A 144,179-nucleotide genomic window follows, 5' to 3' on the forward strand; every position below is an offset into this window, starting at 1 on the left:
CACCCAATCAGAGTTTGCCCTCACCAGACACCAGGCCTACCTGAAGCTTGACCTGAGATTTTCCTGACTCTAATTGCACTTTTATTTTGGGGGATAATCAATGGCTATCTCATTAGACGTAAGGCTTGCTCAAAAGAGCATAATTCATGCCTGATGCTATAAATATAACCAACTACCAGCAGCTGGAGAGGTCACAGACCAAGGGAAAATCCACTACTGCCATATTTTCTAAACTAGTATAGTTTCTAACTATATTCTTAACACTTATATTTATACACACAGATAACTGTAGCTCTTACCTATCATCAAAGAAACATCCTTTTGCAACAGATGGAGACTTTTACAGAGGTCCACAACTGGTCAAAATACAGATAACAAGTGTCCATGGGGTGCCTGACACCGGCTGATACATCTGCAATGCAATCTCTACACTAAGGCTCGGGGACCATTACAGAGGCGGAAAGACTGTAAGAGCCAGAGGTTCAGGGTGCTAGACAGTGTACCCTAGGCACGGCAGGAAAAAATGAACATATGAACTCTCAGCAATGTGTTTGCCTGAATAAGATAAATATGATCTCAATATCAGTGGGATGGGGTCAATCCCACAAAGACCTACACCTAGATGAACTACAAGTAGTCAATGATGGCTGAAAGTGGGAGAAACATTTTTTCCCCAGGGATGAGCTCCCACATAGATTGCCCAATCCCAGTGGTCAGCCCAGAGAACATGTATGTATGGGCAACAATAAATGGACTCAGTAGGTTGTTTGTTTGTGTGTGTGTGTGTGTGTGTGTGTATGCATGTGTGTGTTTGTGTGTGTAAGACACATCAGAACAATAATTGTGTTGACTCTAGTTTTCAGAAGGATGAGTAGTCTCTAGTGTCTCTTTTTGTTTACTATATTGTCTAATTTTTCAATAGTGAGCAACATTAATTATAACCTAAAGAGTTTATGAGTGGAATTCAACCTTTCATATACTTGCCAGTAAAAACAAATAAATAAGACCTGATGTTGGGAGGAGTTGTGATTTTGGGTCTTTGGGGAGTTGGTGGGTAAGAGGTGGATATGAAAAAGACACACTGTATACTTGTACTTTTAAGGAATAAATTAAAAATTAAAATAAAAACAAGAATTTTCATTTTCCAAAATTGTTTCTAAACTCAGGTACTTAAAAGTTTGGGCAGAATCTTTAGGGAGCAGTGGCTTGGGTTTCCCCACTGCTTGGCTGAAGAAAGTCTTCATCTCTGTAGAGTGGAAATGAAGTGAAAAGCTTGGAAGAAAGCAGGTTGGGCATACAGGAGGAAGGGTAAACTGGACAGGGGAAAGGAACCGTATGCTACCGAAGGCTGCTTGAATTAACACAGCCTTTCAGAGCAACACACACAGAAAGGACCAGTAGTACTGAGAAGGTGGAGGCAGCTTCCGGGGGAACGGACAGCAGTGGGTTCTAATGCATGCTGGAGGAACCTGCGTCCAGATAGGGGCAGGTGACAGACCTTCACGTAGAGAGAGTCCAGGGTGGCATGCTGACACTAACGACCTATTGGCAAAGAGCAACAGGAGCAGAAATGATGAGGTCACCACCCAGTAGCAGCCTCAGCCGTTGAGTGTCCAGAAAGATCGCCTATGAATATAACTTAGGATCTGTTACATATGTATGGGCAGAAAAGCGAGGAGACCTGAGTTTCTGGGCCTTTCTTAATTTTGCAGATACTCTCTGCAGTTAAATAATTCAAAGACACCAGAAGAGGATGCAAAATATGGAGACTGGAAAGGGAACCAAGAGACAGAAATCATATCAGGAAGATGAGTCAGGGCATGGAAAGTTTCCCAATTTGTCCTGGAACTAGACATGGAAGTTCACAGTGGGATGTTTGAGACCAACTTTAACACAAATCTTAAATGGTCTTAGTAATAAAAAACCTGGAGCCAGATATTGGGGTGAAGGCTGAAAGATCAAAGAAACAGAACAAGCCACAGCCAACCTCACTTCACCAACTCTTCAGCTGATCATGCTTCAGCTGATCTTATTTCCCCAGACTGAAAGCCTCTGAGAAGTCACCCAAAAGTGTCTCCACTGAACTGCTGCTAAAAGGCCTAAAAGCTTAAAAGCCCTAGTTCCTGGTCCTCACACCTTATATACCTTTCTGTGTCCTGCTATCACTTCCTGGGATTAAAGGCGTGTGTCACCATGCCTGGTTGTTTCCAGTGTGGCCTTGAACTCACAGAGATCTAGTTGGACCTCTGCCTCCCTGAGTGATAGGAATAAAGGTGTATGTGCCACCATTTTCTGGCCTCTGTGTCTAATCTAGTGGCTGTTCTGTTCTCTGACCCCAGATAGGTTTTATTAGGGTACACAATATATTGGGGAACACAATGTATCACCACACCAACTCCTCCTTGTCCTGTTGGCTTTGCTGTATCCTCTGTTTCCCTTGCCCTTCACTGTCCCCTGTCACAGTACCTGTCCCATTGTGTTCATTTCCTGTGTCTGTTTTACTTCATATTAGACCAGTATCCCCAGCCCTGCCCAGTGGACTGGCAGATAACCAAGTGGATTCTGTATACAGATTCTGATGCACACATAACGAGGGCTGAAAGGCCTCCTAGCTAGAGGACTGGGTTGAAAACTAGTGATTACCTCTCTTCCCTCAGATTAAGAATGCCAGGCCTGGTGGCACACACCTTCAATCCCAACACTCCTTAGGGTTAGGGTTAGGGTTAGGGTTAGGGTTAGGGTTAGGGTTAGGGTTAAGGTTAGGATTAGGGTTAGGGTTAGGGTTAGGGTTAGGGTTAGGGTTAGGGTTAGGGTTAGGGTTAGGGAGGCAGGTAGGCGGATCCCTGAGTTCAAAGCCAGCCTGGTCTACAGCACTAGTTCCAGGACAGCCAGGGCTACACAGGGAAACAGAAATGGTTACATAAATGTTCTTGTTCATATCTTCTGGGTTAGAGAGATTAGACAGAGAGCCAAGTGATTTTGGTAACTTCCAGGAGATCTCTCCCAATCTGAAAGCGATGAGCTGACATGTTGGTGCTGGAGCGAATGAACTCTGCATGTCTGGCTCCGGGGTTGTTATTCAGCCCACAGCCAGAAGGCATGAAGGATTCCATGGTGTTTGTGTAACCAGCAGACAGTACCATGGCAAAACCTGACAAATCAAACATTGTCTCGGAGAGTGCCAGAAGCTGACCCACCCCAAAGCTGTGTCTAAGTAGACAAGAGAGCAAGCACCCCATCTTTATCGCTACAAGGCCTGTAAGGAGTTCAAGCCTCCAGGGTACCTACCTGGTAGGAGTGACTGTGCTGGTGAACAAGCACTCCACCATTGAATTGGCCACATATCTCTGCCAGAATATCACACTCAGTTGGGTTTGTCAGCTCAGCAGAATAAAGCTTTGTGAATCACCACCCCCTAGTACCCCCACCACACACACACACACACACACACACACACACACACACACACACACACACACACACACGAGAGTTTGATCCATGGCTAGTGTGATCCTTGGAATGAGGACTTCATTTCATGCCCCCAGGTACTTTTGTTTGTGTTTTGAACACTTGCCTCAGAGCTTAGTGCAAAGCCACAGCAAGCAGGGTGATTCCCCCCACCCCCCCACCCCCCCACCCCCGCCTTTCACTTCTGACCCATACATACAGCCTCACAAGGACCAGTAAGCAAGCTCCGGGCTGAGGTGGGGCCGGCAGGGGGGCGCTCACTGGTTCAGGGGATTCCAGCAGAGCCACTTTGGAGGATGTGAACAGATGTGAACAACAATTTCCACATGGGTCTGGAATGTGGGGAATTTATTCTTTTGTGGCTGAGAGTGCTGTCTGGAGAAGGAGTGGCTACTGGGTCTTTGCTATAGATCTTCCACACAGGCCAAATCATCTTTACCACAAAGGCAGACACGTCCTCGGTGAGCAGATGAAGAGCAATACCTGGGAAGATGTGCGTTTTTAGATGAGGACCAAATGATGGCCCAGCCGTACTGTGACACTTGCTTAGTTCAACTATAATAGTTGCCTTCTATCTTCTTGTCTCATCCCAGGACCGTATACCATGCCTGACATGCGCAACAGCACATGATCCAAGTGTCATGGAATGCTTTCCAAGCATCACAAAACCGTACCTTAGAGAACGTTTTCCTGGGAAATTGTATCTCAACAACCCCCCCCCCCTTTGTTCGCTGTCAATGACAATAAATCCTGAAAGTGATTAGTAGAGCTGGAGCCATTAACCAATTATATTGCCTTTAATCCCAGCACTTGGGAGGCAGAGCCAGGCAGATCTCTGTGAGTTCGAGGCCAGCCTGGTCTACAAAGTGAGTTCCAGGAAAGGCACAAAACTACACAGAGAAACCCTGTCTCAGAAAAAAACATATGCATATATATATATATGTTTTTTGCATATATATGCTGCATATATATATGCAGCCTACACAAACATTCACATTTTTGGAGAGAGATCAAAGAGAGCTGGGTGTGCACCTACAGTTTTTCTACAGTGGCTTCGGAAGGCCTTCTCCTCACCCCCAGGCCTGCCGCAGGAGTCGGAGAGAGGTCTACTTCTGAGTGGTGGTCCTCACTGCTTCTCTCTCTACCTCTTTAGGTGGAGGGGCTGCAAAAGTATGATCTGTAGGTCTGTGTTCTGAACTGTTTCTTTTGGGGCGATCCTGCTGCATCTTCTCTTTGACCCTTAACATTATACAACCTCCATTAGAAACTCTTATGGCTAAAAAGAAAAAGAAAAAAAAATGAGTCTTCACTGGAAACCAACTACTTACTCTGATGCCTAACGTTACCTGTTAGGTGGTGAGAGCAGATGGTGCCCACTTGCACAGAACACCCTCCATCAGGAAGGAGCTCCAAGTCCTAGATCCCCTTTGTCTCCTGTACTTCATTGAGAACCCTGAGCCTGCTGTTCAACAGGACCCAGAAACTATTTAGCTATTGGCCAGTCCATTGGGCGGTCCTGAGGCTATCAGTCTAGTGAAGTACACCAGACAAAGGAAATGGATACAGTGTGACAAGTGTTGCTGTCCTGAGGATATCAGTCTAGTGAAGTACACCAGACAAAGGAAATGGATACAGTGTGACAAGTGTTGCGGGACATTAGAGATGCCAGGGAAACACTGTAGATAGAGCTAAAGGGGGCGGGGTGGGGTGGTGGGGTGGGGGGAGAAAGGTCTCCAAAATGCTGTTCCTAGTGTTTTCTTTCTTAAAAAGAAAGAAGAAAGGGGTCATCTCTTTGAAAACTTTAGTCTATGAAGTAAAAGCGAAAATACACAGAAATAAAACAGACATGGAGTAAGATAAAGCAGACAATCGAGACTAGGGTGGGGGACAGGAAGCATCTCAGGCAGGAGATGAGCTCAGAGAACAACCGGAGGAGGGACAGTGACCGGATGATGAGATACAGCGGGAGGCTCAGCAGCACCCACTGGTCCAGGGCACTCCCGTTTGACATTCACCCTGTAATAATACTAAAATAGGCTCTGGGCGAAACCGTGGGCAGGGCATGCTTGGCATCCACCCAGGTGCCATACCCCACCCCCAGGGTTCTGACTGATCTCAGGCCTTGTTCTCAGAGTACCCAGGGTGTCCAGCATCCTCTGCACTGTGACCTCCAGGGTTTCTCCTCCATACACTCCATACACATGCCTGATGATATGCAGCAGGAGTCTGAGTGGAGCACCCCGGGGCCTTTGCTTTAAGAAGAAATGGGACTTGACCCACTAAGTGGATGCTTTGCATTTATTATTTTATTTTATTTCAACACATTCTCTTAAGAACTTTTACGCCAAAGTACCCTTTAGAAAAGAAAAGCTCCATAATGAGATTTTCAGTGTTTCGTCTTTTGTATCCAGATGTGACTTGCTTGGTTTGCTTTTCTTTGAAGTGCCGAGGAGGCCAGTGCAGAGCAGAGCCTGATATTTATTTTTATTGGTTTCACAGCAGGCTAACTTTTCCCAGTCTTTATCACCAGACCCAGAGACCAGAAACAAGGGCAGCGCAGGTCTGCACACTTCAAAATGTGCAGAGCTCTGCAAACCAAGGCTCCTACAGGGATCCACAATAAAGATGAAGAGTGAGCGGCCGGGAGACCCAGGTGGGAAACAACAGCCATGGCACAGCTGGCGTTTTGGCTGGGTTCAATCCCTGTGTATAGTCGGAGTTGCCCCCTTTTGGCATTACTAGGCCCTGCACTCAGTAGCACACCCTGCCTTCCTCACAGTGGATGCTTCTAGACATTGCCAAGTTTCCCACGGGGGAGGGCAGGGCCAGGTGGTTTGCTTAAGAACCCCTGAGCATTCCCAGGCATCACCACTCCTGAGATCTCTGGTGGGCTGCTCCATGGGTGTGCAGGGCCTACTTATCTCCTATCCAGGCCGCTCTGGTTGGTACCGACATCTTCAGTGTAGACAGCAGCCCGAGCTCCACTGCCTGGATAATCTAGTAATTCTCAAGGCTGCTTCTCCCTATTATCAGTGATCCTAAAAACAGTTCCTTTAGGGGTGTTTTGTTATTCTAAAATCTGAAAAAGCAATCAAGGTTGCCAGTCTCCTTTCTTTCTGATAAAATTGTCTCGGCTGCCACCTATCTAGAAATCTGAGATTTTGAAGCTCTGTGCTATTTCCCTTTCAAGGACTGACAACCTAAAACAGTGGGTCTCAGCCTTCCTAATGCTGAGACCCTTTAACACAGTTCCTCATGTGGTGGTGACCCCCAACCACAAAATTATTTTTGTTGCTACTTCATGACTGTAATTTTGCTACTGTTATGAATCATAATGTAAATATCTGTGCTTTCTGATGATTTTAGGCAACCCTGTGAAAGAATAGTTCAACCCCCTTAAGGGTTGTGACCCACAGGTTGAGAAAACTGACCTAGAGGCTATATTTTGGGATCTACATTCATTTACCAGGGTTGGGTAAGTCACTGGTTGTTTTGAGACAGTCTCACTATATTGCTCAGACTGGCTTTGAACTCTCAATTCTCCTAGCTTGACCCTGAGTGACTAGAACTATAAGGCACAAACCATCACACTGAGTTAGGGTTACCAATTGACAGATTCTTTGAGGAAGATTAGGCCTGTCTCTCTCTATTTTCTTTTGAAGGCCTGGGGATCCCTAGAGAGCTGCTGGTCTTCGGTCTGTATTAGAAGTCCAAAGAAGTTGGTTCTAGTATTGACAAAGTATGCTGCAGCAACAGGCTAGAGAACGTGACAGTGAGCATGAGGGCAAGAGCAGGCAAGGAGCACTTTTCTTTTTCCATTGTCCTTTATCTGAGCTCCCACCAGAAGCTGCCGTCCACATTTAGGGTGGGTCTTTCTGCTTCAGATAATCTGATCAAGAGTCAATAGTTCTTAAAAGCCTCAGAAACAAGTGGATTTAGGAATGAGCTCATCATTTATAATATCCCTCACAAGAGCACCTAGAGGCTTGCGTTTCGTTGATTCCAGGTGGAGTCAAGTTGACAATTAGGGGAGGGCACTCAATCCTCAGCATGCTCCTGAGCCTCTACCACCCACAGGACAGTCCCCTTGGAGGGGACAGTAAGCAGCAGAACTGTGACTTTCCACAAGCCCAAAAGACTGTCCTGTTAGCCATCTTCCCTTTGAATAAAGTCATCATGAAGTCCCGGGTCCCATACCCAGCTCTGCATAAAACTGGGTGTGGAAGTATCCACACCTGTAATCCCAGCACTATGAAGGTAGAGGTAGGCGGAGGGGAAGTTTAAGGTCACTTCAGTTACCTAGCAAGTGTGAGGTTGGCTGAGGTTATGTGAAGGCCCCTGAGAGAGAGAGAGACAAAGAAGGAAAGAAAACTATGAGAGGGGGATGGGTTGGGAAAGAGGAGGGAAGAGAGGAGCCAGCACTTCACCCCTGCTGCTTTCCAGTGGGCATCTATTTCCTGGTGTCTTGCTGGCTTGCCTCATGTGCCTGTGTGGCGTTCTATGCATCTGCCCCTCTGAACAATCTGGAGTTTGTCCCAACGTAAGGATTCAAACTCTAAACCACTGTGACCATAGGCCTGTAACAACAAATACACAGCAAAATTAAATAAAAATTGCATTTTGAGGGATAAAATTTGGCAATCTGTATTAAAAGCTTTAGAGATATGTGTATTTTATGGCCTAATAATTCCATTTTAAGAGTCAACACTTCTTTTAAAAAGCCTCAGAAATAAGTGGAACCGGGAATAAGCATTTATAATATTAGTATGTATACAATGCAAACATAGCCAATAAAATAGAACCACTAGAAGTCATACCTATATTCACATAAGCAGTTCTAAGAACATTTTCTAAAAACAACTGATGAAAATGTCCGTTGTAACCCAGGCAGTGACACAATCATGTTGCAAAATAGGATAAACTCTACAGTCACAATTCTATAAAGTATATTACAATGTACACGAAAAGTAAACAGAAATAAAACATACCCGAAGGTTAGTAGAGTTGACTGCTGAGTAGCACCGCTGTGGGTAATTTTACTAACTTGTATTTTCCACGTCTTTGTGGTGACTTTGTGATAAAGTTTTAATTCTTTAACTAGCAAATTACAAAAAAAAAAAAATGCGTAAGACATTTTAAAGTTGTTTTTTAAGCCTGTGTGTCCCATCCTAACTTTTTTACAAACTCCTTAAAGGACAGGTTGCATCTTGGGCTTCTTCTTCCCTCTTTCTATGTGCTCTCTAGTAACAAGTGTTCTATGGTGTAACTGATAATCAGTTCCCTCTCTCTCTGAACCTATCCTATCTTCTACCAACTGCCATAGAAAAACCCTCGCTGCGCCTCAAAAACAGTGTAAGTTCTTGTTGTCAGTCCTACCCGTTAGATTTAACGTTAACTGCTTCATCACAGTTTGGGACTGGTCGCTTTTCATCCGGCCTGGGCTGGGCTGGGCTGTGCGTTCAGAGTTCGCTACTCCAGGCCGGGACCACCCACAACCTGGCAACTAAGGCAGGCAGGTGGAGCCCAATCGGATCAAGCCTGGGGTGCTTCTCATTACCGTGCTTATAAGGAATCCACCAAACACCCCTTTCCCGGGCCGATCGATCGCTGTGGGGAAGGCAAAACCATGAGCCCAGGCAATGGCCCAGAGCTTCCTTTGGAAGCGCACCAGGTGGGGGCGTGGCGGGGGAGGGTCCTGATAGGCGGGGCGCTGGGGGCGGGGCGCCGGGGGCGGGGCGCCGGGGGCGGGGCCCGGGGGAGGCGTCCCATAGCTCCTCCCGCGCGCGGCCCCTGGAGTCCCCGAGGCGCGCGGCCAGCCCAGCTCCGGCCCGCCTCACACCGTGCAGCCCGGGCGCCCTAGCGAGCGCGGGCCCGGCGCCGGGCCCGGGCAGACGGCCGGGGGCGTCTCCGCCGAGACTCTCTCCGTGGCCCCTGAGAGGCGAGGGCGAAGGCTGAGTGGGGCCGAAATCATGAACCGGAGTTTTCACAAGTCTCAGACCCTACGCTTCTACGACTGCAGCGCCGTGGAAGTCAAGAGCAAGGTAAGTGCCCGAGGCCCACCGTGGCGGTCTGCACTCGTCCCCCTGGCAAATGAATGGGGCACCCCGCGGAGGGAAACTGGAGCGGTGTGGGAGGCGACCGGCGTCGACAACTTTGGAGCTTGGGCGCTGCATGCCTCTGCGCAGGGTCCGTGGGATGTGCTCCGGGACCCCGGCGGTCCTCCCTGCTCCCTGTGCGAACACAAAGCCCGGCGGCCGAGGGCCATAGGACAGTCGATGCAGGCTCGGAACCCGCTCCACGAGAGCTGCTCTTTTGTTCCACGAACTAGAGACGACCCGGGCGCGCCACACGTTGGAGGGGAGGGCTGTGTTTCCGGGGCGATCTAGGAGCCGAGGCTGCTGGGTTTCGGGTCGTGGAGGGGTCTTTGGGGGCCAGAAGCAGGAGGGGGGGCCTGGCTGCATCGCCTATTTGACTGTGAGGAGCAGACTGGCGGTCGACTCCCAGATCAGGGCCCTGGCCCAGCCCCCAGTTTGGCGCTGGGTACCAGACCCGGAGCCCTAGGCGTCCTCTACCCCCAGGCCCAGACCCCTTAATCATACACACCTGGCTCAGATCCAGTCTTCCCCGACCCAGCCCTGAACACCCTTCCTATCCAGACATCTTTCCCAGACGCTCCCCCAGCTTAGATCCTTCAGGTCCCTAGGGTGCCGGGACCCAGAAATTCCCATCTGGGCCAAGCTCCCAGACCAGACTGCAATCCGCTACGGGGCGCGACCCCAGCGCAGACTCAGACCCCCTGGGCGCGCCTAGGCCCCTCCCGCTGCTTGTGCCTAGGCAGAGCGTGCCCGAACTTGCGGGTCGCCTTGTGTCTGGATAATTGGCTGATAGGATCTGGCGCTTCTCCCCTCTGCGGAGGCGGCTCCTTCCCTGCAGACGCTTTAGTCTGGGAGGGTCTACAGTGTGGACCCTGCGGGATGGAGAAGGAGCTGCTGCTGCTCCGGGTCGGGTGGGAGAAGTCCCTCGAGGCTTTTACTGACTAGGAGATAAGCAGCCTAGTTTCTGTGGCGTTCTGGGTGAAGAAGGCGGGGCTGCCAAAATGGTCCAGGTCACCAAGGGTTGAGTTTTCACCAATGCTTCTTATGGGCCTAAGGCCTGTGATCCGTTCGTCTGCTCTCCAGGGAGGTAGGTGGTGCATCGCCGGACTGCTGACCAGCCCCAATGAATCTTTTGGTGTAAGATTTTCAGGGTGTGTGTAGAGGACCAGGGAAGGAGCAGTCCCTCAGCAACAGCAGCAGGGCATCATCGCAGACTCACTGTGATGAATTGCAGGGACTCCTCATTTGGGGACTCTCTTACTTATAATGAGACCCTACCCTGCTTCCAAATGCTAATTCCCTGACCCTTGCCCCACACCCATCCCCTCTGTTGCCCAGGAGTGCTCCCAAACTCCCGCACTCATGGACCCGTGAAGTTAGGGCCCTCAGTCCAGCAGGAGGTTGAAACGATTGCTCATTTCTTCAGCACTGCAATATGGCAGCCACTCCGTTTCCTTAAACTTTTTTTTTTGAGATGATTGTACATTCACAAGTTGCGGCCAGAGAGAATACCGAAATCTGAGGTCACTTTGCCCAGCCTACTGTGATATTGACCTCTTGTGTGAGTAGACCGGGATCTTACTAGGGTTTTGTGTGCTCGCTTGTGTGCGCACACAGGTGTGCACACTGGTGTGACTGCCAACACGGTGAAGGCTCAGAGCCATCCATCACACAGGATCCTTCCTGACCACCGAGTGTGGACTGATTAGTACTAAACACTCAGTTCTGGTGCTCAGCAGCTCTGCGTGGCACAGCACATTATCAAACTCAAAATGAGGCTGTGGGACAGATCTGGAGGAAATGCCCTCACCAGGCCTTATCCTGCAGTTCTGGGCTGTGGTCCATGCAGGGCTGTTAGGGGAGGAGAGGCCACCTGCCTTTATTTCCTGGAGTGTTAGCCCAACTGCCTCGTCCAGCTCTGCTTAGTAGAGAAATGCTACCCCCTGGCTTTGAGCTCAGATGCTGTCTTGAGTGGAGTAAATGGCGCAGCTGAAGTTTGTTTGGACTTGAGGGACATTGGAGGGCCCACACTGACCGAGGCAGCACTGGGATGGCCGTGGCACACTCCCCACCCACAACGTGGCATACTCATTGTTTGTCCAGAGTGTCCCGTGCGGCTCTTCCCTCCATGCCTTCCCACACTCCTCCCACTTTGTAGTTGATATGTGTGACTGTGGTGTCCATCTCTGCAGGGAAGGGCCTTTGTCACACTGCTGGAGGCAGGACTTCATATCAGCGAGAGGACTTCATGCAACTTGACCATAGAACTACCCTACCGTGGTTTTGCTTGGTGAAATGGCAGCCTGGGAGCTAAGCGCACCCACGTTTTGCCACCTCTCTACCTTCGGGGGTTTGCAGCAAGTCATTTAGTTTCCCTATCTCAGTCATCTCATCTGTAGCATGGGTGTTCTCTCTGAGCCGCTCGCCTCCCGAGATGAAATGTAGCAGTGGGGGTGAGGGCATGTTGGAAACTCCAGCATGCACACCCACAGTCGTGAGGATCCAGCACCACAGATCAAGGTCCTGCAGCACTGTAAGATGCCTGGCCTGAAAATCGCCACACATCCTCCCCAAACTGTGATCCTCCGTCATCTGCCACCGCTGGCCAGTTCCTGGGCATGCCGGGTGTGTCTGCAGAGGGCACAGGTTCTTGGCCTGGTGGCTGGCCCCCATTTGACGTCCCCCTACCCTGAAGTCTTTAATCTAGCTCATCAGCTCTGCCTCTCCAGAGCATGCGCACTTCTGACTTCCTGCTTCTGCCTGCCCTTCTCTCTCCTTTGGCTTTTACCTCTCCCCTCCTAAGACCTGCAGCCAGAAGGGGGGAGAAGGGCAGACGCCTAGCTGCTTTGAAGGATAGATAGCAAGCTGTCGGGATTGGGGACTGGCAGGGGGCAGGGTGGGTGTCAGAGGGTACAGTTTTCACCCATCATGTCCTAACTCAAGCCTTTTGCCTCCTCCGTATCATCAGCCGTACTACCATCTGCTTGAAAAGCCTGAAAGGCATAGCAGGCCCTTCCACCTCAGGAGCGTCTCAGTTCCTGAATTAAATGAGTTAGGCTTCCAGGTTCTTTTCTACACTGTGTGGTGTCCGTTCACACCTGGTGTGGCCTGGGCCCCTAAACCGGAGTCTGTGCTTTCCCCCACTTGAGAGGCTTGTCCTAGACTGTCCCCCTTCTGCAAAGCCGTTCTGAAGGGTCCCACACCAAACCAGGCTCTCCTCGTTTTAAGGCATCCCTCTGATGCCCGCTCTGTGTTCAGTTTTCCGTCTTGTTCATGCCTCCCTAAAGACAGTCGAAGCTGGGTGTGGGGATTCTGTCCACAGATGAACTTCTCTTAAGTGTTGTTGCCTCATGGCCTTCTGATGGCACATGCATGTGTGCACACGTCACATTATGGTTTCTAAAATTAGCATCACAAAGACATATTACATAGTCTACTTCCGGTCTGGCAATATATTATAAATGTTTCTTCATGTCATTAATATTTTTAGAAGACTTTTAAAAAAATGACTACATAGTATTATTATATCTCATGTCTAAACCAAAATTAATTTAACCAATATCTTGTTTGAGTGTCTGCCTGTTTTTCCCATACTAAACTGTGCTGTGAACCATATTGAAGTATTTATATGAAGCTTATATAAAATATACAACATAAGGCAAATGAAAGTTATTGGATGCATTAAATCAGTACAGAACTCTGTGTATTCAAAATTACTTGAGAGAAAGATGAACACATTTTTGCAGCTTTGAATACATAGTTAGTCAATGTTTAGGCCGATGAGATAGCCCAGTAGTGAAGGCACTTGCCAAGCAAGCCTGACCTCTCCAGTTCGATCCCCGGAATCCACATAAAGGTGGAAGCAGAGAATAACTCCACAAAGTTGCTCTCTGACCTACACACACACACACACACACACACACACACACACACACACACACACACACACACCATGGCATGCACACCACTGTTCTCTCACACACATATCCTGCACATGCAATAACTTTTTAAAAATTAAATGTTCTGAGAAATCTCCTCAGCTATCTTCAATGTGCTGTTTGACATTGATTCACTATCCTCCCCCAATCCTTTTTTTCTCCCTCTTTCAAGCTCTGGACACTTTCTCATTGGTGGTATCTTACTGTTTTAATTTGTATATTCCTTGAGATGTCAATGAACTGGAAACTCACATGTGATAGCGTGCTCTTTGTCCATCTTGTTTTAGCTGCCTGGTTTTATCCGGTATCCTCTTCCCGTTCTCTTTGTGTTGATGTTTGGGAGCCGCTTATCTATAGAGGGTCCCACCAGAGCAGGTGAGACTGATCTTCCAGGTTCTCAATGGAGCTGGTGTCCTTTCGCTGGCATAGCCTGGCTCAGACATTAACCTGGGCCCCTGGGAGGGCATGAGTGTGAGTAGCACCTTGATGGCCTGGATGATCATGTGCTGGCTGGCAAAGTTCTGCTGTGGACAGCTGGGCACACCGTGTTTTCTGTCAGCATGTCTCCTCCGATCCCCAAGATCTTATCTCTAGCTGAGCCTGTTGGCTGCCATGGCCCTGCAGGGACCCACCCTTCCATCTGGCATGAGACAGCAGGTGGGATGGAACCTGGGCCAGGCCTCCCTGTTGGATGGCTGAGGCCTTGCCTCCTGTGGGCCAGTTGAGAACTGCCTGGACACGGTTTGACTCACCTGTATGTCAGCTACACCCTTTTGAGATTCTGGTTTGTTGTATTTGCACGTATGTGTTTCAACAGGTTCTGGGACTTGGTTTGAGAAGTTGCGTTCAGAAGAGGCTCTTGACAGGGACCCAAGTGGGATGTTAGTCTGGGGACCACGGATGGTGTCACTGCCCCCAGAAGTTTTCCCACCTTCTCTGGGTGTCTGGCCGGGGGCTTCTATATCTTGCTAGGGAGTTAAGTCATTGCCTGGGACCTGGGGTGTTCCAGATACTGGGCTGGGGTTCTTCCAAGTTTGGAGAAGGGAAGGGTGTCAGAAATTGGGAGATGGAACCTTCCAGGGTCTCAGAAGCGCTACCATCTGTGCCGTGTGTCTAGATTGGCATAGGAGAGGTGCGCCCTGGCTTGAAAGGGTCTCCACCATTAAGGGAGCCTGAAATGACAGCAGCAGGACACACTTTGTCCAACTGACCGTTTACATGACAAATCCTCATGCTTACTGGCTCCCCACTTCCTTTTGGCTGTAAATCTGGGACCCAAGGTGGCAGTGTTATACTCCTTTGTAGCCCCTCAGCTTCTTCCCAGCACACTTCTAAGCCCTGCTCTGAGGCTGTCCTGACCCACTGGGGATGTAAAACAGGGCACGTATGACGTACTGCCCTCTGTGCAAAGGGTCCCATTCTAAAGCATTTAACACTTAGTTAACACATCCAACGCATGTGTGAAATATGTGCCAGACGTGGTCCCAAATTCGTTGACATTACAAGAAGACATTCATTAGTCCCCATCATGACCCATAAAATGGGCTCTTCTATCACTTCCACTATGTACAAGGGGACCTTGAACTCCTGACAGCTCCTTTGTCCTGCCCAGTCTCTAACAGGTTCTGAAACTCAGTCGATGCCATAACAGCTTATGGCCACTAGTGGGGACGGCTCAGAGCTCTCCTTAGGGACTGTCAAGTCATGAAATCCAGACCAGGATACAGACACCGCAGCCCAGTTCCCCCATTTTGTACAAGAGACCCTAGCTCTCTGGATGCTGGCACAGTGTTCTAGTTTCCCACATGGGGCGAGATGTCCCTGGTTCTTCAGGTCTAGAGCTCATGGAAACAGCTGGGAATGTGAGTCCTTTGATCTTAAGATGTTTGCTTTTCCTTGTACTGTGGAAGAAGGTTCTTGATACATGTCCTCAAGGGAAACCTCTCTTCAGTGGCTAGCTATAAAATGCCGACCCTGCAGATACTCGGGGGGGGGGGGGGGCGTTGCTCTTCTACTGGGCAACTACTATGTGTCAGGGATGGAGACCATGTTGGGGGTACAAAGACAAGACAGCAGACACCGTGTCCACTGTTATCAGCTGAGGGCAGATTTGGATGAGGTGGCATGTGGCGGGCGGGGTGAGAGGGGGGCGGCGTCCTTCATCCTATTATTTGAAGTGTCACCTGTCCCCAACCTCACATTTATGTGAAGCCAGAGGTCAGCAGCCCAGCTGTCTTGTCACCGTGCCTGGCCTCTGGGAATGCCCTCATCTGTTCTTTGCATCTGTGGGGGGTTCTCTGTACCAGCTCTTGAGTCCAGAGCCCTTGGGCTGTTGGGCGCCAGTCTTCTTGTTTGGAGTTCTTTACTCCTCCCAGGGCATGCACATCATGTTGAGCATTTTAGAAGACCAGCCCCGAAAGTCACTGGCAGGTCATGTCTTCATTATAATTCAGCATTAGCCTGCGAAGTTGTACATATATATAGTACACATCCAATAAATGCTTACTGATTGAGATGAGAAACAGATGGGTTTTCCTTACAGCTCTGACTTCAGACTACTTTAAAAACTCTGCTTTCTGAAGGTGGCGAGCAGCTCTCCTGTCCCTAGGGAGATAGCTGATGCTAGTGCAGTGGACAGAAGGAGAACAGACTCTAGACAGAGCAGAGAAACTTGGGAACTTAAACATCCATTTTGCTCTTCCTGCTGTTGATACCTTCAGGCTTCCGTTTATGTGGGACTGTGTCTCCAAGGTTCAGCCTGACCCACTTGTCCATAGCAGATCCACCCAGTGCACCGGACCCACCCCTTGGGCATGAGAGGAGCCTTGCTTCTTCCTGCAGTGGGTGTGTTGGCAGTCACTTGAGGCTGCTTCCTCCTGACTGTGCTACCAATAGGGTGGATAAACTGTTGTACTGGGCTGAGGTATAGGAGCTTGCTTTCTATACCTACAATGTTTGAAAGCGCCCACTGTGCAGCATCTCATCTGAGTGCAGGGCCTCCTGTATGGACCACCTACATCCAGTTTGTGGCTTGTCTGCTACCGTGACCTGTCCAGTGACCTTCCAACAAACCGAGACTGTGCCAGGTGGTGTGGCATGAGTTAGGGCTAGCCCACCCCCCAAGATGTATAAAATGCTGATGCTGTGTGTGTGTGTCTGATTTTACTACTTTTCAGGTTTTTTGTCTGACATGCCACAGTTCTGAAGTTCTGAGGAACTGAACTGCATCTCATTAGGTATTTGTAAATCAAGAAAAGTCTGTGTTTTTTTTGCCGAGTTTTGGGAACCCACTGCTGATATGTGAGCCAAGAGGCTCTTGTTACGCTTCACAGTGGTGAATGGTCGCCTCTGCACTTGGATTTCCATTAGTTTCCAGCAGTAGGTCATTCAGAGACCCCTGTGGCTAGCAGGGTGTTATGGCTGAATGTGACATGACGTGAATGAATGAGGACTAGCCTGGGCCACATACAGCAGATCGTAGGCCATCCTCTGTGGTATTTATTCTTCACGTATGGGGAAGGTTGGACCATCTTCCTTTGAAAATGGAGTTAGTATATGAGGAATGAAGGTTCCATAGCAGACTCACGCTTGGTAGTCCATGGAACCTGGAGAGCCAAGATCTTGCACTCTACCTTAACTCCAGGGCGAGCCTGGGTCTCCCTGGATGTGAGTCATACACACTTGCGGGTGTTGAGGCTTCATGTCTTGTGAGTATGTCAGAGCACCATGGGATTTCTCTGCTCCTCTTCAGGGTCCTGGCTGTTGAGTAAATACATGTGTGTTTTGTTTCACTTTATTGTATTACTGTGCTTGTCAACGCTAGATTTGACCTTCCAGGATCACAGCTCCCCACTCCGCCTCTGCTTCTCAGACAGAATAGATGAGGCAGAGGTGCCCAGGCCCAGAAACCTCCCCTCAGGTGGCTTTTTGAGGGAAACGTGATGCTATAGAAAGACCCTCGGAGAGGCTATTATGAAAGGGAACTTTGAGGGCCACACGTGCTATTGTTTTGGGGTGGTCAGCTGTTGCAGAGGAATTTAGCAATGAAAGTAATGTTAGTGTCCTGTTCTCCATGGCTCCAGGGCCTACGCCACTAGCTGCCCCCACCCCCGGACAGCCAGGCTAGCCTCACTCCCTCAGTGTTCTGAAATAGCAGGGGGTTGCTAGGGGACAAATAAACCTGTCTGCCTGCAGCATGGTCCCTTGCAAGGAAGAGGAGGTGCACCTGCTCCTGACATCATACCCGGCCAGTCAGCACCATTACTGACAGAGATGAGAAAGGAGAGAGACGATGTGGTTTCTCCCTGAGGGTGAGCCTGAGAAGTTGATGTTGAATGTTGGAGCCAGTATGGGACCATCTCATAGGCTCAGTTTGGTCTAAAAACTATACACAGGTGCTCCTTTTGTTACAGACGGGAGTATTTGCTGGAAGGTGACCCTAATGAGTCCGAGCAAGCAATTGCCTGACCTACCACTGTTTCCTAGGGTTGTGACCCCGTTGTCAGTGGGTGAGATGGAGCTGGAAGGGACCTAGAGGTGCCTTTCTCAGCCCAGGCAGTAGTCCCAGCCTGACCCAAGATTAACGCCTGGTGCTTAGTGGATAGGATCTGCTCAAGGAACATGATCAAGTCTGTGAGAGAAGCAGTCACATAGACACACACATGTGCAAAGTCTAGGTGTCACCTACTCCAGCTTGAACGAGTCTGATGGTTATAGCCTTGGGTAACAACTGTGCCAGGCCTCTTTCTGGGCACTTGGCATACAGGGTTCTGTTGATACTCAAAACACCTTACAGAGTATTGTTCTTCCACTGTGGCAATGAGGACCCCGAGGCTCAGCAAGGACATGAACTCATGACAAAACCATTAAGCCATGTGTGTTCAAGTCCAGAATTTGAGTTGCAACATCATCCTGAACCATCCAGTTCCATGGTCCATGATTCCACTTCCTGGGAAACAGACAACACCTGGCTGCTGAGGTCACTATCCACCCAGCTCCCTCCCTGCTGCCTCCCGGACATGTGTTCAGGGCCGGGCTGCTTCCTAAATGGCCTCCTGTATCCTGTGAGGTCCCCTCTCCTCAGCAGCCCGAGCCTTTGATCCTGCCTGTTAGCACAGCATGGGCGCTTCAGCCCTGCGTGCAGTGTGCCTGGCGGATGCGAGGAGCACAGACTTGGAGCATCACCATTTCCTTCAGCAATACTGCAGCAGGCTCTCTGCAGCAGGATTACTGGGAGTATCACTGGGTCCTCCAGACCCTGACGTAGCAGATGCCCATTGAATCACACAGCTGGGAGGAAAGGCCACTACCTACCCAAAGCATCAAGCTCTGGTCTCTCATAGTATTATATATATATATGTTGTTTGATTTTGAAAAATAGCGCTGAAGAATAGCCACTTTATAGCAATGGAAGGGACGGGCCTAATAAGCCAGGCATTGCTCAGATGTTAGGAGATGCAGCTCAGCTGATGAAGAACAGTGCCCAGCCCATAGCACAAGCTTCCCCAAATGGTCTGTCCTAAATGCTGCAGGAGTTTGCAGGTTGGTTCATGGGGCGGGCTGAGTGACAGCCCTGTGAGAGCCTTGAGATGCTTGTACACCTTCTCAGGCCTGCAGAGTGCAAGCCGCTCCGGGATGTCTTGCTCTCCTCCCACACTCTGAGCACAGAACGAGCCTTCCAGTCGGATCCTCACAGACCCTGTAAAGAGCTGCTCTTCATTCCTGCCCACCAAGGAGTCTAAGACCCAGAGTTACGAAGCCAGGGCAGGGAGCAGAGCCGGGAGCTGGCGTACTCCTGAGTCTGGTGCTTTCCAGCCTGACTCTGTTGTCTGAACCTGTGCTGTGAGTCACCGGGACCAGCCCGCATCCCTTGCGCAGCTCCCAGCCTGCAGAGTGCCTGACTCTTCCACATTTCTTAAGCACAGGTCAGACTGTTTCCTCTATAACCAGGGTTCTCACTGTGGATTTACAGTTCAGGAAAGTCCCGTGGAGGTGGAGACAGATGAGCAGCTACGTTCACACCCCACCTACCTAGAGCCTGTGTTTGCCCGGCTCCCAGGCACCCTACTTCCTCCCTGGCAGCCGCTCTTGCCCATGCCAGTCCCTTGCTTCAGACCTCCCCTCCCACCTATACCCGTCCTCGTCTCTGACTGTCCAATCAGAATGATCTCAGGCCCTCCTGTAATCTGGCCTCAGCTCCTTCATTACTAGCCTTAGGACTGAGCAGGTCAATGAATCCCTCTAGATCAGCGGTTCTCAGCCTTCCCAATGCTGCGGCCTTTCATTATAGTTCCTCATGTTGTAGTGACCCCCCAACCATAAGATTATTTTTGTTGCTACTTCATAACTGTAATTTTGCTACTGTTATGAATCATAATGTAAATATCTGATATGCATCCCTGTGGGGGTCATGACCCACAGGTTGGAAACCACTAGGTCTTACTCTCTTGGCCTATAAAATGGGGCAGTGGTACCTCTCCCCGAGTGGACTTGCTATAGGATTGAAGTGTACTCAGAGGCTGCCTGGCAGTGACTTAGTCATCTCCATCATGCTTGTTTGTCTCAGGCCTCTGGTCCCAGTCCTGGCTGCGTTGGGTCCCCAGTATAGAGTACCTGTGTGAACCAGGGTGCAGGCCTTCCCGCAAAGGCGCATGGCCTCCCAGATGGAGCCCAAGCCAAGCGAGGGTTCCTGGCCCCAAAGTCGCCCTGGGCAGTCTCGTGCACCCTGTGGTGCTGGTCCAGGCAGTAATGCAGGTGTGACAGTTGTGCCATCATCACCCTGCATGGCAGTGGGAGAACAGAGCACAGGAAAGGACCAAGCACCACCCTGCCTGACTCACAGATTTATGACCCAATTTTAAAATGTGTCCCAGTATGTCATCCAGAGCATCATCTATGGTGTCTCTATTATCTTCCTATTGTCTATCCATCCATCCATCCATCCATCCATCCATCCACCCATCCATCCATCCATCCATCCATCCATCCATCCATCCATCCATCTATCCATTCATCCACCCACCTCCCCACCCACCCACCCACCTACCTACCTACCTATCACATCCTACCCTGCTTCAAGTTGGAATATATGACTCTGATCCAGGTTCTTTCTCCTTAACAAATCCTGTTCCAGCCACGTCTCTAATAGTCCAAGTCAAGTCTCTGCCATAACCCAGGTAGAGCCATCATTGACCCTGCCTGACCTTCCTCTGGAGTTAGGTTGTTGTGACACTGCGACCCATCTCCATGAACAGTGGGAACATCAGAGACATCCAGAGGGCCTTGGCTTGTACTGACTGATGGCTGCCTTCCTGGCCTTTCCCTACAGCACCTAACAGAGGGCAGGGTCCCCTGTGTCTGGCCACACTGCCCTTCAGCTTGTACCATAGATGAGATGTATATTCCCCAATCTCCTTACCTGATGATTTACTTGCTTTACACACCCAGTTTAAATGAAGGCCTGGGTTCTCGGTCACTCCCCTGGCATTTCTCAGTGTGTAATTATGCGCTGCATGTGTGACTACTGATTGACATCCTGCTGGTCAGCAAACCTTCAGCCACATGAAGGCAGATCCATAGACTCACCCCAGCTCAGGGCTAGACATAGTAGACATTATGTGAAATTTTCTTGAATGAACAAATACTGAAAAATAGACTATAATTGTGACTGGCTGTTGACAGCCCTGGTTGTCGGTCTTGAAAGTACAGCTGAAGGCCAGTGATCTAGCTGAGATGACAGTGTGATTGCATGGGATGCACAATGCGAGTTTGATTCTCAGCACCAAATAAACTAGGCATGGTGGTACATGCCTACAATCCTAGGGTTGGTAAGTGGAGGCAGGAGAATTAAATATTCAAGGTCATCCTTGGCTACATAGCAAATCCAAGGCCAACCTGGGATACATGACTTTCTGTCTCACAAATAAGGAATGATAAAGGGAAATGTACCTCTGTTTTGTCTCTTACAACGCTGCATTCATTGTTCCCAGAGGCCCGGGTACTGGTGCTGTTTGCTCCACATCACTCCCAGGAGCAGGAGTCCATGCATCCTAAAGCCATGCCTGGGGTCAGCAGGATTTCTCTCTCAGAGACCCCTAGGCCAGGCTTTGCTCCTTTGTTTTGTGTCAGAATACCTTTTACCTAATCAGAATCACAGGGCGCACTCGCACTGAGTCCTTTTTCTCGAATATTGTAAAGAAGTCCCTGAATTCTCTTTTAACCCTTTGAAAACACCACTTGCATTTGGCTTCATCTGGTAGTTCTGTCTACAGCTATGGCTGTTTTAGTCTGTTTGAGTTGGTTCGTTTACTGGTTCCACTTTTCATTGCTGTAAATATAATTGATGAGTTATTTGTGGGAATTTTGAGATGCTTCTGGTTACATGAGACTGTCCTCATTTGCAGAGCCCTATAGGGGAGTGCCTGTTCCAGGCGGAGGAGCCTACAAGGGTGGGTCTTGCCAGGAGAGGCCTGAGGGAAAGAGGGTTATAGAGCAGGGCCTTGAACAGCTCAGCTATAAGGGTGGGTCCTTGCAGGACCAGGCCTTGTAGACTTGGGGCAGGAACAGCATCCAGAGTTGTAGGACAGATTGTGTTTGGTTTATAGGGTTATTCTCGTGTAGAAAGGTGGACGGGCTTTTCATTCACAATAAACCTTACAGTTCAAGAGAGTGAGCGAGGCCTCTGCTCTGGTCTTGGCTAGGATAAGAGTGAGAACCACATGGGTCCCTCTCGAGTAGGAGGGAGTCTGATGGCAATGTCTCAGTGAGACCAGATGCTTCCCCCGGGGTCCAGAGCAGCTGGTGGAAGAGACCTAACTAGGTGGCCTCTCTCCTCTCAATTACCTCATTCATTCTCCTGTGCCTCTGAGAGGTCCTAGCCTGCTGGGAGCCCCTCTGTAGGGTGCCTGAAGTCCTTGGATCTAGGTAATTGAATCTAGGTGGAGTTTCATTTATAGGTACCAAATGCCGGAGAGAAAAGAGACCCTTTCCTAGGTTTTCCAAGCCTAGGTCACAGATGTGCATTCTAACACTGGCCCACTATGGCGCCTTCCTTGACTACCTCCCGTCTGCCGTCTTATTCCTCTGGGGCTCTGTTGGGTATGCAGGTCAGCCAGTGCCATTCCAGCGAGGCTGATGTCCCTCCTGCTCCACGCTGGGAACAGATACAAGGAGAATAATTTCAGTCAGAGGAGACCTATCTGGGACTCTCAGGGGTGCCTCCCCTCTGAGGTGGGAGGGAGAGGCCAGAAAGCGACACTTCGGGCTATGGGAGCCAGAGAGGGCGTCCACAAGCAGGCAGCGCTTCGGGTAATCTTGGGCAATCTGGACACTGTGAGCAACACCCTGTCCCAGGTGGGAGAGACAGATGGTTCACAGGTGCAGTCTGCTGAGGCCAAAGCCGAGGAGGCAACTGGAGAAACAGGGCTGAAGAGCGGGCCGCAGGTGGGGGGTATGGAGCCCTTCCTAGAGAAGCAGCTGTGAAGGAGTAGGAGCCTGAGTCATCCCAGCCAGAACCAACCGGCTTTGGGGGTGGCGGCGGGGGGGGGGGGACGACACTATGGCTCTGCTGCCTGTGGCCTCGAAGACCATAGAGTTCCCCCACGTCTGTCTTTCCCACGATCCTCATTGGCTCCTAACTCACGCACAGTTGGCTGTTTTCTACTTCATGCTGCCTGCCTTCCGTAGGGTTTCCTGAGGGCTGCCGTTTCCTCTCTGGGCCCTTTCCTATCCTAAGTGTGTGGGATGGCATCTGGGCACCAAGGTGCCCTGAGAATATTCTCTGGATGAATGAAGGTAGGGCTATGCAGTGCATGCCCGTTTGCCCATTCAGCAAGTGGTTTTGGATGCTCTTGTATGCTGAGTCCTTGAGTGGTTAAAATGGAGACCATGTCTTTCTTTTAGGACTCTGAAGCACAACACAAGAAGAACCTGGTTCAGTGAATAAGCTCCTACACAGAGTGGAAGGGTCAAATAAAGAAAGGTGTATCCCCCCCCCCATCCCAAAGGACATTCTGTGAGAGTGGCCCGGCCCTCCCTCAGCCCTGATGGCTCAGTGGTTCCCGCTCAGCCCTGTGACACAACATCCTCAGTGCTCTCTTCCTCGTGTCTAGTTAGGAGGACAGGGCTGTGGTGGAAGGTAGCCTCAGAGTTCCCAGGAGATGCCTGCCTGCGGCATGTGTATGATACAGTCCACAGTTGAGGGTGACCTGGGGCCACCACCCAGGTTAGCCAAAAGCCAATGAGAATGCCACAGCAATTCACTCTGTTTCCTTCTTGGGTAATTTTTGGAAACAAAGCCTCTTTTTTTTTTTTTTTTTTTTTTTTTTTTTTTTTTTTTTTTTTTTTCCAGGTAAGTACCTAATACCTCCAGGCGGCTCAGAGGTACAGCTGTAGTCACTTGGCTCTGTTTCTTATTATTCTTGAATTTACAGCTATTCTTTGAAACATTGCCTCCTTGTTTTTGCCAGCATATTGGCTGGCACGTGGCTTCAGAAGGGTAGAGGATTTGGGGAATGGATGTGCACCCAGCAGGGCTAGTGGAACCCACTGCCTGCGAGAAACGTGGATCTCTTTCACAGCTTTCTCATCCCATCTTGCTTTATGGTCTCCTAAGCCAGCGCCAGCTTACAGCCTTACAGACTTTCTGGCTTAAAGCTCATTAGCAGGCTTAATTCATTAATTCAGTCAAGATTTGTGCATCTGCCGTATGCTTCTCATCCGTGGTGAGGTAGGGCAGCTCCTGCTACTTTCTAGTGTCGATTAACTGTTTAAAATTTGTGACTGCTTGGGTTTTGAGAGGTGAACTGGTCCCCGAGCCAACTCTGGCTGGTATAGACCATTCACTGATACCCAGACCGTCAGCAACCCTTTCCTGGTCAGTATGACATAGATGATGTCCTGTCCCGTGTGCACCTTAGGAAGGCAGCAGCCAAGTACAGATAGCCCTTCTCAAGTCGAAGGGCTCATGTCAGTGTCCCCTCCAAAGCACCGTAACAAGCATTTTCACAATAGAGCAAGTCAGTGAGAAAAGTATAACCTTGTGGGTAGATAGAGTGCTACTATTGTTTAGAAAAGAAGACTGGATGAGGTGATACTTGCCTTGAGCCCAGGATTCCAGAGGTGGGGGCAAGAAGATCACGAATTCAAGACCCCCAGGGCTGCATCTCAAGACTGTCGAAGGGAAAGAGAGAGAAGGGAAGACTTTACCTTCTTTGCGTAAAATCTTTTGAAGACCACATCATCGCTGGAATCATTGATTGCTTGGGGAAGAGGACATGGGTGGCAGTGGGTCCTGAGTCCCTTTTGAGTTTAGAATTATATGATTGTATCCCTACTTAAACCATGAAGAAACGCAAACCACATACTATGTGATCTTCATTTTAAAGAAGAGCGCTTGCTAGACACTCCTGGGAGAGGCATTCTGGCCATATCCAGCGGGCACTTCTGTACGGCTGGTGATGTCTCCATCTGTCACACATCTCTGTGGGACCCTTGAGAGGCATCAGGGACAGCCTGTCTTCAGGAGGTATCTTGAATGAAACTGGCTTCTTTGGCTTTACCTGAAACTCCTGTGCTTGTCACACATGTGGTCCATGTCTCTGGCCAGCTCAGAGACAAACAGTGACTTAGCTTGGGTGCAGAAGGAGGAACATTTTTCAAAAGTGGAATAGTTTGAGGAAATCAAAGACATAGGATGACGGAAAGCCAGTCAGAAATTCGTGCTGTTTGATTTTTATTCTGCCCTTTTGGTGAAAACTGACTTGAAAAGGGAGGTGATCTCCTGGACAGCCAGATCCTGGCAGAGAATGAGAGACCAAGGGTGAGTCCTTCCACCGCTTGAGTTTGGAGATGGTACATCTCCCCGTAACAGCCAGAGAGCAAAGGTATTGTGTGGGTCTCCGGTCCCCGAATAGCTATTCAGAACAGGACAATCAAATGATGGATTTGGTAGAAGACCTTCCTTCTGGCACGCCACAAGACCCAGTGGGCTCAGACCCATGAAGCCTCCATCTGTCGGGAGACAACAGCATGTAAGGGCAGTGCTGTTGCTGGTTCTCATCCCTCTGAACGTGGCAAGGATCAGCTTGAGGGTGGTAGCCAGCCAGCTTACAAGAGATGCCAAACCAGGGGCATGCGGCTCACCAGGAATGGTATCCAGCCAGAGGTGCACTTTGTTCAGCAAGAAGTGTTTTTTAATTATTTTTCAACATGTGCATGTGAATACAGGTGCCTGCAGAGGCCAGAGGTATTGGGTCCCCCTGGAGTTACAGATGGTTACGAGCTGCCAGATGAAGTCAGGTCCTCTGGAAGAGCAGTACATGCTCTTAGGCTCTGAGCCATCTCTCCAGCCCGCTCAGCAAGATGCTTTTCAGTGAAAATAGTATCCGCATAAATTTGACATGAAGTGTATGGACCATGTATTAGTTGCTTTTTATCACAGTGTTAAAATGTTTGAACAAAACTTAAAAAGAGAAGCCGTTTATTTTGGGTCAGGGTTTGAGAGTACTCAGTCCATGCTTGGCTAGCTCTGGACCGATAGCAAGATGGAGCGTCATGGTCGAAGGATGGGACAGGGTAGAGTTGCTCACTTTATGGCAGCTAGGAAGCAGAGACACAGAAAGAGGGAACACATAGGACAAGAAAAACCCCACACAGCTACACTCTTGATCTGTACTCCCTAAGCAGGCCCCGTGATTGGTTATATCAGGGCCTTCATGACCTGTCAGCTTAAAAAAGCCCCATCAATTGGCAACCCAGCCTTTAACTCATGAACCTTCAGGGGCCATTTTTAGATTGTTTTCTAAACCTATGTTTTCAGCAATAAGAGAAATGTGTGGGCTGTTGGCTACCAGTGGCCACAGTTGGTGCTTCAGGAAGAACAAAGTACGAGTCAAGACTTAAGGATCCCATTTCCAGGCAGCCTGGATTGGGGCGAGTCTCTCATGCTCTCTGAGCCATCGCTGGAGGGCCTTGTAAAGTAGTAGCCTTCTGAGAGGTGAGAAGCTTTCAGTTTAGTTCAGGCCATGAAGATAGCTGAGCAGACCTGAAGAACACACTGTAGTGAGTCCGACTCTGCTGACCCTAAGACACCCCCATGTCGATGACTCTAGAACCATCCATGCTCTCAGTTAAATGTGTTTCCGCATGGAATGCGTGTGTCTAACTATGATATGTTAAGTTTACTTTTCTCCTGAAGTATCAAGAAAAATTAAATCCCAGTGATGTCTTTTAGCCTGGAAAGTAAGGAAGTGCAGTTGGCAGTGATGATGAATTACCCCGGGATATATGTGGAATAATGAAGATAGAGTCAAATGACCAGAGCCCTATGACTCCAGAAACACCATTTCTAGACGTTCGTTTCTGAATTAGGGAAGACCAGAGGAACTTGTGCAGTTTGGGGTCAGGGTGGAGACAGGAGTGTGAGGGAAAAGGCAAGTTCCACCCTGTTCGGAGCACCTGTCCTCCGACCTCCTTTCTCTTCAACACCCTGGGACCCATTCAAACAGGAAAAGCTGGCCTTGCCAGCTGAGCTGGCCCAATCCTCACAGCCCATACCTCCTTCCAAAGGCCCAGCAGTCATGGGGCCTGGTCTTCCCTGATCTCTTAACTGTGCATGTTCTCTTAATTGTGTGCTGACAAGTGCTAGACCCCAGTCTGGTGGGGCTCCCTGCTTACTGGAATAGAGCCGGAGCCTCCATGTGTAGCACAGGTCCGGTGCCTCCCTACAGATTTCCATGTTTCTCATCACAGCTTCCAATGAGCCTTTCTAGGAGGCTGTTTTACAAACATAATCTTTAAGGTCAGCTCTTCTAAATAACAGCTGTAGACACTATAATTAATATGAAGTTCACACCTATAAATTGTAAAATTCAGTGGTTTTTAATAGTCTGAGTTGCACGGTCATTACCACTATCTAATTTTAGAACATTCTCTTCACCCAGACAGAACCCCTGAGACCATGCCCACCAACAACACTAATTCTTTCCTCCCTTCAGCCCACAGAATCATTTCCATATTACACTTTTTGTCTCTACTGATGATAACGTGTTATAACCATATGTGGTCATAATGTGTAAGTAGAATATACAACAAATGGCCTTTCGTGTCTTTTTTCCCTCTTAGGATAATATTTTCAAGGTCCTCCAGCCTGTAACATACGTTGTATGCCCTGGCGGTCACTTGATGGACGCTTGTGTTGTTTTCATTTTCAAAACAGTGTTGTTACAAACATTTGTATACAATTTTTTTTTTTTGCATGGGTATATGTACTCATCTCTTTGAGTATACACCTAGGAGGGAAATGGTCATTCAAGTAGCAACTCTGTTTAACACTCTATGGAACTGCCCAACTGTTTGCCAACCATTGAAATCCTATCAAAGAGGCAAGCAGCTTCGTAGTCCTCCGCATTCTCGCTACTATGTTTTCCATTTTTTTTATTATTATAGTCATTTAAATAGTTTCGAAACAGTAACTTAATTAGATTTCCACTACTATCATAAAATATCTGAGGCAAATCACTTATAAAGAGAAAGGTTTATTTTGGCTTTTTATTCTGGAAGTTCTGATCCAAAATCATGGTCTGAGCCTGTAGCGAGGCAGCAGATGATGAGGAGCATATGGCAGAGTAAACCACTTAGCTCATGAGCCAGGAAGCAAAAATAAACATCTGGGGTCCTAGAGTCTCTCTTGAGGGGATGCCCCCAATGAACTAAGGATCTCTCACCAGACTCCACCTCCTTGCAAGTTCATGTGGACCTTGGAAGACACCCATCTAAACTGTAGGAGTGACTCATTATAGTCTTTTGCAAGCTTGGAGTTTATAGAGTGAGAGTGCATGCTTAGATTTAAGTGCAGGCAGTTAAGAGAGATGTTGAAGAAAGGACCGCAGTGTGCACTCCAGAGGACTCTTGGGTTGGAGAAAGCTGCCCCGTCTTTTGATCCACATTTCCCCAGTGACTAGCAATGCTGAGCACCATCTGCTCATGTGTTAATTGGCCATCTGTAGATCTTCTTTGAAGAAATGTCTATTCCAGTTTGTTGGCTATTTTTTTGTTGGGGTGAATCGTCTTATGTGGTTGAGTTATGTTGTTTTGTTTTGTTTGAGACAGTGTCTTTCTGTGGAGCCCTGGCCTGGAACTCTCTATGTAGACCAGGATGGCTTTAAAAGTCACAGAGATCTGTCAGCCATGCACCCCCCCCACCCCACACACACACACGTGTATATGCAACCATGCCTGGCAGCTTAGTGTTGGGCTTTTAAAGTTCTGTATATGATCTTGATGCAATTTCCTAATCCGGGTATCGAATTTGCAAATATTTTTCCCATTCTGTAGATAACCTCTCCACTTCCTTGATAGTATCTTTTGATGCACAGGAGTTTTAAAATAATGAAATCCAGTTGGTCTGTTTTTTCTTTTCTTGTTTATGTCATGGGTGTCATATCTAAGTGATAAGTGCCTAACCCAAGTAATAAAAATTTAATCCTGTGTATTCTAAGAGTTTTTAAAATACTTAGCTATTGTGTTTACCCGATGACCTAGCCTGAATCAGTTTCTGTGTGTGGTGTAAACTAGGAGTCCAATCCCGTTGTTCTCATGTGGATGTTCAGTAGTCCCAACACTAGTTGTTGAAAAGGTTATTTCTTCTTGCAGAGGGTTGGCTTGACTTTTTTTTTTTTTTTTTTTTAGCAGAAATCAATTGGTCACAAGTCAGGTGTTTTATCCATGTATTCGCCTTGATCCTATTCCATTGATCATGTATGTATTAGTCAGACTTCAGGTTACTGTGACAAAATACCTTCCTGAGCAGCTAAAGAAGGGGAGATTTACGTTCATCACTGCTTCAGTCCACCGTGAGTACAGAGGCCATGGCGGGGCAGAGCAGTTTCCTTCACGGTGGCCAGAAACCAGAGAGTACATGTCTGTTCTAGCGGGTTTTTCACTCCCACGACATCTGAGCCCCAGCTCATAGGATGGTAGGACTCACACCAAGGCGGGCCTTCCCCCTAGTTACATGTCTCTGGACAGGTCCAGAAGCGGCCTTAGTTACTGCTCAGCCCAATACAACTGACAGGATTAATTGTCACAGTGTATCAGTACCACACTAAGAATTTAGAAATTAGGGAGTGTGAGTCCTCCAGCTCTTCTTTTCAAGATTGATTTTTTTGGATATTTTGTGTCTTTCACATATCCAAATACTTTTAGGACCAGCTTGGCAGTTCCTGTCCCAAAGGCAGTGATTTTGATAGGGGTTGCTTTGAATCTGGAGACCAATTTAGGAAGCATTTATGGACACTGAGTTCTGTAATCCGTGAACATGAAATGCCTTCATCTATTTCATCTTCTTTAATTTTTCAACAATATTCTGTAGTTTTATGTCTTTTATTTACTTTATTCCCTTTAGTATGTTATTAGTAAAATTGTTTTTTTAACTTTATTTCCAAACTGATTGTTCATTGCTATGATATAAAAATAATTTTTTGGTGTGTCCTTAAATTGTACTGAACTCATTCATCAGCTGTAGGGAATTTAGATAAATTTTATGAATAGAAATGTTCGAATATCCTTCTTCTCCTCTTACCTTCCTGTTCTCAAAGGTGAAAATAAACACTCTTCTTAACTTTTCTTAATTTCTTCTGAATTCCGGGGCAAACTAGTCTGTCTCAAGCCATTAAGTGCAGTATTAGCTGGGGTTGTCCTCGTTTGTGGAGTTCCACTTTTAGTTTGTCATGATGCGATGATTGTGTTGCCTTTGGCCTTCAATATTGCTTATTACAATAACCTATTTCAGATGTGAATACCACTTGGCACTCCTGTAGTTCACGTTGTTGGCTCTGGTTGTGTAGTTCTTTTTTGTGTGTTGGTGATTACATATTGCTGGCATTTTAATGGACTTTTGTCCTCTTCATGCTGGATTTTGATCTGTAGATTTATTCTGTGCCTTTTTTGGTGTTGGTATCAGGACAAAGTTGGCCTGATAGGAAAAGGTAAGATGTATTCCCTCATACGTTTTTGAAGAGTTTGTGAAAGATTGCTATAAATTTGTGAACATTTGGTAGAATTCATGAGTGAAGGCATTAGACCTGGAATTGTCTCAGTGGGCATTTAAAAAATTAAATTATACCCTGATTAGAAGTTACTTGGAGTTTCTCTTTCTTTTTTAATAAGTCCTCATAGTTTGTAGTCTTCCTTGGGCTCTATCTGTACCATCTAAGGTGTCCAGTACTCAGCATATGGTCACTCATAGGATTCATGTGTAATGTTTTCTTTAAAATTTATTTTAGGTTGGTGAGTTGTACCCACATCCATGCCCACATAATTCACACATATAAAAATTAGCAGCTAAGGTCTACATATGAGAGAAAACATGTGGGACCTTTCCTTCTGAGCTTAATCTAATATTTTCAGTTCCATCCATAAGACCTCAGAAAGGGAACCGTGAAACAGGGTCGGGGTGAGGTGTAAGGAGGGGTGTGGGGAACGTGATAGAACACATACAGCATGAAGATGAAAAGGTGAGCGCTGAGAACAGAAGGGTACAAGCCTGGGGGGAGGGGACATGGGTGTGAAGAACAAGAGAGGATTAGCCAAACCAAAGGCGAGATGAAAATGCCACAAGGAGACCTGTTACTTTGTGGACTAATATAAAAATGTTTTAAATCATGTTAGGACAGTTTTCAGTTTACAGAAAGATTGCAGTGAGGATACAGAGGATTCCCATACAGACCACGCCTTTTTTCTCAGTTTGAGACATCTAATGTTACCGTGGTACATTTTTGTAATGATTGAGCCGATGCTGATACATCATAACTAACTGAGCCCTATACTTTACTCAGATTTAGTTTTTCCCTGGTGTTCTTTCTAACCTAACGTTCCAAGACCTCATCCAGGAAAGCCTATTCCACTTAGTTGCGATGTCTCTGCATCCTTTTGATTGGGATTATTCCTCTACCTGTCCCTGTTTTTGATGACCATTTGGCTTTTGAGGACTACTGGTCAATGTTTTACAAACTGTCCCTTGATGGGGATTCGTTTGTTGTGCCTTTCATGATGGGACTAGGGTTGTGACACTGAGAGAGAACCACAATGGCAGTGTACCATTTCTGTCCCTCATACCAAGCGTCCGGGCTGGCCACCGTGACTTGCCATTGTTGATGATCTTGAAGCCCAAGCAGAGAAGTGTGTTCAGATACCCCCACTGTGAAGTCACTCTTGTCCCTTTCCACGCTGGAACAGTGGAGCAGATTCCTTCTGCACAGCCCGTCTTTGAAAGGCGGAGACTTGTGCTGCCCTTCCTTGAGGGTGATGTATTCAGATAAATCATTTAGTATTCTTCTGCATGGAAGCTGTGTCTACCCAGTTATTTATCCTGGCATTTGTTTGTATCTGTGTGGACTCGTGGATGTTTATTTTGTGCTCTTTTATTTTGTTGTTCAGATTGTTCCAGCTTTGGCCACTGGCATATTTCCCAGTTGGTTCCTATCTCCTTCAACATGTTCCATGTTTGTGGGGTTTGTTTTGCTTCCTGGCTTTCTGCTATTATGAAATGGCCAGGCTCATCTCACATGTTTCCTGAGCCATGTCCAAGAATCAGATATCACAGTGCCCATTGCTATTGGGGTACTCAGAGTCGTCATTCCTAAAGATCGACGGCAATGTCCTCCCTTGCGTTCGTTATTTGAATGATTTGAATTTCTTTTTCTCTCCTATCTAAAGATGTGCTGATTTTGTTGGTCTTTTCAAAGACTCAACTTTTTGTTTTGTTTCTTTCCCTATTTTTTCCTAATCTCCAGTCCATTTATTTCTGCTGGTTTAGATTAGGTTTGTACTTTTTTAAGTTTCTAGTTAATGGATTTCTTTTTAGGTTTTTATACCCATAAGTTTCCCTATGTGTGCTGCTTTAGCTACAGTCTGTACGTTTTGGTGTGATCTATTTTCATTAATCTCTAGGTGTGTTTGATATATTTTCATTAATCTCTATGTGTGGTTGATATATTTTTATTAATCTCTAGGTGTGTTTGAATGTCTCTTCTAATTCTTTTTGTATATGTGTGGTATGTTAGGATGTATGCATGGTTGAGGGGAGTGTGCATCTGGAGGCTGGGGCAGGATGATGTCTTCCTTTATCATTCTCTGGCTTATTGCCTTGAGGCAGAACTTCTTACTGGCATGGAAGCTCTCCATTTCAAGAGGTGGGGGAAGGGAAGAGAGATAAGATGAAAGAGATAAAAGATAGATGATGTATTAGTTGAGGTGATATATATGTATGCGTATCTTTTTCCTAACTGTAAAATCATAAATCTGTTGTTGTTATTGTTGAATATACACTAAAGAGAATCAAAATAAATTTCACTTTTAGGTAAATACACTTTTTTGAGGGTCTTATTATATAGCCCAGGGTGTCCTGGAACTTGTGGTGATCCTCCTGCCTCAATCTCTTGTGTACTAGGATCACAGGCATGAGCCACCATGCCCAGCTGAGAATAATGTACTTTTGCCTACTGGTCTAAGAATTTTGTGTTGAGATTAATTTTCTTTTGAGCTTTAAAAGGCAAAACTATCCCCTTCCCTCAGTGTTTACTATCCTGTTGCAGAAATTAAGACTGAAGATCACCTATGAAGTAAGTTAGTATTGTCAAAATAATGGAATGACAGTTTATTTTGTGAAAGTTCTGGAAACTAAGGAGTTTCACACCTGTGAATTTCCCAGTGAGAAATATTCTTCCTTTAAAAAGTGCTTGATTCTTGCTCTTTATTTGTTCTCATAATAATAAATAGATTCCTTAGCACTCTCTAGAAGGTAGCAGTTTGTGTTATTATAAGCACTTGGGTTTGCACATATTAGAAGAGGTTCCATCCAAGGCACAAATGAACTGTGGCGGCCGGGAGATTACTCTGGCTAGGTGCTCCTTTCTTGGTTAAGTATGCTTCTGGAAAGGTCCCTTCACCAGCTCTTGTGCATGTCTTCCCATATGTCTAGACTTAACTCCCCCAGGGAAAAGCATACTGCCTGAGTTGAGTGCTGATGCGAAATGGGGGCTGTGATATGTGGTATACTAATGTGCCTGCTGGCCTAGCTAGGCCCAGCAAGGCCACTGTGTGTGTGTGTGTACATGTGCGTGCCTGCCTGTGTGCATGTCACCACACCCAGCTGAATCTAGCCGGTGAAATCTGAATGGGGTGGTTTAGTATTTCCATTAGCCATTTTTAAATAGAATAAACACAATCTTTTTTAATAATTGGAAAATTTATGTAAGTCCTTTTCTCTTTGATTTCTTTTATCTGTTACTATCCAGAGATTTCTATTCTACTAATTTATGCTTGATTATCTGTCACTCTTCTATGTAATAAAAAGTTTAGATAAGTTAAAGTTGAAATAGTCTCCACATGGCTATCAATCTCTGTTAAAATTGCTCCTAAATTGTTACCCATCAGTATTTTCAATTTGCAAAATGGGAAGAGCTTCAGAGATAGGAACCCTGGGACACAGTTGTAATCCTGTCACTCAGGAGGCAGAGATAGGAAAACTTTAAGTCCATGAGTTCAAGACCAGCTTAGGCAACACACACACACACACACACACACACACACACACACACACTTGTGAGGGGGCACTTAGGCATAATATAGATGCACTGTGATTATCACCCCAGAATTGTATAAATGATGAAAATGAGGCACCCGTGGTGACATACTTCTGTAATTACCCCTCAGGCTGAGGCAAGAAAATCAAGGGTGGTGTTGGGAGTGTGGCTGGAGGATTGGGAGTGAAGATTTAGGCTGGATGTGATCAAGATATATTATACAAATAAAAGTGATATATAAGTATGAAATTACAAAAGAATTAAAATTTTTAAATAAAAACCCAAATGGCAAATGTAAATTAGAGAATTTACCTCTTAAAAGTTCTAGATTGAGCCGGGCAGTGGTGGCGCACGCCTTTAATCCCAGCACTAGGGAGGCAGAGCCAGGCGGATCTCTGTGAGTTCGAGGCCAGCCTGGGCTACCAAGTGAGTTCCAGGAAAGGCGCAAAGCTATACAGAGAAACCCTGTCTCGAAAAACCAAAAAAAAAAAAAAAAGTTCTAGATTGAGTTATTACAATGTTTATCAAATCCTGCATTTAATGAAAAGTATTATTGCTCGGTGACCAGAAGTGTCTTCTTGTATTTTTTTTTTAACTGCTATAGATGTCCACACCAGCGTGAGCTTTGTTACATAAACAAATCAAATGCTGTGTAAGTGAAAGTACAGCCAGGGAGAGTGAAGGCTCCTGGTGAGGAAAGGGCTCTGGGACCCTCCCTGGGTCACATGCCAAGAGTAAGTCAACCATTAGCATAATTCAGATGACCTCTTTGCTGGGAGTTCAGTGTGAACAGTTTCTGGGTTTGATGGACATAGACGGTAGGGGAAACAAGACTTGCCACCTGGTCAGCAGAGCCATGCAGTTTTGCAGTTTCTGGAAGCTAGAAAAATTCTTGGCTTTACCAAGACTTCTATGGCATTGAGGGGCACCTACTAATTCCTTCATTCGGAGGCCCCTTGTTCAATCTGATGTAAAGTGGAAAATAAAATTTTTTAATTTTTAGATAAAATGGATTGATTACATCACCTTTACCCACCTCTGTCGGAACTCTGGACCTCATTAAACATACATAACAGGCTGTCTGATTGCGTGGCAAACCAGTCACATGGTCAGACACAGACCAGACTTTCTTCACCTCAAGAAAAGTCCGATTGTTTTGCCTTTCCAAATTACTATAGGAAGGTACACATTTTAGGGAAATTGTTTAAATAGTGAAAAATACTTTGAGCTGCCTGTAGATTAGTTGCCAAGTGAACCTGAGATGGAAACATTGTTGGAGAACTTGGGTATTTAATGTGTGAGCTTTATCTCACTCATAACGTGGGTGCTGAATCTGCAGTGAGGAGTGCTGTGAGCATACAGAGGAGGGTGTTCCTCAGGTGGTGTACAGTCATGCATCCTGCTGAGGATACCCAAACAAGGACTGGCTGTGAGAAAAGTGCTCCTGGGGTTACATTACTCATCATTACGGTCTTCTATGTCTTCACTGGGAAGAAAGGGGTGTGCTCTTAGACTCCGCAGAAGTCAGCCAGACAGGTGGGAAACATGAAGACTGCCCAAATAAATACGTTATGACTTGACCGGATAACTAAATCAGGAAGAAATCATACAGAACGTGGGTTGTAGGCTTTGTCATCTTACAGTTTTTCAGCCCCTATGGGGGAAGACCAGCATGCTTATTGGTGAAATTATTAAGGCCACTCCAAGCAGTTAAAAGGGAGGTTTATTTTGTGGGGTAACTTACAAGTGAAGGGATAGGTAGGTCACAGGGTCTGGGGAAGGTGTAGCGCAGTCCAGTGGTGTTCTCTAGAGAACTCTGCTCAGTCTAACTCCAGCGTCCAGGGTCCAGAAACCAAGAGAACTGGCGCATTTGGATCTCGGGTCTTCAGGGTCCTCTCTTGGCCCCACCTTGTAGGCGTGACCATTACCAAAGCCTCAACGGGGGTTGGAACTTCCAGGTCAAAGCTGGAATGGCTACCCACTACACATGTTCTTCCCAGGCCCCCTGTTGCTGGGGCATCCTTTGTGAAGTGCTGAGAAGAAATGACATGTTTGTCTGAGTTTGTCTGGAGCCGGGGTGAAAGAGTCTAATCTGCGCCTCTGACGCCAGTGGGGACAGAACAGAGTCCTTTCCTCTGCTCTTTCCGGGGCATCAGGCGTTCATAAATGTGACCAGCAACACCAATGCTGGGGCCATACTTCTTCCCCTAGTGAGTGTGTGGGAGGGCCATTCTTCTCCCCTTACTGTGTGTGTGGGAGGAGACAGTAGACTTCTGACTAGCCACTGAATGTAGCTTTTCCCAGGCCGGCATTTTGAATTGTTCCTTTGTTGGGTATCCTGGGCAGTGCAGGTAGATCAGAGTTTGGCTTTGCTTTGGGTGACCTGCAACAAGTGGGACCAGCAATTGCTCCCCAGGCAAGTCGGTCTTCACACGGATCTCTGGATGCTGATTCCCTTAAGCCACTGGTCTCTGTATGTGAGCCCCAGACACAAGCATTAGTTACTTCTGAGAAGTTCTTAAAAATCACAAACTCCTGAGCTACATCCCCAAATCTGAATGCTTTGTAGATGATTTTTGACACAAACCTCAGTGATTTGGGATGGTTTGTCCAGTATAATGCCCAGATGATATAATGGCCATTCATGTGTAACATTAAACATTAATCTTTGTGTCCATTGGAGCCCATTTATTTACCTCTTTATTATAGTGAAGACGATTCTGAGCCAAGACCTCAGGCCAGACTGACTATGTTGATTTCCTTGCAGCTCTCAAGAGGTGACCATATGCTGTGGGCTGGGGTCCTCTGCTGTGAGCATAAGCTCTGTGCGCAGCTCCATGGGCAACTAGGTCTGCAGAAAAGAAGTTGGCGCTGGGCCTTTACGTTTGTGGTGCCGCCAGTTACTGCCCAGGTGGAGGGTCAATGCTCTTTTGAAAGGAAGCTGGTTCCTTTTTCTCCCCATTATTCCTTTCTCTCTGTCCTCCCTGACAGTCCGGTCCAAGATTGATGACTTTGGGGTTTGTTTTGTAACCCATGTAGTTTAAACCAGGGCCATCTGTGTGACCATTAGATTACAGCTGTCCATTGAAGCCTGGTGGTGGCACCATTGGGTATACAACTGGAGGCAATGACTCCCCCTCTCCCTGAATCTGCCAGTAGCAAATAGTTAAGCAGTGACAAGTAAGGCCCCACCCCCACCCACCCCCCAAGCTCCTCCTCCTTCTCTGACTGTTGAAGGGCCCATTCCTGCGCAGACCCAGAGCATCTGCAACCACTGAGTTCATGGCTGCCATGGCTGTGTCTTGCCTAGAGATTGCATTTCACATCCCTTCTCCTGTCATTCCTTCAGCTCTGACATTCCCTCGGTCCCCTCTTCACAGTGTTGCCTAAGCTTTAGAGAGAATGGTCTGAGCATCGTGTGTAGGGCTGAGCACTCATGGGTCACTTATTCTTAGCACCCTGTGCAGCCATGAGCCTCCTCACTCTCCACCACTCACTAGAGAGAGACCCTTTTCTGATTACGGCTCACAGTAGTGTTCGTGCGCATAAACATAACTATTTAGTAGGCAGTTTCAAGTGCGCGGTCAGTTTAGCTAAACAGCAATGTTCGGTTCCCCTATGGCCTTTTGTTTCCTCTGCCATGGGTTTTCACCAGGGTCCAGTACCCAGCGTGGATTCCCTGCCATGGTGTGGGCATTAACTCTGATCAGAAGGCAGTTGGTTACCCCTAACCATAGTGCCGCTATTGCACAGGTGGTCACATTTTTTTTTAACCTGGCGGGTCGATGTCATAGCTCGTAAGAGTCACAGCTGATCCCTTTCCCCCAGCAGCTTGCATAGCGTCTTCATTTTGTCCCTTGGGTGTGGATCCTGGCTTCAGATCTCTGATTTGTTGTGTTTACTTGGAGTTCCTGTAGAACCCAGGGAACTAGTAAGAGGCCATTGGGGGTGGGGAGTCTTAAAGGAAGGAAGAGAGTAGACCATAGGTAATTTGAAAGTAGATTCTGTGAGTGGAAAGGTTTGAGCAGGGAGGGGTGGGAAACATGGGGAGGACTAACCCAAACAAAGAGGAGATTAAAAAAAAAAACTGCAAACCTACTCCTTTAAAACCAAAATTAAAAATATGCTTTATATATTTTAAATAGAATTTGACTTGCTCAGTCACAAGACCATGGCACAGGACTGCTAGTGACCTCAAGGGGACTTAGTTACCACACTGTTCCAAGTACCTCCTTCTCACTGACTCTTCCCAGTATTTACTTACCTCATCCTCTTCTTGCCTTGTAGTTTGGGGCCGAATTCCGAAGGTTCTCCTTGGACCGTCATAAGCCTGGGAAGTTTGAAGATTTCTACCAGCTGGTTGTGCACACCCACCACATCTCCAACACCGAAGTGACCATCGGCTACGCTGATGTACACGGCGACCTGCTGCCCATCAACAATGATGACAACTTCTGCAAGGCGGTCTCAAGCGCCAACCCCTTGCTTCGGGTCTTCATCCAGAAGCGAGGTACGAGGAAGCGGCACCATTCTGTTTACTTGGCAATCACTTAAGAGACAAACAGAACTTCTCTCTCTCTCTCTCTCTCTCTCTCTCTCTCTCTCTCTCTCTCTCTCTCTCTCTCTCTCTCTGTTGGTATAGGACTCTAAGATCCAGTTTCTGGCCTGTAGTAGCGGGCTTTAAAATTAATTTTCAGATCAATACTAATTTGTTTAAAGGTCTTAAAAGTAGCTAAATTGCCTTTTCCAACTTACATAGCATTGGCTTCTGCCTTTTAAAGATGTAAGAAAAAATAATACAAATACTTTCAGACTTTTATGAAGAATAAATAATGCTGATATTTTTAGCATTTTAGCTAGAAGCAAGTGAATTCAATAACAAAGAGGCATTTGTCAATATCTTAAGGTTAAACTTGAGGGCCATTCTTAGTATGTCTTTTTCACATCCCTGGAAGACTAGCTTGAAATTGTAACTGTGGTTAACTCTAACCTCTAAAATCCTGGCCTTCTTGTAAGCAAATACTATTTTGTATTGAAATAAATTACTGACATAGGCAGGTTGGTGATTGGGGCGGCGTGATTGGGGCAGGGTTGGGGGGAGACAGTGCTGTGAACTCATCCTGCTTACCTCTCAGAAGTGCATTTCGGGTTTCGTTTTCTTACATCTGAGCTTGGCAGAGCCTTGTGAATGAAAAATACTATGTTACAGGAAAGAGCCAGCTGCAGGGGGAACTTCGAGGTAGAAAAAGGACATTTCATAATCAATTTGTTAACTATCATCCTTCTTCTGGGGCAGACCTACTTTGAACATTGCAAGCACCGGCCTGGAGCGGACCGCTGCGTGCAGTGTGCCTCAGACCGAGGAGCCAGTGGAGACCCCTGTAAAGCCGTGCAGCAGCAAACCATGTCTGCTGCTAAGGGCCGCTCCTTAGGTGTCTTCTCCCAGCACCCTTTCGGTGTTCTTTATGCTTCCTTCTCCCTCTTCCCCGAGGAGCAGCACAGCATTTCCACAGCTGGCTTTTTCAGTGTGAGCACATCTGTCGTCTGAGCTCAAATCCTTCTCGTGGGTTCCACCATCCTTTCTGAGCTTGGTGGAAAGAACCAGAGCAAGCCACTGTAGCGTGCTGAGTGAGGAAATGGAAGAGCCAAGGTGTGGAGCTGGCCGTGGGGCTCAGAATTGTTAGCCAGGCCTTCTGTGGCTGGCACCCTCTTGTCTTGGTTTGCAAACTAGGAGTGACAGTGGCCTGCTCACCAGGTTATCGTGAAGTGACACATTGCACGCCAGCTGACAGCCGGTGGCCTGGAAATACTGACTTTTGGTGTTCTCACTTGTGCTGATGGGGTACGGTAGGGGACCCCTGACCTCACTTTAGTCCAGTTTCCTGGCACAAAACTAGAACACATTGGCATCTGTGTGATAGTAGAATCTGCATGTTGCTGATGATGCTGAGAGACTGGTCCAGCTGTCCCTTCCTCGGAGCGATTAGGAGACTTTGGGAATCAGGACTCTTGTGCTCCCTGCGGCTCTCTGTAGCCTACAGTGTCACTCTTGTCCCTTCTCGATCCTCTGTGGTAGCCATAGCTGGTCCTGGTGTACACATCTGCATCCTACTACCCCATCCCGGAACTCTGCCCGCCACACCACTGGAAAATCCATCTATTGACACTCTGCCTTCTCAGAAGGCCAGTTCAATCTGCTCATGTTTTCCTCTGCCTGTCTGTCCTCTTCTTCTTTTCTCTGGATGTTACCTATTACAGGTTCCTAGAGTGGCTCGTGATTCATCTCCACCAGACTACCAGGCCCCTGGGCCAGTTCTTGGCTGTGCCACAGTGACCCCAGCTCATGGCCTGCCTCACTCACGAGGGGCAGGTAAAGGGGTGAAGGCTCTGGGAGTTGGCATCCATGCACACAGGCCTTGTTACCCATCATGTAGGAAGCTAGTGGTTTGATCCTCCTGGGCTGTGGAGTCGGGACTCTGAAGTTCTGGCAGAGGCTGGCTTGAGTGAGGTATGTCCCTCACCATGGAGCTGCTGAACCTGCAATCAGGCTGGGAGCTCAGGTCTGCGTGTTGCAGGTGGGACTGCGTCAGCCTCCCTCACAGTTCAGGTGGCTTTCCCTCCTTCAGCGTATAGGCTGAGGCCCAGGGTCCTCTCACTATTACTTACTTTTCCTTCTTATTATTTTTCCTCTGCCCTGAGTAGCTGCATGGCATTTCAAAGCTGGCTTTTTTCATATTATATAAGCTCAGATCCTTCTCATGGGCTCCACCATCCTTTCTGAGGCGGGAAAGTTCTTAGATTTTTGTTGGATTCCCATATCAATGAACTCTTGACTGGCCCCTCTTCATACCTCTGGATAGCTCAGAACCTTCTCTTCACCCTCCTCATGGGGTTCGGACTGGGGTAACTGCATGGGGGGGAGAGTCTATGCATCTGTACATCTGTGGACAGCTGTACGCCTTTGTCTGCAGGATGGACTTGCTGGTCCATAACCATGAAGATCAAGTGTCCATGTGGTTGACATCCTGAGACCACCAGGGTCAACAATCATAGTCCATTGTCTTTCCATGGCATTGGGCTGGAGAGGCCAGTGAGTCCCATGTAGCTTCCCACTTGACAAAGACTTTTTTAAAGTGTGTGTGTGTGTGTGTGTGTGTGTGTGTGTGTGTGTGTGTGTGTGTGCGCGCTTGCGCTTGCGCTTGTGGTTGGTTCATGTTAGTGCAGTGCCCATGGAGGCCAGAAGAAGGTGTCAGGTGCCCTGGAGCTGGAGTTATAGGTGGTTGTAAGCAGCCTGATGGGTGCTGGGAATCAAACTCAGATCTTCTAGAAGGGCAGTACATGCTCCTAAATGGGAACCAACTTTCCAGCCCTGACTGATATAGAAATTTTAAAAAGAAACTATTACCATCACCAGTGAAAAGTAAGCATTCTTCATAAATGTTTAAATAAACCCTCAACCATACTTAAAACATTTAATCTCCTCTTACAATCAGCCACTCAAGGACATAACAATAAAATGACAGACAAGTGTCCCTTTCAACTAAAACTCCCAGCAGAACCCAAGTGTGTGGGTACATATCCACACAAAGACTTGCACACAGTACCATTCACAACAGCCTAAGAGCTAACCAAACCCAAGAATCTACCTGCCAGTGAACAGATGACCAAGTGTACATATCCATGCAAGCAAATGTTACCCTGCCGTAAGAGAGAGCTAAGTACTACTTCACAGCAGTGATGATTACAACAGTATGCTCCGGGAACTAAGCCAGGACCCAGGGCCACTTACCGTGATCCCATTATTCAGATGATGTGTAGTTAAAAACTGACCTGCTTCTAGTATTTACTTGTGACCCTAAGTCGACACTAACAGTGGTTCTCTGGTCATTGGAGAACATGCACAATGAGTGGAGAAATACTGAGCCACTCGATGCGAAGGTCACACGGCAAAGCACCTCGTGCTGTCCTGGCTCCTCCCAGCATCCATCGCTCACACACTCTGTCCACTGCCAACATTGCCACTTTTGTTTTGTTTTGCCTTTTGTTGGTGATTTCACTCTTTAAAACGGCCAAATGGCCGAGGGCTGACGTGGTATCTAATGTTCTCAGCTCAGGAGGTTGTGGTGTGCCTCATGGAGATGTCATGTTAGAGAAGCCACATTCAGGCCCTCTGGCCACGAGCTCAGTAAATGCTAAACACAGTGTCTTTAGACAGACGTCAGGTGATATAGTGACTGATTGTTGACAGGTTATGACTGGAGTCCTGTGATAACCTGAGCATATCTCTCTCCAGGGATCATGGCTCTGGATTTACTAACTCACTGTTCTTAGTGACTTTACAGAAAGAGAGAACCCTTAATAAGGAGTTTGCCGTATGTGAAAAGTCCAGGATGAGCAGATTCATGGAGACAAACCATTGAGTCCGGCTAGGAAGATGCCCCAGGCAGTGAACTCCCTGCCACACAAGCCTGAGGCCTTGAATTTGGACCCCTAGCACCCCTGCAAAAAGCTGGGGATGGCAATGCCTCTGTAACCCCACTGCTGGAGTCAGGCAGTCAGGTGTGTCTTAGGTTTCTATTGCTGAGATAAAACACTGTGACCAAAAGCAATATAGGGAGGGCCTCTCAGCTTACAGTTCCACAGTCCACCACTGAGGGAATTCAGGGCAGGAACCCAAACAAGGCAGGAACTGGGAGGCAGGAACTGGGAGGCAGGAACTGACGCGTAGACAATGGAAGAGTGCAGCTTACTGGCTTGCTCCTCATGGCATGCTCAGTTTGCTTTAATATATACCCCCAGGACCACCCGCCCAGGGATGACACCATTCACCACGGGCTGGGCCCTCCCCCATCAATCACTAGTTAAGAAAATGAACCATAGGCTTGCCTACAGGCCAGTCTGGCGTGTGCATTTTCTCATTGAGGTTTCCTCTTCCCAAATGACTCCTGTTTGTCAATTTGAAGAAAAACAAAAAGCAAAAACAAACAAACAAACCCACAGCCAGCCCAAGGTGGATCCCTGAAGGGCAGCCTGCCTAGCTGAAGTGATAAACTCTGGGTTCAGTGAGAGACTTTTTCTCAAAAAAAATAAAGGTAGAGAGTGATCAAGGAAGGACACACAACGCCAGCCTCTGGCCTGAGCATAAACTTGCATGTGCACCTGCTAATAGGTGCATAGCCACACATGCACATCACAGGCGGTAAAAGTGTTTCAGGATCAGAGATCTCTGTGAGTATGAAATTGTGCACTTGAATCCGTCAGTTTCGTGCACTGTGTCACAGCAAAGCCCGTGCCAGGGTTAGCTGTGACGGCAGTCACAGTGTTCTTCTGGTCTAAGATACGCTCTTTAGCAGGACCTCAGGGTTCTCTCCAGCGTTTACTTCCAGAATTCAGCCGTCCTGACTATGTGTGGCTACTTTGAGGGTTTGTTTGTTTGTTTGTTTGTTTGTTTGTTTGTTTTTCAAGGGATGGCCTCATGGAGACATCAGAAACTCTAATCTGTAATGTGGCTCATCGTGTCCCGAATACTTTGACTTTCTAGTTAACATATTTGTTTGAAAGTTTTAAAAAAATCATCTCTTTCCCTGATAGTCAGAAACTTCCTGGGTGTTTCTTCTAACCCTCAGGTGTGAGCCATGCCCAGGTATGAGCCATACCCCAAATGTGTGCTAAGCCCAGCTGTGACCCATGCTCCAGATACGAGCTGTGTCTGGATATGAGCCATGCTTCAGGTATATGCCATGCCCCAATGTCAGCAGTACTGTGGTGTGATCTAGGCCCAGATAGGAATGGGTCCCAAGTATGAGCGTCGTCCAGGTAGAATATTTGACATTCTGATAAAGTGTTCTCAAGTACTCTTATGGCAGGGCTTATGGTATATATAGGTCCTAGGTCCCCATTTATAGAAAAGGCTGCTTTGGGACCCAGATAATCAGCCAGGAACCACCTGCCTTTTGTCCCACTGGGTCCTGGTCAGGGGATGTTTTCTTGAAGACTACTACATAGCTTTCTGACCGTGGAGGCTTGGGGAGGGTGTATGGCAGCCCCCTGGCTTCCGCCCCACCAAGTTCTTTCAGACTTCTTTCTTCTACATTTGTTGGCTTCTGCCATCATCTTTCCAGAGCAACTCTTAAAAATCCAGGGCCTTTCTCTTTGGAAAATAACCGCTTTCATTCTGCTCTTCACATTAATGCTCTGTCCATGTGAGTAAGGACGGCAGCAGGCCCAGAACAAAGGGCTCAGGATGCATGGGTTTGCATGCCTGGGTTTGCATGCCTGGGTTGCAGCCCTGGTGAGTTTCAGTGACTCATTTTCCTGCTTGCCTGCCTTTCCCTCTCACCCTCCCTAGTGGGTGCAGGAACACTTGGGAAGCTGCTGGTAGCGAGTGGACAGAGGACTGAGGCCAGTGTAGACACTAACATTGTTACCACTAATTCATTAAGTCCTTCAAACACCAGCAGTGCCCATTATCTTGTCTACCTCCAGGTCATACCCAGGGCAAGGAAGGCTAGGGCAGTGGTGGGGTGAGGGTTCCTAAAAATAAACATACATGTTGCCCCTGCGCATGTGGCTCTTAGCTGTTCTGGGCATTTGGGATTCTTAGAATAAGCAAATCTCATTTGCAACTGCTTAGGTTGATCAGAAATTGTGCGAGGTTACATTTGCTTGTATTTCATTTCATTGATTTGCTGTGAACCATAAAAAGAAATGTTCTTCAAAGTAAGTAGAACAGTTGTAACTTTGGTTACAGACCCTCACAGAGTTTGAAAGTATCAGGCACAAGAACTCCGCTCACTGTTTTTCTTGGATTCTTACGTGTTGGCTCTTGGTAGGAGGGTTACTTAGCAGGAAACATCGGTGCGTGGTCAGAACTCCCCTAGTTCCTCTCCTCTGAGGCTGACTAGTACTGCTCTATGGGACGTTTTGCTGCGTTGGGCCCATTATATCATTATGTCCCTGTGCTCGCAGGGACAGGCGTGGAGCTGGCTCGCACCTCTCTGGTGGAGGGGCCCCGCCACTCAGCTTGTGAGATTCGGTAATGCCACAGAGTCCCGGAAGCTCTGGTGTTTGGGAAATTTCCTTTCTCTATCATTTTCTATGTTTTTGTTTTGTTTTCTTTTGCTTTTTCAAAAAGCCAAGAGGGCCTCTGACTACAGCAGCGTGGGAGCATGGAGGAGACAACAGGCCTGCCTGCTGCCCTGTCCTAGAGTAGGTGTGGGGGGAATGTGCTGAGGCAGCTGGTGGAAAGCCACACACCAGAGGTACCCAGCACCCAGAGGAACATGGCTGTCTGGGGACCCACACACAGCCAGCCTGTAAGCCTCGGCTTGTTGTCTGCTAGAGTCCTTGTGTCCTTCTGGCCCAGCTTGTCTATAATTAGCATATTCTCCAGTGAACCACAGCGGGGACCTGATGTGCAAATGGTGAGGTTTCACACTCGATGAGCTGGTGCTTTTTTCCCTCTCTAGTCGGAGCTGCTTTTACACAGTCAGCCTAGTGTGTTTATAATTTGGTTTCTTGCTTTCTAAGTGTCATATGTCATAAATAGACCTGACTGTGGAATGCTTTATAAAAAATTTTTTAAGACTTTACTGTTTGTGACATATTTGTGTAAAGAAATTCAGGTGACGTGGAAATAATTCCCTGCCCCAAGACAACATTTAGCATTTGACAAAATTGTTCCAGGCTTTGGATGTGGTATCCCATAAACAAGTTGTCGTATCCATGACATGGAGATTGCCTTGGCCTGGCATTGTCCTTTTGTCCTTTTGTGGCTCTGTGTGGATGAGCATCACCCTGCCGTGATGAACATAAATGCCACCTTTGCAACTGACCTCCCCGTTTTCCTTCATTCTAAGCCATGCTGAGCAGTCCTGTAGAGCTGTCAGTTTCTCTCTTGGGATAAATGAATAAAAATATTCTTGCCAGATTAGATGGTAGGCTTGAGCAAAGGTGTATAATTCCAGTGTTCCTGCCCTCAGGAGGATCTCAGTGTGACATTTGAAGCATCTTTGAACATGGTCATGTCCTATGGAAACTTGTGGTCTTTCAATTTGTCTTCTTGGACACAATGGCAAAGGCCATCCCTCCGGCCAGAATGACTGCACTACACAAATGGTGGCCATCCCTGGGCTTCTGTGAACCCTGGGATCCTGCCTCCCCTGGCAGCCGCTGTGTATTGGTGTTCCTGGTGGCCTCACCTTTGTGAGTGTAGAGTCTGACTTCTGTCACATGTCATCTGTGGATACGTCTCATAGGAGCAATTCCTATGATGGGATCATTGATTTGCTGTCACTTTGACCAATGTATTGGAAGGCTCAAAACTGTCATCTTGTTTCTTCTCTCTGTGACATCAGAGTCACCCACTGGGTGGCAGAACATAGGTTTATATATAAATTTAGGCTGATGATAGCCTGGAGCCAAAATGATGGGTTTTCAGACTTGTTTCAAAGACATGTTGTTTTTGAAATAAATATTTATTGAACAAAGATAATGTAATCGATCATCTAAGAGGGGTATGTTCCTCTGCTTCCAGAGTAGGTAAGGGTCACGTCATGTGGGCTACTGGCTATTTCAGAAGTGAGGAATTCTTCAGCCTGCTACAGTGGCTGCTGTGTAGACCTGTTCCCGGCCTACACCACTGGGATGCTGCTCAGTGACTGTAATGCCACCAATGGGGTCTTGTCTGATGGTGAACTCTCTATCTCAGATGTCCATTTCCCCATAAGCTTGGTGGCTTTCCTGGGTGCTGTGGTGAGCAGATCAAGAACGGCATCAGCTCTCACAGCACCAGTCTCTGCCATTGGGGGCCGTGTGCTAAAAGAAAACTGAGCAATGTGATTTCAGTAACTGCGGAGGTTGGGGAGAAAACCGGGCATACTGTCATGCATCTCTGGGAACCACTTGCAGAATGCATGCTAGAGTAAGGCCTCCGAGAGACCAGCAGAGGCTGCTTATGCAGACAGAGAAGGCCAGCAGAGGCAGGAGGCAGGAGCAGGCCTGCATGCTGGTTAGTGGACCTCCCCACAAGGCATGCAAACTCTGCTATCCAGAGGTTTCCAGTGGGGGACTACAGAGCTAACCTCAGGATCTGACAGTGCAGAGGTCCCCCAAGTAGACCTGCTGTGGACCCCACTCACATCCAGAAGGTCAGTGCATGAACTCCAGTTGGTGAGGTTTGGTAGAAACGTCTTGTGCTGGCGGGGATAGATGAAATTTCAGCATGCCTCCCTCCACCCTCAGCAGGCCTTTGCTCAGCAGGGGGATGGAGATTTCTAGGTCCTTGCTGGGTCACTGACCACAGGTGTTGCCTGGGGTCATTTGCTTCAGCACAGAGATTTGGGAAACATGATCTCTCAAAAGTCAAAGTCTTGTTTTGTCCCCTTTGACCTGGATGGCTGCCAGGTTAACAACCTTTCTACCACAAAATCTAGAGCCCTCCACAAAAATCCCAGTGTCTAGGCCATCATCATCACCATTACAGAGCTAACGCTTCTTCCCCTCATGTTTATTCCACCTCCAGCAGCACTCTGCTGGGCTTGTCATGCACTCCCCATTAATACCCAGAACTTTGAGGAGTGGTCCAGTTAGAGACTCGGTCACAGAGCTTCCTTTCTTATTAGGCACCTACTGTGTGCTTGGAACTCTGCCACCTCCTAGGGGTACAAGGTCAAGGCTCCTGCCCCTGAGTGTCCTGTAGCCCCAGGGGTGCACTTTCTCCAGGTGACAGGTGCTGTGCTCAGGATGGAGCAGGGCATGCTGTGAAGGAAGCATGGGAAAGAAGCTTACAGCATCAGGACCAGCTCAGAAGACTTTGTGAGAAGGCAAGGCCAGTGTCATTGGAGACTGGACTGTACAGTGAGAACGGAGGCATCTGGAACAGACACAAGGTCATGTAGAAGGTCAAGGAAGGCAGCAAGGTGAAGGTCAGCTCGCTGGTGCCAGCAGAAGTGTGCACTGGGATGACACGGTAGGATTGCTGGGAGCTGCCGTCTCCATGAGTACCTGCAAAGAGTAGGTGCTCACTAAGGCTTACAAACAGAAGATGCTCACCAACGAGCATGGGTTAGGGAGCCCTGGGGAAAAGCTCATCTTCACAGGAGGCTTCAGAGAAAGCAGAATGTGAGTTCCCACAACAGGTCAGTAGGAACTCAGGCCAGGTCCCAGGGAAACCTGCATCTGAATTGCCTTGAACCGGGACATTGGTGGCACAGTCATAGAAATTATGGGTAGGCGTTGATCTTACTGTGTGCTGTTAAACATTTGGTATCTTTGTCAGAACAGCGGGTCTTTAGATACCTACCCATGATGGCAAAGTTTGTACTCTCTGCCAGAGGCCCCCTTTAATACGCACCTGTGTCTGGCTGACGGGCTACCAAACTCGGGGGCCATTTACATACTAAGTTGCTAGTGGTTCTGAATATAAAGCCCAAGGTGCTGGGGAGGATTGGGTAGGTACTGGCCACACAGTCAGTGCCTGTGGGAAGAGATGGACACTGGCCCCATGTTGTATCCCACTCTATCCAAAGGGCTTACGATATCAAAGATGCGTTGCTCAGATGATGGCCATGGAGCTCCAAGTCAGCGGAGGCTCAGCCAGGCCCATGCACAGGTCTCCCTGCAGTCCGCCCTGCTCAGGACTCAACAGAGAGAAGGCAGGAGATCATACGTAGCCACCGGGAGCAGGGAAATGCTGCCTCAGACCACGGTTTCCAGATCCCTGCTTGAAACCACCGAAATGGTACCTTTACCCTTCTTATGTTGGGCTTGAAGCGCCCAGCTAGCTGCTTGCCCTTTTCCTCCTTTTTTCTCGCATCAGTTCCCAGACTCCAGCCTGTCTTCCAGCATCGTGGACAACCCCACATTCCACCTGTCACTCCTTAGGTCTCCAAGGAGAGTCCTGGACCCCAGCTAAGCTGGACTGGTCCCCACTGTCACTTCTTTCCCCGCGGTCACACAGCTCACACCCAAGAGTAGTGTCACAGCCTCGGTGGTCTCCTCCGAGAGAATTCCCTGAGCACATCCCAGCTAAAGTGCCGTTCTGAGCCTCCAGCGAGCCCTCAGAATACCTTACCTCATGTCACGACCTCTGTCCTCTCCATGTCGTTCTCAACTCATTCTCCAAAAAAGCTACCACCTTCCAGATTCCTCCTGCGTATGAATTCTGACTTCAGGAACCCTCAGACCTCATCCCCCATGTGTGGCTTTATGTGATCTGGGTTCACCTCAGCCCTCAGCCCCAGGAATCTTGGGCCATAGCCTGTGGCCCAACTTCTGCATGACTCGATACATTGAGGCCCCCAGACTGCCACCTGAAAGCATACAGAACCCTTATTTCTACGAACTACGAGAAGTTCGTTTCAGACATGATTTACTTCTGGTTTGGAGTCCAGAGACATAAAAATTTCCATCATGAACTCTCTTTTTCCAGAAGCATGGGGGTGAGTTGGATTTCCTCTTGCACGGCACTTTTCTCTTCCTGTTTTGCCCCCTCTCTGTACTTCCCACCTCCCCTGTGGGAAAGTGGTTCAGCACTGGGGTCACCACCTGTGCGCCAGTGCTCATCCTCCAGCCGCCGCGCTGTTGCCGTTAACAAACACGGGCGTGGAGGGTTGGGCGAGGACTCCCATTAAACTCGGAACTGTTTACCTCAGGGTTGTGGAGCAGTGGAGCAGTGGTCTGGGGTGTGCTCACCCGCGCTGTGTCCAGCCACATTGCAGCCATGGAGCTGGTGACTAAAGGCTGGAGGTCGACTTTATGAAACTAGAAAGGATAGTAGTAATACTCGCACATGTTGATTAGCTTTTTATAAAACACGTATTATAAATTCATCATCTCAGCCGTATGTGTTTCAGGGGCATTCAGCTTGTCCACATTGTAAACATACCACCACTCGCCTCAGAACTTTACAGTCTTTGGTACCTCAAGGTACAGATTCCTATAAAATGTCAGTGAGCGCTTTTGAAATTGCTACCTGTCTGTGGCCTCATCCAATATTCCAGATCAAAGGCAAGGAGCTAGTTTTTTGTTTTTGTTTTTGTTTTTTGTTTTTTTTTTTTTAAAAAAAGCAAATCACTTTAGAAATACTTGACTCATGCTAAAAAGTCACTGAGTTCTTCAAGACCCCGGGCCTTTGCCCACTGACAGTGAGTGACCACCATACCCACTGGGTCTCATCCCTGGCTCCATGCATAGACACCGCATGGGACAGGGGTAGGAAATATGGAGCTAGCACCTCTGTGACTTGACTAGGGTTCACAGTGTACACACTGAGACCAGGAGGGCGCTTCCCAGCTCATGTCAGGACATGCAGAGTGCCCATCGTCTCCCTGGGCCTTTCTGAACCAGGAAAACATCCTCTCTGTTAGGAAATGAGTTCTGGAGTTTCCAGTATTCCACATTCAGTCTGCTAGGAGCGGGGCCCGGAACTGAGAGCCCTGTCATTCCTGCTCCGGAAAGATCTGTGGAATCCATCTCTCCACATCCTTCTCCTCCCTCCCAGATGGCAGTGAGGGAAGACCACAGCCAGACCCCAGGTCAAGTGCCCAGGATGGGTCCTGTGTACAGGCTTGCGGGTTCAGGTAGCTGGGGCTCGGACCCTACCAGGGGATTTCAGTGGGGAAGGCAGGTGCAGAGACTCCCCTTAGTTGTGGGAATGGCTAGAGCATCCCCTGGTGTCCTGTGGCTTCTTTTTAAAGACACTGACTGCATCAAGTGTTGTGACCTCTACATCTGTCAAGATCCTTTCTCCAGTACTAGGGATAAAACCCAGTTGTGCATGCAAGGGAGCGCTCCACCACTGAGCCCCATCCCGGCCGTCGGGGTTGTTAATGATCCCTTCGAGATCAAATGGAAACATTAGCGTGGTTACACTGACTTTGCATACAAAGATGTGAAGGCGCTTGTTTTTGGTGTTCAGGATAACCGCTGGCGCACACACATGACACAGATGACAATGTTTAGACTCACGGCTTAGGCAGCTGGCACGGATGTGCTGGAAACAAACCTAAACTTGAAGCGGGTCTTCCTGGGGTGAGCTTCCACGGCATGCGGCTCTTCCTACCCTTGATGTCTGGTGTCCGTGTCTGCGTGCGCCTGCACGCAAGACTTCGCATAAGCGCCGAGCCTCCTGCGAGTCAGAACCATAAAACTGGGAGATTTCCAAGAGGTTACCGAAGCCAGCTTTCTTGGCTTCCAGGAGGGAGCTGAGACCTAGTCGGGCTGTGCCGCAAACAGCCTTCTGTCCTCTGGCAAATGCGCTGCTGCTGTACACTGGCGCCCGTAGCCCAGGCTTTCTCATAGACCAAAGTCTAAATGCCTGGAGTGTCTTTAAAGCGTATGACCTGAGCCCAGCCCAAAGGACCTCCAGGGCTCTTGTGACTGAGCCCCCGCACCCTCATCCTGTGGCAGGAGCTCACGTTCGCATCACCTCGGGAACTCACACGGAGGCTGCTGTCCGTGACCTGCCGCGTGGAATTGGGTGTCTTCAGTCACACCTCTTCTCGGCTGGTTTTCCTCCTCCGTCAGGGAAGCTTGAAGAACGGTGTACAAGGGAGGGAGAGCAGACGGGAGCGCCATCATGGGGAGGAAGTTCAGGTCTACAGTGCCCAACGGGGCCACTTGAACTATGCTAAGTCAAGGAAAGAGACGGCATGGACGGGGATCTCAGGCCATAGCCCACTTGCATGGGTGTGGGCAGCACCGGCACTAGGCAAGAGAGATCTTCTGTCATCCAGGCGAGAGGCCCAGGAGGAGGCTTGGCTGGTGCTGCCCCCCAGCCCTTCCAGGAGGATGGTCTTCCCTCTGACAGGCCCCCGCCAGGGTCCTGTGGCCAGCAGCTTCTCTGCACGTCTCAGGGAGAAGTGAATAGATTTGTTACTACTCTCAATCCTTCGGGTTTGCAAAAGAAACCCTCGAACTAAGCTTCCACAGACCGTTCCTGCAACGAGGCATGTCTCATATTAAAACCGCGTGTGCTTTGCTCCGCTTAGTTGGTAAGCATCTACCCAGGCCGTGCTTCACACCCATTTCTCACCCCCACACTCACGTTATTTTGCAGCATAAGACAGGGGCGGGAGGGGTAAAAAAAAAAAACAAAAAAACCTCAGGACACATAGGTGGAGGTGCATCAGAACTCCTACCTCATGGAAATGAGCATACAGTTACTTCTATGGTTGTGGACACAAGGGAGTAGGGGATGGTAATGAGCTCTGCCTCTCATACACGGATGAGTTTTGTTGTACAGCCAGGGCCTAGGAGAGTACCAAGGGCTCCTTGACTCCAAGAGGTGCCAGGACCCCTTCCCTGCAGGCTTCAAACACACTTTCCACAATGCCACCCCCCTACATTCTCTCTGGGAACAAGGGCTCCCCACTTACAGTCTCTCTAAGAAGTGGAATCGCTCCTTTTACAGAGGACAAAACCAAGTCCCAAGAGGACATGAGATGTTCTAGAACTACACAACATCAGGTGATGAGCCAGGATTGTGCTGAGCCTGCCTCCAAGGTCTTCATTCCCTCCATATCCTCTCTGTGCTGGACTCACAAATTGTAGAAGACTAGACCTGCGTGCAAATGAGGCCTGGTGGCTAGAATTTCCCTGGACCAAATGTCCCTGGGTTATAAATGCCCTTTGGTGACGGTCTGCACAAGAGACACACATATAGCTTTGCCCATCCCTGGAGGCTGCCTCGAAGGACCTTTATCCCCATGGATTTGTACATTTGGATTGTCATCTGGTACTGAAGACTTTCTTGAACAGCAGGACAATGGCGCCCTCAGATATTAAAACCTGGAGTCTTTATGATTTTAAGTGGAAAACCTAAGGCACCCTACCCTAATAACAGAAGGAGGAACCTGGGTCCACATCCACACTGGCTTTTACTTGTGTAAATAAACTCTGGGACAGCCCATCAACCAGAAAAAATCCCAGCCTGGGGTGGCTAGCTGAGGATAGGGAGGGGTGCCCTTAGTTCTGGGTTTCTTTTAGGGGTGATGAAAACACTCTGGAATTATACTGTGGTGTGCAGCTCTGAATTGCCGAAGCCACAGAATTGTATGACTTAAACAAGAGAAGTTGGTAGACAAATCATGTACTCTAACTATATGATATCACAAGCTAGCGATTCCAGATGCCTTGGTCAGCAGGATTTCTGAGTTTTCGGCTACTGAGGTTTCCTTTACGGTCTTCATCCTAGGAGAGGTCTGATGTATGTGAGATGAGATGAGAGCCTGGGAGTGAAGGGCCTGTGAGAGGACACACTTGTCGTCTCTCACAGGAAGGGGGTACCTGTGAGCCAGCAGGGGGTGGTTGCCAGCCCCACCTTGAGTGCTGTGGAGCCAGGAGTGGCCTGAATGCCCCCATAGTGAGCTCCTGATGTGGCATTGCCTTCAAAGTGAGCAATCCTCTTGAAGGAATGAAAGAAAAGGGACATTCTTCCCTCCAACATGTCTGTCCTGTTGGCTTCATAAAGAACCATGAACAGTCTTCTGGTGTCCCTGGTGTGGCAGGACCTGGACAGTCTGCTGGTGTCCTGGTGTGGCAGGACCTGGACAGTCTGCTGGTGTCCTGGTGTATTAGGACCTGGGCAGTCTGCTGGTGTCCCTGGTGTGGCAGGACCTGGACAGTCTGCTGGTGTCCTGGTGTGGCAGGGCCTGGGCAGTCTGCTGGTGTCCCTGGTGTAGCAGGACCTGGGCAGTCAGTCTGCTGGTGTCCTGGTGTGGCAGGGCCTGGGCAGTCTGCTGGTGTCCTGGTGTGGCAGGGCCTGGGCAGTCTGCTGGTGTCCTGGTGTGGCAGGGCCTGGACAGTCTGCTGGTGTCCCTGGTGTGGCAGGGCCTGGACAGTCTGCTGGTGTCCTGGTGTAGCAGGGCCTGGACAGTCTGCTGGTGTCCTGGTGTATTAGGACCTGGGCAGTCTGCTGGTGTCCTGGTGTGACAGGGCCTGGACAGTCTGCTGGTGTGTTTGTTTGGTCTCACCTTATCAGAGCAGATCCAAGCCCGCAGCTGAGGATGGGCGGGGCCTGGTGGCCTAGCCCCTGAGACCTTGTTGACGCTCCTCATTCCTTTGTGGGACTTCTGCAATCTGTCTGGACTGGTGACTTCACAAAGCCCTGGGAATTACTGAAAGAGGTTTGCCTTAAATATGGGCTTTTCTGCCAACGGTTATTTTCAGTATTTTCGATTATGGCTGTGCTCTCTGGTAACCACTGCAGTATCTCATAAATACAGACTGAATCACAGCCCAGCTGCGGGGCCAACCCTGGGGTGGAGACAACATGTGGATGGCCTGGAGACTGTCTTCTGCCCACAGCCTGGGAGTGTCAGGTCAGGCAGCCCAGTGAGCAGGCCAGGGCCAGGTAGTCCCCAGCAGCCATATGCTAGCCAGGGTGTTATTTCTCATGCTCTTCCTCTTCTCACCTGAAGTTGCAGGCGGCCATGGTGAGCCTACCATGCCAGATTACAGGGGTACATTCTGTTTTGACCTTCCTGGGACTATTACCTGCTCTGTTGTGCCCAGCAAGCTCAGGGGGACCACTAGCCAAGGCCCTGCCTGCCTCCGACTTGAATCTCTACAAGAAATGAGAAACCCGTGTTTCCTTTATTTTTCCTCATTGGGGAACGTTCAAGGAACAGTGGGAGGCAACCATTCCCGGGCAAAGTGAGAGTCAGAAGAGGCGGAGGGTCTCCTCAGGCGCTGCCTATGCATGGGGAGGCAAGTTGGAGGATGGGCTGGACCAGCTCAAAGCCAAGGACAGGCATGTGGGGGATGGGGGCAGGTCAGCATGAGGAGTCACCTGGCTCTCAGAAAACTGTTTCTCCTGACCTCTCAGTTATGAGTTAGTTACAAATGAAGAGGAGCGGGGAGCGTTCTGGTTGGAAGAAGCACCAACTCTGGAATCCAAGTCCCCGTCCCCCAGACATCACATGGGTGCAGTATGCAGACCTGAGTACTCAGTAAGGACCCGTGGATGCCAGGCAGCAGGGCCGGGACACAAGGGTGTGTGCCTTGCCCTCCACAGCGCCACAAAGTCCGCTCATCTGATTAGACACCTAATTAAACTGCAGTGGAGACTGGGGAGGGGTGGGCAGGGACCTCGCTGCTGCATGTTTTTAGTTAAGCATGTTGTCCAGGAACGGCGCTAAAACTTGAGTTTTCCAGATTCACGCCCTCAGAGCCACCGAGGTCCTGGCAGGCCCGGAGCCTGGTGACTGACTGCAGGTCCTGCTTCATACATAAGTCAATAGCCATGAGGACCTGGACAGGTCATTTCAGCTCCCTTGTGCCTCAGTCTCCTCGGTTGTTAGCTACAGGTCTGGGAGGATTGACTCAGTCTCTCAGGAGTGTCGTGAATGTCATCGACTGTCACCCGGGGCTGAACTGAGTACAGGGAGAAGGCTATACTCACACAGTGCGTGTGCAGGTACAGGAAGCCGCTTTCTCGGCACCGGGAAGCAGGGTGTAGGTATGTCTGCTCCTTGTACACCAAGCTGGAAGGGGCTGAGGTAACCTCTACCGCTTTCCACCACGCCCATAACACCAGAATTGGTAGGTAGCTGACCAACCAACCTGCCCGGGTGGAGGGCTGTCTTGAGGCTGCTTTGAAGCAATTTGTAGATCTTGTTCACGCTCACTCTTGTAGTATTCTCACACTTTCTATCATGAAAAGCGTAAAGTTCCATCCATGTTGAAGCAAATATCTAAAAGCCACTGAAGCCTCTTGTCTCGAGACTGGTCCTCACAAGAAAGAGCCTGATGGTGCTGCCATCACCGTACTAAAGTGAGGACAGGCAGAGGCCCTGCAGGGCCACAGACAGCTTGGAGTGGCCCGGCTTATGTATTTAAGGAGAAGCCCACTGGCCTCAAGGACAGCAGAGACATTCTGTGTAGAAGTCTCTTTGATGTCTTAAATTGCATCTAAGATCAGTTTTTTCAGTTGCTGTGATCAAGACCATGACCAAAAGCAACTTGGAGGTGAAAAGGTTTCTGAGGCTTACCGGTCCATCCCAGTCCATGATGACGGGAAGTCGGGGCGGGACCTCAAGCATGAGCCTGGAGGCAGGAGCTGCAGCGGAGTCTACAGAGGAGACTACACTGCTTACTGGCTCACCTGGCTGGCTTGGTCCTTCAACCCAGGACCACTTGGCCTGGAATAGCACTGCCCACGGTGGGCTGGGCCCTCCCACACCAGTCATCCATCAACAAAGTGCCCCACAGACTTGCACGTAGGCCAATCTAGGGAGCCATTTTGTCAGCTGAGCTTCCCGGTGACTATAATCTGTGTCACGCTGATTAAAAAAAAAAAAAAACCCTAACCAGCACAGCCAGGAAAGATGAAGATGCTGGTTGAGGAGGGTCAAGGATCAAGAGTAAGCCTTGATGTGTTCCTTCTCTTGTTTCGAGATAGGCTCTCGCTCCGCAGGGGAGGCTGGCCTCCAGTTAGCCATCCTCCTGCCTCCATTTCCTGAGCGCTGGGCTCGCAGACATGAGCCACCCCTCCTGGGTGCCGTGTGCAGGAGGAAGAGAAGCTGCAGCCAGCCGGGACCCTCAGCCCTTGACTGGAGATAGGACTGAGAGCAGTGGCCAGAGTTAGTCTGCGTGCATGCACACTGACGGAGCGTGCAAGGATGTGGGGTTCATGCATGTATACTGTAAGAGCCTATTTACACACATATGTAAAGGTTTGTGTGCACATGCAAATTGGGAGTACATGTGAGGGTGTGTGAGAATGAGGGTGTGTGCACATGCTTGTCTCAGTGTGTATACCCTGGGTGTTTGGTTATACACCTACAATAACTGCACCTCGGGGTGCTATGACATTCGGGTCGTTTTTGACTCCAAGTTTGGATAAGAAAGCCAATAGAAGCTAATGTACTTTCATTAAAATGAATTTTAATCACCTTGCAATATATTAAAATTCGCTACTTTCCGAGGATCCAGTTGGCTGTTGAGAGTGAATCTTTTAAGAGCAAGGGCCACACCTTTGTGCTTGTGGGTTCACCTCACACAGCCTCACCCAGTTCTCACTAGTCAGGGTGCAACATTCAGTGGTTAGCTAGAAAATGCCTGAGCTATGAACCGAAGCACTACAAAGTGTCTTGGTGAGCTACAGACTCAACACTTCCAATAATGTGCTAGAAAGAATGGACGTGTGAACTTGGAGCAGGAAGCTGAAGGCAGGTGTGAACTTTGCACACATATGTCTGTGTGCAGGGCTGACCTGGCCTGTGTTCTTGGTGTATCTCTAGCTTCCACTGGACGCCTTTTGCTACCAATTCCACCTAGACAACCTGAGAGGATGGCTGAGGAAACATGCCTCGCAGCCCTCTGGGGTTAGCGTTCTAGCTGCCAGAATTCACCCCATCAGCTTGAGCCCCTCGGTGCTGTGTCCCCTGATTAGATCTAAGCCTAAGGCTGGCTGGGGCCAAGAGTCTTTGGGGCAGTGTCGCGGTCTCACACATCTGCATGGGAGAGAGGGGGCCGAGTGCAGGACTCCGCGGTGGGGAGGAGTCTTGTAGGCTGCAGGGTGAGTGGACTCCATTCTTGGCGTCCTGACTCACCTCCCCCGTCTAGGGATTCCCAAGGTGGCAGGACTTCACTAAAATGTTGGATCCAGAACTAGTGAAGAAATATCTCTTCTATGGTGAATGTATATTTGAATTCCAACTCTTTCCATGTTGCCTTGGTATAGCTTATTTGTCTTGTACCCCAAAATGAGATGATTTTATTCACCATCATCTGACAAGGGCGTGATCGGCACTGGTAGTGAAACAGTGTGAGCAGGTTCCTGAGAGCCACAGAGAAGCCAGCCCCATGTGCACTCCGTGTCACTGAAACGACTGTGGTTAGCAGCTCCTTTTGGTTCTCTTAATCACGTGCTCTGACTGAACAGGCAGGCAAGGGCCTGGGGTTAACCCTCATGGCTGTGCCTCACTGTGTGCAGCAGGGCCCAGCAGTCTCCAATTGCTAAAGGGCCATTGTAACCAAAATAGAAGCGATTGAAAGTTGAGGGGATAAAGAACCCTCAGCAGGAAGGTACAGCCCTTGTCAGTTTGACTGGAATTCCCAGACCTGCCATGTCTGCAGCCAGACCCTGGGCAGTGGTCCCCTTTGGGGCTCAAGCCAGCCCTCAGGCCATTGGCGCAACTCCCTTATCTTGGGAGATAACAGACATAGACCTGCTTAAAGATGGAAGACAGGCTGTCTTAGGTAGGGGGCATATGTGCAGCTCCTGCTCACAGGTAGGAGTGGAGCTGATGCTTTCAGGTTTCAAGGTGTTCGTGTTTAAAGGAAGGAGTATAGACTAAAAGCAAAGCTTGGACTCCCCCAAATCTCCCAAAGGCATCTGACGTTGCAACAGGCCAGAACACACCGAGCAAGAGCTTTGTGGGGACAGTTTATATACACCGTGTCGCTGGCCTGTCCAGTGTCCCATTGGCTGGTTGTCAGTGCCGTCCCAGAGCCACACAACCATTGCCACGGTAAAATTTAGAGCATTTTCATCACCCTCCCCCCAGAAGAAGACTGCCCCCATTAGCAGTCACCCTAATTCTTTGCACGCCCTGAAAACCTCCAGACTCTAGGTCTTCCCATTCTGGCCATTCTGTATAAATGGAACCCTACAGTTCGTGGTCTTCCTTCACGCGGCATGTCATTTTCAAGGTCGGTCGTTGTTATAGCGGGAACAGTGTTTCGTTACTTCTTGTGATGGAATACGATCATTGTGGGTGGAGCTGTCTGCTCTGTTTGCCTTTTCAGTAGGCAGGCGTTTGGTCTGTGTACACCTTGTAGCTGTCGTAATTGTGAGCATTCATGACAAATGTTCATGCGGCCTTGTGCGCTCAGGTACACTTGCTTGGTGATAATCAGCCCTGGTGTAGCCCGGCAACCCCGCTCCATCCGGAGAAAGTTTTGCTGCTCACCTGGGCCCACTTTCTTTTCCTTTCTTGCTTAGTTACTAAGGCTAGAAGAGTGAGGAGAGAGGCTCCCATGCTGTTCCTGACCTCGTGGGTTCTCGTGAATGCCCATCTCTCAGTAGAGGCCTGGCATCCCTTATCCACGTCAGGAGGACTCCCCTCACGTAGGCTGACCTCCCTTTGTTTGGAGAACAGGAAAGGCCAAGGAAAATGAAGTTACTTGACCACTAACATTTATAAACAGAGTCCACAAGAAACACAAGCTGGGAACTTTTAAGTGCTGCCCCACCACCCTGTGTGGTCATTGAAGTCCTGACTTCAGCAGCATCCACACGTGCGCACACTTTGCCCTGCGTGCATGCTCTGTGGGTGTCCACGTCTACTCTCCAGCTAACAGACTGTAAGCTGTCCTTGCAGGTTTCACTTATTTTATTTTTCCCTTCTTTACTAATTAAACTTTCATAGAAACTGTTACAGCCACTTTGAAACAGAGGGATCATTGTGCCTGGTTTTGCTGAATCGAGACGATTGTGGTCTGGAAGGCGGTGAGCGCCGAGGCCAAAGGAATGAGAGCCTCTGCAGAAGCAAATGGCGCTCTCCCATGCAGCGAACCTGACTAACGACAAAGCAGCTCCCAGTCTTGCTCGGTGGCACTGGGGGAGAGCTGCCCTGGCTTCCCCTGAGCTGGGACTGGTGTGCACTCTCCTCTCCCTCCCCTGCCAGTGGGGATTGTCCGGCTCCAGGGGGCTGATGTGCAGTTTTAGAGCAGCTGGAAAGACAGACATGTCCCTGCCCTGCCTGGGTGGCATTTCCTGCCCTGTGCTCACGTTGCTCACGTGCAGAACTCTGGCTCTTGTCTTGTTCTTCGTGCTCTCTCACGTTGCTCGACTCCTCCTTCCCCCTTTAATGTCCCTACAGAAGCAGGCTCCCCGCTCACAGCCTCCTTGTTGACTGTGCTTCTGCCATGCCTCATAGGCCCACCACGGTGGAGAGCAGACGGCCTGCCTGCCTGCCTGCCTGCCGACGGGCCCTGAGGGAGGCCCGAGCCAGCTCCTTCCTTGTGGGCTGTGGGGGTGAGGAGGAGGGCTGCAGGAATGGTTTCTGACCAGCTGGGCTCTTGCTTACAGCCTTGTTAAAGCATCTGCAGCTTCAGTCAGATGGGCAGCCCTGTGCCCAGAACTGAAAAATAGAACACAAGAATCCATTAAAAAGGCCTCCAGAAACACTGGTCCAAAGAACAGGTCATCATTTTTCAATCATTCAGAAGTCTGGAAGCCCTGCGAATTCACTTCATGGGAACTGAGGTGAGGGGCTCTTCCCAACTTCCAAACGACCCCTAGAAAGTTGAAAGTGGCTGGGCATTGGTGGTGCACGCCTTTAATCCCAGCACTCGGGAGGCAAAGGCAGGCGGATCTCTGAGTTCGAGGCCAGCCTGGTCTACAAAGCGAGTTCCAGAAAAAGGCGCAAAGCTACACAGAGAAACCCTGTCTCAAAAAACCATAAAAAAAAAAAAAAAAAAAAAAAAAGTTGAAAGTGTTGAATTAGCTTCCTGTATACCAGAGAAAGCTATTTTGTATTTGTTTTTGAATACATTAGCCCGAACACTCTCCTTCCGTAAGAAGTGACTTTTAGTGTATGTCTTCAGCTCTCATCTGCAGTAACTTCAGCATTCAGGCTGTCAGCACATGGGAAGATCGGCTCCTCAGACATCAGCTAGCGAAGACTTTCTTAAAAACTGTTTTTGCTTGTTTACTTTTGTATCTAAGAGTCACCCACTTCCAGATATGATTCCAGGATGCGGACACCGGCTCCTCCCCGTACCTGTGGGTCGAGACTATCGTCGGTGGCCATGGAAGTACTTAGTAGGACAGGGACCCAGGGGCAAAGGCAGATGGCTCTGGGCGGGGAGAGGGGCCGGGCACAGCTGGCAGCCAGGGATGCGTGCTCGGCCCACTCTGCCCTGTGGAGCTGGCTTGTTGCAACCTCGGTTTTATACCATGGAGCTGCAGAGGGGGCCGGGGAAGCAGCATGGAATGTGGGCCCAGGAGAAAGGCAGGTCTGTAGGGCAGCTCCTCCAGCCTGCACGACAGATGGACCTCGTGTAGATGCAGTCCTTGTACTTTCCCAGCTGTGAAAACAGGGGCGCTCGAGCAGACCCCTCCCAGGGCCTTCGGGCCTTCTGACAGGAGGGAACAGGAGGGAAGTTTGGCCACTGGAGGATATGGGTAAGGAAGAGTCAGTTCTGACGGCGCCCTGTGCGAACAGTATCCCCAGCAGAATCCTGGCCGAGGATTGAGTCTCTAGGCTGTTTGCCTTCTCTTCCCACCTGCTAAACTAATTCTCGGATATTTTCTATCACACAGACTAAACCTGTAAGATCTTAGGCATTTGAAGAACCTCTTTGCTGAAGGTGTGGGTGTGAACCAAGGGTCTCCCTCTCTGGGGTATTTTGGCTAGATGACTCTGCTGTCAGGCATTAACTAGCCTAGTTTTTTGGTTTGGGGTTTTTTTTTTGTTTTGTTTTTTTGTTTTGTTTTGTTCTTGTTGTTTTGTTTTTTCGAGACAGGGTTTCTCTGTAGCTTTGGAGCCTGTCCTGGAACTCACTCTATAGACCAGGCTGGCCTTGAACTCACAGAGATCCACCTGCCTCTGCCTCCCAAGTGCTGGAATTAAAGGTGTGCGCCACCACCGCCCGGCACAAAGATTTTTTTTTTTAAAGTTTTTTTTGTTTGTGCACATTAGTAGCTTATCCACGCTCCTGGCCTCTCCCAGGTAGGTGCCAGTAGTGCCCCTACTGGTCATCGCTACCTCAGGCCCTTCCTTGAAGGGTGTTGGGGACCATGCCATCTGAGCCTCGCTGTACTCTGTGCCTGGCCCTCCTGAAGGATTGGGAAGGAACAGCAAGTTCCCATGGTGCTTTGCGACCAGCTCCCCCTCATCCTGGCGGTTTGTCCTCATCCTCGGGCCCCTGACACACTATCTTTGCACTAGCTTCATAGGATGCTGCTTCCCTGGTAGCTTTTTCTACTACCCGCTCTCCTCCTTCCTGGGAATGTGAGCAGTGGCCCTCTGGCACAACCCTGAAGGGGTAAGGGTTGCCAGGCAAAGGAGCAGAAACATTTGAGGACACTGAAGTGGACCAAAGCTACATCCTTCCCTTGTCCAGTCGGCCTTCTTCCTCTCCTGGCCTCTCAGGTGGTTACGCTGTCCCCACCACCCAGCTCCGCCGACCGACTGACCAACTGACCGACTGCTGTGTTCTGTTGATGTGTCTTAGAGAAAGACACCTTGAGGTTTGCAAGGGCTGTCCTGAGGGAAACATCTGCATCTCTGGGAGGCTCCACCCTCCCGGCCCCGTGAGGACCACAGGCAGTGCGTGTGCTGACTCATCAGGCCATTTAGGGAGGCCTGGGGCTAGAGAGGATGTCCTCACAAGCTGTCATGGTGAAGACAACCACGAGGTCAGGCCGGGCATTGTTTGTGTTGGGGATTGCAACTGCAGCTCTCCCAGACACACCTCTCACCCCTTCCTTGTGGCATTTCAGTATCCCACAGGACAGAAGGTTGTGGGGAACTTTTCCTTTCTTCAGGGGACCCCTTGTTGTCCGTCAGCCGTTCCTGCATGGCAGAGAAAGCAGGCACTGAGCAGGAGCAGCCAGCAGTTGGGGGCTCCCCTCAGTAGCAGTGACGCACGGTCATGTGAGACGCCCATGAACACGGGCCCATTCGATTTAGGTAAAAGGCACCAACTTTGCAAAGGCAAACCAAAGTATCACTGAGCAGACACAGGCCCTGTCTCCAAGAATGACCAGACTCGCTCACTTGCCTGTGGTTGATTTTTTTTTTTTTTTTAAGAGACACATCGTAACTGTCTGGTCAAACTGAACAAAAAAGAAAACCACTTTTCCCTATCAACAGCTGTTTATCTTGCGTGTGCAGACACATGTTTGTCTGGGCTTGCCCTATTTCTCGGGGCTAGTGAGGGGTTACATAAGTGAACAGTGTTGTGCCTATGACTCACGGTGCGCTCATAGCCCAGTGTTCGGTTCATCCGGCGTGTCCATCCGGCAGAGCTGCCGGTCCCAGGTGAGGCTCCGCCTTCATCAGCGGCCATTCTTTGCTGTCAGCGTGAGAACGTGAGTCAGGGCAGGGAGTGGGAGAGGCCCCCTCTGGGACCGGCTTGTGATTTATTCCGTCCAACCCTATCCCTATCCCTATCCATTTACTTTTGGCCAAGTGAGCTGCCCTGTGCTCTCCATGGAGACCAAGACAGCAGGTGAAGCAAGAGTCAAGATCAGGTGCTTGTCTGGACATTTATTGTTCATCTTTCATTTTAAAAAGAATAGGAAAGGTACATTATAGGTTGTTACTCACTTGAGAATTAAGTTGAGTTGAGATGGCAAAGTATGCTTGTGTTCCAAGTTTGAACAAGACACCAGACATCTCCTTCAGTGTTCAGGTGAAAAGAGGAAGCCCGAATGGCAAACAAATATCATGTGCTCTCAACAGAGAAGGTGGCTTCCGGTTCCTGGTTCCCGTCCTTCCGTGGCTATTCTATTCTCTTGGCCTGCCTCTCTTTTATTGATACTCTTAGTCTGTGGAGTGCCATCTGTCCATCCCACTTGACTCTTTCCTCTTCCACATTGGGGGTTGTTCCTAACCGCGGATCCTCAGTGTGGAGCCAGTGAGCTTCTCCCCTTTGAAAGCATCTCTTAGACCTGCTAACCTTTGATCAGATTACGTCAAGGTATTCATGCCCACGATGCTGTGGCTGATACAGGGCAGCGATCGGTGGGTTTAAAGACGCTGCCTGCAGGGTCTCCTGACAAACAGGTGTGGGAGACCCACAGCCAGGGTCAGTTAGCATGGAGCAATGCTGCTTCCACGAAGAAGTCACCCTGAGGTGTGGGCTAGGTGGTCATGGATGTTCCCTACAGCCAGTATGACCAGGATGTTTGTTAGGCACCCAGTGTCCACCCAGAGACTGAGGGGATTGGTAGTAGGGCTCTGCACCGACCAAGGGAGCCATGGAGACAAAGTGCACAGGAGCAGTTACAAGTACACATGGCGCTTTTAACTCACTGTGTCCCTCAAATCCAATGCTGCAGCCGAGCCAACCATGGGATCTTCAGAAGGACTAAGGGCTAAATGAGTTGCAAGGGTAGAGCCCTGCTCCAAGGTCTAATGGAAAACGTTAGTGCCAGACTGTCGGTAAAGGGTAGGGTTACTGGACCTTCCTGTTTTGTTGCTTAATCTAGTCTGTTTGTCATCGTATCCTCCCCCATGTGAGAGTCAGAGAAGCGTGGTCCTGCAGGCACATTTCAGCCTCCAGCCTCAGTTTCCCTTCTGTCAAAAGATGTCGGCCACAAAATCTGTAAGAGCCAATGAGGAGCTGGATCGACACCTCTCACAATCCCTCTAGGAACTTTGCTGGGAAGAGGCCTGGCCATGATCGTTCTTATGTGCAAAATGCAAAGTGCCAGGTGCAGATCTAGGGGTTTGCAGAAGCCCTAGAGGCAGCATAGCTAACATGATCTCAAGTCATGGTTGTCATAACTGAGCTAAGACGTGCTGTCGTAGGGTTTCTGTTGCTGCGAAGAGACACCATGACCACAGCAACTCTTATAAGGGAAAACATTTAGTTAGAGCTGGCTTACAGTTTTAGAGGTTTAGTCCATTGTCATCATGGTGTGCCATGGCAGCGTGCAGGCAGACATGATGCGGGAGGAGCTGAAAAGTCTACATCTTGATCCACCAGCAACAGGAAATGAACTGTCCCCCACTGGGCATGGCTTGAGCATGGGAGACCTCAAAGCCCACCCCCACAGTGACACACTTCCTCCAACAAGGATACACCTCTTAATAGTGCCACTCTCTCTGAGCTTAAGGGGGCCAATTACATTCAAACTGCCACACATGACAGACAGTTCCTCTTGGCCGGCAGACTCCAGTGCACTAGAGAGTGGCTCTTGACTTAACCAAGTAAGAGAGCCTTTGTGCAGCCAAGGCCTAGAAGCTGAGAGCATGCAGCAGTGTGTTTGCTCATTCATGGGACTCTTGACTCCACAGAGAACTTAGGGTGCTAGACCCAAGATACTGGCTTCGGTATTCAGTAGCATAAGCTTCAGGGACCCACCATAGCCCTCACCCTGAAACTCAGGCATTGCTTCCTTTTTGCAGAGAAAGCATTGTCAGCATTTGGTTTTACTTTTATTTTGCAACTTTGAAGAAAGAGTTGTTGTTTGAAGAAACTTATCTTGTGGGGGAGAAAAATCACCCATTTTGCTTCTTCCCCTTTCTGCAAGTGGACATCTCTGGGTTATAACTGCCCTGCCCTATGGCTGTGGCCTATTCCAAACAGGTTGTTTTGGTGCCGGCCATAACCATGCCCTCTGCTCCAGTAGTTCTGCAGATTTCCATCTTTCTACCTGCCTGTTAGAGGTTCCTCAGCAGCCCAGAGCAGCACCGTTCCTGATGGGCAGGCAGTATGGCTGTGTGAAGTTGGAGGCACTGGTGGCTCCCCATGGTAGCACTTGGTCTCTAAGATTGATCCATTCACTTTTCCATCATGCCGCTTCCCTTAGCACTTGGCAGAGTGGAATCAGTCCTCTAAGGCAGAGGGAGAAGCAAAGAGTGATGCTTGCGTTTCTGCTTTCATAAACCCGTGCAATCATTGTTGTGTTGGGCACTAGCAATGTCTTGAGGACATTGGATCTGGAGGTGATTCCTTGTATTTTTAAGGGAGGATTTTGTTTTGGCTCATGGTTTGAGGGTACAGTTACTTGTGTTGGACAAGGCATGGTGGCAGCAGTTGCTTTAACTGTGGTAGCAGGAATATGAGGTGGCCAGTCATGTTTTATCCATAGGCAGGGAGCAGAGAGATGAATGCTAGTTCACTGAGATTATTTCTTTAATAACACACACACACAACAACAACAACAACAGCAAACAAAAGAAATATAAATTGAAAATCAAAATGTTAAACTATGGTTTTACCTATGGTTTATACAAAAGGACATTATTGAGAAAATAAAAAGACATCTTAAAAGATGGAAGAAAATATTTGCAAAGCCTCCACCTTCTAAGGGACTTGTATCTACGATATGTAAAGAATATTCAGATCAGTGATAAGAAGAACGAACAATAGAAAATGAACAGAAGATCTGAATAGGTATCTGTCCACAGAACATACACAGCTGCCACCAAGCTCCACACAGATGTTCAGCATCACTGGTCACAAGAGAAATGCAAATCAGAACCACTCCACACCCACTATGATATCAGCAAGCAGACAAAAGCCAATGCTATCAAGAAGATAGAGGAGAACCACATACCCTCCCTCCATTTGTAGAATGTAAATGTTAAAGCCACTGTGGGGAACAGTCTATCAGTTCCTTAAAACATTAACCGACAGCTCGGGGGCAGAGTACGTGTTTAATGTACACGGAAGACCCTAGGTTTGGTCCCCATCACCACACACACACACACACACACACACACACACACACACACACACACACCAGGATTACCAATGCCTGTAAAGCTTGTAGGCATGTGTGTTTGCAGCAGCATTGTTCACAATAGGCAACGGCAGAAATAAGCAAGTGACTATGGTTGGCTGAGTACATGGATGTCGGGCATCTGCAGAAAGAACAGAATTCAGCCATGAAAGGAAATAACTTGTGCAACGTTGATGAACCTTAAGGAAACCCTGGGAAGTGGAAACATTATGTGGCACAAAAGAAGCCAGACCCAAAGAGCTGTGTTGCCTAATTGTGTTCATATGAAGTGTCCCAAGCAGGCAAATCCCTAAAAGAACCACGAGAGGTTATCAGGAGCAGGAAGACGGGGACATTAGTAATCCAGGCTTCTTGTGGGGTGATAACAACATCCTGTAATTAGGTAGTGGCAATGGTTCAGCATACTAAAAATCACTATTGTATACTCTAAAAGTGGTTTTAACTTTAAAAAAAAAACTAAACCAAATGGACAAAGAGGAAATGGGTGTGTCTCTCGGGCAGTCGATTAAGGGTCTCACTGCCTGTGGATGCTCTTCTGTCCCCTCTTGATTTTGATCATGGAAACTTTCAATGAAGAATAGAGATGTTAGCCATGCTGGCCTTTCTAGAGGCCAAGAGTGTGTGGGAGAGAGAAGCTACTAGAAGTTCTTCATGGAGGACTCTTGAGTTGTCAGAGGAGAAGCACCAGGGTGCCAGCCGGTTGGGTACAGACAGTACTGGGGTGTTTTAATCATTAGGTTTGCACCCACTTTTTCCCCATAGATGATCTGCCCCCTGCATGGACTGGGGTGCACAGGGCCTCATATATCCTAGGGAAGTGCCCACCACCACCACCACCACATTCCCCTTCCTGAAAAGAGAATAATTTTTAATGGAGGGAAATAACGAAAGTCCCAAGCCAGTGCTTGCTAGGAAACACTTGTGTTGTGGTAGCAGGCTCGGTCCCGTCTCTCTTCTCGTGTCCAGACAGGGCTGAGCCCTCTTGCCTTTGCTTCATCTGAGGAGGCAGCAGTTGGCCCAAACAGACCGGCTGTCCAGAGGGGAGAGAGTACTGAGCGACGTCCAGATACTTCCTCTCCGTGGAAAGAAAATTCTTTCAAGAGACAGAAGACACTACTTCAGTGGGAACTAGTAGTCTGGGGCCGGCCTGAGGGAAGTGCCTTCTTTATAATGCATGCTGTTCTCAGCCTCCTGAGATCTCATGCCGGCTGATTTTGGGACTACCTGTCTCAAGGTTAAAGTGGCATGTTGGTGACCTTGTTAGTGAGTTTTTCTCCCAGGGTGGCTCCTGGTGCTGTGTGCTTGTCTCTTCCCTCTCTGCTGATGCCCCACACACACACACACACACAACTAAGGGTTGCCTCCGAGGAACGCACACTTATTTCTATATTCCATGTGCTCTGTAACAGGGAGCAGGTGGGTGTGTCTCTCAGGCTCTTGTATTCCCTGCTCACCTGAGGGTTTTCCATGTACTTATAGGGGACAGAAAAAAGGAAGAGGTGACCACAGACAGTGTCATAGAAGTTACCTCTGTGATAACAACTGATCTTGTCATCTGAGAAACAGAGGCTGATTCCAGCCCCTGAATGCTATGAAGGGAAATCCTCCTAGCCGGGACAGCACAGCTTAGGAGGACCACCACTCCCTCGTGGAGAGCCATTTGTGGCCCAAACAACTCTATGTCACAGAAGAGCCACGACTAGGAACCCATACCACAAGGGCACCCGATCCTCACGCACCTATGCACACCGTCTCACAGCAGGTGCTCTCCAGCCTCGCTCAGTGGAATGCACCAGTCACTTCCCCCATTAACTAGCAGGTTCTAATCCTGGCTCCAGCAGATCAGTGGCATTGAGCCGATACCTGCGGTGGGGTCATCAGGGGCCCTGAGGTCACACATGCTGCCGTGACACATAGCATGAGGCAGGCCAGGCCTTCCTTGCCCTAGCCTGTCTTCTGGTTCTCGGCAGCACGCATTGTATAGCATGGATGAGGCTCCTTTCCCAGGAGACAGGACTGAAACACATGTGCTCTGGGCATGTCCTCCTGTTTTCCCAGGCCCGCGGAGGAGTGCTGGGCAACACTGAGCAGCTTCGGGAGAGACCGGCAGCCCAGGTGCCTAGTCAAAGCAGGCCAGACTCCCGGAGAGACAGCCCCACTCCAGAGGCTCCTCAGATGAGCAGTTCTCAGGACGAGCAGGCACCTAAGGCGCAGCTGGCCCAGCTGGTCCAGCGTTTCCAGCTGTTGGAGCCGCCACCGTTCTACCAGAAAGTGCTCAGGAGCCGCCATTACCTCCGGTTCTGCTCTGGCTTTGGGTCACTTTTTTGTGTGTGTTGTCTTGTTTTCATTTTAAAGACAGGGTCCCTCTGTGTAGCTCCTGCTGGCCTCAGATTCTTGATCCTCTGTCTCAGCCTCCCCGTGGCTAGGATTACAGGTGGATGACACTGTATACAGCAGGCTGCCCCTCGAAAACCTTGCTGTTTGACTAGAGACAGCCCAGGAAAAGCGGCCATAGTGGTGGAAGACTCGGCTCATGGGACATGTTGTTAGACATGGAGCCCTCGTGTCTTCCCAGAAGCCCTGAGCGTGATGGCAGAGTCCGTCAGAGCGGATGGTTTGTCGGTCATAGTAAAGACAGCAGAAACCTGACCAGCCACAGTAAACCCCCGTCACTGTTTCTTCTTCATCCTGGAGAGCGCGGGTGAGTTAAACATCCCTTGACCCGAGCATGACACTGCGTGCAGCTCTGGAATGGCAGGGTCTGCGTGCAGCTCTGGAATGGCAGGGTCTGCGTGCTGTGCTCACCAGCCCTGCCCCATGGCTGGTGTTCGAGCTCCCCACACAGGGGATTCGGTAATGCGCTTTTCTGCACTGACAGCTCTTGGGGTGCCGTAGAGGCTGAAGGGAAAGTAGAGGAAGGAAATGAGTCTTAAGCCTTCAAGACAAAGCTGTGGGGAGACGAAACTGCCGGAGAATCTGGGGATCCCATCTTAACACGTGGCACATTTTGCTTTTCAGCTTCTCTGACAGGCTTTAAAAATACTGATGTCTCTTTTGTTGTTAGAAATAGAATCCTGCACCAGCTTGTTTTGTGTGCCGTGGTGTGGCTCTTCTGGATGTTTCCCATACGTCTGCATTTGAGTTACGTGGGGAGAGAAGCTGGCCGGTCTCCGGCTGCCCACAGACAAGTCGAGGCTGGGGGATGCACTTGTGTAGGCACGCTGGCCAAGTCTTGCAAGGGGCCCATCGTTCTGATGTCCTTAGGAAAACAAAAAGCATGTTTTGGCTTTCTGTTTCCTCCCTGGCTAGCAGCCTCTTGCTCCCGAGCGGGCATGGCTGCTGCCATGGCTGTGTTGAGGCCACTCGCTGTGTTCCAAGCACACACCACGTTGACTGGGAATTACAGACCGACGCTAGCATTGATGGCGTTTTCTTGAATTGGTGGCTGTGGTTGGATCAGGACATATAGGGCCCAGTATAACTTCAAGTAGCTAAGGTATTTTATTTTATACTATTCACAGAGGGGCTTGTGGCAGGGACTCACCTTCAGGACACGCTTAGTGACGTACACAGTTCAAGCTGCCTGCTTCATCACTGCTGTCAGATAAAACTGAAATTTAACTAAGTGTCTGACAATAGGACGAGTTAAAGAAATTCGGGAAATCCCATGCATTGGAATCTTAGTTAGCCATTAAAAGTATTTCAAAGTGGAGTGTTTACTGAGCAAATATTCCCAATCTAAGCTTTAAGGAGAAAGCATCACACTATGTGAGCCACACACGCAGAAACACCAACACAGATCAGTGCGTTTATCCCAAATTGTGAGGGACGAGGTGATGTAATGCGCCTCTGTGTGGGCATCACTTAGAAAAGACAGTGGAGAGCGTGCTTGGTGGCACACACCTTTGATCTTAGCACTTGGAGGCAGAGATGGGCGAATCTCTGTGAGTTCCAGGCCAGCCAGGGCTACATAGCTGAGACCCTGTCTCAGAAGTTTGTCATTTAAAATTAGTTATGTCACCTAAAACACCTTATCACTGGGACAGGCAGTTGTGGGAAGATACCTGCCCTTCCAAGCAAGGGCTGTTCTGAATGTCTGCCGGGCCCAGGAGCATGGCCAGGAGCCTGAGGCAGGACAGGTGAGACAGATTTCCTCACCCTCTTCCCCAAGCTGTCCCCACACACCTGCTCCTGGGTGCCTCGTGGTTGAAGTGACAATGAGACCGTTCTGTGTGCTGTGCCACATGCTCGATCCCAGTCCGCTTGGAGCTGTGCATCCACCAGCCTGCTCACAGTTACTCGTCATGTGCAGGCCATGCCATAGTGGTAGCTCCGCCCCACCTGCAAGATGATCTTGAGCACGTATCTGGGCTCAGAACTCATTACCAGGGGACACAAAGCCCCTTCCGCGCCTGTTCTTCCGTGTGGATTGTTGGTATTCCCAGTCTAGGGGACATGCAGACACATGTTCAGGCTGCTGCTCTCTGGGAGACATAACAGAATAAACAAAGGGCAGGACTGATGTCATCCACTGTTCAGAGGGAAGGTCCCCAGGATGAGTGTAGAGATCACAGTGTACCTGTCTGACCTGCCTGTTGCTCCTGATGGATGGTGAGAAACTGCTTTCTTGTATTTCTGTTTTTCCTGGGAATGAGAATACTAGGGAAACAATTGCCCACAGCAAGAAAGCATTGGAAAGCATCCCAGAAGTTCGTGACCCCGTGAGCACGGAGCTCTGCTGAGAGCAGAGGTCATGGAGCAGATGGTCTTGCTTCACCCATGGTGAGGCCAAGCAGCAGCTCCAGAGCCTGTGTCCTGGCCTGGAGCTTCCCATTGCTTAGAAACAGCCTGTTCAAACATGCAGGTGCTCCGGGGCCTAGAACAGGATGATTGGCCATTTCAGACATTTCTCTGTCTGATGCAGCCAGGAGTCCCAGGGCAGTGGAGGCTGGAGTGGTCAGGTGAGTCTCCTTATGAGCCAAGAGGCTGTGTAATCCTCAGCAGCTGCTCACACAGAAGAATGCTGCCTGGGGCTGCCACACTGCCACAGGCTGGCTAGCTGGGTTTCACGGTACAGGTTGTGGGCGGCTCACTGCCAGAGCCGGGAGCTCACCACCATCCGTTGTTAGATGTGGTACCAGTGAGTCAGCTTCTCTTGAGTTTTCTGTCCACAGCCGTGATACACAGCAGTCATTCGAAGTAGCCTTTGATGCCCATTCTGATCCTCATCCAAAATGCCCAGTAGCGAATTAAAAGGGTCTTTGTGCCGAGAGAGCTCAACAGGCCCAGAAGCAAACACCTGCATCCCTGGAGGAGACCAGCACGTGAGGAGGAGCATCTTCCTATCCTTGCCCTTTGCCAAAGTCCAGTGAACAGGTGCTGTCCAGGAGGACGGCCCCAGAGCCCTGAAGGAGGCAGGTTCCTCCTCAAGAAAAGGCTTGGCTCAGCATTAAGGACAGTTTAACCATGCCAAGGACAAGGATGATATAAGGGCTTGTCTCTAAGAAAATACCTCCTTAAAAATCTTTTTGAAGACCTGTATCCACCAGAGTTTTACAGGGTCAAACTTCCACTTCCTTCCATGTCCTCTTACTGAGGACATCTTGAAACAAGTTAAAAAAAGAAAATAGGAGGGAAAACAAGATATATTCAGCTCAAAAACATGAAATTCTTTTCATTGTTTACTTGTAGAAATTAGAAAGTTTAGCATATTGTTTGGTGAAGAAGCTATGACAATTTTGCTCTTTTAAAAGGTATTCATTTCAGAAACCAAGGTTGGAATTTTAGGAATGGGGCATTCTTTAGAACATTTTTATTTTTAGAGTTTGGGATTTTTTTACAAATAAAGTCCATGTGTGATGGTTTATATTCAAAGAGATAGAAACACATTGCTGTCTGAAAATCCTGCATGCCAGTCTGTGGGCTGCAGCTCACCTCTCTCCTTCACTGCATGTCCTTGCATGCAGGCAAGGATGTGTGTTCTCCACCCCAGTCACACTGGGAAAGCCAGTCCAGGTTAAGTCTGCAGTGGACCCATTTCCCCAAGAGTTCAGAAAGTACCAGAGTCTCACACACACACACACACACACACACACACACACACACACACACACACACACACACCCATTTCCCCAAGAGTTCAGAAAGTACCAGAGTCTCACACACACACACACACACACACACACACACACACACACACACACACACACACACACACACACTCTACTCCATCTCATGTGACATCTGCCTGTTTCCCCCGAGAACACTTCACTCATTTGCTTCCTGTCTAGAGGGCAGCATGCCCTTCCTTCCCACAGCCATTTGCCAGTGGTAGCCATGATCTCCAACTTTCCAACTCGTGGTTCTCAGGATGAAGCTATTACCCGGAGCATAGCCCCTCCTTGGGGTATTGGTACTAGACCTGCACTGGAGCTCTGGACTGGCTGAGCTGGTGCACGAACATGGCCAGCCAGCACAAGTCCTGCTTGGGGAGCCCCGATCGCTCTGTTGGGGCACACATCCTCTGCAGTCACATCCCCCACAGGCAGCATCGTGAGAACATCTGAGACAAGCCACCATCCACAGTGGGACTTGTTTCCAGAACTGCCCGAGGGAAGTCAGTGTGGAGAAGCCAGGGAGCAGTAGTGGCCCCTGCTCCATCCCTGGGAGAGCCTCTTCCAAGGGCTCCTGGATATCAGAGACGCCGTGCGGCATTCTGCTACCCAGCCAACGTTGCCTTTCCTGGGGCTCCACACAGGATCTGCCCACTCTGTAGACATTGTCAGGAGCACCAGCGCCAGGCTTGCTGCCCTGGAATGTGTGATCTCCAGCCATACCACTCTGGATGTAGCATCTGTCCCCAGCCCTTCCTATGCACTCGGCACATACATCTCACCCTTGACATCGCCATCCTGGGAGCTGCAACAGGACCTGCAGTGGCGTACACCCCCATAAATCCCCAAGGTCGCACTTGTTCTCGTTCACTGTTTCTGCGGACCAGTATCTTATGCTGAAGAGTGAGAATGTTCTGTTTGGCAGCATGGTGGGAACATTCTAAAGGGAACAGCTGCCCTGTCCGGACCTTAGATCTCCTGAAACTTCCCCTGATGCGTAGTTAAATGAGCACGGGAGCTAGAAATACAGGGTCAAGCCAGAGAAGCAAAGGCTGGACACTTGGGTCTAGCCAACACCGTAGAAGCCAAAAGTTAGGGAACCTGGTTTGTTGAATCTTACTCTTAGAATTTCAGGGTCTCTAAGGTAAGAGGCACAATGCATTGGTGCCCCTGCCCCCACTTTACAGAAGAGGCAAAAGCCCCACCTTCAAGCAGATAATAACTTTAAAAAAAAAAAAAAACAGATAAAATGTATCCATTTAACTAGGTTCTTGGTAAGAAATTTAGAGCACAAGTTCATGAGCACTTTCCATGTGTTAGAGCAAATCCTGGCCATGTGGAGCTGCGGGGCTGAGGAGCAGCTTTAGGTTTGGTAAAATCTGCAAGTCCGCAGCCTTCCACTCACCCTGCACTGTGCAGTACGTTAACGCCTCTTTTTCCAGGTCTCAGGCCTCACTTTCCTGGACTTCTGTAGCTGCTTTTCCTTGATACCGCCTCGGTATGGTATCCGAGGATCTTCACATCACAGATGCGGGTGGTTGTGGGGTGCCAGTGATAGGGTGTCACAGATGCGGGTGGTTGTGGGGTGCCAGTGATAGGGTGTCACAGATGCGGGTGGTTGTGGGGTGCCAGTGATAGGCTCCTGGGGTGTACTGTGCAGACGAGCTCAGCTGAAGGAAGGAGTTGAGTCACACACCACAAACCACTGCTTGGCTGCTTCCAGAAACCCACTCCAAGCTCTGGCTCGGTGAATGTGTGAGGATCTCCCTGGAGGAGCATGCTCACCGTGATCCTGTGTGCTGACTGCAGGGCTGGCCATGGTTCTAGCTTCAGGCATTACCTTCTCCAAGTAGTGATGGCAGTTCTTGAAGCTTAGCCACAAAGGTGCCACCATTCTTGTTACCAACTGGTATGTGACCATAGCGGGAGCCTTTTCTTCCAGCCCTGAACTGAGCAGGCTTCCTCTTGCACGTGGCCTCCAGCACACTACCAGATAGGGCTGTCTGCCTGAGAAGGGTCTCAGCTGCGGCGGGGCTTCGCTTTCTCGGGCTTTGTGACCTGAATATTGTCCTCTTTGACACTAGCCCTCTTGGCTTCAAGTTTCCTTTCCATGCCAAGCTTCTGGACTTTTCCACTACCCTTCTTCCAGGATGAAGGACAAGACATTTCCCCGGGTGGTGTTATTGTCTTGTCAACCCCAGGCTGTCTCCACTCTGCTCCTCTTTTCTTTCCTCTTATCCAGTCTTCCCTGCCTGCAGTCCGGTTCTTTTTATTCCATCAATCTTATGTGTCTTTTACACATACGTAGTGAGAAATAGTAGGAAGGCTGTTGGGAGACAGGGCACGAGCAGGCCACCTCTCAGTGTCCTGCTTGTAAGGGCATAGGTCTGAGAAATGGTCAGCCTTTGAAGAGAGGGGTGTTGGGAAGAGAAACAGTTTCCTAGCCAGGTTTTTGTTGGCAAAGACAGGCACCCCGCCACCCCAAGTCCTGCAGAGGCGGCCACCATGAGGCGCAGACTCCATGGGAGCAGTGTGTAGAACAGACACTTGTGTATCCAGGGAGGCGAGCCATGGGGACCGGGGCCTTTGATCTGAGTTCCAGTGTGCTTTCTCGTATAGCCGCACGTGTCAAATATAAAAGACTTAATGTGAAAATAAATGTACTATGTTTTTCTAACCCAAGAAAATGTTCTCTTCAGTGTTTCCAAACACCAGTCTACTGCCTTTCATCTTTTAAGAACTGTGCTTTAGACCAGGCTACTCAGCACATCCCTGGCCAGTTCATTCATCCATACATGTCTTATCTTGCAGCCACTGATCAAAAACATGCAAAAACAATTCCCCAAGAAACACCTTCTGCTGGGCCTTGAGTGCTGCTGACACCATGGTGCCTCTAGAGAGGAGAGGGTCTGTCTTAGGGCAGGGAACAGCTGGAAGGCGATGCAACAGGGAATCATCCAGGGATGATACAGGTTGGATATGTCTGAGCCCCCCAGTCCAGCCGTCTATCTGTGGACGTTCCCTGTAGGCGCCAGGCCCCACTGTGGTTTAACCCATGTTTCCAGAAGTTTCCTGCAGCCAGCCCCCGCTGTGGTTTGACCCGTTTTCAATTTTGCCAGCTTTCCAGATGTTTAGCCCTTCTTTCTCTCGCTAAGTCTCTTCATGGTGGGCTCTTCATTTCACTTCTTCCCCTCTAAGTACTTTGGTTTCATTACCTGGGGCCAGTTTGGAGATATCCACTGGGAAGTGCGGTAATTCCCAGGCACCCCAGTGTCTCTGCACATTGAGTCCCAGCGAGAGCACTTCTGGGATTCGGACTTGGGGAGGTAGCTGCAAGGCGTGTGTGTAGCAGAGAGACCTGGAGTGTGAGGACAGCAGACACAGGCCCCCTGACACGGTGAAGATACCAATGCTCTTTTCTTTCTGCCTGTGTGTGATGTACCTCTCACTTTACTCTCTCTGGACTGTTTCAGAAGAGGCAGACCACTACAGTTTTGGAACAGGCACCCTGTCAAGGAAGAAGAAGGTGCTGGTGACCCTGAGGGACGAGGGTCTGCGCCGGCGTACACACCTCAACATCAGCATGCCGCATGACTTCCGCCCAGTGTCGTCCATCATCGATGTGGACATCCTCCCTGAGACACACCGCCGAGTGAGGCTCTACAGACACGGCTGCGAAAAGCCCCTGGGCTTCTACATTCGAGATGGCACCAGCGTGCGTGTGACCCCCCACGGGCTAGAGAAAGTCCCGGGCATCTTCATTTCCCGGATGGTGCCCGGGGGCCTCGCAGAGAGCACTGGGCTACTGGCTGTGAATGATGAAGTCTTGGAGGTGAATGGGATTGAGGTAGCTGGAAAGACATTGGATCAAGTCACAGACATGATGATTGCCAACAGCCACAACCTCATTGTCACCGTCAAGCCTGCCAACCAAAGGAACAACGTGGTCCGCAGCAGCCGCACATCCGGGAGCTCTGTCCAGTCCACAGACAGCACCACCAGTCACCACAGCCTGCCAGCCGCCCATGTCCTGCAGAATTTCCACACTGAAGAAATGGAGAGTGATGAGGAAGCCGACATTGTCATTGAGGGGGCTCTGGAACCTCAACACATTCCCAAGACACAGGCTGGACCTCCAGGCAGCCTCTCGAGGGCCAACGGCACCAGCCTGGCCCACAGGCTGCACAGGGACATGGTCCTGCACAGCTCTGGGCGAGAGAGCAATGGCAGCATCCACAGGTTCCTCAGCTCCCTGAAACCAGATCCCCGACACAGCCTGGTCCTCCCTCAAGGAGGTGTAGAGGAGCATGGACCGGCCATCACACTCTAGGGATTGAGCCACTTGGGCAGGCCGAGGTCCCAGACAGACTGTGTGGCAGGCAGCAAGACCCACGGGCGGCAAGTGTTGAGTAGCATGTAGTACTATTAGATGTATAGTGACTCCAAAGGGAAATACTTTAAACTTTTATGTCAATTTTAAAATAAGAAAAATAATTGTGTACTTCATCTTTTCCTTTTTTCATCATTCCTACAACCCTATTCTTTATTTAAGCTTTTGGACAAGAATACTGTCTATTTTTATAGGATTTTTCCACAGAGCTTAAAATTATACATACCTGCACATATTCTGAGCCAGGCCTCAGTGCATGTCCAGAACCTTTGCAGAGTGAAACAAAATACTAAAGTACAGAGGGTATTTTTTAAATTTTTTAAAATACTTGTTTTTAAAATGAAGCTTTATAGATAACTTTTTTAAACTAGTAAAATTCCTGTTTTTTAACTAGTTCGTGTAAAAATACCGTGTGCTGCCTGAGTGCGCTACCGACCCGGTGTGGCTGTGACAGGAAAATGGGAACTGTCTGCGGATGGCTTTCCTCACAGAAGAATCTGTTTTCACGTTGTTTACAGCCAGCTCCAAAAGCCCACTGGCCTCTACCCAGGAGCCGCTGGGGTCCCAGGGGCTGTGCATCTGCAGGTCTGCCCCAGCCTCCACAGGCAGGCAGTTACTGCCTTCAGCCTCCTACATTGAGTTTAAGCAGTCAGCAAGTCTGCTGGCTGGAAGGTGCGGCCCAGTGATGTCACGTGGGATTAAAAGCCAATGTTTCCATCAGGGTTTTCTTTGGGTGGACAGACCAGGGCAGTTTTAAGATGTCTGCAGTAGAAATGAGAGACGAGCACCACACCTCTGAAGTCCCACAGCAGTGGGGTGGACATGCTTGTTAGCTTTGCTTTAAAACAGCTGGTGGTTTTTCTAAGAGAAGAGCAGAGCATGTCAGTGCGTGTTCCCACAGCAGTGGTCGGTGGCAGGAATTCTCTCAACTAGAACAAATCACGTGGAACTTAATAGTTTTGACAGATCACTCTTCTTAGACCTTCTTAGAGGTGTATTATTGTCTGACCCAATTAAATTTTATATGAATTGTGTTTTCTGTTTGGATACAGTGTTGGCAAGAGAATGGCTCATTTATTAACTGAGAACAAACTGACCGAGTGGATCTTACATGTAAATACAGGTTTAAAGTGTCTTCCCAGCCTTCCAGGTGGAGAGCCCCACCTGCTGGTCAGAGGCAGAACTGTCCTGACTTCATGACTGTCAGAAGAGCACTGCTTCCCAGCCTTCTCCTTTGTCTGGGGTTTATTGTGAAGTGAGTTCTTTTCCTTTTCTGTTTATTGGGCAAAAGTAGCTTTTGCTGAGGAACTGTTTCCTCGGCCTGTTTCTCAGTTGTGTGCTGAGGATCATCCACCACTTGTTTCTGAGCACAAGGATAAGATGCTCCCTGAGTCTCAGTGCTAAAAGAGCATATCGTGTTTGGAATGTGTTTTACAACAAGTATTACAGAACCAAAAAGCTGATGATCGGTTACTACAAGATTTGTGCTCAGCTGAGCTATCGCTTGGTACAGTGTGTTGAATACACTGGGTTTACTACCAAGATGGAAGGCTGTTTCTTACCATGCTTAAGTTGTGTGGCAAATGTGAATCGGTTTATTCAAGAGAACTAAAAGAAAACAAAGAGGTTGTGAGCTGTTGCATATGAGGAATTACATGTGTTTAGCGGATGCCTGAGTGTATTTTTCTAAACAGAACTCTACTCCTACATTTTATTTCTTTTGAACAAATCTATGTCATTATATATTAATTTTGTTTGGTTTTATATATCAGAAAATAAAAACTGTTTTGCTTTTGAGTTTACAGTGTGTTACTGATATACCTCTCAGTTACTATCTATTTCTGTAAAGAGACACCATGACCAAAGTAACTTATAAAAGCATTTAACTGGGGACTTGCTTAGTTTCAGAGGGTCAAGTCCATGACCATCATGGCAAGGAGCATGCCAGCAGGCAGGCAGGCAGGCATGGCACTGGAGCAGCAGTTGAGAAATTACATCTGATTCGCAAGCACAAGACGGAGAGAGAGCTAACTGGGAATGTCATATAGGCTTTTGAAACCTCAAAGCCCACCTCCAGTGACACACCACCACCAAGGCCACACCTTCTTTCTTCCCAAACCTTTCCACCGAGACTGGGCATTCAAATGTATGAGCCTATGGGGCCACATTCAGACCTCCACATATAGAGTAAGGAGAAAGAGTTTGGATGCCAGTGGCAAGGTGACCTGGCTACATAGAAAGGACTGATGGGCATTTTTCAGAGCCTATCGTGTACCATATATTTTTTTTTCACATAACCCTTGCACATTCTCTTAAGTGTTGCTATTACTATTTTAAAGAAGAGAAAAAAAATGGACCCACACTCAGATAGATTGATAGATAATTCAAAATATTCCTTTGAAGTCTTTTGGGGAAAAATTTTGAGTCCTTACACAGCTCCCCCCAATATTTACTCCCATTTGCAGTTTTTTCCACTAACAGTGTCATGCTCACACTACTAAAACTGTAATGCTGTCCTCAGGGTTCTCAAGTCTCAAGTACTCTGCTGGCCCTAAGCACCAGTAATCCCGGAGGAAGCACACATATGCCCTGATGGGAATGGTGCCAGTGTTTTTCACAGTTTTTGTCTTCATTGTGACCCTGGACTACAACCTTTCCAATTCAGAGCTGAGAAAACTCAAGCGCCTGCACAGTTGAACCTGGCAGTCTGATGCAGTTGGGTTGACAGGTGCCTGCCATACACTCTCTGAAACTGTCGAGTTTCACAACCACTCACATGGTGAAGTGTAAAATACAGGTGCTTGGATGGGAACCAAGGCCACACACTGATCTAAGCATCCTTAGGTACTGTTCTATTGCTGTGAAGAGACACCATGATCTAGGCAAACGAAAGCATTTAACTGGGAGCTTGCTGACAGTTTGAGAGGGTTACTCCATGGTCATCATGGCAGGAAGCAGACAGGCATGGCACTGGAGCAGTAGCTGAGAGTAATGCATCCTGATCTGCAGACAGCAGGCAGAGACGGGGCCTGGCATGGGCTTCTGAAACCTCAAAGCTCATTGCCATTGACACTACTTCAACAAGGCACACCTTCTAACCCCTCCCAAACAGTTCTAACTGGGGACCAAGCACTCAAACATATAAGCCAACAGGTGCTGGGATTCAAGCCACGTAGCACCACACCCCCGTTTTTTCCAAATCCTTTAGTTGCAACATTAAGCTATTTATTTGTGCTTTCTGGTCTTTTAACCTAAGCTACAACTTTCTCTCTTAGATCTTTTACTATGTCCCAAATGTTAATTTATTCTATTGTGTTTCCATTTTTATTTAGTACCAGAAATTTTCTTCTTTCTTGAATTCTTTGACTCCTTCATCATTCAGTAATGAGCTGCTTAATCTCCATGAGTTTATGTACTTACTGGAGATTTTTCTGCTGTCAATTTTGTTTTATTTCATGACAGATAGGATGCATTAAATTATCTGAATTTAATAAGGTTTGTTTTGAGGTCTATGTTAGATTTACAGGTTCAATGCAATCCCAATCAAAAATACCCACAACATTCTTCACAGAAATAAAAAATCCCAAAATTCTTATGGAACCACAAGTCCCTAGATAACCAAAGCAATCCTGAGCCAAAAAGAAAAAAGAAAAAAAAAAAAACACATGCTGGAGGGACTGCCATTCCAGACTTCAAGATATATTATAGAGCTATATTAATAAAAATTGTGTGGTAATGGCACAAACATGTACACCAATGGAATAAAATAGAAAGCTCAAACATAAGTACATGTATCTGCTTGATATTTGGCAATGATGCCAAAAATATATGCTACCACTAACTATGCTGGCATCTCTATCTCAACTTTTCTTTTATGATCAGGACAATTGGATATGGAATATTATGTAGAATCTCAAGAATAGACGTGAATGAACAGCAAAGACATAGCTAGGAAATGTACAGTACTGAGGATTGACAGGTGTATGCTGTTCAGTTCTGAAGGTATAGCTTTTCAAATCACACTGCTCTCCACCATCCCTAAGAACAGAATCCGGATATCAGCAGAGAAATTGCCATCCCTGCAGCATGGAATTCAGGATAAAGCTGTCAATTTTCTATCAGGTGAACTCGGCTTATCCAGAAGACTAGCCTTAGATTACTGCAATGGAAGCCTCAGCTGCCTTTCTACCCACCCATGCTTTTCTAGCTCGGACCTAGAATAAGGGTATCAGCAGTGGCTGATTTGATGTTTCCTAAGTACACTTCAAAACCCTGGCCATCTGTTCTGGTCATGTATGTTGTCATATGACAAATGTACTTACTCCAGTCATTTGAAAGCACATGAAAGACAAACTTAGCTCTTAAAAATAAGTCAAAATTATCTTTAGGGCAAAATGCCCTCTTTTAAAAATGATCATTTATAAGCTGTTGTGGTCACACAAGTCATCATTCTAGCAATCAAGTTGCAGGGCCAGGATCTCCATGAGTTTAAGACCATCCTGGGCTACTCAACAAGACCTTGTTTTAAAAAAAAATAAATAAATAAACACAAACCGCTTTCAAACTAGATCCTTCAGCATTTGTGGATGTTTAAACTTGTAGTTAAAATAGGTAATATTAAAGACTACTAACCAGGACAGTTATCGGGAGTTGAAACAGTTCGAGAGCTGGAGCTTCTGCTTGCATACCTCCTGAGAAGCTGAGGCTTGGAGGTGGGCCAACAGTGATGTCCTCCGCAAAAGGCAGAGAATGGCAAGTACAATGACCAGTAATGAAAGGGGACAATGGGCTGGAAGTGAGCCATTCCAGCAGCACTGCACTGGTGGGAGCTTTGGGTTTAAGTAGCAATGTTCAGCTGGGGCTACCTTTTCTGTCTTGCTATCCTAATGAACCAGGCTTCCCTTTCATTCTCCACTAACTACAATACCCAGATCTAAAGCAGTGCCTAGAACTATCTCCAGGTAGCTTGTATCCGCAGAAAGATGTCTCCCATCAAGATGTTCTATAGATCTTGATATTTAAAGAGATACATAGAAAGAAGCCTAAAGACAGCATGGCATCATGTCCAACCTTGGGCAAGTAAACTCAATAAGAGAATGACAACTTGTCCCATTTGATGTTCTGGTTTTAGCACAAATCCAGGGAAGTACCTCAAATCCTGAGCAGGCTGGACCACTGGTTATTTACATGAGCCTTAGCTTCTGCCTCTGTAAGACACAAGTCGCAGAGGAACATCTACATGAAAGGATTTGGTAAGGCTTAAAGGGTAATACGTGTGCAGAACACACCGGTCCCTGCTGGAGTAGCTGGGACTACAAATATGCACCACCGTGCCTGACATAAGAGTAATGTTTAATGTTACAAGAATTAAACAGTTCTAATTTCAGTGGTTTAACAAATTTTAATTCAAAATAGACACTCTGGAAATAAAAAAAAAAAATAAAGTCCAACAAGCTCTGAATTTACAACAGAGTACACCAATAATCACAGACAACTGCCTCAGAATGCACAGTAGAGCAATTACATGCAAGTATTATATTTTAAAAACTCTATATAGCAACACTGCAGTGCTTCCCAGAGGCCATCATCCCCTCTGCTTGCTGTGCATCACTCAGAGGGATGATTTTGACCAGAGCTGGCTGGTCCTCGTTACCAGTTCTGGTACTTGACATTATTTCATATTGTGAAAAAAACAAGATTTGGCATCCACAGGACTGAAAATTCATCAGTCCACATCCCACTCATCTGAACACATGGGCCAGAGGAAAGCCTGTTTCTCCAACTCTAACACATCTACCCCAAGCTATTCTAAGCAGACGAGAGCTCCTGTCTGCCCATCACCTTAGGCCTGAAACCTGCACTCCACCTCAAGCTGTGTCTATATGCAAGAGCAGGAACCCCATGTGTATCATGGTCCTTCCTTCCCACTAGTTTACCAGCAGTCCCAAGGAAGGACGCATTCTCAGTCTGTTCAGTTTATTCTAAAGGCACTAAAGACTTGTCTTACCTTTGAATGGCAGAATGACTTGCCATCACAGCAAAAGACAGTTTGCACCATAAAGCATTTCTGTTCCTACAGAGACTTTATTTATGAAGCAACACTTGATTATTCACTACACACCAGACCTCGGGCTCAGGATATCTTTAATAAATGGAGACATTTGGTTTTTTATGAGTTATGACATTTAAAAAATAGCTGTCAGGGAAAAACCTAAAAGGATGGAAATCAAATTTGTACTCTTAGCAAACAGCATTCACAGAATCAGCAGAAGTTAATGCTTAAAAGTATGTCCTTAGGGACCATATACATCAGAGTACTCACTTCCCTAAACATGGACATTAGCTGCTGTCTGTAAACTGAGGCTGCGCAATGCTTTTATTTTCTATTAATCAAGTACTCTTAAACAAGCAGAAATTTGCTAAAATGAAAAAACCAGGTATTTGTAGATTGCAGGTAGTTACTATTGACACTGACACCCCTGGGAAAACAAGGCGTGCATGGACTACCAAAGATTTCATTTACATGACAGAGGGGAAAACTCAAACAGTTGCAAACCAAACTGCAGCTACTAGGACGACTTGTGTGGAACTGTGTGCTTCCTTAGCAGGCTTTCTGAGCATCCGGAACACCTTGAAGGGCCTCAGACACTCAGAACAAGGCCAGGGGGGCATCCAAGTCAGCCAGACTTCAGACCGAGTCTTCTAGACTTTGTGATTCACACTCAAAGTTCAGTCTATGTTTGACATTTTTTAGTTCAGACATATCAAAACCTAGAAGTACAGAGGGCTTGTGAGTTTTTATTGCTTTCATGCAAATATACCTTCTTTTCCCAAAAAATGAAGCCACATCGATTTTCCACACCCACAAGAGTGAAGACAGTAGTTCCACTTCTTTTCTACTAGGATATGGTCTCTTATGGAAATAATCTCTAAGAAACTGTTTTTTTTCCTCATAGGGGCGGTTTCCATACTTAGTGGGATCCAATGCTAACACCTGCAGAGAGTCATCACTGGTCCCTGACCCCTCTGTCCTGCTTTCATTCTTCTGTCTCTTCAAAGGCACAGTGCTCAGCCCTCTCTCCGGACCTGGGACTGCATCGGTGTCTAAGGTGAGCTGGGGCTTGTCCCCATCCCTCTGGTCTTCCGCCCCCAGGTGGCCTTCTGGCAGCTTTCTCTTTACAGCAAAGGTGGAGTCAGGGATCACCTCCCCATTAACCAACAGCAGGTCACTGCTCTCAATGAAGCCTGGCTGGGCCTGCAGGTCTGAGCTGCTGTCCTTGGGAGCACTTCTACAACGGAGCAAATGGACAGCGATGGCTCCTACAGTCATGTTTCCAGTGTAGACCCCACAGCAGTGGATGCACTTGAAGGCTGGAGACCTGAGCATTGTATGGACTGTGGGCATAACATGGTGCCTCTCCTTCAGATGTAGCTCATAGGCATCAGCAGTCATAAATGTGCCGAAACAAAAGGGGCAGGTCAGCTTCTGTTTGCTAGGCATCTTTGGTGAAACCTCAGGCTGAGGCCTCACCTTAACATACACAGGTACCAGTGACTTGGAGTGTATTCCAGCAAGGATAGCCAGGTACACCTCTCGCTCTCCGAGCTTCTCTCGTGGCAGTATGGTGATGAAATCGAGATGGGGGAACAGCAGGTTCCCATTAGCATCCAGGTCCAGCTGAAAACCTCTGTTACTATAATCCATAGACAGTCTCTTCTTGCCCAGGTGCTTAGTCCTGCTGTGCTCCACGAGGCCCCGGACATCATGAAAAGTGCACGGACAAAACAGGCACCCCAAGCCATGCATGAGCAAATGGTGCATCAGCTCCTCCTGTGAGACCAGGCACTTACAAGAGAGGCAGCGCACTGTCTTCTCCCTCATCCACTTCAGAAATGGGGCACATGCGGCAAGCTTTTCGGGTTCCAGTTTCTCACCGGACTTGGACTCAGCCTGCTTGTGAGCCATTTCCATGTGAACCTGGTAGACATTAGCAGGAAAGCGCTCATTGCAGACCCGGCAGAGCTGAGACTCACTCTGCTTGTGGGCCACTTCCATGTGAACCTGGTAGACATTGGAAGGGAAGAGCTCATTGCAGACCGGGCATGTTTTCCACTGCTTGGCCTGTTTGAGTGCCTGACTTGCATCTGCCACCGGCGAAGTAGCCTGAACAAACACACTAGGGGCAGGGCTCACTAGCACCTGTGGGGAGGGCAGGCTGGGCAAAGAGCTAGCCAACGGTGTGCCCGAGCTTGAGGGCAAGAACTGCACTGGCACCTGGGAAGGCGGTGCAACAGCTGCAAGGCCTCCAGCGGAGGACACAGGCAGAGTGACAGACACCGGGGCCAGTGTGTAGGTGGGGATTCCATTCACCTGCTTCCCAGTCGGAATGAGCTGTCTGAGAATAGAGCCTGAAGTAAGGAAAGTAGTGTTTTGTGAGGTGCCAGCTCTCACTGGCTGGTTCACAGGCAAGATGCTGGTGCTGACAGACGGACTGAGCTGCAGTACACCAGGCCTCACAGGCGGGCCCACAGGAAGGACTCCTGGTGTTACTGGCTGACTGAGCTGAAGAACACCAGAGCTCACACCCTGACTCACAGGGACAACAGCTGAGGAGACAGTCTGGTTGGAGGAAAGCAGCCCAGGTGGTACCACCTGGCCTGTAGGGAGAACCCTCAAGGGCACTGTCTGGCCAGGAGGGAGAACTCGAGATGGAGCTGTCTGGCCAACAGGAAGAACTGATGACTGGACCACTTGGCCAGTGGGGAGGACACCAGAAGTGGCCGTCTGCCCCGGAATCACTCCAGCAGGGGTCCCCTGGCCTGCAGGAAGGACTCCTGGTGGAACTGCCCGACCTACAGAAATTACTCCTGGAGAGGCAGACTGCAGAGCCCCTGAATTGACAGAGGGACTCACAGGCAAGACCCCAGGCCCCACAGGTCTGTTTATGGGCCCCACAGGCTGAGGGAGGGGTAAAACTCCAGGGCGGACACCTTGATTCATGGGAAGGATGCTTGCTCCGACAGACTTATTCACAGGCCCAACTGGCTGAGTCAGAGGCAGCACAGAAGTCCTCACAGGCTGATTGAGTGGAACACTGTGAGGGAGAAAGACGGGTGGGGGAGCTGAGGGCTGCAGGGTGAGGCTACTCTGGCACACAGGCAAAGGGCTGGAGACCAGAGCTACATGAGACTGGGCAGTGGTGGGCGGGGAGTTTGTAAGGCTTCCAGAAGTGCCTGGGGCCCCAGTGGCTGGCTGCACAGTGCCAGGGCTCTGGCTGTTCGGCGGCAGAGCAAGCTGGAAGCAGGGTGGAGGGGATGCAATGCTCCGAGCACTGCTGTTTGGCGGTAAGGCCAAGTGGGTCACTGGCTTCGGAGCGATATGCATTTGCTTCAGAAACCCGGTCCTCTTGATGTGTTCTGAAATCACAGACCTCAACTTGTTCTCCAAGTCCCTATGTGCATCTGATGTCAAAATGTGATACATCAGGGCATCCTGACTGCTGGCAATAGCGCTGCATTTTTTACAGTAGTATTTGTCAAATGGCAGGCTCTTATCCACGGAAACAGGGTCACTTGCTTTTGGCTGCTCTGCTTCCTCGGTTCTCAAACCAAAGTAGGAGTTAATTAAGTAATGGAAATGGGCCACCAGCACATGCTTCTTCATGCTGTAGTACAAGGTGTTGGAAAAGTTACATTTTAAACATGTGAAGCTTATCACGTCACTCCTTGATGTCTTCGCCTCACCCAGAATGTTCACCGTGTAGCTCTGGACTTTGCGAGCAGGAGCATGGAACATCCTGAAGTGCTTGCCCACCACCCTGGGCTGCGAAGCAAACGGGCAGTTGGGGCAGGGGATCATCAGCTCCTGGTCAGCCTCGTCTTCGTGGTAACGATGCATGTGATTTTTCAAGGAAGTGAGCACTTTTGTTGAGTACCTACACAGACTACAGCAGTACGGCTTTGTTCGGTATCTCTGTCAAGAGAGAGCAGAGTCTTAGGCAGAGTAACAAGTGCCTAGGTCTCCCTTCCACGCTCTCCCTCATCTGTGTGCCCATAACTCCGAGGAGCAGCGTGCTCTACCCTAGCCTCGGTTTTGCTGCCACCAGAAGGTTCTGAGTAAACAGCAGTTTCCAGACAGAGCTGTGCCCCCAACAAAACTAGATTTATGGGTACTTACTGCAATTCTATATAATTTTCCCATGTCCCAAAGAGTATTCTTTTGGGCACTTTTTTCTTTCTTTTTATTTTTATTTTTTATTTCTTTGGGTTCTTCAAAACAGGATTTCTCTGTGTGACAGCCCTGGCTGTCCTGAAATTCCCTCTGTAGACCAGGCTGGCCTCGAACTCATAGAGATCCGCCTGTCTCTGCTTCTGAATGCTGGGATTAAGGTGTGCCCCACGACCTCCTGGTAGTACTTTTTTCTTAAACATTTGGAAAACTACCAACTATTATTAATTTACAGATTTAGTCTAAAACTCCGGGCTTGCTGACCTCTGAACTATCCCCTAAACCACAAGTCTCAGCACTTCATCCTGTACTCCACACGGCCCTTTAATGAGATACAGACGAAAATAAACGCCGTTCCTTTTCTGTAGTAATTTTCTGCCTCCTTCCTTTCACATTCCCCTTAGTTTTTCACTCCAAATTATAAAACTTGGAATTCAACTTGTTAGACCTTTTAACTGTATTTCCCCATTCCCAAGACAGTAAAGAGCGGGCTACATGGATGCACTAGGAAGACAGGCCTGTTACTCCAACTCCTCAAGAAGAAGCCAGGGGGTAGAATGTGCAAGACCAGCCTGGGCAACCTGGTAAAACCCTGTCTGGGATACACACACACACACACACACACACACACACACACACACACACACACACACGAGCTAAAGATCCAGAATGGAGGGCTACTAAACATATACAAAGCCTTAAATTCAATCTTTAGTACGACCTAAGACAGGACAAACAAACAGATGACACCCTCACCCCACCCCCCAAAAGAAAGGACACAAATTTGGGAGGGTGTCCTAGTTAGGGTTACTACTACTGTGATGAAAACACCATGACCAAAAGCAAGCTGAAGAGGAAAGGGTTTAATCGGCTTACACTTCAGGTCACAGTCCATCACTGAGGGACGTCAGAGCAGGAGCCTGGAGGCAGGGCTGATGCAGACAGAGGCCATGCGGCAATGTTAGCTTCAACCAGAACTTGGGGAGGCATTTTCTCAGTTGAGGTTCCCTTCTTTCAGATGACTCTAGCTTATGTCAAGCTGACACACAACTAGCCAGCACAGAGGGCGACATGGTAGAAAGGTCCGGGAGAAGCAGGAAGGGGGAGCAGGGAGTGGATATTCAGAACAACTTGCAGTAAGGAGAGCTGTCACTTTTACAACGATGACACTTGTTCTCTGGAATAGCTGGAGGGTATGTGGAGCCTCCAGTCTCATAAAAATACAGAGACCCAGAGCATATAAACCACACAACTCCTCCCCTGTGCCAAGATGGAAGCAGACTAGATCCACTATGGAGGCCTACAGTGGACTGTGGCACCAGCAATCCAGGGCTGGCCTCAGTCCTCACTAAAGCTGTGGTCTCATAATCGCTCTAGGAAACATAAAACCACTCCACTCCTGACTAATACATTTCTTCAACTGGGGTCAGATAAAGCAGACACACACATTCAACATGATACTAACGACTTCCAACAGTCAGTAAGACTAGGCTCAAGGATTTGTGAGGACCTACAATAACCTCAGGCAACTGTCACAACCTCAGATTACAGACTGAAGGGCAAAGAGAAGAAAACTTAACAATGTTTCTAAGAGATACACTTTTCATATTTAACATATCTGAAGCCCAAACTTCCTTTAAGAACTGAAGGCAATACTGATTAAGGTGAAATACAGGTGTCGTTTCAATAAAAGGGTCTACCTTCTGGCAGTCAAGCAAGGAGCCAAGGGAACCTATGCTGAATACATCTTTCAAGAGCGCAGAGTTTCTGAAAAGCCCATAAGCATTATCAACAAAAGGAAAGACAACAAACTAGACTCCATGGGAGCAAGAAGCTTCAACTCCTTGAAGACTCCACTAAAGCTTTCGGTTCGAAAGCTGAACAAGCCCTATAAACACCTGATCAAGGTCAGATGTCCAGGATACCGGGAACAGGTTCAAATCTCAATACAAAAATAACTAACGTGGCTTCTTTAAAAGGACAACAGATTTTAAAAGCTTATTAAAGAATGTCTATGAATCCCAAGTCAACAATGGAGAAGTTCACATCATCCATCACAAGATGGAAATTAAATCAAAGACTGTTCATCACACTCATGTTCCCAATGAAGAACAAAATAAGGCAGCCTCTGGACAACAGCCTGGATAGACAGCTCCTAGGAAGGATACAGGGTTTGCTCCCTGCAGCCTGGTAATGCCTAGTGGAGACACCACAGATCAGAAAGGTGTCTGTACATAAATCCTACATGTGCAGGACAAAAACCACAGCTGACAAAAAGCAAAGACATCAGAACTTGGGAAGCATCATCAACCTGACGATGGCACTTCATAACCTCTGATCCCTCAACCTTGTGTAGTATAAGCCACATGGGCCAGCATGATTGTGTGACATCCCTGTTGTGAAGCTGTCTCTGTACCTAGACCCTGGTCCCCAGAGGGTAAAGGAGACAACATTCAGCCATCAGGCCAGCATTACACATGGTACATACTCTTTCTGTGCCCAGAGCACAGCATCTGTTTAATACATAAAATCTCTACTATTTCAAGTTACTATTAAGTTATGTTTTAATTTTTTAGACTTATTGCAAGTGTATGCATGTATGTGTACCATGTATAATGTGTCTAGTGTCCAGAGGCCAAAAGGGGGCATTGAATCCCCTAGAACTGGATTTAAAGACAGTTGTGAGCCACCACGCAGGTGCTAGGAATCAAACCTGGGTCCTTTGCAAGAGCAACAAGTGCTTTTAATCACTGAGCATCTCTCTGGCTCCTTGTTATTTATATTATGCCGTGGTCTTAAATACTCCAACAAAGACAAACTCCATGACGAAAGAAACCTTAACTTTTATTATTCCCTTCAGTCTGTTATCTGGTGTTTTATCTCTAGAGCAGGTTCTCTATTAACCGCTCAGCACCAGAATTCAAAACCTCCTATTTGGGCCAGCAAGATAACTCAGTAGATACTTATGGCCAAGCTTGATCACCTGTGTTCCCCAGGACTCATATGGTACAGACTGCAAAAGAATATCATGATGTACACACACAAATAAATCTAACTAAAAAAACCTTACACCAGTAACTATATATACAGTGCACGTTACATAAGAGGATAGTCAAAACTTTTGAGTGAGAAAATTCAGTGAGGACTGAAATTCAAAACTTCAAGTGCCCCTCCCCGCTCCAAAAAAGAAGACATACTGGGACCTGCAAGCCAGACTGTGCAAGATAAATCACAATAGTCTCAAGGGGTCTTGCCTATTTAATTAAAGAGCAAGTTTTTGAAATACTAGGGTTTTTTGTTTGGTTTGGTTTGGTTTTTCAGGATAGGGTTTCTCTGTGTAGCCTTGGCTATCCTGGAACTAGCTCTATATATCTCGAACTCAGAGATCTGCCTACCTCTGCCTCTTAAGTACTGGGATTAAAGGCATGCACACCAATGCCTGTCGAAAATAAATGTTTAAAAAAATAAATATTTCTGCTGGGCAGTGGTGATGCACTCCTTAATCCTACCACTCAGGAGGCAGAGGCAGGAAGATCTCTGTGTGTTCAAGGCCAACTTGATCTACAAAGTGAGTTCCAGGACAGCCAGAGCTGTTTGTACACAGAGAAACCCTGTCTCAAAAAAACAAACAATAAAAGATTTATTTTCATTATTTGTGTGTGTGTGTGTGTGTGTGTGTGTGTGTGTGTGTGTGTGTGTGTATGTGTGTGTGTGTGTGAGAGAGAGAGAGAGAGAGAGAGAGAGAGAGAAGGGGGGCAGAGAGACAGGGAGATGGAGAAATATTGGGATGAATATTATTAAAATAAGGATGGCAGCAAACACTTAATATGCTAAATCGGAGAAAGCATATTCAGTCTCCAACTGTTGAATTGCTGGCTCAGCAATTCAAGAAGGCATCCTAGAAAAGGAGCTGGATGTACATACCTTCCTTCTTACTGTACCTGTAATTACAATACACCGGAGCGCCCTGGGTTTCTCACTGCCAGATCAAGTGTGCATAAGCTATACTCTGCACTGTTGCTCCCCAGGCAGCTTTGTCCTCAAACTCTGTATGTATGTGTGCAGGTACATAATATACCCATGTGTGTTCACAGACAGCCTCAGGAGGCTGCTGGGTGTCCTGCCATTCTGTCTCAGTGAACTTGAAGCCAGACTGGTGGTCAGCAAGGCCCAATGATCCTCTTGTCCCTCCACAGCACTGGGGTTACAAACTTGTGCAAAGCCACACCTAGACTTTATGTCAGTACTAAGGCTCCAAACTTGGGTCCTCTTGCTTTCATAAGCACTCTTTCCCAATAAGCCATCCCCCCAGCCCGTGTCCTCAAACATTCTGAACCTGGCACCAACCTGGCTAGCTATCAATGAAAGTCCATTCAGACACCTGTTTCTGTAAGAGAAGTCTTTCTTTAAGGCAATGTAACCACACACAGTATTTACAGATCTCAAACAATTCACAATAGGACATCCAAGTGGGTCACTATTTATAAGTTACTTTAAAATACTCAATGAAAATCAATCCATTTCTGTTACTATAATAATAATTAACTTGCAGCTAGCTCTTCGGCCAGTATGGAGAGAGGTCATTTCATGAAGACTATCTTTAGTCCTGCAAGAGGGCTCAGTGGGTAAAGACACTTGCTGCCAAACCTGACAACCCAAGTTCATTCCTTGGATTCCATGTGGTCAAAGGCAAGAGGTGATTCCCACAAGCTGTCCCCTGACCTCCACATTACATGTATGCCTACACACATATACACAAGCAAAGGTTAAAAACAAGAACACAACTCAAGAAGAGATAAGTCTGAGGGAATATTTTTTTAAAAATTCAGAAATTTAAATATCAGATCTGGTCAAACTCTTCCTAGTTTTTATGGTCAATAGGTCTGGAGAACACCACAGTGTTTCTGTTTGTCCAGGACATATAGAGATGGAGTGTGACATTCATATACTCCTGGATATACGATTTTCTGGTTTCAACAAATACTGTTCCTGAACTGTGGATCTCCCATGAAAAGGGAGCCTCATGCTTAATCGGCAAAAGCCCCATCTGGATCAGATTGGAAAACTGAATCCACATCCCAAGGTAACAGAGTAATCAGATAAGTGATTTCTATACAACCCTTCCAGCTTTACTTCATGGAAGCCACCTCCCAGACCATATTACCCTGTATGCCCCTCAGAAAACCAAAGTAACATTGCTCCCACTATGGGCAACTTATGTCCATAACAATGAGCTCTTGTAGAGGTCTATGAAAACCTGGTTCTGCCGCTGCCCTAAAGTTAGTATTTTAGCTTTAAAAAAAAAAAAACAAAAAACAAAAAACAAAAAAAAACAAAACAAAACAAAAAAAAAACAGATTTCTACGTTCTGTGTGTAAGAAAAGAAATTGCTATGCCTAGGATAAGATTCTGGGTTTTGCATTAATTACTAGGCAATGCACAAAAAATAAGCCTCAGAACTCAGAATGGCAGAGAGCCCCATGGCCAACACAGAACCAGAGTCTGGAGGGCAAGGCTCACACAGCTCAAAGATCCCTAGAGCTGAAATGGTCCTTGAAAGCTTCATTCAACCTGATCAAAAGCAGAGAAAATATAATATGCAAACCAGATTTCAGCAATACAGTAACACCAGTGACTACAATTCCAGTTCCACATCTAAACCTGCAGCAACTCATTGTTCACACAATGGGGTATTAAACATACTTTCTTTTCCATGTTTGTCTTCTAAACAAATAGTGTATCACAAGACTCCAACAAAGCCAACATCTTCATAAAATATAACTACAGTGGGACCTCTGGCCGAAGAGCTAACCAACGCAGTTGTTACTGGCTGGAAGAGGTTCATTTTCTGAGTTTGCCTAGGCTGCTGGGGCTCCTGGTCAGGCTGGAAACTGAAGTAAGCCATCATCTGCCTCTCAGCCTGTAGAAGCAGGGTGCAGGATGCTGCATACCAGCATTGCACTGTTCAAGTTCAGTGCCAGGGTCCCTGTGCTGCCACAGCTGCCACATAAGTGCCATCAAAGGAAGCTCCTTATGCTGAAGATTTGCTATGGCAAACAACTGTCCTCCACAACTGATCCACAGAACCCAAAAAGTCTTCCCCTGCCTTTATACCAGTTCTCATTGACTTACCACAGTGACCTTATATAATAAATACTGGCTCATTGAAAATACCCAAAGCTTACAATAAACTCAACACTGAATCAAACCTTTGCTTTGCTTTGGGGATGGGTTGTTTTGCTGCTTTTGTCTTTTGAGGCAGGGTCTCATGTGTCCAGCTGCAGCATCACCTGATGTCCCTGCTTCTACGGCCTGCATGCTAGAATGACAGGTGTGTCAGCATCACACCCAGACTGACCCAACCTATTTGTAAACATCACAAATAAACGTGTTTCAGCTGTGACTGTCATGGTGCCAAGAGAGAAGTTTCTGACCAAGGCCTTTTTGATCTTTGGGATACTCACTGTCTTCAAGGATATCAATCCTCTAACAACTTGCACTGTTCTTTTAAAAAGCTAGCAAACACTGAAAGAAAACACCCGGTTTCACCAGTGTCTTCATACATGTGTATGATGTACTTCATATTCACCCCTTCAGTCTCTGACCCCTCTTCTCCCTGCTCCTGTCACCTAGTGAATGCACCTTGTATGTAAAATCTGCTGCCCCTTAACCCAAACATACCCACTTCTAGTTCAGATCCTTTTCAAAACTTTGAAATCTAGATTCAATACATCAAAGAAACCACTGTGTTTCTGAGTCTGATCTTATTTACTTATAAAATACGAACTGTTTCATGTTCTGTGTGTCATCATTGCATAGAGGCATGCTCGTCTTCTATCTTTCCAATTTTACTGCATGTACTCCTAAGGACAGTACCATCACTTTGTTCTCATTCAGGATCCAGCTATAAGACATGCCTGACTGGTTAGCTGTAACTAGTACCAACTTACCATCTTCATAATACTTCATCACTTTTTATTCTGTTTCCAGGCCTCTTAATGGCAATATTAGCAATGTCTTTATGTATGTTTAGGGGCTACAGTGAACAAAACAAGCACAGGAAAAAGCTGAAAGGCATCAAGTGACCCTCGGAGACAAGACAGATGAAGCTGCTGTCCTGACAGCACAGTCTAACAGTAAACCTGTCTTTTCTAAGTCAGAATATAGTCTGGTAAAGAAGGATACAAAACATAGCCAAATACAGTCATGTGCCACTTAGGGATGCTTAGGTCAGTGATGGGCCTAAAATACATAAAATTACAAGAATTAAAGAGCCCCCTTTCACATTGTTTCTCTTTCTAGTATGGTGACATAGCCAAGCTTTGTCTGTGATTAGAAGTGACTACGAACTCTTAATTTAGGAACTCTTCTGAGTAAATGCTGTGACATCAAATGCCTAGTCATGCATCACTAAGGACATTCCAGCCAGTAGGAGACTGCATGCACAAAGGTGAGTATCTGCAATTATAATGGAACTGAAAATTCCTATTGTCTAGTGATGTAGGTCAGAGTGTGGTCTTCTAGCACAGCTAGTAGAGGTAAGAGAAACAAAAACTGAATGAGAAGGAAACCACAGTGAAGAGTTTGGCTGAAGCTTCTGTGGCTCTCCACCAGTTCCTCAGAACTACTGACAACAAGGACCCAACAGGCACATGTGTGCTGAGCGAGAGCAGGCCAGGCCAACAGTGTGTTCACCTACACTCCAGATGGTGACTCAGGTGACCTGGAGAAGGACACAGAGTATCAGGAGGGTCAGCTCCTGATACTACTGCCCCACAGCCCCACCACTGGGATGAGATGTACAGTAGGAGGTGTCAATCCTGATCTCCAATCTGAACAGGCCCTTATAAGTCCAAGTGTGTGTGTGTGTGTGTGTGTGTGTGTGTGTGTGTGTGTGTGTGTGTGAGAGAGAGAGAGAGAGAGAGAGAGAAAGAGAGAGAGAGAGAGAGAGAGAGAGAGAGAGAGAGAGAGAGAGAGAGCGAGCATGCATGCATATCTTAGCTTTTAACAAAACAACTTGGAAATAAACAGAAAATTAAAAGTAGGTAAAGCATATGAAATAAAGGTATAAGGAGAGAATATTTTCATGCAGATGTACAATACTTGTATCTTTTTTTTTTTTTTACAAAAGGCAAAAAGTTAAAAGGTTAAATTTATAAACTAAGGTTAATTACTAAGGATTTTTATTGTTGCTTTTGTTTTCTGAGACATGGTTTCTCTGGGTTAATAGCCCTGGCTGTCCTAGAACTCGCTCTGTAGACCAGGCTGGCCTCGAACTCACAGAGATCGGCCTGCCTCTGCCTCCCTAGTGCTAGGATTAAAGGCGTGCGCCACCACCGCCCGGCAAGGAATTTTTTAAATATAAATGTAATGTAGCCTAACTGTGCAACACTCACAAATCTAGCAGCAGTCATCAGCTACATCCACTGCCTCACCCAAAACAACTTCCAGGAGGGCTACAGGCTCAATTCCTACACAGATAGGAAGTCAAAACAATAAATAAAAAATTCTGTCTAGTACTTTCACCATAGCCTTTCTCTGAGCGGACGTATTCAGAAACGCATCACTGTGTTACTACCTGTCAGTGTTCAGTACAGTAGCATGCTGTACACGTCTACAGCTGGGATATATGTCCACTGCCCTGTGTCCATCTGGGTAAGCACTCTTTGTTATATGAATGTGGCTTATTCTAACAACAATGAAACCACCTGAGGACACAATTCTAAGAGTATGTCCTCATCCTGTAGCAATGCATGCCTCCTTAAACCAGTAATGGTCTTATCAAGTACTATTTACTGTATTTAACTCTATGCAGTACACTTTTTCTTTTTTGTTTATTGAGACAGGGTTTCTCTGCATAACAATCATAGCTGTCCTCAAACTCATTCTGTAGACCAGGTGGACCTTGAACTCAGAGATCCGCCTATCTCTGCCTCCCAAGTGCTGGGATTAAAGGTGTGCGCCACCACTGGCCAGCTTTGCAGTATATACTTTCCTATGTTCAGCTCCACAGGCTTGTTAAGATTAGCATTACTGGGCTGGAGAGATGGCTCAGAGGTTAAGAACACTGGCTGTTCTTCTAGAGGTCCTGAGTTCAATTCCCAGCAACCACATGGTGGCTCACAACCATCTGTAATGAGATCTAGCTCGCTCTTCTGGCCTGCAGGGATACATGCAGACAGAACACTGTATACATAATAAATAAATCTTAAAAAAAAAAAAAAGATTAGCATTACCACAAAAATGAAATACATCACACTATGACCTAAACAACAGGTATTTTCAGTTCCATTATAATCTCAAATACTCACCTTTGTACATGCAGTCTCCCACTAACTGGAATGTCCTTAATGAGAAAGCACTTGATGCTACAGCATTTATTCAGAATTACTAAATCGAGGGATCTTCTTATACATTCACTTCTAATCACAAAGCTCGGCTATGTCACCACACTGTGCGTGTGGAAAACTGTCGTCATCAACAGTCCTGCAGTAAACAATGTTTGAGCTTTCCCACGTCACGAACAGATCCTCCCAATTAGCCAGCAGTCCCAACAGCCAGGGTGTGCCTCAGCCTTAATTCATGAAACAAATTACAAAAATACGTACCACTTTCTTTCCAGAAGGTTCCCAAAGAGAAACATCTCCCCATGATGTATTATAAAAGTACTTCTCTCCTGGATCAAAGCCTTTAAGATCCTTAAGAAAAAAGAAAACATTACGGGACAATTTGTGAGTTAGAGAAATATTTACAGTTAGAATTGATGGTGCATGCCTATAATCCCAGCTACTCAGGAGGCTGAAGCAGAAGGATCCCAAGGTTCAAAGCCAGCCTGGGTAACTCACCAAACTAAAAAGATTCAAAGGTTGGACAGAGAAGCTCAGTGGTAGAGCATTTGCCTCACGTGTCTAAGGCCCTGAATATAAATCCCTCCGACCAAAATTAAATCCATGAGCAAGTAATCTGGCACCTAAAAAATCTTCATGGGATGGGGCTGGAAAGATGGCTCAGTGGTTAAGAACACTGCTGCTCTTCCGGAGGACACGGGTTCAATTCCCAGCACCCACATGGCAGCTTACAACTGTTCCAGGGGATCTGACACTGGATCATACAGACATACATGCAGGCAAAACAACAATATACATAAAATAAAAATAAATAATTTTAAAAATTTTTATGGTCTAAGAAAAATGGAAATACGGTCATTTAACAAATTTTTACATTTAAAGTATGAGTGTCAAGAAAAAGGTTTAATGATCCACATTAAAACTGCAGTTTTTCAAAAATTAAACAGAGATCTCCCAAAAGAAAATGTTATCTATATTTTGTACATGAAAGCAAGGCCTAAGTGTTCTTAAAGATTCTAAAACTAATGTGGCTTTGTGAACACACATACATAATACTGTAAGTCAAAGGGGAAAACCAATGTCTACACTCAACAGTCCTTTACCAGTAGCACATTAGCACTGTTCAATCTGGCTGTGGAACATAAAAAAGAGTGTGTTTTTATCTTTCCCTTAGATCACCTTTTAGCCAGGATCTAGTACATACCCAATGTTTTCTTTTTCTAAGATAGGTGTCATTTTTCTTTTCTTCTTTCTTTAATTTTATTTTATATGTAGGTGTTCTGCCTGCATATCTGTATACCACATGCATGTCTGATGCTCAGAGGCCAGAAGAGGACATCAGATCCCCTGAAACTGGAGTTACAGATGATTTTAAGTCACTATACGGATGCTGAGAATTGAACTCGGGTGAAGAGCCAGTCCTAGACAGAGCAAAGAATGGCTCCAGGTCCAGCACACCAAGAAAACAGCAGGATGCATCCATTTGCAATTGACAGGGTAAAAATGGGTGAGCAGACAGAACTTCTGCCATCAACACTAATTCCAGTCTCAGACAGTCACTGTTAGACTCTGGGACCAATCAGGATAAGAAGATTCCAAGCTCAGTTTCACAGTTGAGAAAGACAGGTAATGGCAAACTCTTCAGAGCAAACACTGTTGACAAGTGCTGTGATGAGCTCTCTCAGGACATAGAGGAGCATAAATCAGGGAGCCCAGATCCAGTTAGCCTGGCCTGAGTTCACCAGGAGAGACATGTAGCTAACATGGCCAAGAAGGGATAAGCAAGCAGGGTCCGAGCAGAGGCAGAACGAGGCAGAACTAACTGTGCAGAGTACTGCAGGTGAACTGTGCAGAGTGTTGCAGGTGACAGAGGGCTCAGAATGGAACTGTTTACAGAATGAACAGCAGAATGAACACGGAGGGATATGCACCACAGCATTTCTCGTCTCTCTAAAGTTCACATGGCCCCATGACACTTTTATCTCTAAGTTGAAGGTAAAAACCTATTCTTGCTTTGCCCTTGGCATGCCCTAAAGTGTATGCAAAGTGACACTCCTTTCTACCTTGACAGCATAGCTCATTTAAAAAAAAAAAAAAAACTTCAAAGTGTATCAAGAAGCAGGTAGAACTTCAAGGTATGCCCTGCCCTCAAAGTCAACCCATGGAACCCAGAACAAGGGCCCATTAAGGACACAAATGAAACATGCTCAAGGACAGGCTATCATCAAAGAACACCTGGACCCAGCAACAGACCCACCTGCATGCTGCAACCTTTTGGTATCAAAACACAGAGAAAGAAATGGAAGGCCCAAGTCAGCCATGTCATGACTCGCCATCTGGAAAGGTTACTGGGAACTCTGGAAGGTTACTGGCTACTTCAAAAGGATGAAGGACCTCTGTGGTCACTAAAGAATGCCTGTTATTGGCTGGGAAAAACGACAGGACCAGATGAGCCTGTCATCAGCAACACTCCCAAGCCCTTAGTCTGGGCCATGTACATACTTCATGACAAGACAAAGATAACCACAGCCAGCAAGGTTCCCAGCCAGCGCACACACAGGAACAAACCTGTACACAGGGTCTCAACAGAGCACTGTAAGCCAAACGCTCTGAACGTGGCATTTAAATTTCACTTTCTACACAACTGTATTTCATAACGTTGCAGCTTATAGTACTTATCCAAGATATTACCTTTAGTAATCCAGAGGGAATTAGCTGAGTCAGACCGATGGTAATTAATACAACTGCCTTTACCTACACCAGTGCTAGTCCCTTGCATCCCATGGCTTGCTCAGCCTGCTTTCTTATAGAACCCAGGACAACCAGGCCAGGGATGGCACCACCCACAATGGGCTGGGCCCTCCTCCATCAATCACTAAGAAAATGCCCTAAAGCTGGGTATTATGGAAGCAGTCTCTCAATTGAGGTTCCCACCTTTCAAATGACTCTAGCTTGTGTCAAGTAGACATAAAACTAGTCAGCATAAAAGGAGACCACAGAATCCAGCAATCATAAAACTCATCATGTTCGGTATCTAGTCAGAGCCTTTCAGCTATCCAAACAGCAGTACACTATTAGCCCAAACGAGGAGCACAGCAATGATAGGAAACAGATGCATGTGCCAGAGACAGCTCAGCAGGTAACGGTGGAAGAAGAGGGGCTGGAGAGATGGTTCAGTGGTTAAGAGTACTTGCTGCTCTTCCAGAGGACCCGGATTCAGTTCTCAACACAAGGCAGCTAACAACTGCCTTTAACACCAATACCGGCAAATCTGACACATTCTTCTGGCCTCCATGAACACCAGGCACCCAAATGGTACACAGACATACAAGCAAAATAGTCATACACATATAATAAAAATTAATATTAAAAAAAGAGAGAGAGAAAGGGGGGCAGTTAAGGTAAGTTGTTGCTCTTACAAAGGGCCAGAGTTCAATTCCCAGCACTCATTAGTGGCTTCAGCTCTTGGGGATCCAATGCCCTCTTCTGAGCTCTGCAGGCACCAGGCACACACATACATATAGGCAAAAGATTCAAACACATGAAGTATAATTTAAAACTCTAAAAAATGGATACTAAAAAGGAAAAAAAGTGGAAGGAGAAAACTGTCTCCACAAAGTTCTCTGACCTCCACATATATACATACACTAATAAAAATAAAATTTTTAAAAAGAAAACAGGGGCTGGAGAAATGATTCAGCGATTAACAGCGCAGCTGCTCTTCCAGAAGACCCAGTTCAATTCCCAGCATGCACATGACTCACAGCTGCCTCTAAGTCCAGTTCCAGAGGCTCTGATGGCCTATCTGGCCTCCTCAATTACAGGCATGAAAGCAATGCAGATACAGATGCAGGCAAAACGTTCATATCTATGATCTTTTTAATTTGTTTTTTGCTGGGGGGGGTGGTGTGTTATTTTGGTTTGGTTTGGGATTTTTTGGTTTTTCAAGACAGTTTTCTCTGTGCAGTCCTGGCTGTACTAGAACTCCATCTGTACACCAGGCTGGCCCCGAACTCAGCGATTTGCCTGCCTCTGCCTCTTAAATGCTGGGATTAAAGATGTGCACCACTACCAAGAGGCTGATCATTTTAATTTTTAATAAATAAAAAGTAAAATAAAGAGTTACAGATAATTCTTAAAACATTTTTGTTTAAAAAAGAAAACATGAACCGCAGAGGTTGAGACTGTAGCTCTATGGCAGTGTGCTTGTCTAGCATGTGGGAGGCCCTGGGATTAATTACCAGAACTACCAAGAACATAAATAGAGGAAAGAAATGAAAGACATTTTAAAGATGGACCACACTGCATGAAAATAAACTGTATGGAATTAAAACAGATTTAAAACTGCAGAAGGAAAGCCTGGGAGATATATTTATTTACAGACTGGCTCTCACTAGGCAGCCTGGGCTGCCACAAACAATCCTCATGCCTCAGCCTCCCAAGTCCAAGTGCTAGGGTTACAGGCATGAGCCATCACACCGAGCTTGGCCTGGGAACCTTGATACAATAAGAGAGAAACTGCAGAAACCCAAAGAGCTCTGAAAACTATAGTCTCAGGAACAGACAGGAGAGAACAATAAATACCAGAGAAATGAGGTCACTATATCCTCCAAACTCAGTGAACTAGACAGAGCAGGGGTTCTCAACCTGTGGGTCCCAACCCCTTTGGGGTTGAACAATCCTTTCATAGGGGTCATCTAAAGCCATCTGCATCTCAGATATTTACATTACAATTCACAACAGTAACAAAATCACAAGTAGCATTGAAGTAGCACTGAAAATAGTTTTATGGTTGGGGTCGCCACCACATGAGGAGCTTTATTAAAGGGTCGCAGCATTAGGAACGTTGAAAAGACTGCATTAGATGCTCCAGTTCAAAAAGCTTAGCAGACCCAGCCAGACAGTGAGACCACACTACCAAACATCAGAATTTCAGTGCTGGAAACACAGGCGAAGACACCAGCTAGGAAAAAGAACAGAGCAAAATCTTAAGAAAAAGGACACTAGAATTTTATAACAAGAAAGGCTACCTAGGCCAGGCACTGGTGGTGCAGGCCTTTAATCCTGGTACTCCAGAGGCAGAAACAGGCAGATTTCTGTGAGTTGGGGCCCAGCCTCATCTACATAATATGTTCCACGCCAGCCAGGATACACAGTGAGACCATCGCAAAGTCTCCCTACCATAGATTAAACCTTACTTCAAGAAAAAAGTACAGACAGCCAAGGTAGCCAACCAACACCACAGCATGAAGGACATTACTCAAGAGGGTTGTAGCAGGAATCTTAAAAGTTCTTATTAATAAAATCAAACCCGCGGCCAGTTATTGGGGTCAATGCTGGTAGATCAGAGAGATAGAACAAGCCACAGCTATCTCACCTTGCCATTTCCTCAGCTGGTCCTGTTTCCTCAGACTGGAAGCCTCTGAGTCCTCATCCAGAATGAATCTCAGCTGAACTGTGTTGCTCAAAAGCCTGAATGCTTAACCAGCCAAAATCTTAACCAGCCAAAATCTTCTAGTTTCTGGTCCTCACGCCTTATATATCTTTTTGCTTTCTACCACCACTCCCTGGGATTAAAGGCTGGCTTTCTGGGATTAAAGGCATGTGTCACCATGCTTGGCTGTTTCCATTGTGGCCTTGAACTCACAGAGATCCAGAGGGATTTCTGTCTCTGGAATGCTAGGATTAAAGGTGTGAGTGCCACCATTTTCTAGCCTTTGTATCTAGTGGCTGTCTGTTCTCTGACCCCAGATAAATTTATTAGAGTACACAATATTTTGGGGAACACAATACCACCACAAGGGTAATTATATCCATGTAAAGGAATGGAGAATAGTAGGAGTAGCAAATGTGTTTAAAAGGAAAAAAGTAATTCTTTTTCCTTCCTTAAAATAAAAATAATAATAATGCATTGTGAGCCTAACAACACAACGCTGGAGACATAAAATGCTGCTTCACAAAGAAATTCTGGCTAAGAGGACCAGGAAATCTGCTGCAAGACAGTCTCCTAGACATGGCAGAGAAGAGCTTGTAGGCAACCCTGTCTTCACCAAGGGGGGGGGGGGGCAGAAAAAAAGTGAAAAGATGAAGTAATTAAAAACAAGCTTTAAAATGAGATTTCAACCCAATCAAATCAATGATCATATTAAGTAACGGGTCAGCACACATTTTCTACGTAGGAGCAGGTAACTGGCTGTGTTGTTCCAATAACAAGGATCTACAAAACTAAGAAGCAAGCCTTACACAAGGGACCAGCAAAGCTGTGCTTGTGACACGTGACTATAATCTCAGCACTCCACTTGAGAGGCAGAGGCAGGAGGATTTAGTCTGAGATCAGAATGGGCTAAACACTGACTTCTAATCTCCAAAGCAGAATTAATATAGTCCAGGATAGAACACTTGTCCATGCAAAAAGCCCTGGGCTGCACCCCAATATCAAAAGGAGCCCCAAATAGTTACAAACCATACCACATGCTCCTAAGAACTGGAACAATGTACAAATACAGAATCAGACCACTACTTTGAACAAACATCCAGCCATTTCTGTAATAGTAAACATACCACAACCTCATAACTTCACATCTGAGTTTTCTTTTTAAAGAAGTCAAAGCAGATACCCACAGAGTTCTGTAAGAGTGGTTAGGACTGAGTGAGGCACAGTGGATGCATGACTTAATCCCAGTGTTATGGAGGCTGAGCCGGGCAGAGCTCTGTGAATTACAGGCCACTCTAGTCTACAGGGCAAGTTCCAGGCCAGCCATGGCTACATTGTAAGACGCTGTCTCAAAAAAAAAGTTAGGGCAGGGGATGGTAGAGACCTTGCTTATCTCCAGAACCCCTCCCAAAATAAACAAAAAACACTCACAAAAACTGCATTCACAAAAGCCAAAAGAGCAGAAACAGCCTCAGTATCTAACCACCAAGACAATTTATTTGTATAATGGAATATTAGCAGTAGGCAGGACCCAACACATATGTAACAAACAAACTCTTCCATAGAGATGAACAGCACACCACTTTCGTTTCCATAAAACTGTACAAGAGGCACATGTAATATGCAGTGAAATACTTTGGAAAGAGGTAACCAGAGGTGCAAGGGCAGGGATTCATTGAAAAAGGCATACAGGGACTTTATGGCATGACTGGACTGCTGTGTGACGTGACAGGGACTTACACAACACACACATGTATGTCAAAACCAACAAAGCACGCCAACAGGTCAAGGGTGAAATGGAGTGTCTCTCTTTGACAGAGAACAGAAATAGCATGGAACCTGAGTAAAGAGATGTAAGATAAGCAAGAAATCACTGTAATAAAGGATCACCCATTCCACAAATCTGACAAAGGAACAGAAACTACCTGGGTCTCTTCAACAATTCCTCACCTACTTTAAAGCAAAACAGACTGTTATTGTTAGGAATCCTGGTTAAGTATTAGTTGTTCACTATTAGATTACCAATTATAAATAAAACCTGATTCAAAGCCTGAAATTCAAATATTAAGAAACTGGCCTGAAGATATAGCTCAACGGTTAAATAGTTATTTAGTATGTATAGTTCCCTGAACCATATTTTCTTTTTTCTTTTTTTTTTTTTTTTAAAGATTTATTTATTTATTATGTATACAGAGGAGGGCGCCAGATCTCATTACAGATGGTAGTGAGCCACCATGTGGTTGCTGGGAATTGAACTCGGGACCTCTGGAAAAGCAGGTAGTGCTCTAAACCTCTGAGCCATCTCTCCAGCCCGAACCATATTTTCTATAAAATGTAAAGTAGACACTTACTCTATTTCCACAGTCAAGAATGAAGCAAGCACAGAATAATCAATGGCTATGAACAGACAGCAGTTACTGTTTAATATTTCTTGAACTATCAATGCCATCCACATAGTCTCAGTATTATGACAATGAACCATTGAGAAGCAAACTGACAAATAAGTTTGTGACTATGACTTTAATTTTGAAACTTTTGGAAGACTACACACTTAGTCCATATAGCAGTGTAAAATCAAAGCAAAAGAAACTCGAACATGTTTGCAATCCACCTGATATAACTAATAATACTTGGAAATTAAATTCATCTTCTTTTGCTCAAACAAGTAATTCAGCACATTACCCTAAACATCAAAAGCAATGTTTTTAATAATAAACAGTCTAAAAGTCCTTTTCTTAAGCAGGCATGATAGCACCCTCCTGGACCCCATCACTCGGGAGGCTAAGCCAGAGGACAGCTTGAAGAGCTTACATAGCTCACTTAAAAAGATAGGTAAGTTCTAAGGACGCATGAAGGCATCTGAAGCATTAGAAAAATCCTGATTTTTGAGGAATTGTATCCATTCTCAACTCTCCAATCTCACCTCCAAAGGCCAGCCCTGTGGTCTCTGACATCCCTGACCGCATCTGGTACTTGTGCGCACTCACCTTCAGCAGCTCCTTGCAGCTCTCAAGTCCAATGTCCACCAAGATGCCTTTCACCCTCTTCCGCACCTTCCTGATGCTGTCAAGATTCTGCACAGGAATCTGAAACATGTTTGATGTTTTCCTTAAAAAGAAAAAGAAAGAACTGTAACTAACACGTATACACACAATAGTTTTAACAGGACTAGTAAAACACTAGCAGTACTATCTGCAGCAAGGGGTGCTGAGGAAACTATACAACCACCATGCAAAAGAATGACACCTGACTCTTCCTCACAGCGTCATAAACCTAGCACGAGAACAGGAGCTAAACTACGGACTCTTAGATTAAAAACCTAGGCATAAATTTTGATGTCTTTGGATTTGGCAACAGTCTCACATACAGCACCAAAAAGCACCCACAACAAAAGAAGAAATATATTAGGCAGACTTTAACAAATTTAATGTCCCCAAGGGCACCATCAAAAAAGCAAAAATCCCATAAAATTGAGGGGAATTTTTTTCAAACTACATTTCTGACATATCCAGAATAAAAAACTCAGAAGAGAGTTGAAGAGATGGCTCAGTGGTTATGAGCACGTGTTACTCTTGCAGAGGACCCGGGTTCAGTTCTCTGAACTCACCTGGCAGCTGTCTATTCTGCACACATGTAGTGCTCAGACATACATGAGGATAAAACACACACATAAACGTAAATATATCTTTAAAGACAAAAAAATTCAATTTAAATAAGCAAAAGATCTAAACATACTTTTCCAAAGTTCAGGAAAGGATGCAGCATATCTTCGCCACGTTAAGAAGCAAAAGTACTGGCAGGGGATAGGGAAATGGAAATGCATTGTCAATGGTAAGGTACACAAGACAGCCAATTCAGAAGGCAATCTAAACTCCTCAAGGGAAAAGTGTGTGGATGCCCCCTGAACTAACAGCTCTACCCAAGAGAAAAAGTTGGGCAAGAATATTCAAAGAATTATTCAAAAACAATTCCCATGTCCATCACATAAGACAGCTGTGCACACTTGTATTTTGGACCATAAAGAGAAGTACCAATACATGCTGTAACCTTGGAAACATTCTGCTGAGAAGCCAGACACGAAGGACCAAATATATACATAGTTAGGATTCCATTTATACATAACGTGACAGAACAGACCTATGGAAAGATAGCATGGCTGCCCTCCACCAGAGAGAATTGGTAGGTGACAGTTAAGGGAAGAGCATTTGGGTTTTTTTGGGTGAAGCAGCAGCGACAACTTCAAACATCATCTGTGAGTAAGGTAATGTTGCATGCCTGTAACCATAAACTTTGGAGGCTGAGGCAGGAGGATCACAAGTGGGAGGCTAATTTAAACTAAACAAAACTCTGCCTTAAAAAATGAGGAAAAGACGGGCAGTGGTGATGCATGCCTTTAATCCCAGCACTTGGCCAAACCAATCAAGTATGACAGAACAATGCCATACAAATGAACTCCAAGACCGGACGGTAGGAACAGCCCATTTCACTTTTCAGAACACTTGTGCAATCTAGCCCCATTTGTACACACAAACCCAAGAGACCACACTGGGAGTCCACATCCTTCCCTATGGAGTAAAAACACCTCTGGAACGTTTTGGTCCCAACTACCAAAACACCACAGGTTCTCAATCTCCTAACACAACAGATGGTGAACTGTAGCACGAATCTTAACAGGGCTTATTAATAAAAAACAAACCCAGAGTCAGGTATTGGGGTGAACGCTGAAAGATGAGAGAGACAGAACAGGCCACAGCCACCTCACCTCACCAATTCCTCAGCTGATCTTGTTTCCTCAAACTGGAACCTCTGTGTCTTCATCCAAATTTATCTCAGCTGAACTGCTGCTCAAAAATCTAAAAACTTAACCAGCCTAGTTCCTGGTTTTTAACGCCTTATATACCTTTCTGCTTCCTGCCATCACTTCCTGGGATTAAAGGCGTGTGTCACCATGCTTGGCTGTTTCCAGTATGGCCTTGAACTCACAGAGATCCAGACGGATTTCTGCCTCTGAAATGCTAGGATTAAAGGTGTGAGAGCTAACATTTTCTAGCCTCTGTATCTAGTGGCTGTTCTGTTCTCTGACCCCAGATAAGTTTATTAGGGTGCACAATATTTTGGGAAACACAGTATCACCACATTTCCCCTTTTTTGTCTAAAATTTTAAAAAGCTTATAATACAAGAAAAATTATATCCAATTAAGTATATACAATATATACAGTCAAGAATTACATTAACAATGTCTAGTCCATTAACATTTGACAGATTCAGACAAAAAACCTCCATTATATATATTAACAATGTCCAGTCCAGTAACATTTGATAAATTCAGACAAAAAAACTTCATTACTTATCCTATTTAAAACAAGTAGTTCCTTTTTAAAAGTAGATTCAATAATCTCCCTTTTTATCTTATCATATCCATATTCTTTTTTTAGTAGATCCAAAAATCTACCTTTTATCATTTCTACATCTTTCCTTTTTTTCAGAGCAGATTCAATGATCTACCCTTTTCTAAATTTTTTTCTTTTTCTTTTAAACAAGAACCCTGTATCTAATCTCTTTTTAGCTTTTTTTGGGGGGGAGACACAATACCATCACAGTGAACCATCTCCCCATTCCATATAAATTTCTAGTTCACAGACTAGTGAACTGTTAAAATGTTCGCTCTACAAAGTGCTCTTGAGGTGGTCCGTAATAACAGAATGCAGCCCCACAGAATATAAAGTCACATCTGTACTGATATAAACTAAAAACATGAAGACTGGGACATATACCTCTTCACAATAAGTCTGTTAATAAGTATGGCATCACAGCACAGGGACAATCCCACCACTCAGGATGCTAAAGCAGGAAGATCATAGTTCAAGTCCAACTTGGACTATATAGTGAGGTCCTGTTTCCAAAAAAATAAAGACAGAGAACAGGATGGTTGGGGTTGGGGGGAGAAAGCAAGAGTCGCAGCTAATTTTGGAAACATGGACACAAGTCAGCGTCCATCAAATGGTACAAGGATAAGCATATATGCTATGTCCAGGGAAACTAAGGCTGTTTGACAATAAAAGGGAGTTGATGCAAAAACATCTGGTGGATGAAGAGTCCTTCTGTCATCTGACTCCAGTTGCATGAAATGCCCAGAAAAACACATCTCCAGAGGTGCAGCAGAGATCAGTAGATGGCTGTTTGATGTAAGTAAACAGACTTGTAGGGAGCTGGACATGTTCTAGCATTAGACTGTGGTGATAGATGCACATGTAAATTTCTTCACAGAGCAATGAATTTACAGGATCTCCACGACGGGACAACACGACATCCAAGGTGAATCCCAGAGAGCCCGTTATCGGTGGTGGAGCAGAAACCAGAGGCCTCGGGCCAGACCAATGGCTCGTAGCAATGAAGATTGACTTGCAAGTAGATGAATGGACTAAAGGACAAACCTTGTGTCTAAATGGGCAACATTACAGCTTCCAGGACAAGATGATGATGATAATGATTCTTCATTTGTTTTGTTTTTTGTTTCTTTGGTTTGTTTGGTTTTGGGTTTTTCTTTTAAATTTAGTTTTGATTTGGGGGGAGGTTACAAGGGCAGAGGGCAGATGTGGAGACAGGGAGAGAAGTGGAATCAGAATGCATGATGTGAAATCCACAAAGACTCTTATTCAAGTTTAAAAAAAAAAAAGACAGAAAAACATATCATGAGGTAAGTCTACCATTACCACCAGAAACTCGAGAGCATGAGAAGCCTGTGGCTGGCTGGTGTTGTAGGGCTGGCTTTCCCTGGAGAGGAGGTTGAAACTTGGGCTTGTGGGGGAGAGGGTAGCCAGGACATACAAGATGGCCAAAGTGACCACTTGTATGTTCCTTTGTTTCTGCTTAGAAATAAGGTCCTGAGGAATGTCATCACTGTCTGCATTTAATGGTTGCACTTTTGAGTGAAACTACAATTTTTGTCTTTGGATTGAAATATGAAGTGTACTGTTCAAACATAAAGCAGCTTATTATTTGACCTTTATATATATAAAATCATGAAGGCTAGTGAGGTACCTGACACTAAACAAGGCAACCTGAGTTCAATCCCTGAAGAAGAAAACCAACTCCTGAAAACTGTCCTCTAACTTTTACACACACTCACACACTTGTGTAAATATAAAAACACACAAACACAAAATTACCACAGCTAAAAATATTTTAGTTTCGCCGGGCGGTGGTGGCGCACGCCTTTAGTCCCAGCACTCGGGAGGCAGAGGCAGGCGGATCTTTGAGAGTTCAAGGCCAGTCTGGTCTACAGAGTGAGATCCAGGACAGGCACAAAGCTGCACAGAGATAACTAAACAATGCAACTCTAACCTGAATCTTTTTCTACAGATGACATTACTCGAGTGACTCACAAGTCTCCAAGGGTGTGAGATTTCTTTGTTTTGATAACTTTGCTATAAATATATAGAACGTTCCTGTTTGTAAGAACAGTTTTGGGGATGATTATCTTGACAACCTGATCTCAAATGATTAGGTGAGGGGGACTTCTTCCTATTGTATTTGTGACTCTTCTGTAAATCTGTAACAATTTCAAAAAGTATTTCTAAGGCCAGCAAAATGGCTCAGTGAGTAAAGGTGCTTGCTGCCAAGGCAGACAGATCCAGAAACCACATGGTAAGGAGAGAGCTGACTTCTCTATCTGCCCTACTTCTCTATCTTCTCTACTATGCAAGCAACACACACGCACACACACACCTACACACACACACACCTACACACTCACGCACCTACACACTCACGCACGCGCGTGCGCACACACCTACACACACTCACACGCACACGCACGCACACTCACACATGCACACACACACCTACACACACACAATTTTTAATTATTTTTAATAGTATAAGCAATAAAAAATTTAAAAAGTATTAGTCAAATTCAAGTGGTAAACATCTTGGTTATTAACTTCACCACTAAAGAAAGGCCATATAAAATAGTCAGTCTTTTACTCACTTATTTTTAAGATTGATAATTATAATAGAGTGATAAACGATTTAGTCCCATCTCCCAAAACTCACCAGCGTTTCTGGGTCATGGATCCTCACCGCCACCCTGGACTCAGGACAGCAGGGGACCCTTCACTAGCTCCCCTCACTGCGGCAACCCCCTACTGGCTATTTCCCTAATGGACTGAACTTCATCAAGGCAGGAGTGTCACAACACACCACAAATGCTAAAACAATAAAAACTTAACGTTTTTAAGAAGGGTCAGAACCACATACACACACAAATTATCACACAGGCTTTTATTTTAAAGGCTGTGGCTGGATACAGATTGGGGTCCCAACACATTCCAGGCAAACAGATCACACTAAAATGCCAGTGACGTAGAGGAGATAATGTCCCAACCTTCAACAACTAAGTTAAAACTGAAAGGTAGAGGACTTAACTAGGGCAGGGGGCGGCAGAGGGTCAACAGGAAGGACACTTTTAGAGAGAATGAGGAAAAACTGGTTTTGAGTGGCTAATTTAAAGTAAGTTTCTTCTCAGATCATTTACCCAAGAAAGGCTGTCTTAGAGCTTTGGGGACCATGAGCAGTGCAAAACAAGGGCCTTAAAAAAATAAATAAATAAAATCCCACAAGACATGAAGTAAAGATAAAGTTACGAAATAAAATGCACTTTCAAAAATTACACTATCAGAAGCGCCATCAGGAATTTCAACAATGCATTTCCAAACACCACACAATCACTATGCAGGCCAGAGTATCACTATGCATCAGCCAGAGTAGGGCAGAACAAAAAACCTTGGTCAACTCTTCACTGGCTCTCCCAAATGAGCGTCTACTTCCTTTCAAGCTCCACCATTATCTTCTAGGGCTTTCCATTCCAAAGGCTGGTGGTTCTGCCCCACCCACTCATCTCAAACAAGAAAAAGCTAAATTTAGTTTGCAAAGAACAGTGTCAAAACACGAGGCAAGATGTAGTCTTCTTTCAGGAATGAGAAACAAGGATCCAGGTCAGGAATATTTTCAGGAGCAACAGCAGCATTTGAAGACTAGGTGGCTCTCCTAAGCACAGGGATCACAATGAGGCTGTGGGTGACCCGGCAAGTTTTAAGCAGGTTCTGTGGATACTTGCTCATGGCTTGGGAACAGGGCCAAGAACTGTCAGGGTTTTTTTTTTTATTATTATTTTATTTTGAACAAGAACTTTTCATTCTCAACTCTAAGTGCCCCCCCATTCCTTCACTGTTGCTATGGTTTCCAAAAAATAAGCACACTAATTCTTTAAAAGAAAAGTTTCCCTTCTTTAGAACTATCTGCTTTAGGAAAACAAGAAATGAAACAGGTGATTACAGAAGCTTTGTAATGTGCAAGCAGCCCTTCCAACACCCCTGGTCTACTGTAGACAGTCACTTTGGGAAGGGCAAGATGACTTCTAGACACACATTTCAACTATCCCAAGATACAAGATTCCATAGAGAATGCCCACTGGATTATCTAGGGAGAAATGGTGCCGTTTTCACATCTGCATATCCTCTTCTTCACCACTGGAAAGAGTAGCTGGTCAGCCAACTGAGCTTTAGGAACTTAATTTTTAACTGTATGTTCCAGAAACTGAAATACTTCAAAATATCCAAGTCCTGTATAAAATAACATTTCCTAAGGAGATCCTCTTATTGCTTTTGGTATCATGCCCATTTAAGGATAACTGTGAAAAAAATGTGTACTTAATAGTTTTTTATATAATTGCATCGTTTCCCCTTTCCCTTTCCTGTCTCCAAACCCTCCCATATTCCATTCCTTGCTCTTCCAAATTCATAGCATTTTTCAGTTGTTACATACATGTATGTATATGCATATGTATTCCTAAACACAACTCGATCAGTCTGTATAATGTTACTTTATGTATATTTTCGGGACTGCCCATTTGGTATTTGATAACCAATCAGTGTGCTCTTCTCTGAGGAAAGCTATTTCTCCCTCTCTCAGCATTCCTCAGTAGCCTGTAGTTCTCTATGTAGAGGCCTCGCTTGCCCCACCCAATTTAGTTATGTCTACTGCTGTCCTTGTGCAGCTCATGTTTAGGCAGTCAGGAAGAAATATTCAGGGGCTGAAAAGATGGCTCAGTGCTTAAGTGCATGTACAGCTCTTGCAGAGAACCCAGGTTTGGTTCCCAGCACCCACGATGGTTGGCTCACAACCACTATCTCCAGGGGACCCAACACCGTCTTCTACCCTCTCCAAGCACCTGCACTCGTGCACACACCAACGGTTTAAAAATACATTTTTAAATGGTCAGATGATAATCCTTTTAAGACCCACCCCCCACCCCCCCCGCAAAAAAAATCTCCTTTAAAATCTAGTTTTCCAAATTATTTATCTTGAGTGGGACCACAGCAATGGTCACCAGCACAGGCGCTGGAGCTTTTTCCCGGGGAAAATCAGCTCAAGCACTTTATAGCTGGGTAAACACAGCGAATCACTTCATCTCTCTGGGCTTCAGTTGTCTCCACCTGTGAAATCGTGCAAGGAATTCATTTCATGAGCAGCTGTCAAGACAACAACGTTGGTAAATCATCAGGAGTTTATTATAATATACACCAAAAACTTAAGTGAAATGTCCCAACTATTAGGACACAGGTCTTTTAGCAATTTCCAAACATTATAATTCAGAAAGTCTGGCTCAACTCAGAGGAAAACGCCTTTCTAACCTGGCCTTCATCAATCTGCTTTCTCTAAATAGCAGGTCAGCGACAGCCAAAGGATTTGGGTACAGTGTGGAAAAGGTAAACTTTACCTTCCCAGAGTATAGGGAACCATCAACGCAAAACATTGTACACTGCAAACTAGCACAATACACTGCAGACTTGGTTTCAAATTAAAACGGCACCGTCAAAATCCCAAGACAACTTCAAGCTAAAAACTGCCTTCACTGTTATCCCCTAAAGCCAATGATCCAGACCTCTCTTTCCTCCCATTTCTCAACCAGATGCCAAAAATAGCCTGAAATGACTTCATTTCCTGCTTATCCTTTCTAAGCACAGATCTGTGCTTAAGGACCTCTCTCTACCTAAGGACCACTGCGTCAATGCTATTTTCTAAGCAGGGCCTCCACGTACCCGAAACACTGGTATATGGCCAGCACCACCACCACCTGTGATCTCTATAGTCAACATGCCTGACTTCCAACCACAGCTGAACATCGCACTTCTCATAACTACTTTTTACACATGCTGTCTCCCGTTCTCACACCAGACTAGACCGGTCCAAGCCACCAACTGATAAAAACCCTTCAGGCAAAAAGGTTCCATCGGTCCCAATCTACACTGTAGGTTAACATTTTACCCATCCCAGTCGCATGAACTTTAAGCAGCACACTCTAGCGAGTTGTGGTTCAAATTCAAGCATACTTATAAAAAGTATGCGTTGCTTTGCAATGCACTTTCAACCTGAACTTTCCTTTTTTTTTTCCATGTTCTCAGGCCAAACCTTTATAGAAATTGTGCGAATAAAATTTATTTCGACCACTCTAGAATGGCAGGTGCAAAGTTAAATTTTACACCCAGCATCTCCGTTATCAAGTCACGAACGCGGCCGTATCGTGGACGAAGAGGCGGCGATTTGCCCTCGGCAGTGCCTGAGAACCGCCTCTCCTTCGGGAGAAAGCACGGCGCTCCCCGAGGTGGCCACGATCTTGCCCTGCATCCCGCCATCCGCGCCAACCGATGGATCCGCGCTCGGGCTTCGGCTTGATCCCCGGGGTCGCCGTAGAGGGGCGCCCTGCCCGACACGGCGCGACGTCTCCCACCCTCCCCACCACTCGCTCACTCGCCACGCCCGGCGTCCCGTCCCGTCCCGTCCCTGCCCCGCCCCCTCTCCCCATCCCTCCCTCCCTCCCTCCCCGGCCTCTGTCCCCAGTGCCCCCAGTGCCGGGGGTCCCCCGGCTCGGTCCTCTCCCGCGTCCTCCCCGTCCCCCCTGCCCCGCGCCCCTCCCCCTCCGCGGAGCGGCCCCGCTCCCACGTGACCCCGCGAGCGGGCGCCCGGGGGGGACCCGAGCCGCGCGCGCTCGAACGAACGTCCGGGATCCCGCAGGCACGGAGGTAGCGACGGCGCGGCAGGCCACAGCGGGCACAGCGCGGCGGGACGGCGGGACGGCAGTGGGGACGTCGGGGCGGACCCGGGGGGGGTGGGGTGGGCGGCGGGTGGGCCGCGGGGAGGGCCGGGGGCGGCGCGGGGCCGGGCTGGCCGTACTTACCGCGGGGCCGCTGGGAGCGCCGCGTCCCGCCGCCGTCGCAACACCGCCGCCGCCGCCGCCTCCTCCTCCTCCTCCTCCTCCTCCGCCGCCGCCTACGCGGCGGGACCCCCGCCCCGCGCCCGTCCCTCCTCCCGCGCGCCAGAAAGAGAAGATGGCGCTCAGCTGCCTCAGGAAGTGACGTCGCCTCATTTGCATGCCGGCCAGGCCAGCCAATGGGTGTAGAGTGTGCCTGGGGACCCCCTGGGCTCTTTTCCCGGGCCCCTCCAGGCCCCTGGACCCCGCGGACCTCGAGGCTCCGGGAGGGGGCGGGGCCTGCCGCAGCCCCCCCCTCCCCTACACCCAAGAGGGTCCTGGGGGCTGCCTGTCAGCTCTTCCCCCCCCCACCAGCTCTAGGCAAGCTCTCGTGAGAGTTTGAGTGGGTGGTGACGTCACCGGAGGGGTGGGGCGGGGCCCTCGTCGACCACGTGACCGGTCACATGCTCTCACCAGAGCTCTGACTTCTTTTGCATAGGGGGTGGGGGCGGAGCCAGTAGCAGCCAAGTGGCTGGCCCCGCCCATACCTACAGACCAATCAGAAGCCAGCCCTGAGGATACTGTTTTGCCATTGGAGGATAGGACTTAAACTCTAGGAACTTGGACCAGTGTGCCTATGATTGACATATCTTGGTGAGCCAACGGGATAGGATCTCCTGACTCATCATTCTTCTTAAGAAAAATTTGTGTCACACCTTTTGAAAATTTTCATGTTAAAGTTGCATCCATACCACATTGTATACTAAGAGGGTTAATTGCATGTATTTGCATAACTAATAGAATAGTTTTTAAACTGGGTGGTAAATGGAGAAGGAGTTCTCAAAGTTTTCTGAGCCTCCATCCAAGGAGAGATCAAGCCCCTTGTCCGCTGTAGATGCAGCAGGAGGCTCAGCAGAAAGTTCTGTTGAAGTCTAGTAGAAACACTTTCTAAAATGCCTTGTAGACCTTTCAACAGGCCTGTCTCCTATCTCCGCCCCCTATGGATCCCAGAGATGTCCCAGCCTGGCAACTCCTGTCCCGTGCACCATCCTTCTCCACAGAAGGTCATGTCCATAAAACCAAACCAAGACGTGGGCTCCCATCAACCGCCATCACATGTCTACGTTCTTCCCAGGCTGGTGGTGTACACCACGTTTGCTCTGCCCTGTCTGCAACCTTTATCCTCCACCTCAACACTGGGGCCTTCTGTCCAGTTTGGTCCAATTACTAGAAACAGTAAGCTCTCCATAAGTGACCACATCAGTGTTTAAGTGTGTCCAACGTTGGACTGATGATACTGAACCACAACTGAAATAGAGTTGGCCCTTCCTGTTTGTTCATCAACTATAGGTTAATTTGTGAAATTACAGCAGCGGATGGGCAGGATGTCCCTGTCCATCTCCCTTGAGAAACTGGGTGAAATGAAAAGTTAGCTGCGGCCTTCCAACCTTCCCTCATGCAAACTGACATGCTCACAAATGTCTCATCTCATTTCTTCCCATTTCTCAAAACAAGTCTCTGTCCCTTCTCTGCATTCTCTTGACCTCCTCAACCTCAGGCATTGCCTCCACCACACTTCAGAAACTTTCTGGTCACCACTGGTTTCATAGTTGTTGAATCCCAGAATAGACTAGTCCTCACCTTCTTGGACCTGTCTCTCATCTGTAACCACTATGGGAATTCTCTTCCTAAAGGCTCGAACACTCACAAGACTTGCTATTCAGTCTTCCCCAACCTCTGTTCCCAAGCTTTCCTCCATGGTGAATACCAGTGTTCACAGAGGCTGCCTATTTTTCTACATTATTCAGTACATATTCACTGCCTGCCTCCTGTGCCAGGTGGTGTAGGAGATACTGGAAATCCATACTTTTCATTTTTTGACATATTCTATCCCTGTTAAGCTCAACTCTAAACCTCAGTCTTTCAACTTCAAATCCTTATTTTACCAGGTGTAATCAGGCAGACCTATAATCCCAGTAGCAGAGAGACTGAGGAGGTAGGGGTATTATAAGTCAAGGCCAACCTTGTCTAAAAAAAAAACCTCACCACAGGCAGGGTACGGCTCCCTCCTTCACTCTTCCCGCATTCAGTTCTCCATCCATGCCATATCCTAAATGTCCCTCCCATCTGCTGCCCACCTGCAGCCCCAGTGCTGCTGTGTGTGGTAAACCAAGCCCATTTCCACCCTGACACGCCCCCCCCCGCCCCCCGACTAGGCTCCAGCTTGTCCTCCAGGGATTTTCCCCAGTTAGTCATTTTTGTAATGTATCAAAAAGCAGGTTTGATGGGTCAGATTGTGTTATGCCCTTCTTGTCCTCATCTTCAAAGAAAGGAAAGGACTAGAGGAAGCTATCTGGGAGCAGGAGAAAGGCCAGGGTCGCCTTCTGAGAGTAAGGGGTATAGAAGAAATGGAACCCTGGACATAAGACATTCAGTCTCTATGTGCAGGCAATGCGCTCTGTCGCACCTCAGTACAAGGGAATGGGAATTTTTCTCCCAATAGAAGGAAAACAGTCTCAAGGGACCCTTAGGTAAATATTGGAGGTGACTCCTCTTTTGGTCTTAGAGAGAAGAAAGGTAACAGATCTAACCTAAAAGGCTGACACCCATACCAGGTTTTACTTGCTTAGTAAAATGCTGGGTCTCACTCTTAGTACCAGCATGTTGGGGCTCAGATTTTTATATGAATTCAGAAAGTCACACTGTGAAGCCCTGGGTCATAAAAAAAAAAAAAGTAGGATGTGTTTAGGGGACAGACCCTGGCATCCAGTTTTCCTACTTTTAACTTATAGGAATCTTTGGTTCCTTAAAATTTTCTAGAATTTGCAGGTGGTCAAGGTAGGGTGGTTTTTGATAAGAGGTAGCAGAAGTTCTTCAATGACAGTCCTGTCATGTGTGTGCCTTGATCACTTGGTGTAAAAGTTGGCAAGTGTCAATGGGGAACACAAAGGTGAGTAGGCTTTTCACAAGTGTAAGGGCTGTGGCTTGGGGTCAGTGCTTCAGTCCATCCTGAGAACAGGCATTGTAAGTAAAGCATATTCAAACCCATGGAAGAAGCAAGTTGGACAAAATCTACCTGGAGGTATTAAAATCACTCTTAGGGCTTAGTCCTACCATGTCTTACCTTTATAGACTTTTGTTTGATTATATTGTGGAACTAGATGTAAACTCAACTGTGTTTTTAAAGTTTTTCCACCAATACTGACTTAATGTACAACCAATTTTTCTTTACTGTGACAAGTACTTTCATTGTGGTTTACATGAGCTGTATTTGGCACCACCTGGTAACCACCAAGTGTCCTTCTGGAAGTGCCAGAGATTGACTAAGTGGGAGCCAGGCAGACTCTTCCTATCTTCCTACTCAAAACTGTAGCTAAAGATGCCTATACTGGCCCCTGGAGATCTCTCAGGAGATTTGTGCCTCAGGAGTTTAGTTGGTATCATAATGTTTATAAAACTGATTTATGACCTTCTAAAGAGCATCTCCTTCAATTTATATAGAGTCTCTTTGGGCAGGCTCCAACCTTTGTGACAGATGAGTGTAGCTCAAGAGTGGGAAAAGGCAGAAGTAAGAAAGACTCCTTGCTTCTAGAGTATTGCAAAGTGATGTTCTAAAAATATGAGGGTAAGGGGGAGCCAGAGCGTTTCTTTTTTTCTATTCTCTATTTAGCAATCTTCACAGATGGTTGTTCTGTTTTGTTTTATAACCTCTGGTTACCAAGAAATGTGGGGGAACTTCCCCTAGACAAACAATTATGCAGTGGATACCAGCTGAGTATCCTCAAATTCAGTTTAATTTTGACACTGTCATCCTGGGGATCACCCAGTCTCACAGTGGTCCACTTCAAATTAAAATACCCCCTCAGTCACTTCATGCCCACTTCGGAGGGTCCAGCTTCCCATCATTGTTTGCACTTCCTCCTCCTTGGGTTAGGTTGATTTGGAATGGTGGCGCTAAGAATGTAGGGAACATGCTTATTGGTTTATTTGAAGGATATTACAGAGGATGCTGGTGAACACCAGATGGAAGAGATGTCCAGGAATATGGGAAGGGCAGAGCCCTATGTCCTCAGGAAGAGTGTGAGAGTCTAAGAACCTCCAAATGTTTCACTATCAAGATGCTCCCTGAACTCAACACTTGATGATAGCCCCTTCTCATGGAGGCATCATTGTGTAGGTGTGATAGACTAAATCAGTGACCACTGTGATCTTCTCAACCTCCAGCCTTCATCTCCTCATCGAGGTTGGGGTATGATGCTGAAAGTCAATTCTAATCCTAACTTATAGCAGTCCCCACCCTGACTCTACCTGGAGACTTCTAGAGTTAGTCAACTTATTAGCATAACAAAAAGATACCTGGCACTTTGGAGATTCCTTGTATTTTAGGAGTTGTGTGCTGGGAAATATCTCTATCGGTGTCATAGATTACCGCCCACCTGCCACCTGAACTTATTCCTCTCTGCTCTGACTAGTGGAGCAGCTTTGGTGAGTGCATTGAGGCATCCCAGCAAACCTTAAATGAGGCATAGCGGATCCTAGTGACTTGCAAATTCATACTGAAATAGAATTCAGAAATAAGTAGCCTTACAGCGTCACCCAAGATGATGCCCAACCCCATCTATTCCTGTGTTAAACACTGCCACTTTCCCCAACTATGTCCCCCGTGGAAACACAATACCTAGCACTTCTAGAGCAAGTGCCCCCACATATTCTCCCTATCGATCCTCAAACAAGTGTAATTAATATTAAGCCTCTGTGTGTTTATTTGGGAGCTGCTGGTGGGACAGAAACATCCACTTACAGACCGTCACCTTGGGTAATGTTAATTTAGTGAATCTGCCTTGAGTAGAGTACAGCAGAAAGATGAGAACCTCCTTTATGGGAGCAAACTTGTGGTTTCCTTTAAGATAGGATGATCTTCTAACAGACTGATGGTTTGCATCTTTTGAGTATAAAGCCGAAATCAGCACAGCCTAGACATAAGAGAGTAGAGGAAGACGTAATGAGATATGCTGCAAGCATTGTCCTCTCCAAACAAAGGAGGCATGGGGATTTCATTTGGGGAGTCTAAACATACTCATATAGAAAAGTAAGGGCAAGCACATTCCTGAGTATGTTCACATAGGAGTATGTCTTAGTTAGGGTTTCTGTTGCTAGGATAAAACACCATGACCAAAAGCAACTTGAAGAAGAAAGGGTTTATTTTACCTTATAACTTGTAAGTTCATAACTGAGAGAGGCCAGGGCAGGACTTGGAGGCAGAAACTGGGGCAGAGACCATGAAGGAGTGCCACTTACTGGCTTGCTTAGTGTGCTTTCTTATATCATCCAGGACCACCTGGCCAGGTATGGCACTACTCACAATGGGCCAGGCCTTCCCATATTCATCTCTAAGAAAATGCCCTACAGGCTTATTTACATGGGAACCAGAACTTCTGCTTCCAGATAGTGTTTTCTAGGGGCTGGAGAGATGGCTCAGAGGTTAAGAGCACTGGCTGTTCTTCCAGAGGTCTTGAGTTCAATTCCCAGCAACCACATGGTGGCTCACAACCACCTGTAATGAGATCTGGTGCCCTCTTCTGGTGTATAGGAATATATGCAGACAGGACATTGTATACATAATAAATGAATGAATGAATGAATGAATGAATGAATGAATGAATGAATAAATAAATAAATAAATAAATACGCTCTCCAAAAAAAAAGATAGTGTTTTCTATATAGTGGGAAATCTGTACTCATGAGATCTCGGCAATAAGGCCACCTAAACAGTGACAGCACTGGTTGACATGACAGTGTGGATGGGGGAATTTCAAAGGGCACCAACCTAGATGAGGAAGAGCTGCTGGCAAATGACGGCTGCTGCAAGAGGAAGACTGTCTTTGCCAGCAATGAGCCAATGGTCAGCTCTAAAAATATGTACATACAAGCAACAGGAAATGGCCTCAGCAGGATATATATATATATATATGTATATATATATACATATATATGTATATATATATATTTCTGCCATGATCCTTGACTTGCCTTTACCCAGAAACAGTCCAGCCATCCAGCCTATACTCTAGACAGAAACCTTTGAAAACATGAGCCAATACAAGTCTTTCTGTTTTAAATTGTTTCAGGTTTTTGTCATAGCAATAAAAGTCTGACTAATACATCATCCTTGATCAAGTTACACCACTTAGAAAGATGGGCGCAGAATTAAGATTCTAATTAGGGTGTCTAAGGAGTAGGAATTTTCTTAGAAGAGGCAGGGTCCAGATCAGATGTCCCATAAAGGCTAAGGATGGCTCCCACACATTGTCTCAAGCTTGATGTATCAAGGAAGTTTGCCATGGTCACCTGCATTTGGGAGAGGATTCAAGGCACCCTAGGACAGGAAGGCTTTCGGGGGAAGAGGAGGGGGACTCCAGGGGGGCTCTGGTTATAGACTTCATGTAAATATGTACAGTTGACGCTCAGGCAGCAAAGGCAGGGCATTGGCCCCACTGCTGTAAGAAATCTGTGTGCACTTTAAAAAATGAACAGGAGTATTGGTACCGTGGTAGATTAGAATGTTACTCTGTGATTCTGGAAAATGTGAAGAGTCTGGATAAGAAAAGGGCGACTATATTCTGAATAGAAAGGGGGGGAGGATCAGGGATAAAGAAAGGTGTAGTGTTTTTGTTGTGTTTTTCTGTTTATCTTTCAAGTCTCAGCATCTACATATGCTTTCACTTTGGCTGTTTTTCTTCTGTTTAGTTTTCTGTTTGTTTTATCCTATTCCAGTTCATTTGTTTTTGCTTTATCTCATCTTAATTTATTTTATTATTGTTCTTTAGATGGCAGTTGGTTAGATTCTAATGAGAGACAGAAATGCTGTGGATTCAGATGGGAGGGAGGTGGGAGGATTTGGGAGGAGTTAGGGAAGGGGAAACAGCAATCAGAATGTATTGTATGAAAATAATCTACTTTCATTTAAAGAAAAATAGAAACAGAAAGAAGGGAAAGCAGGAAGGTCATTTGGAGTACAGTGGGTACTGTTGTGTGACATTTTTTACTGCATTCTGACAATAAAGTTTGATTTGAGTTAGAGGACAGAGGCAACCACTAGCCAAGCAAAATTAATCATAGAGGTTTTGGAAGACTGAGGACGGATAGAGAGACAGGAAGTAGTAAGGCAGGGCTTAGAGAGTATCTTGGCCTTTTTGGAATGAAGAATGAAAGAGACAGGAGGTCACTGGTGGCTGCTTCGCCACTTCTCTGATCATTCAGGTTCTTACCCCTATATCTGACTCCCAATTTTTTTATTGATAAAGAATAATTAGATAAATGCATCAGGACACTTTCCTCACTACTGCGATAAAACATCTGAAAGAAGTTACTAAGGTGATTGAAAAGTTTTTGCACCCTGATAAGCCCCTCCACCAACGCAACAATCCAAACAGATGGAATTAGAAAAAGCTGTGGTTTAATGGGTAAAGTATTCCTGGGTGATCCTCCAGCCCCTCAAGAGAGGAGATGAGGATTAGAGACCGGAAAACCACGTGTCTGTTTTCTGGAATGCAGTTTAAATACCCTATAGGAGTGGTCTTGAGCATCTCTGTGGGAGGAGCTGTGTTTGGCAGGCTTTGAGGGGACAGGTTTAGGGAAAGTTATAGGGGACAGGAGTTGAGGTGAACCTTCCACCAGAACATTCCAGACTCTTTGGGTATATGGATGCCAGGGTGCCAGGGGCTGAGGTCGCCCTTCCACCAGAACAGTGATCAATGATTAATTTGACTGGCAACTGTAAAGAACACATTCCAGTATGGTAGAAGGCATGATGGCATGGGCCTTGCTCACGTCTGAGCATACCAAGAACCGGAGATGAAGCAAGAAGCAGAGCCAGGCTCTAGGCTCAAGGCTGACACCCAGTTGCACTCAAGGTACCTTTCCTAGAGTCCCAGTGCCAGGTATGTCATTTTGCTTTGATGGCCTGATTGCTTTAACAATTATAGGTGCACTGTCCACATACACGATGTCTGCAGCTTCGGGCTTAGTCATCCCTTTTTCCTCTCTAAATGTACAGTTTTCTTATCTTCCTGCTCCACTTGCTGATTTTGTTCACTATAAACCTGGCTAAGAGATGTGAGTAGTAACTATGTCACATCCTCAGTGCTACACTATGTTGAAATTTCCTCCACCAAACAACTTAGTCTGTTATTTGTTGACTGGGCCTCACTGAAATTTTCAGGACTTCCACAAAACACAGCCAGATCATTTCCATGATGTAACACAGACGTTCTCTAGATCAATTACCAGTAGAATCTTTAGATCAGTTTCAATAGAATCTTCGTTCTTCTTTGAAGCCTCCATTGTCGGAATCTCTTTTGGCGTTCTGGTTTTCCACAGTCTCACCAGAGCAGCCCATTAAGTTTTGCCCAAGGCTCCTTAGCCCCTGTTTCCAAACTCTTCCACATTCCTCCAGCAAACCAATTCCAGAGACCTATATAGTCACGTTACTGCAGCAGTTCCCCCAGTTCTGATACCAGTTTTCTGTTGTAATTGCTTACTTGTCACTGCGATAAAATACCTTTTAAAAAGCAACATAAGGGAAGAAGGGCTCATTTTGACTCACAGTCTGAGGGAACGCAGTCTGTCATGGTAGAGAACAAATTATGGCAGGAACTTGCTCACATCTAAACAGATCATAAAACAGACTGGAGAGGAAGTAGTGACTGACTGTCTATAGACATTGTATCCTGCCCCTGGTGACCCACTTTCTTCAGTGAAGTCTCCATCTAAAAGTTCTGCAACCTCCACAGTCAGCATCAGCTGAGGAGCAAGTGTTCAAACACATGAATGTATGGGGTATGTTTCGCATTCAAACCATATCTCAGGAGGGAAAAAGATCCAATATTCTACATCTCTGGCCCTAGTTCCCTTGGTGCAGGCAAACTTGAAGCTACAACCATAAGACTGGAAAGTTTAGCCCCAGATGCAGGAGAACCTAACTTCTCACCAATGTAGAGTTTAGTCCGACAGTTACTTCTAAAATCTGTAGTATGTCTGGAGTACACGGGAACCTCCTCAGCCCACAGGCCACAAAGCTAGTTGGAGCCAGCAACATCTCCTGAAACTCAAGAAGAGATGCTTGTAAATGAAGCCCTGTCCCTGACAACATGCCCTTCACTGGTCCAGTGCTCAGCTCCTGTAAGACAACATGAACAACCAAGGGAACAACCAAGAAATGTGACAGACTGCTACAGTGCACTGCACATCCCCCAAGTCCAAACCCAGGGGTGTCCTCTGAGGGTATCTGAGAGTGGAGGAGACAAAAACCACACTGACTTATATACTAGAGAAGGACGGAGGAGAGAACCAAGCACTTTGCCTGCCAATCTCAGTCCTTCTAGACCAGCAGTAGACCACCCCATGAGAGCCTTTCCATTTTTTCAAAAGTGTGGTGTGTGTGTGTGTGTGTGTGTGTGTGTGTGTGTGTGTGTGTGTGTGTGTGTGTGTGTACATGTGAATGTTTTCTACTTGTGGGAAGGTGTCTGCAGAGGCCAAAATAAGTCATCAGATCCCCTGGAGCTGGAGTTACAGGCAAAAGTGGGCCACCTAATATGAGTGCTGGGAACAAATCTCTATCCCTGTCCCCTCCTGTATTTAATTATTTCATTATTGATACTTTTACCCTTATTAATTTTTTCACAGCTTATTCTGTATTTTTGTGTCTTTTTTGAGGCATGGTCTCATGTATCCCACGCAGTCTGGCCTTGAACTCACAATGTAGCCAATGGTGGCCTTGAACCTCCAATCCTCCTGCTTCCCAATCACTGGAATTAATTATAGGTGCATGCCACTATATCTGATTCTGGGGTTTTTACCCAGTGCTTTGAGCATGTTACACAAGCTCTCTACCATTTGAACTATATTGCAGCCCCATTCCTTTGTTTTGTAAGTTATTGATGGGGGCTGGAGAGATGGCTCAGTGATTAAGAACAGTGATGGCTGCCCTTCTAGAGGTCCTGAGTTCAAGTCTCAGAAACCATATGGTGGCTCACAACCATCTCTAATGGGATCTGATGCCCTTTTCTAGCATAAAGTCAGTAGAGCACTCATATACATTATATATATATATATATATATATATATATATATATAGAGAGAGAGAGAGAGAGAGACAGACAGACAGACAGACAGACAGACAGAGACAGAGACAGACAGAGACAGAGATTACTATATATATATATATATATATATATATATATATAGAGAGAGAGAGAGAGAGAGAGAGAGAGAGAGAGAGAGAGAAGGCATAATAATTTCTTAAATAGTTTTTAGTCTCTAACTTTGGTGTTGTTGCTCTTACAGTGAATTCTTTCTTCTCTCTGAGTGTACATGGATTAGACCTTGAAGAGATGTCTACTCACTAAGGAGACCTCCATATAGAACCAGAAGAGATTTCCATCCCAAGAGATACACAAATTATAACATAAAAACAAATTTGAAAAAACAAAGCAACATGATTCTTCACAAAAATTAATAATTCTTAAGTGACTTGAAGATTGAAGTGTTTGCAATGCAAATTCAAAGAAGAAGTCAAAAGTTTAGCTTTAAAAACCACCAATGGTTGGGTTGTGGATACATGCCTCGCATGTACAAAACCCTCAAATGAATCTCTGTCACTGGAGGAAGAGGTGTTGGGGGAGGAGAAGGCACTAGAGGATTTGGAGGAGAAAGAAGACAAGGAGAAGGAGAGGGGAAAGGAGAAGAGGAAGAAGAAAATTGTGAAGTGCTCCAGAGAGAACTCAATAAACAGATGAATGGGAAAAAAGTCAATTTGAGACTTGGATGAAAGAATGAGTAACTGGGTGAAAAATTTAGCAGTGGGAGACTAATAAAGCTAAATAACGAAAATAAGCTAGTAAACTCTAATAAAAAGAGATAAACTAAAGTTAAAGAAAATTTACATAATAATACTATAGCAGAAAGTTCCTCGAATCTAGGAAAAGAAATAAGCACCCAGATATATGAGATAAATATAGCCACAAATAGATAAGACCAGAAAGGAACCTGTCTACTTCGTGTTTTACTTATAATGACAAGACTATATAATAAGAAAAGAATACTAAGAGCTGAAAAAGATAAGAGTCGGGTTGCTTATGAAGATGATTCCTACATGGTAACAACAGAAATCTCAACAAGAAAGCAAAGTTGGATGGATTTCACGCCTGAAAAAGAACCTGCCAGGCAGAATTACTATACCTAGCAAAGATATACTTTAAAATTGAAGGAGAAATAAAGATTACCCATGACAAGAATAAGCTAAAGCAGTCCATCACCACTAACGCAGCATTGCTGAAGATACTTAGATGAATACTATAAACAGAAAAGGAAGAGATATACAACTGTGAGAGCTTAGGAAAAAATAAATCTCCCTGGAAGAATAGATACAAAATTGAGAATTAGGAAAGTTTCAAACATTAACACAGTAAACCAGCAAATATCTAAGATCAATAAGGAAAAATGAATAGATGTCTTTCAAGGAGAACTATATTTTAAATGGCCTTAACTCTCCAGTTAAAGGATGGTAGAATAAAAAAAATTGCTGTATGAGAAAAACTGGCCCCAATAACAAAAATACGTACAGAATGATAAAATGTAAAAATGGCATTCCAAGCAAAAGGAATCAGAAAGCAATAAACAGTAGCTATAATCATATCCGATACAAGAGACTCAACTCACTGACAAAGCCATGCACAGACTGAAAGAGTGAAAACTGATATTTCAAGCAAAGGAACCAGAAAGCAAGAAGAGGTGACTAAATGCTTATCTGACAAAGCAGATTTTCAAAATTAATCAGGAAAAATAAAGGTCATGACATATTATTAAAAGGAATAAGCCACTAAGAAGATAGAATGATTGTACATGTGTGCAACTTCATACATCAACTTGATGTATGAAAACAAACAGTACTTGATAAAGAGAAACAGATGGGTCCAAATCACAATATTGACTTCAGTGGTCTATCTAGTCCATAAATGGAGACACCATCTAAACAAAAACAAAAATAAAAAAATAAACCTCACAGTTAAGCTACATAATAGATCAAATAGAACTAAAGGAATCTACAGAATATTGATCACCAGCTGTGAAATACAAATTCTTTTTATTATCCCACAGAGCTTTCTCCAAAATAGATCACATAATAGCCATAAGACAATTATTATCAAATACAAATAAAAAAATTTAAATAAATTCTAATGTCTTATCTGATTACTATACAATTAAACTAAAAGTCAAAATCAAGAGGGGCTAGAAAGATGGATCAATGGTTAAGAGCACTTTGTGTTCTTCCAGAGGATCTGAAGTTCCAGAACCTACATCAGATGGCTGTAACTCTAGCTAGCTCCAAGGGATCGGACACCCTCTTTTGACCTTTACAGGCACCTGCACACAACTGACAACACAGTGAGATATGCACATTGACATAAATAAAAATTTTAATCTTTATCTTAAAAAAGAAAGAACAAAAAACTAGTAAACAAATACATGGAGATTGAACAATACATTTTTTTGTGTGTGGTTCTAAGGTTTGAACCCAAGTCTTTATGTTGTACAAGTGCTGTATCACTGAGCTACATTCCTAGCCAAGGTAATATATCTCTGAAGGATCAGTGGTTCAATTTAATTCATAAGCTGAAATGCAAATGAAAACACAGTCTACAAGATCCTTTGGGATGCACTGAAGTCAGATCTAAGAAGGAAGTTCACAACTGTGAGTACCTACATTAAAAAATGAGAAAAAATTCCGGGTGGTGGTGGCGGTGGCGGCGGCGGCAGCAGCGCACGCCTTTAATCCCAGCACTCAGGAGGCAGAGCCAGGTGAATCTCTGTGAGTTCAAGGCCAGTCTGGTCTACATAGCAACATCTAGGACAGGCACCAAAACAACACAGAGAAACCCCTGTCTCAAAAAAACTAAGAAAAAAATGAGAAAAATCTCAAATAAATAACCTGATGATGTATCTCAAGGTTTAATAAAATGAAAAATAGCCAAATTCAAAATTATTAGATAGAAATAATAAAGGCCAAGGCACAAATTAATGACATAGAGACAGAAAAAGAAATAATACAAAGGTCAATAAGGCAAAAAAGTTGGTTCTTTTAAAGATAAGCAAGATTGATAAGCCCTTAGCCAAATTAACAAATAGAAATAGAAGACTCAAATTAATAATTTTAGAGTCAAAGGGAAAAGTATATAATAGAAAATATCAAAATCCATGGGTTCATTGGAAAATACTTTTTAAAAACCTATATTCCAATTAATTGGAACATCTAGATGTGGATAAATTTCAAGATACATTTTCTCTACCAAAGTTGAACCAAGACCTATTTTTAAAATGCAAACATAGGTATGCATCATTACCACACCTCTAATCCCTGCACTCAGAAGGCAGAGGTAGGCATATCTCTGTTGAGTTCAAGACCATCCTGGTCTATGTAATGAGTTCCAGGACACCCAAGGCTATGTAGAGAGACCAAGTCTCAAAAAGAAGAGAAGAAAGAAGAAGAGGAGGAGAAAGAACAAGGAAAGAAAAAAAGAAGGAAGAAAAAAGGAAAGAAAGAAGGAAGAGGAAAGAGAAGTGAAGAAGGAGGAGGGGAAGGAGAAGGAGGGAAAAGAGGAGGAGAAGGAGAGGAATAGGGGGAGGAGGAGGAGGAGAAGAAGAAGGAGAAGAAAGAGGAAAATAAAACATAAATCAAATTCAAGAACACACTAAGATCATTCTCCATGACCGGGCTTGTTTCACTCCAGAGACAGAAAAATTACTTGTTATGACCTTGTCTCTGCAGCAGGTGCTGCTAATATTAAGCCACCTGGCCACAATGCCTGTGTTATAGTCTATTGTATGTCCAGGAATGGGTATCACTGAGCACCAAGGGTTATGGGATCTCAGTATCTAATGGTACACAGGTTACAATGATGAGTACCAAGGCACTCAATGGTGATGGAGTGCAAAGGTGATTGGGTCTATGATGGTGAACCTATGGCATGCAATGGTGTGATGATATGCAAGGTGTGATGTGTGTGTGTGTGTGTGTGTGTGTGTGTGTATGATGACTATGATCAGAATGTGATGGTGTGTGTGTGTGTGTGTGTGTGTGTGTGTGTGTGTGTGTGTGTGTGTGTGTGATGACTATGGCAGAATGTGATGGTGTACGTGTATGGTGGTGACTGCCTGAGATGTGGTGATGAGTAGGGTGCCATGAAGAAAATGGTGCTGCTGTGGTGATGGGTGGAGATACCAAGGTTGCAGCTCAGAATTTCTTGTGGTCTACTCTCTGGTCCAAGTCCACATCAAACTCTGTATCACTTTGAACTTCCCCAAACTTAATATTAACCATCCAATATTGACTGGAGACCTTTGGAGATAACAAACACCTGACAAACATATATTTTATACCTTCTATGTGTTATATACAATGAGCCCTGAAATATTTTACAAGGTGTGCAACTACTTGGAAGACAAATAATGATGGGGACACATTTGCAAAGCATGAACTCACCACAATGGCAACAGGGGACTACAAAATTATCAGAGAGCACATTGTTACTACAATTAACTTTATGTAGTTGTCTGCGTTTTGTTTTGCTTTGCTTTTTATTGTTGGTTTTTGTTGTTATTGTTTGTTTTTGTTTTTCAAGACAGGGTTTCTCTGTGTAGCCTCAGCTGTCCTGGAACTCACGCTATAGACCAGGCTAGCCTGAAATTCATAGATATCCATCCGCCTGGCTCTGCCTCCTGAGTGCTGGGGTTAAAGGAGTGCGTCACTACATTCTGCATATGTAGTTGTGATTAACAGTGAATCCTTACATTTATTACATTTCTGTAGGCTGTGACCACCACTATTAGAATCTGTTTGTGTGCGTGAATGTTGATAAAATTTATTATTAATAATAGGTTTAGGTATACTTTGAAGTATACTTAAGTGATTAAAAATATGTTTTATATGTTCATTTTTGTACCTAACTTTTAATTGTTTTTTTTTTAATTTCTAGGCTAAGTGAGTTTTCCTCCAAATTGCGACAAATATGCAAAACAAGAAAAACACTTAAGTGAAGCGGTGCTGTTTACACCTGTTTTTCTAAGAGTCATATCTGTATGTGAGTGTATGTGTATTTCCACATTTCACTATTTGAGGGACTAACCTAGACAACGCTTGCTATTTTCCATTAATAATTCATCACCATTGTAGCAGCAAATTGGTATCACAGTTTGCTTTTTATTTATGAATATTTAGTTGACCACAGATGTTGGACATCTTTTCATATACTTACTGGCCACTTACAGATATTCTGTGGGAAAGTTTTTGGATAATTGGATTCTTTCCATTATTTTTATTTTTATTTTTATTTTTATTTTATATTTATGGGTGTTTTTGCCTGCATGTGTGCCTGTGCACCACATGTTTGCTAGTGCTCATAGAGGCCAGAAGAGGGCACCAGATCCCCTGGAACTGGAATTACAGAGGATTTGTGGGCTGCTGAGAATTGAACCTGAGTCCTCTGCAAGAGCAGCCAGTGCTTTTAACCACTGAACCATCTCTCTGGTCTTCCATCTTTTTTGAAAGACAAGAGTTTCACTATGAAAGTCAAGCTAGCTCAAAACTTGAGACCTTTCTACCTCAGGTTCCCAAGCATTAGGATTACAAGTTCATTCATGCCACCACACTTGGCTCTTTACTCATCTTCAATGTGTGTTATTTGTGTTCTTGGTGACTTGTAAGTACCTTTTATGTATTCTAGATACAAAGCATTTATTAATATACTATTTAAGAATATAGTCTGGGCAGCAGGGGTGGGAGGGTAGGGGGGATATGTTATCATCTTTTAACTATTTTCTGTTTCATCTTTTGTTTGAACAGTGCAAGGGATCTAACCCGGGGTCCTCAAGCACAGTAAATAAGCATACTACCACCAAGCTATGCCAACACTACCAATTTCTTTTTAAAAATCCATGACAATATCTTTTGATTCAACTAATTAGTAACTTCTTATTAGATTTAAAGCTTTTGATTTTATGAAATTGAATGTCTTTCTTCTGATGTTCATGCCTTTGTTTTGATCCTTGGGGAAGAAGTTTTCATCCTTCCTTCCATCATCATGTAAGACATTGGAGGCATATTTTTCATAAATGTCTTTATGACAGCAAAGAAGTGAACTTTTGTTTTAAGTTTGTGGATGTGGTTTTCTTTTACCATTAAAAAAAGTATTAGATTTTATCAAATGCTTCTCCAACTGTATTGAGACGGTTATGTTAGGTTTCTCTCATGAGCATATAGGAAGACTGGTCATGAAATCAGATACAACTTCCAGAGGAAACTGGAACCATAAAGCAGAACCATATGAGATGGAAGGCATATTTATGCTATGTCAAGATTACTATCATTTTACCATATTGAGCTGAAAATGTTCCCACTGTGTGGACAAGTGGGTATCTGATTTTTTATTTTTATGATTTGTACTAGTAGGGCGTTGCAGCAATATTTAAAGTCTTTACAAATGTTTTGAAGTTAGGCATGGAGGCACTTGTCTGAAATCCTAGTACATGGGAGGTAGAGTTGGAAAGATCAGTAGTTCAAGGTCTTCCTAGGCTAGGCTACATAGTAAGCAAAAGGCCAGCCTTGGTACCTGAGACTCTGTCTCAAAAAAGAAACAAACAAAAAGACTACTGAAGAAGATGGCAGATTAGAATCAGAATGTATGTGACCTGATAAAGAAGTGTTAGCCTAAGAAAAACATGCTCTGTTTCAAAAAGACTAAGAGAGGAAGAACTTGAGAAATCCATTAAGGATTGATGTTACAGCTGAAAAGGACAGAGAAACAGAAGATCATGCACTAGCTAGTTTTCATGTCAATTTGAAACAGGCTAGAGTCATTTTAGAAAAAGGCACCTCAATTGTGAAAATGCCCCTATCAGGTTGGCTTATGGGCAAGCCTGTGGTGTATTTTTTGTTAGGATCCTGAGAGGGGAGCCAGGCCTGGGGGGAGGGAGCAGAGCAGAGCAGGGAGCAGAGGGCAGAGAGAGAGGGTGGGGTCTGCATCCAGTTTTTAAGGCACAGATTTTGTGACCACGCTGCATGTACATAGTTGCCAGTGCCTGCTGAGCTGCGCATGTATGGGGGTGAGGGCAGGATCCTAACATTCCAGACTTTTTGCTTATTATAAAAAGTAAGTGAATAGGAATAGGGCCATTGTTTCTCCCAGAAAAACTGCTTCCAGCTGATTTGGTGGGTGTTAGTTGGCTCTTGGGGGGGGGGGTAAGAGCAGGGGGCCTTCCAAGGTAGACAGGCGTCCTGGGATGGTGGGCTGTCCTGCTGCCCTGGAGCTGTCCATCCCTCTTGACTTGGCATTCTGGCCACTTTTGTGTCTGACAGGATGCTGGTGAGACAGAAAAGGCCTAAAGTAGATCTGACCTGTCCAGATGGATTTAAGCTGGTTTCTGGAGCTTGGGAAAATTTCTGAACATGTTAAGAAGCAGCCATAAGAAAATTGGTGACCAGCAGAAGTGGTCCACCCAACACTGGAGAGCCCACCCAATACCGGAGAGTGGAAAGCAGAAGTCAGATAGACAGAAGTGGGTGCACGTGGCAAAGAAAGAATCAGAAGTGGAGAGGGGGGTGGGGTGAGGTGCAGAGCTTAGGTAGAAAGCTTGGGGATAAGGTAACTCTTTTCATTTTTTAGATTGATGATTGATGTAGTGAATCCAGCCGATGTGTGAGGCACTACCCTGGGACAGGTAGTCCTGAGTTGTATAACAAAGCAGGCTGAGAAAGCCATTAGGAGCAAGCCAGTAAGCAGCAGCAGCTCCTGCCTCCAGGTTCCTGTCCCGACTTCCCTCAGTGATGGACTGGGATGTGGAACTGTAAGCTGAAATAAACCCGTGGTATTTTGTCACAGCAATACACAGCAAAAGACAGATGGCAGCACAGCTCCAGCCATGCAGCTCCAGGGCGGTGAGGGCAGACGAAGGACCCTTACCCAAATGCTCCTATTGTTTTATTCCCTTTCCACACTTACCTAATTTTGGTTAGATATTTTTCTGATTATTGGGAAATATTTTTGTTTTCTTCATTTTATTTTTTCTAATTGCTTCTTCTTTTTCCCCACCATAGTATTCTTCTCTATTCCTCTTCTTTTCCCTTTAACTTTGCTTTGCCTCTTCCTCCCTCTCTCTACCACCTTCTTTCAACATATCCACTTATACTTTACTTTTCTATGAATCTAACAAGACATCATGACCAAGACAATTTATAGAAGGGAAGGTTTATTTGACTTTCTAGATGGAGAAACATGGAAACAGGCAGAAGGTGGCTGGAGCAAGAAGTTGAGAGTTCACCATCTCTAATCAATGCAGGAAGTAGAGAAAGCAAATTGGGGATGTCATGAATCCCACCTGCAATGACATACTTCCTCCAGCAAGGCCACACCTCCTAAGCCTCCCCAACCAGTACCGACAACTAAGGACCAAAGAGCCAAATGCCTGAGAATATGAGGTTCATCTCATTCAAACCACCACAATCCTAAACAATTTTCCCTTTACAACATACTATTAGTTTTATCATTTTCTGCTTAATGGTCATTGATGATATATTAGTGCACTTTTGTTACTTTTAAGTATATTTCTGTATCTTTTACAGTTTGGTGTTGTTGCTCCTACAGCAGTTTTATGTGCTCTGAATGGTACTGGGGACTGAGTCCTCAAGTATAGGCTTCTCACTGAGAAGATCTCCATTTAGAACTGGAAGGGATAGCCAAGGCAACAAACATAAATCACAACATAGAAACACAGAGACACGATAAATGTAAGGTACCATGACTTCTCCAAAAATACTGTAACTCAACCACTAAATTAAAAAACACTTTATGGGTAAGTCCTGGATGAAAATCTCAAAAGTTTACACAAAAATGACCAATGATCTCATAGAGAATACAAACAAGCAGATAAATGAAGTACGGAAATGGGTCCAGGACTCAGAGAGGAAAGCCTGCAACATAAAGAAGTCATCAAAACAGTGAGAAAATCAGTAATATGGCTGAAAAGTTCAACAAGGAAGTTGAGATTCTGAAGGAAAAACAAAACTCCCCAAATAGAAATGTTAGGAATGAAAAACAAAACAAAACAAAATGTCCACGGTAAAGGACCACCAATAACTCAACCAATCAAAAGAAAAAGCAAATCAAAGACGAGCTGGGGAGCATTTACATGGCTGGTGCTAGAGCCTGCACTTAGGAGCACCTGTTCCCCTCCAGGAAATTGCCAGCACCCACACAAAAGGCTCGGAACCATCTATAACTCCAGTTCCAGGGGATCAGATGCCCTGTTCTAGCCCTTTCAAGCCCCAGGCACATGTGTGGTACACAAACATAAATACAGAAAAGAAACCATTAACATTGAAAAATAGTTTTAAAATTAAGATTAAAATTTAAAAAGAAACATTGTCTTAGTTAGGGTTTCTAGTGCTGTGAAGAGACACCATGACCATGGCAACTCTTATAAAGGAAAACATTTAATTGGGCTGGCTTACAGTTCAGAAGTTTAGTCCATTATCACCATGGAAGCATGGTGGTGTGCAGGCAGACATGTTGCTGAAGGAGGATGGGAAGTTTTACACCTGAATAGGCATGCAGCAGGAAGAGAGAGCAAATGTGAGCCACTGGCCCAACATGGGCTTCTGAAACCTCAAAGCCCACACACTTCCTCCAACAAGACCACACCTACTCCAACAAGACCACACCTCCTAATAGTGCCACTCCCTGTAAATATATACTATGTAAGTAAATAGATAGGTAGATAGATGGATGGATGGATAGATAGATAGATAGACAAACAGACAGAAGACAGACAGACAGACAGATAGATGATAGATAGATAGATAGATGATAGATAGATAGATAGATAGATAGATAGATAGATAGATAGATAGATAGATAGATAGATAGATAATAGATTAAACACTGAAAGGGGGAAATGGCAACTCACCTACAAAGACCAACACATCAGAACATCAGACTTCTTACCATCAGCTATAAAATTCAGGAAAGCATGGATTAACATATTTCTTTTTTCAGTGTAAATTAACCCATTTACTGCAGGCTAGGCATGTCTCAAACAGTAGTGCTTCCACTGGTCTTCAGCTCCTTCAGTCTTCTGATGGAGATTTCACTGTGATGGCAGAAGTGATGTTGTAGGTCCAGGCTCCACCAACTACTATTTTCACGCAGGAACCATAGTGCCAGATGCCAATGGCTCATCTCTTCATCTTGGTCTTGCCACAGAAGGAGCAAGTGTACTTGGTGTGCTAGCCAATTTCAGTTTTCTTCACCATTTTCCAGAGGGAGGCATCATAGAAGGTCCCATATTTCCTGACAGTCCTGACCAAACCCAGAGAGCAGACTGACACATTGTAAGCTTTGAAAATAAATGAGTGTCAATGCAGATCACTACATCCAGAAAAACTGAATATAGCAATAAGGGCATTTCAAATTAAGTATAAAGTAAAGCAGTTCACAACCACCAAGTCATCAATATGCCATGCGCTTGAGGGAACACACATAGACACAGGAGTTAGCATCAATCCTAAGAACACAGGAGAGAAGAAATTGCACAGAAAGAACAAAGGAACAAAGGAGAGCCAGAAAGGCATCTGTTGTCTGTAACACAGTAAACCAGAAAACCTCTAATTCCAAAAACAGAGAATGAAGAGAAAATGAAAATCCACCTAACCAGAGACACCCGACAGAGTTCCAGGAATCAGTAAATTTCTGTCAATAACATGAACGTAAACAGCCTCAGCTGATGCAGAATGGGTAACTGGATTACAATACACAATCCAACTATCTATGTTCTCAAAAACCACAGCTCACTGATTAAAAGTACCCACAGACTGAGAGAAAAAAAAATGATAGAAATCAATTTACCAAGCAACTGGAAGCAAAAACCAAAACTGGCAGAGCTATTATGACATCTGATAATATAGACTTCAAACTAAAATTAATCAGAATATCTCAAGAAGGCTACGATATATCAATAGAGGGAATAAACTATCCTGAAGACATAACAATGGCACATGTACATGGATCAAACCTCGAGACTCCCAACTTAATGAAATAAGCCCAAGGAAACCGCTGTTAGACTATGCCATAGAGCAAATGGACTTGCATTATCTACAGAACATTCCATCCAAAAGAGGTAGAACTTAAATTCTTCTCAGCAGCCCAAAGAATCTTTTCTAAAATTGCTCATATTCAAAGTCACAAAGAAAGTCTTTAAAAAATACAAAAGAATAAAAGCATTTTCTGTAGATGTAACCAACCATCTTATTAAATAAGAAACACAGAGCCAATGTAAAGATGAAAGCAGAGGTCAGAGCTAAGAGCCTTACCCTTCCTGCTTCAGCGATCCTCTTCAGCCAAGAGACCTACTTCCTGTGTGTTTGTCTTTATATAGACTTTCTGTTCTGCCTTCTCATTGGTTATAAACCCAACCACATGACGGCCTTGTCACTGCCTGTCTGTACAGACCTCCAGGTCTTCTATGGTTGGTATTGAGATTAAAGGCGTGTGTCTCCAATGCTGGCTGTATCCTTGAACACACAGAGATCTACCTAGCTCTGCCTACCAAGTGCTGGGGTTAAAGGCGTGCACCACTACCACCCAGCTTTTGCTATGGCTCTAATAGCTCTGACCCCCAGGCAACTTTATTTATTAACATACAAATAAAATCACATTTCAGTACAAATAAAATATCACCATAATTTTCTTCTAGCTTATCATAGCATAATAGAATATTAGGAATCAATGGTGAGACAAATCGCAGAAACCACACAAATGCATATTCTTGAACAAAGAAGAAAATGACTGAAAAAAATCACAGAGGAAGTAAAAAAAAGTCTTAGAATTGAATTAAAATCAAAGCACAACATACCAGGATCTTGAGGATACAGGTAAGGTAGTTCTAAGATAAAATTTTTGAGCTATTAAAAAGTCAGGAGGGCTTGAAAGATGGCTCAGGGTTTAGGATCTTGTCCTGCTCTTCCAGAGAACCAGACACAGTTCAATTCCTAGCACCCACACTGGGCAGCTCATAACCACCTGTAAATTTAGCTCCAGGGAATCCAGAACCCTCTTCTGGTCTCCTCTGGCACCTAGGCACACAAGAGACTCACTCATATATGCATTAAAAATACAACATTTTTTTTTTAAATCAGAGAGTGGAGCTGGAGAAATGGAGAAGGGACCTTTTCACCTTGGGATGCTCCCTCTGGATCCAGGATTAGGCACAGACCACACCCAAATACCAATTTCCAAGCACAAATAAAACACAAAGAGACCTTTTATTAAGCAAAGTGCTGGAATCTTAATCGGGGCAGAAACAGCAGCAAACAGCTTTGCAAGTGTTCATTTTAAGAGGAAAAAGGGAGGGTCTGTGTTAGAATGAGCTAGGACATATTGGTAAATTCTGATTGGACATATTAGGATAGCCCAATATGGATCTTGATTGCTGAGCCTTGATGTTTTGATATGTAGATCTTGGTGATCAGCCTCAGGAATGAGCCAGGCATAAGGCAGTGGCCAAATTAGGGAATGGACCTTGGTGGCTAGCTTTAGGAATGTAGAAGTGTCTATCAGAGGGAATCTAATGGGTTAGCAAGGGAGAGGGAAGCAGGGAGGGCAAGACCTGATGGTGCCATGTTAGCCTTGCTTGGGCTTGTTGGAGCCTTCAAAGAATGCTTGACGCCCCTGCAGAGGACCAAAGTTTGGGTTCCCAGCACCCACGGCAGGTGGTTCATAACCAAATATAACTCCAGTTCCCAGGGACCTATTAAGTTTTAAACCCAAGACAAATGGCTGAGGTGTCTATATTGTTGTGATTCTGCTGCGCTCCAAATGTATGATCCTACACATGCAGTTCAGGAGCTTGACAAGGGGTCTTGTGTCTTACGTCATCAGTGTGCACTGGTGATTACATATGCGCGGCGTGGTCACCCTTTTTCTCCTAATAAAGTTCTGATACTGATACTGGTGTAGTCGTGCCATGACCTTTCCTCGCGGTAACCAGGCCAGTAACCAGCACCACTTATCATTCTTACAAATATAACATAACAAAGCTGGACCTGACCATCAGGTTCTCCCAGCACCCCTCAGTCCCTAGCTATTACAGGGTATGGCTTGCATATCCCACCCTCTACCCTGAACTCTCTAGCGCAGGGGTTGGCTGCCCTTCCCCTAGAGGCTCTTCCCTATATAATCCAGACATTTGGTTACCTGCCCCTCTTGGACCTTTGGCCTCCTGGCTGCTGTACCTGGTTCCCATCTCTCCCACATGGCCCAGCTCAGCCTGGTCATGTCCACACTGGACTCTCCCAGATGTCCCTGCCTCGGGCTATGTTCTCCCACATATCTATAATAAATTTTCTTTTCCTTTTTATTTCTTTTTTTCATTCACTCTGTGGCCCAACAACTTTTCTTTTTGGAATTTGTTCCAAGTAGATAAACATAGTAATGAACAAATAGTAACTATGAGCATATTTGTTTGATGGTTTAATATGTATGCAGTTATTTTGATTGTTTTGTGAAGGCAATACAGACTCCATCTTAGACCACCTGTTGTACTCAGTTCCAGGAAGGATCTCAGGAATGTGTCATGAAAACTAGAACAGATGCAGAGCAGTATGCTCCTGCAGACATTCTGTCTGCAGTTTATGGCACTTGAAGATATCTAGATAATCCTGCTGAGCAGTCCAGATAATCCTGTTCAGAGGGTTGTGGTTCCCCACCAAAAGTCTAACCCAATGGTTTCAAATTTGACTTCTCGCTGAAAGTCTAGACCAATAGTTTCAAAAAATCACCTTGCCCCATATTCCTTCTACCCAATCCCAAGCATGTAATTCCAGGCTTGTGGCTTTTCCCTATAAAAACAATCTACACCTGGGCTCGTGGCCACTGTCACATTTCCTTTCATCTGCTGTGTGGTGGCCCAGGTTGAACCTGACAATAAAAGGACCCTATGTGCTTGCATTGGAAACCAGCTCCTTGGTGGTCTCTGGGGGCTTCGCAAAATGCGTATAACAGTTTAACCTAAAAATCAAATAATATGGACTATCAAGTCAGAACGAAAATGAACCTAGATTACTACCTATATGTATGAGTTACATTCTGCTGCTGTGATAAAATGCCATGACTAAGAGCAGCTTATGAAAGAATGGGTTTATTTGGGATACAGTTCTAGTGTGGGAGACCAAAATGATGGGGTGGGGCCAGCAGTGGCTAGAGCAAGGAGCTGAAGGATCACATCTTCAACCTTAAGACTCAAACAGATAGAACAAACCAGAATTGGGGCAACGTTAAAAACCTTCAAAGCCTGCCTGCCCCAATGCTCCTTCAGCAATGAATGCTCTGCCCGCCTCTTTCCAGCTCCACAACCTCACAAAACAGTGCCACCAACTGGGGGCCATGTGTTCAAATACCTGAGCCTATGGGGCACATATCTCATCCAAACCACCACAATATATAAGTATATATCACAGGCGGACCAAATTAAAAAAAATGAAAAATAAAAATTTGCAATGAAATTTTTTATAATGTGACACATAAGAAAAAAAGTGTAGCTATTTGAGATTCTTCTTTTGAGAATTCTCTGTTTAGCTCTGTAGCCCATTTTTTTAAAAAAAAAAATTGGATTGTTCAGTATTTTGATGTCAAGTTTTTTTTAGTTCTTTATATACTTTGGAGATTAGTCCTCTGTCAGATATGGGATTGGTAAAGTTCTTTTCCCATTCTATAGGTTGTCTTTTTGTCTTATTGACCATGTCTTTTGCCCTACAAAAACTTCTCAGTTTCAAGAGGTCCCATTTATTCATTGTTGTTCTCAGTGTCTGTGCTACTGGTGTTATATTTAGGAAGTGATCTCCTGTGCAAATGGCTGAAAGACATTTAAAGAAATACTTAACATCCTTAGTTATCAGAGAAATGCAAATCAAAATGACTCTGAGATACCACCTTACACCTATCAGAATGGCTATGATCAAAAACACTAATGACAGTCTATGCAGAGAGGATGCGGAGCAAAGGGAACACTCCTCCACTGTTGGTGGGAGTGCAAACTTGTACAACCACTGTGGAAATCAGTATGGCGGTTTCTCAGACAATTAGAATTGATCCACCTCAAGACCCAGCCATACCACTCTTGGGCATGTACCCAAGGAATGCTCAATCATACCACAAAGATACGTGCTCAACTATGTTCATAGCAGCACTATTTGTAATAGCCAGAACCTGGAAACAACCTAGATGCCTGTCAACTGAAGAATGGATTAAGAAAATGTGGTACATATACACAATGGAGTACTACTCAGCAGAGAAAAACAATGGCAGCATGAAATTTGCAGGCAAATGGATGGAACTAGAAAGTATCATCCTGAGTGAGGTAACCCAAACCCAGAAGAACAAATGTGGTATGTACTCACTCATAAGTGGATACTAGATATAAAGCAAAGAACAATCAGACTACAACCCACAGATCCAGGGAGGCTACATAGCAGGGGGGACCCTAGGATGACTGTGGCTTATAATAAGTTTTGGTTTTACTCAACCACTGGGCAAGCCTCAGTGAAACATTTCACTATTAGGATAAGAATTTGTACTGTATCAAGCTGATAATAGAAAAATAGATAGATAGATAGATAGATAGATAGATAGATAGATAGATAGATAGATAGATAGATAAGAAAAAGTGCATTATATTGCTGTGGGATGGTCTGTATGTCAAATTGCTCTGATTGGTCAATAAATAAAACACTGATTGGCCAGTGGCCAGGCAGGAAGTATAGGTGGGACAGTCAACAGAGAGGAGAATTGAGAGAGCAGGAAGGCTGAGTGGGGGAGACACTGCCAGCTGCTGCCATGACAAGCAGCATGTGAAGATGCCGGTAAGCCACGAGCCACGTGGCAAGGTATAAATTTATGGAAATGGATTAATTTAAGCTATAAGAACAGTTAGCAAGAAGCCTGCCACGGCCATACAGTTTGTAAGCAATATAAGTCTCTGTGTTTACTTGGGTCTGAGCGGCTGTGGGACTGGCGGGTGACATTTGTCCTGACTGTGGGCAAGGCAGGAAAACTCTAGCTATATTATATATTGATAGAAAACTCTACTAATCAACAATATATAACAAATATAAGTATGTATCCACTACATAATAGAACTCCAAGGAGTACAAAGCTTTATGGGGGAAGAAAAACTGTTCTATAATAACAGTTTAGAGATTTCAAAGCCTTATTTTCAACAATGGGTAGGACATCAGGACAGAAGATCAATGAGGAAATAGAAAACTTAGACACTATAAATGAGTTATACCTAAAAGAGATGTACAGAACCATCTCCTTAACCTAAGGAGTGCACAGACCACCAGTGTTTCAGTCAGCAACTGTCTGCTCCTACATCTGTGCACAACTGACAAGTTGAAGATTAGTTAGTTATAATTGAAAATTAGTTAGGATAGAAAGTGAATTAGGTACATTTTGGACTTACCAAAATAGGATAGATAATGGAATTATTTTCTCTGAATTTGTCAAATACAAATGGACTAAACATTGTTTAGGTATTTATTACTTGTATATATGGTATATAGTTATTGTACTTTTGTATATAGTTTTTCTTACATTAGTTACAACTACTGACAAGAAAAGAGGTATAAACTCCGACCTCTAGAACTATGTGATGTCTCTAGTTCTAATCTTTCTAATGTACTTTGCATAATGAGAATTCAGCAGTGTGTCAAGCACAAATAAGCATTTCCTTAGGACTATAGCTTCTTGATATGCAACGAAGCCCAAAGAGGATGACTGTCAGTAAGTGTTGTAACTGAACGTAAATTATGCAGCTGCACCAACTGCTCCATGAGGAAAGCACCACATGCAGGACTAGAGGGGCCAGCCTCTAGCAGCTCACTGTCTCTAAGGACGCTGGTGAGCTTCGTTACAGAAACTAATCCTGACCATAGGAAGGAATCTTAAATTACTTTTCCAGTGCTCATAAAATATTTTCTTTTCTACAAGAGAAAATTCAGATTTTTTTATATGCTTACCTTTATGCCAAGTCTTCATTACTAAAACACAAACTACCGCAAGCGAGCAGATTAGATTTAATGGAGAACAAAGTCAAGCTTTTCCTTTCTTCCTTTGCAATCATCCTGCATATTTTTTCATAGCAACCTAGGCAGGCTTCATTTTTTTTTTCAGTGAAACCTGGGTAAGTGTTCTATCACTGAGCTATCTCCTCAGTCCAACTATGCAACTCATGTCTAAACATTTCACCCAAGTGGTAAAGATGATCTTATCATTGTTTAATTTTAGGTAGATACCAAAAAAGCCAACTATAAGACTGCTTCAGCCAGGCATTGGTGATGTACGCCTTTAAACCCAGCACTCAGAAGGCAAAGGCAGGCAGATCTCTGTGAGTTTGAGGCCAGCCTGGTCTATAGAATGAGTTCCAGGAAAGCCAGGACTGTTTCACAGAGAAACCCTGTCTCCAAAAACCAAAAAAAAAAAAAAAAAAAAAAAGACTGCTTCAAATACAAATATAGTTTTTTTTCCAAGTGAAAAATAAAAAGCCAGGCACAGTGATGCAGATGCATGCCTTTAATTTAAACACTCAGGAGATAGAGACAATCAGATCTTTGTGAGTTTGAGGCTAGCCTGTTCTACACATAATAAGTTCCAGGTCAGTCAAGACTACATAGTGAGACCCTGTCTCAAAACAACAAAATAATAATATATAAAACATACATATATACTGAATTTCTGTAATGAAAATTTCATTGCATTATTTTGAATACAGTGAGTGGAGGTTGATGTCCTCAGGAGGGAAAATAGTACTGGATTCTAACATCCAAGAGTTAAGAATATCAAGGTTCTCATACTCATCAGAATCCACTCAGATCCTTAGGCCCCTCCCCACTCTTTCCCAATCAGCACCTTGTCTTTCCAATAAGTGACTAAAAGCAGAGAGACCAACTCATTGTTCATTAGCAATCAAGAGGATATGGCTTGGATAAGAAACATTCAGAGTGGACTCTTTTCTGCCTGTTTTTCACTAAAATCATCAGGGTTTATGAAACTTCAACTGAAACAGATGTCTATCAAGGACCATGAGCCCTTTGGGCAAAGAACAAGGTAGTGAGTTCTATTTTAAGAGCACTCCAGGGCTCAGGTCTCCCAAGACACTATTGTAGTTCTTTGCATCCTACCAGTATGTTTGACCAGGAGCCTACAAAAATCAGGATAAAGGTCTGACCTTTAGAGGTAAGACAGAAAGACAAAGAACTTGTGTGAGCACGTGAGAGGTGGGAACGCCACAGTCATGAAGTGTCTTCCCTTTTAAAGGGAAGTACGAAGTTACTCAGAGAAGAAACCATGGGAACAGGTTCCTAAGGCCTGGGGCTTCAGAGACAGGCAGCAAGACTCAGAGGGAGAAGCCAAGTAGGGCAGGTGGCGGCGGCAGCTTGGAGTCATGACGAAATAAGTCATCTGCATCCAGGGAACAGGTCAAAACAGAATCCTCACAGGCTCAAGGCTGCAAGAAGCAGAAAACGGGGAGAAGCAGAGCCTGGTCATCTTTGCTCCAGTAGCTGAACTATGGAGTGAAATATCTTATTAACACAAACTTTCTAACAACAAGGCAGGGGATGCTCATTTTCTTGCAATTGCCTCCAACTCCCAAGAGGATTCACCAACCTCACCGCTGCCTTGTTGGAAAGCTCCCCCCAGGGCTACAAGGTGCCATCATCCTTGCCAGCCACAGCCTCACTCTACGGAGGCCAACAGGACCATGTTCTACCTTTTTGTCTCAGATCATCCCAGAGACAGGTGTCCTTGGTGAGGTCTCTTTCATGTCACAGGTGGGGCTTATGAGGCTCCCTCCTCTCAGATGGTTTTAGCTTGTGTCAAGCGGACATGAAACTGTTCAGTACAGACACTGTGACACAAATGTGGACTTTCAGATTTTGGACTACCCTCCTATTTCCCCCCAGTGTGCACTTGTCGTTCGTGGAAGCCACATTGCTGCGCTAAAGGTCAAATTTCATGTCTGTGGGACACCCACAGAGTCATCTGCACTATCTGAAGCCACCATTATTTTTCTGAGCTACATTTTATTGGTAAAGGAACAGTGTCATATCTACCTATTGTTGTGAAGATTAAACACCAATCCCTTTCTCCTTCCTTACCCTCCCTAAATAAAAAATAGGAATTTTTCTTTTCTTTTTAATTTTGGGGACCTGAGTTAGTATGTGGTAGAAGTTAGTTTTGTTTTGTTTTTCTTAAAATGAGGTCTTTAAAATTTTTTTAATTTGGTTATTTTGATGATGACTTTTAAAAGATTTACTATTATTTTTGTTTCGTGTGTATGTGTGTGAGCCTGACTGTATGTACGAACACCATGTGTGTGAAGGCACCTGCAGAGGCTAAACGAAGGAGGTGAACGCTGTGGATCTGGAGTTACAGGCAGATGCACAAATTGCCTCATCTAGATGCTGGGGAGTTCACCCAGGTCTGCTGGGGGAGCAGCAAGTGCTCCTAACTGCTGAGCCACCTTTCCCGCGCCAACGGTGACTTTTAAAAACAGCTGCAAATAATGTGGATTCAGCCTTTTCTAAGATTTATTAATTTATTATATAGTGTTCTGTCTGCATGTTTGCCTGCAGGCCAGAAGAGGGCACCTGAAAGGAAGCCCACGTGCACAGCAGCTTTCATTCACTTCTAAGTCAGGTCATTCAGCCTGAGCTTGAACTTTATTGTTAGTTAGTTTGTTCATTTGTTCATCCATCCATCCATTCATCCATCCATCATCTATCTATCTATCTATCTAT

The 144,179-nt window shown here is 46.0% G+C and overlaps 2 protein-coding genes, 1 long non-coding RNA gene and 1 pseudogene across 6 annotated transcripts; 1 reads left to right on the plus strand and 3 right to left on the minus strand.

The window, feature by feature from the left end:
• Positions 1-4,512: 4,512 nt before the first annotated feature.
• On the minus strand, positions 4,513-9,125 carry LOC107400819 (uncharacterized). Its single transcript, XR_013045934.1, has 3 exons — positions 8,845-9,125; positions 7,704-7,806; positions 4,513-4,744 (listed from the first exon to the last, which is right to left on the minus strand). It is a non-coding gene; the product is annotated as an uncharacterized LOC107400819 (long non-coding RNA).
• Positions 9,126-9,265: 140 nt separating this feature from the next.
• On the plus strand, positions 9,266-78,814 carry Pard6g (par-6 family cell polarity regulator gamma). The gene is made up of 3 exons (XM_006973863.3): positions 9,266-9,509; positions 38,371-38,593; positions 76,101-78,814. Exons 1-3 carry the CDS (start codon positions 9,438-9,440, stop codon positions 76,955-76,957), a joined length of 1,152 nt encoding a protein of 383 aa, XP_006973925.1. The 5' UTR covers positions 9,266-9,437; the 3' UTR covers positions 76,958-78,814.
• Positions 78,815-82,398: 3,584 nt separating this feature from the next.
• Adnp2 (ADNP homeobox 2) lies at positions 82,399-114,397 on the minus strand. 4 transcript variants are annotated; one of them, XM_076555574.1, is made up of 5 exons: positions 114,266-114,359; positions 105,014-105,134; positions 96,854-96,943; positions 96,557-96,731; positions 82,399-86,990 (listed from the first exon to the last, which is right to left on the minus strand). In XM_076555574.1, exon 5 carries the CDS (start codon positions 86,913-86,915, stop codon positions 83,706-83,708), a length of 3,210 nt encoding a protein of 1,069 aa, XP_076411689.1. In that variant the 5' UTR covers positions 86,916-86,990; positions 96,557-96,731; positions 96,854-96,943; positions 105,014-105,134; positions 114,266-114,359; the 3' UTR covers positions 82,399-83,705. The 4 variants fall into 4 exon arrangements, with proteins under 4 accessions (XP_076411689.1, XP_076411687.1, XP_076411688.1 ...); XM_076555572.1 differs by lacking the exon at positions 96,557-96,731 and having other exon boundaries at positions 114,266-114,397; XM_076555573.1 differs by lacking the exon at positions 96,557-96,731 and having other exon boundaries at positions 114,262-114,283.
• On the minus strand, positions 94,021-94,121 carry LOC121824211 (U6 spliceosomal RNA; annotated as a pseudogene).
• Positions 114,398-144,179: the final 29,782 nt, after the last annotated feature.

This window comes from Peromyscus maniculatus, chromosome 19 (genome assembly GCF_049852395.1).
Source record: "Peromyscus maniculatus bairdii isolate BWxNUB_F1_BW_parent chromosome 19, HU_Pman_BW_mat_3.1, whole genome shotgun sequence".
In the NCBI taxonomy this organism is placed as follows: Eukaryota; Metazoa; Chordata; class Mammalia; order Rodentia; family Cricetidae; genus Peromyscus; species Peromyscus maniculatus.

Excerpts from the sequence above, each read along its gene's own strand:
- Pard6g (XM_006973863.3), top strand. The coding sequence starts at position 9,438 with ATGAACCGGAGTTTTCACAAGTCTCAGACCCTACGCTTCTACGACTGC. Across the intron at positions 9,510-38,370 it reads CCGTGGAAGTCAAGAGCAAG|TTTGGGGCCGAATTCCGAAG; the intron begins GTAAGTGCCCGA and ends CTTGCCTTGTAG. Across the intron at positions 38,594-76,100 it reads GGTCTTCATCCAGAAGCGAG|AAGAGGCAGACCACTACAGT; the intron begins GTACGAGGAAGC and ends GGACTGTTTCAG.
- Adnp2 (XM_076555572.1), bottom strand. The coding sequence starts at position 105,121 with ATGTTTCAGATTCCTGTGCAGAATCTTGACAGCATCAGGAAGGTGCGG. Across the intron at positions 96,944-105,013 it reads GCTGCAAGGAGCTGCTGAAG|GATCTTAAAGGCTTTGATCC; the intron begins GTGAGTGCGCAC and ends TTTTTTCTTAAG. Across the intron at positions 86,991-96,853 it reads AACCTTCTGGAAAGAAAGTG|AGATACCGAACAAAGCCGTA; the intron begins GTACGTATTTTT and ends CTCTCTTGACAG.